Source organism: Panicum hallii, chromosome 5 (genome assembly GCF_002211085.1).
Source record: "Panicum hallii strain FIL2 chromosome 5, PHallii_v3.1, whole genome shotgun sequence".
NCBI classification, from domain to species: domain Eukaryota; kingdom Viridiplantae; phylum Streptophyta; class Magnoliopsida; order Poales; family Poaceae; genus Panicum; species Panicum hallii.
Window position 1 is genome coordinate 56,713,042 of NC_038046.1, and position 133,292 is coordinate 56,846,333.

Here is a 133,292-nt window from a genome sequence, read left to right on the forward strand (position 1 = left end):
GTCAAGTAGCTTTGTACTTTATATTGTCAGTTTGTCACAGTAGGACTCAAAAGAGAATGCTGAATGCCATATGTCTTTCGTGCCGATGCACTGCATAAAGGCATAAAACTGGGAAGGGGAAACGAAAAAGAAATTTCTTTTTTTTAAAAAAAAAAGAAAAATAAACCACCGTGGATCGCACGGGGGACCAATGTGGCAACTGGCAATGTCCAAATCAAACATAGTACCTGTCAAAGTCCCTTGGGCGGGCCCCATTGCAGGCAACCGATCTCCAATCCCAGCCTCTCTCCGTGCCGCGGGTTCCCCGAGAAATTGCCCGGAAATGCCCCACCTCGTCGACTGCTCTTGAGCTCTTCCCCGAGAATCCCCACTGCATCCTCTGCTCGTCCCCGCGGCTCCTGCAATCACTGTTGATCTCGGCGGTGAGGTGAGATCCGATGGCGTCCTCCCCTCTCCCACCCTCACCCCCTCCGATTCTTGGCTTCCTGTGGTGTGCAGACCGTTTGATCGGTTGATTTCGAGATTTATTGGAAGTTATTGACTTAGTTAGGGGATTAGGGTTCCTTGGTGATCAGTGGATCCATCCGAGGTCGTGCGGCGCCGATCGGGGTTTTGGGCGGCGGGGACGTGGGTCTGGGGTGGTCGATTGGGGGTTACGTAGGGTTTGGGGCGTGGGATTTTAGGCGTTCTTGAGTTCTCCATCTTCCAGTGGTGTGAATTGCAATCATGCTGCCGTTCCGGTGTTTCGATGCATGTATTTGCTATCATTAGAGACTGACGGCCCTTAACATGCACCGTGATCGCTGCTGATGTTTCTGGTTGGTTACCCATATTATGATCGATCCAAAGGATTGGAGTGATTTGTTCATCGTTAGTGTCAGGATGTTCATAAAATTTCGTTCTTTCTGTAGTCCTGCAAGGATCGTACCAAAAAGAAACACCCTTAGAGCAGCAGCATATCACCATCATTAATCAGCCGCCTAGACGCCCTATCACTGCCAAGATGGCCACGGAGCCCACCTAATCTGCCATCAGCTGTGAGGCAACATCCTGCTGCCCACCTAGTCCATTGTTTACAACACAGTTTACAGGAAATTATCATCTTCAACGACTTGATCCTTATTTCTTAATGTGATGGTACCTATCACCCCATCTTTTTGGTAACTGACTTTGTTTGCCTTTTATAATTCTCATCTTGTATGGTCTAGAATGTAAACCATAAAAAGACTAGATGGTTTCATAATTCAGACTGCTAAATTTGCAATGTTTTATTTACTTACATATATGTAGGAAAAAAAATTGGGTGAAGAGATAATATGTATTTTGGAAAAATAAACTGACTGCATGCTATGCCATTGAAGTTGAATGCTGGTGATAGAAACAAACCAATTCTTTAGGATTGAATACTTTTGTACCAGTAACAGAGGACATGATGGATTTTTGTTAAGCTAGCAATACTTAGACTGAAAGGTCCTCCTTCAAGCTATTTGAGTGCTGAAGTGCTGATTATTTTTTTATTCTCCCTTCAGTCAATTATGATAATTCATGTTGCCACTTGTCTTAAAGCAACAGGACATGCTCGCTCCTCCTCATTCTGCTGAAGTTCTTAGATATTTTTGGTCCACTCCTGTTGTCAAGTTTGGGCTTCTACAACAGCTAACTGGTTAATAGTGGCATGTCTGCAAAGGTGCCAAGGTACACAGACTTGGTTAAGTTACATTTGATGTAATTCTCTCACATTGATGATTTGTTTTTCAGTCTTGAGCTCACTGTTGTTTGATTGAAACAATAATATTAAAATGGGTTACCTAGCGCATGCTTTTATTGCTTTGTTCTAATAGAAAGGAGTCAAAGAACAAGTTTTGATTCAAAATCATGCATTAAGCTGGCATGCCCATGCCTGTCCACAAGGTTATATTATCTAAAGATTCGTATATATAGATGAATTATACGCTAAGCTTGATGAATGTGATTGTCAATTTTTCTCGTGCGAATGATTAACGGTTCACAGATTTTTTTTTTGAAGTCATGTAAATGAGAGCAGCATGTCAAATGGTTTTCTACCTATGTATCTAAATGTTCTTTTTTGTACCTATCACTATCAGCAATATAATGTGAATTCAACTCAGTTTGACTGGATTAGATACTGAATATTGATAACATTAGTGTTATTTTTAGTACCAGTTCACAAACTTGTCGCTAGAAATTGGTGTCTTTATTATATTGCAAGTGTCAATGATCATGGGCTCATGGCACTTGCTGATAAAAGGTTAATTTTTCAGGCGCCAAGAAATTACTTCTAGTGGCATGGCAGATTGGGCTACTCTTCAAACTGATATTGTTGGTATAATAATAAAGAAGCTTGCAATCCCTGATTACATCAGATTTCGTGCTGTGTGCACATCTTGGAACCATGTCTGCAAGGATGTTTCATACAGTCCAAGGGTGGACCCATGGCTGATGCTGCCCCAAAATCCGAATCCGCTTGGTGCTCAGTTTTTCTGCATTCCTGAAAAAAAGAATCAAAACATCCGCCTCCCTAGTACTGCTTCATTTTTTGGATCTGTCTGGGCTCCAGTTGGTTCTTTGAATGGATGGCTTATCTACTTCAGTCAAACTTATGGAACCATGCAACTGGTTAACCCCATCAGTGGCAGCCAGATCCAACTCCCCCCAATCGGACGCAGGACCTTCGCTAAGGCCAAGCTGCTTGAAATGAACGAGAGGAATTTTATCGTTGCTGTCCTCTACGGTGACGAGAAAGGTTATAAAATAACACGAAAAGGATCTAATAACTGGTCATCGGTCGAATCAAAACACATTTTGGATGATATCATCAAGCATAGAGGCCGGCTGTACACGTGTGATATGTATGGTACAGTTGAGTTGTGGGCAGAGCCGCCCCGTGCATGGCCAGATGAGGAAGTCACGCATCAGTGGAGGTTTCGCTGTCTGGTGGAGACCCCAGCTGGTGATCTGGTAAGGGTTAAGCGCCAGAGTCAGAACAAGTTTGCTGTCTGTACCTTGGACAAGGGGACCTTTTCCTGGGTTGAGACCGATAACATTGGGGATCTTGCACTGTTTGTGAGCCACTACAACTCGTTCTGTTTCCCGGCCAAGGACCACCCTAACCTGAAAGCAAACTGCATCTACTTCATCGACATCCACAACAGCCTGTGCGCGTTCAACCTTGAGCATAGTACAAAGGAGCTTGTCGAAACCCTTGAAATTGGCCCAGGCCGCAATGACCACTACTACCGGCGGCCCCAGCGAGACCAGCTCTTGTGGTTCATCCCTTCACTTAAGTAATATAGCCAATGGACGTTTTTCCCAAGATGGAGCTCGTATGGTATAGTAGGCTCCTATGGCTCAGAATTCCGAAGTATTGGACAACCTGCTATGCGTAGTACTAGTTTATATGTCTATGAACTTCTAAGTATTGGACATAATTGTGGTAGTCTGTTGCTAAATCAACTGTGTTAATTGTGGTACAGTTGAGTTGTGGGCAGAGCCGCCCCGTGCATGGCCAGATGAGGAAGTCACGCATCAGTGGAGGTTTCGCTGTCTGGTGGAGACCCCAGCTGGTGATCTGGTAAGGGTTAAGCGCCAGAGTCAGAACAAGTTTGCTGTCTGTACCTTGGACAAGGGGACCTTTTCCTGGGTTGAGACCGATAACATTGGGGATCTTGCACTGTTTGTGAGCCACTACAACTCGTTCTGTTTCCCGGCCAAGGACCACCCTAACCTGAAAGCAAACTGCATCTACTTCATCGACATCCACAACAGCCTGTGCGCGTTCAACCTTGAGCATAGTACAAAGGAGCTTGTCGAAACCCTTGAAATTGGCCCAGGCCGCAATGACCACTACTACCGGCGGCCCCAGCGAGACCAGCTCTTGTGGTTCATCCCTTCACTTAAGTAATATAGCCAATGGACGTTTTTCCCAAGATGGAGCTCGTATGGTATAGTAGGCTCCTATGGCTCAGAATTCCGAAGTATTGGACAACCTGCTATGCGTAGTACTAGTTTATATGTCTATGAACTTCTAAGTATTGGACATAATTGTGGTAGTCTGTTGCTAAATCAACTGTGTTAACATTTGAACTATTTTGAAGCTGTGTGTATCGCGTGTATGAATTTGGAACTTCGTTTCAAGCTGTTTCCTTTGGTAAGATGGCAAGCACACGACAGAAGAGGAAAACGAAACGGGAGCCAAATCTAGCATGACTGTTCTGAGCCAGAACAATTTCTTTACATTACCAGCAACCGCACACAGCTCTACACTACACAGGTCTGAATTTTTTGGGTCGACACTAGACAGTCACCACTTGCGTTACAGCTTGAAGTGATCGATTAGAGCTTTGCTCGCAAGGTCTCGCGAGAAGAAGGTCCCAAAGAACTCGCCCATGGTGAAATTCCTGTACTTGGGTGGGTTCTCCGAAGAAACCAGGCCTGGCAATGGCCCGTAGAAGATCGAGTCCCCTCTCTTTCCGGGACTGAAGAAGATGGCGATTGAGACTCTGGGTTCCTCGCGTGTGTTCATGGTCACCCGGTGCTCGACGCTCGGGTACTTGTCATTAGACATTATCTGATGAAAGGATAGGGTAGGGAAACAAAATGTTAGCTGAGACCATGCCGTGGCATTCTAAAGCTGCTTAACAAAACTCCCTAGAGTCGTATTTTAAAAATGTTTGATTTGGAAACATAACAACAATCTTATGTTTAGATTTGTTTTGAAAACATAACAAAGCTCCGTAGTCATGTGTGAATACAATAAGTTGTAACGCGAGAAATGGTGGTTAAAGTTGCACCCTGAAAATCAAGGAAAGAACATTTGAAAAGTTCCCAAATGATACAGACTCAACTGAATTGATGAATTGGCAGAACACTGAATTGAGAAATTTTAATTGTAACTGGAGTTTGACAGTTGAATGTAATTGGCTACGTTCGCAAAGCATATATAAAAAAAGATCTTACCTGCAAGAGGTCCCCGACGTTGATCACAAGCGCTCCCGGCACGGGCTTCACATCCACCCAGCAGCTTCTCCCTTCCTCATCCTGGTGCTTCACCTGCAGGCCACCAATCTCATCCTGCGCGAGCACGGTGAGCACGCCGGGGTCCGTGTGCGGGACGATGCCCATGGTGCGCTCGGGCTCGGGGCAATGCGGGTAGTAGTGGCACGCCATGACCTTGCCCTCGAGGCAGGACGCCTCCTCCAGCGCGGCGGGCCCGAGCCCGAGCCCCTCGGAGAGGAGCCCCATCACGGCGCGCGCCGCGGCGGTGGCGCGCGCCTCCCACTCGAGCACCTCGGCGCTGCAGACGGCCGGGATCCGGGCAGCGAGGTCGGGCCGGCGGTTGGGCCCGAGCAAGATCTGGATGGTGTCGCGCCAGCTGGCTGCGGGGGAGTTGTACAGGTCGACGTTGGTGGAGTAGTTGACCCCGCCGTCGACGGCGCGGCCGTAGTGCGGCGCGCGCTCGGCGGGCGGGAGCTCGTTGAAGGCGCGCACCGCGGCGAGGGCGCGCGCGGGGTATTCGCCGCCGCCGCCGTCCGCGGGCTGCGGGAGCGCGTGGTGGTAGTTGACGAGGTGGAAGAAGCCCCAGGTCCGGGCGGCCTCGGCGGCGGCCGCGGCGGCGTCGGGGAAGGGGAGGGAGAGGTCGACGACGGGGATGGAGACGCCGAGCGGGGCGAGCGGGATGGAGGCGTAGGGGTCCGGGTGGCGGAAGATCTCCGGGACGGTGGAGACGCCGGACTCCACGAGGCCGCGCACGCCCGTGCGGGACTCCTCGAAGGCCTTGAGCAGCTCGGCGCGGCCGGGAGCGGGCGCCGGGAGGGAGGCGGACGCCATCACCGTTGGGATGATGATCGGGTCGCTTGGAGCTGGACTTGCGTGGAGGGGAAGATGACTGTTTTGACGATGCGGGGGTGGCCCGTGGGCGCGGGGAGTTCGTTGCCAATCGTCCGCTTCGTCCTCTCCGAAACGCAATCCGAGCACGCAACCTTGGAAGTCTGGAAGCGCCGGATGAGACGGGGGAAGACGACGGGAGACGAGTCATCGGCGCGGCTACCACCTTGACGGAGACGGGCCGCGGTGCGGAGGAGCACGGCTGTGATATGATGGTCATACACACATGGCGAACAGCGCTCGACTGTCGACTCCGGTCCGGCTTTGTGGTTGGCTCTCACTCTTTCAATCATCGCAGAAAAAAATCTGCAAACGAGGGCTCTCTGTCTCCTCGACGTTTTTCTTGGATAGCCGGGCTGAACAACCAGTTCCTTTTCGTGCCGGCGTCCACCACGTCTGACGGTCTGAGCCATCTTTTCAGTCCCCGGCGACTCTCCGGTGATGTTGGGTTACCGGGTTAGGTTTTGGAGGTTGTCAATGAGGGAGCTTTCACGAAGAGAGCGTGGCGGGCATGGATCGGAAGAAAGGTCGGCCTAGACAAGTCGGGAAAATCTATATACCGTGCGCACGGTGGGAGGAGAGCCGTCGCAGAGGGGGGAGCGGCCGCCAGCGAGTTAGAGGAGGGGGGAGGGGAAGGGGTGGAGCGGCCGCTGGAGGGGTGGGAGGTGGGGGGAGCGACCACCCGCGAGGTCTTTGGCGGTCGGGGTGGTGGACGAGGCGGGGGAGTTTTAGGATTCGGGGTTACGGGGTGCGAGGGGCTTCAATGGCCTCCAGCTATAGAAGAGGAGGGGGATCGGAGGCGGCGGAGGACGGGCATCGGCGACGGTTCGGCCGGCGGAGGGTAAAGAGCGCCGCCGCCGGGCAGGGCAGGACCCCTGGTGGGCGGTGGCCGGCGGCTGGGGCGAGGAGAAGGTGACGGCGGTGGAAGGGCGGCGCGGCGGCGAGAGTGGTTAGCGGCAGCGGCGGTAGAGGGCGCCGCCTGAGCCGGGGGAGGCGGGGGCGCTCGGCTGCTGCGATTGGATGATTCCAATCGCACGCAGCAAGGAATAGACGTCCCTAGACAAGTCGGCCCGAAAAGGGTGCTAAGTGTGAGGCAAGACGGTGAGGAACATAACGGCTAGGGTGACGAAGGAAGGCGGGTGAGCAAGGCTATAGCAAGGGTATCTTGTTGACATCTTAAATGGAACGATCGAGTGGTAAAAGCATCTCCAGCAGGAGCGGGTGCGAGGCAATTGTGTTGTAAAATGGCTCACCGGAGTCGAGGAAGAACGGAAAAATTAAGGCGGTAGCCTGCGTTTGGTCAGATGGTGGGATGATAATAATGAGCAGCAGAGTAGGGTGGAGAGGCAAGGCAAGCGGAGGTGTAAGAGCATCTCCAAGAGTCTAGCCAAATCTCACTCTCCATATTCCCATTTAATTATCCATTTAGCTAAGATTCACTCTCCATAGTTAGGTACACTCCAGCAGACTAGCCAAATCCTTAACTATCCATATTCAAAATTTCAAATCACCCGTTCTTCTTTAAATCTACCGAGCTCACCTCCACCTCGGCTCCTCTCCCCCGCGGCCATGACACCTCCACCTTCTCCCTCTCCACTAGCAGCCGACGCCGCCACCCTCTTCCTCTTCTCTATCCATGCCACCGGCGGCAACGGCAGCCCAGCTCCCCTCCCCCTCTACTTTCCCCCACGGCCAGCAGAGTAGCACCAGTGCCCTCTCCTCTGCCTCCCAGCCGAGGTCCAGCAGCCAATGCCCCGAGCAGAGCCAACTCCCTTGCCTCCATGGAGCACCAAAATTTAAGGGAAACACACACCCGCGTAGCACCTAGCCCTCGGCGTCGAACAGCGGGAGGGGGCGCAGCCTCATGGCGCAGGCTTGACGGCGTCGCCGGCAAGAGCGGCGCTAGCTCGACGGCGCACCAGCGGGAGGGGGCGCGGGAGCTGCGTGGGCTCGACGGCGCCGCCGGCAGGAGCTGTGCTAGCTCAACGGCGCACCGACGGGAGGGGGCGAGCAGCGGAAAGTAGCGCGGGAAAGGAGTCTCTGGGAGGGGGAGGCCGAGATTGCAAGTGTGAGGCCTCGGCAAATATGCCTAGCGAGGGGGATGGATTCCGAGTGGGATTGCAAGCGGAGGTTGGTGGCGAACCTCCTGGATGCCGGTTTCTGCCCTTTCTCTTTTTTTTTACCGATCCAAATACAGATGGCGAGCCTGTTGGAGACGCTCTAATAAGCAAAGAAAAGTTAGATGTTATTTCAAACACTCGGATGTCCAATAGACAACTCTCCTTTTTATTAATGACAATTAATGAATTTAGAATTTTAAAAGTAGTATGCTTAGGCATCTTGATAAAAACTGATTTTGAAAGGAAAATAGCATGGACAATATTTTTGACTTTTGATTCACTAACAATATATTGTTAATTGTACAATTAACGCTATCTTAAAATTATTTATACATATAATTCTATTTTGTAACTTTTATCTCTACTATTTCTAAAGCAAGCAATGATTTTTTGATCCGTCAATCGGAATTCTAATCGAAATCCAAATAAATCAATTGGAATTCTAATTGAAACCTGAACAATCAATGCCTCACGATGTTACAGCACGACTGTACATGGAGTGAAAGAGCATAAAGTTGATGGTCTTATATAGATCCAAGATAGAATTTATAAGTTCCTCTCTGTTTTTTAGGAATTTATAAGTTTCTCTTATACAAGTTTCACATGTTTGAACCTTGGACTCGAAAACGAAGTCATTGGTTTCAGCCCATGGGTGTGGACAGGAAACAGGAACTAAAATCTCAAGCCCGCCCACGTGGGTTGGGCCGATTAGACATTGAAAACGCTCCATCTCTCTCGTGGCCTTCATTCCTGGCGGCGACTGGACGGCGGCGCCGCCCTTCGCCTCGCCAGGTCTTCGTCGGACCCTTCGCCGGCGGCGAGCATCCAACAGGTACGCTCCTTCTCTCCGTGCGAAACCGAGCACCCAAGCTAGTTGTATTCGGATCTGACGCAGTACATGCATCTGTACTGTACCCACTAACTTTGATTTTTCGCTAAAAAACTATCGCAGGATCCAGGGTGCGTCCGCCGCGATGGGTGGAAGCGGCTGGATTGTTCGGTTGGCTTCTCTCCTTGCTCTTGGTTTGGTGCTCAGCTCGGCCGAGGCTAGCCTCGGGGATGCTGATCCGCGGTACAGGTGAGACGCATCTCAGTGTGTTTCTTCAATTTTGACTGGTCTCCAGCAGTGGTAATGTATTCTTGTGCGAATTATTGTCTATGCCTAGACGTGAAGCCAATCCTGGTGCATCCAGAGCCCTTATACGGGGACTAGGCTGTGAGATTTCAGTATTTCTTATTTCCTTTGCAGAAGATATTCATGGTTGGACAGTTTTTTTAGGCCTTTATATATTTTATTTTCTGAGGCAGCATATTTGGACTCTTGTTCATCGTTCTAGAAAATGAATCATTTTAAGTAGTTATATTATCGTAAATCTTGGAAATGACCTATTGCTGGTGCTCCACTTGTCGTGCAAAGATGTGTTACTGTTTATATTGTGGTTGATGGCAAACCCCATGCTACCTAGTTTGCTACATAGAAACATATTCAAATTGAACAGAGCTCCTCCAAAGTAGATCGCATTTTTTTGAATTTTTTTGAGAGGAAATAGATCGCATTTTAATAGTAAAGCAGCTGAATCTCTTCCTTAAGTGGCAGAGATGCAGAGCAATATGAAATAAACTTTACTAGAAATGGCAGAGTTAAGCCCTGCTATGCCATTCTTAATAAGCCTACATCATTTCTTAATAAGCCTACATCATTTATAGTAATCGTCATTCAGGAAAAAAATTGCCCTGCCACCTTGGGATTTTAAGGATCACATCAAGATAATTGAAGTCATTCTGTGCCCACATAGGTCTATACAAATACCCCAATGCTCTCTAAGGAAGAGAGCATTACTAATTGTTGACCACTATAGTCATTAACTCCTTGTTGACCACTATAGGTGCACTACTTTATATTACTAGTTCCCAAACATTCAACACCTCTCGCTTGTATGTCCCAGGGATTAACCAGTCCAGCCATATTCAGTTAAAATGTATGCTATCCTCTAGTGTGTTGCAGATTCTGGTATCCATCAATGGTTCTGGTTTGTGCTTTTCTGTGAGAATACAGTAAGGTTTGGGCCCACTTGGTTGGGGGCCCGAACATTGTGCCTGATAAAAAGTGATGCCTAATTGTAGCCTAAAACTTTGATGCATTTTGCCTGCTCTGGCTGTTGTTTGTTTGGTTGGCACGCCTGATATTGAACTCTGTGCTAATGTACCTATGTGCTGGCTATAAAAAGCATATTATCTCAAACTGTTGTTAGATTAGATGTACTGGAGCACATACCATTTTTTGATATAAATGAATAAATTATCATTGCGTCATTAAGACATGCAATATTGCATCTACATGGCTGAGTGGGACATTAGCATCATTGAGCATTTAATGCAGAGCTAATAGCAATTAACAATGCACTGAATGTCAAGCGAATACTTTTGGTGCACCTGAGCAAACAAGGTACAGGCACGCGGAAGCCACCAATGAGGCTACAAGCCAGGCTCATTCCCTCGGGGTTCAGTCCGAACAGACCCTACATGTGTGGCTTCTTGCTCATCAGCATGACTTCCAAATATACCTGTCCACCACAACATTCTTTTAAGTGTACTGTTGTCCTTTCTATTCTAGTGAATGTACTTTATACCAGAGTATAATTTTCTGAAGGGTTACTGTTTTATAGTAGGACAGAAGTGAATAACATGTTTTCTGGTAGTGTTTACTGATATTCCTAGTATTTCATAGAATAAACTGAAATTTTCATAGTGATTTGTCTCTCATGCCGTGGACATCTGTTCTAATTGAACTCCAAACTGCAACTTATACATGCTATTCTCAGTTTTAGGATGAATTTAACCTAGTGACTAATATGTTTTTCCCAATTAATTGATCAAGTATAACTTTGCATATGTTCTAACTGCAGCTGATGCTGATCCGTGATGGTAGCATTAGGTCCTGCATTATGGATCTTGCTTAAATTTGTCATATTGAATGCCTATATTATTTTATTTCATTTGAGCGCAAATAGATCCATTTCTATAAGTAGTTAAACAACATATAAAGCAGCATACTGTATGCTAGCCCCTTTGGCGCAACATTAGGAAATGAGGATGCAACAGAGTGCGGTAGATGGTTTGCTTATTGACTGCTTTATTGCTTGTCTGAGATCATGTATTGATAGGTCTTTGGATAGAGCTGGTTCTGGAAATCTAATGCAGAGCAACTATCAACATCCAAATTAAAAAAAAAACAAACACTAGTGCTTAGGATGTATGTTCTTATCTGGCCCTTCATGGCAATGGTCCTGATGAACTACTGCTGCTATTGCATGGCTTGTGTGGATTCGTTGCTGTGCTGACTGTAGATATGTCTCCCCACAGAACTGGTAGGATTTCCATTGTATTACCTCCAGTGCAGTGTTGTTAGATGACTAAAACTAGGCATGTGAAGCTTTCGCTGAAGTTCAATCAATGCATTTGTTGAACTAAAAAGCAGCCTAGCTAGTTCACTTGCCAAAAGGGTACAAGCTCAGGTCAATGTTATGTTCTCCAAATTTCTAAATTCCATGTTTAAGTAGATATGTGCCACATTCAGAGGAGCAAGTATGTGTGTTCATGTCTTGTTTTTATCACTATTGTGAGATTTGCTTATAATCCCTTTTGCCTTTCATGGTTATTATATTCCTATTTGCATGTTTGCCGTACTTATTTATTGTAGACTCCTTTCATTTGCATATGCTAATACTGATAACACTCTTGGAATTCGGAAGTGATTTTAGTAGTTTAAGCTTCCCATTTGCCTTAGATAAAGTATGCACAGAAATGTCACATTATGAGTCTATCCTTGTTGATGCCATGTTGAGATTATTTATTACCTTTATTGTGGTGAACTACTTCAACAGTTCAACTTACAACTATTTAGAAGCTTATGAAAATCTTTATCCTGCTGATCATCCTTCAGAACTTGCGTGAAGGAGTGTCAAACTACAGGGATTATTGGGGAGAATATCATCAGCCACTGTCAGAACAAAGAGAATGACACATCTGTTGGAGGTTCTTGGTACAACCAGGAGCAGATTTACATGCAGTGGAAACAACTGACCTGCACGACAGACTGTCGTTACTTCTGTATGATGCAGAGAGAAGGCGAACGCCAGTCACTCGGTCTGACCCCTGTTAAATATCATGGAAAATGGCCGTTCTTACGTATTTCTGTCTTCCAGGTATGTCTTGTGCTGAAATGATCCACAGTGAAACAGCTATTTATACCACTAGTTCTTGTTGACACCTCAGTTAACTCTGACATCCTTCGCCAGGAACCCCTTTCAGCTGCACTATCTGCCATCAACCTCTTGATGCACTTCGTTGGCTGGCTTTCATTTTACCTTCTAGTGAAGTACAAATTGCCTCTTAGACCCCAGACCAAGAGAACTTATTATGAATACACTAGCTTATGGCATATCTATGCAATCTTATCAATGAATGCATGGTTCTGGAGCTCTATCTTCCATACTAGGTATGAACTTTCCAAAGCCTTTGATATTCTGCAACTTGGAGATACTACTGTAATCTGCGGTATCTAATTCATCATTCGTATTCTGTAGAGATATCGACTTGACTGAGAAATTAGACTACTCTTCAGCTGTTGCTCTTCTTGGGTACTCTTTAATCCTTTCATTGCTAAGGGCTTTCAATGTCAAGGATGAGGCTACCAGGGTGATGTTTGCAGCCCCTATTTTGGCGTTCGTTACAACACACATCTTGTATCTTAACTTCTACGAGCTTGACTATGGTAAGTTGCTTTAACTTGTTGCTAAACCATTTGCCCTCGCTATGCAAAGATCAAGCCCACTTATATATCAATTGCTTATTTTTCAAAGATTTAGCAATCTTCCGCTGCTTACCATGTCTTTTGTATTAAACAAACCATATATACCTCCTTTATGTACAGCTATAGATTTGTTAACAAAAGCCACCACAAGATGTTATCATTATTCATTAGTGAACAACAGATTAAGTGTTGGTTTTACTCTGTTTTGGTTCACACAAACCGGTTGCATCTGTACAAACATATTTAGGCATGCTACTCCGAAGTTTATCTGATGAATCTTTTGTCAGGATGGAACATGAAAGTTTGTGTGGTGATGGCTGTGGTTCAACTTCTAACGTGGGCAGTTTGGGCTGGTGTAACCCGACATCCATCACGACTCAAAATTTGGACAGTTGTTTTTGGTGGAGCGCTGGCTATGCTTCTTGAACTCTATGACTTTCCTCCGTACATGGGCTATGCCGATGCCCACTCACTGTGGCATGCGAGTACCATTCCACTCACATATCTCTGGTGGAGCTTCATTAAGGATGACGCGGAATTCCGTACCTCAACTCTTATCAAGAAGGCGAAGTAACCAAAGTGTCAGGACTGTTAACATTGGATCTAGGAGGATCACCTTTCATGGTCTACTCAAGGAACATTGGGACATTAGTGTTATCGGACATCAAGAAACATCAGTATATTTGCCCCCTTAATGCTCCTGTCATCAGTCCGAAAAGACATCCTCATGCACTCGCGATTTTGGTCCACAAATTCAGCATCTTCTTTTGGGCACTTCTGATCTGTCTTTTGATTCACCTGTACGTATATTCTGTGATTGTCTTTGTGGTCTTGTGGAAAAGTGTGGCTTGTGTGTATCCGATGATGTGCAACCTTTGTAAGATCCTGAAGCGCCCTTTATACAAACTTATGTAGTTATGTCACGAAGATTACCATATTTACACGTCTGAGGTTTGAAACATGTGGAAGATAGAATTTGAATTTGAAACCAAGGTGCTTTGTAGCGTGCTTAGTTTTAACCGGGTGCAATGGCCTGTTTTGTGGTAGTGACGGCTTTCTAATCAACTTTTTTAACTAGGGAGGGAAATTACATCTGAACTCCAAAAGTGATTTTAAATTGATCTGGTTTCTACCTCGCCGAAAAATATATTGAGTTCTCTTCTGAATAGTCTATTGTCACATTCAGATATACCAGACCAACCATGGACACGTCCAAGAGACGCGGGAAACCAACGCGCTAGAGCACATCAACACGCCGCTTCTCTGCGCTTTCTCTGAAACTTCTTTGGCTTGCTCCGGCTGCCTTGTGCTCCTATAAAAGGCACCGGTCTCCTAGTGGAGCTCTCAACGAAACAAACACACACCTGCGACTGCAACACCCCGTCGACTTCGAACTGCAGCTCGAGCTAGCTCTCTGAACTTCCGACGATCACCGGCGGTCGCAGTGCCTGTTCCACGGTCGCCGCCGTTCATGGAGCCCGTGTTCGCCGTCGCGCAAGAATCGTCAGTGCCGCCACAGCAGCAGCCGCATCGGTTGGGCGAGACGATGCCGGTCCAGCGCGGGGGCTGGCGCCGCCCGGCACGCTGCGCGCTCGCCGTGGCCCTCTTCCTCGTCGTGACCGGCAACTTCGCGTTCGCGGCGTACCGCGCGCGCCACCGCTCCCGCGACCTCTCGTTCGTGCTCGTCGCATACTTCCTCCTCGCCCTGCTCGTGTGCTGCGTCGCGAGGCTCGAGCAGCTGCGGCGGGACCCCGCCGCCAGGGTGGCCGAGCGGCGGTGGCTCAGGATCGGGGTGTGGGGCGTCTCCGTGGCGCTGGCCAACACGTTCGCGTCCCGCGTCGCCGACGCCATGCCGAGGCTGGCGCTGAAGCTTGTCGTCTGGGGGGTCACCGCGGTGGTCCTCGGACTCGGGTTCTACTTCCTTTTCTTCAGCAAAGACGCCGATCGCTGCTCCGACGGGGAGCTCGGGCGTGGCCAAGCTGATGCCGGCCGCCGGTCGGCGACGGCTTTGCACCAGCAGTCCCCGGAGGAGAAGGTCTAATGCATCATGTGTTTAAGCCCGCGCGCATGTACTGCTACATCCTGGAATTGGGAAATCTCGCTATTATTCTATTCTTTTGGCATTTCAAATAATTGTGTACATTCTTTCATGAAACAAAGATGTGAATCTGTGATGTAATCCAGTTAACGTAGTTGTATCTCCTTATTGTCAATAAAACTTATTTTTCCAACTTTACAGCACAGAGTAATGTTGTTGGGGACATACATGCACCATTGTTCTAAATACTTGAAAAAAAAAACTTCCCATGTGTTTAAATGAACATCCAAGAGTGCAAAACTTTAGCACTAAGAATATGGATGCAAGTCCTGCTTTCTCGGATCTGGGTTCGAACCAAAACTCATTTAATTGAACTAATCTAAATATCAAGACAAAGAAAATGTGATAGAAATTGAATTAAGTTGTCCAAAATTACCCATTAGGTATTCACTTGCATTTCCAATGATCCTTTTTTTTTGTGATCCTTCAAAACATACCAAGAAGTACCATTTTTTTTTGGCAAGGAAGGAATAGCAAATAAATAACTTGTACTGTATAAAATTTGTTGCGCTCTCCAACAGCAAAAAATGTAAACTGTAATGCGCCGGAAGCAACAGCAGGAACTATTACTCCCACTCAGTAAAGTCATCTTTAGGTGCTAAAAATATGTGAGAATTCTCCACGAAACAATGTTAATTTGCCGGTTGAAACGATCAACTGTTCTAATCCATTGGCACACCTGATCTTGACGGGGATTGTATTTTTTTAAAGGAACTGGCAAGAGCTTTGCCGTTCATATATTAATGGAGGAGACTGGGAATGTTATCAGATTGCAAGATCCCCTCCCGTGGCTCCGTCCTCCTAAAAAGATAAAATTGTCTTTTTTTTAAAAAAAAGGTGAAGATAAGCTTGTAAGATTACTGTGCACGTCGGGTACTTTGTTCCTCTCTGCTGGTCACACCCTCTTCACCGGATAAAGCTAGGCGACACCTAGCCCGGCGCGCACGCCACCCAAACCGGAGTAAGCGATGGGAACAAGAACAGAGCAGCGGGAAGTGCAGCGCCAATTCCAGAGATCCCAAGGACTACGGTGTAAACGCTACGACCGCTGACCTCGCCGTAACGGATAATCTCAAGCAGAACCACCTCTAGTCAATTAGATCCATTAGTCAATTCCGAGATAACGCGGCCGATCGATGATGATGATGCGATTAGAAAGGCTGGGAAATTTCTGCCTGTCGAGTTCATCACCTCGCTTGGAGAAGAAGCAGGTCTCTGTTGACTGCTTTATTTTTACCTGCTTCTTGTTGGATAGAAGTTAGAAGCTTGATGCACTGTAATTCGGTGAAAGATCACTTTCTCTAAGGGAGGAGAGGCCTCTGATTCTCTACTCTCTTTTTTACCATTTTATCTCAAAGGGAGGAGAGGCCGGATCGGATTCGAACTGCATCAAGAATCAAAGGTGGCGTTATTCTTGTGTGCCTAGAACAAGAAGTGGACTTCATCAAAAAAGAAAAAGAACAAGAAGTGGACTTGGGTCAACGTCCGTCGTCCTTGTTTAAATTTCAAGTGAAATTCCCGCCAACGTCTCCCATGCTTCACGCTTTCAGCAAGCCAGTATAAATTTGGTGGCGTTCCCTTCGTTACTGTTTGCAAGACAAGGCACACGAGCCACTGTACGTGCACGCGAGCACACCACTGATGGCCATTGACGATGGCAGCAAGCAGGCAGCAGCTCGGCCGAGGACGTCGCCGGAGCAGGCGAAGAGCCGCTCGCTGCGCAGGCTCCCGCACGTCGCCTGCCTGGTCCTCGCGGCCGCCCACCTCGCGCGGGCGCCGCGGGACCTGGCCTTCGTCGCGGCCGCGCACGCCGCCCTCGCGCTGCTGCTCCTCTGCGTCGGCAGGCACGAGGCGGCGCCCACCGCCGAGGCGAGGGGCCGGCTCAGGGTTTTGGTCTGGGCGCTGTCCACGGCGCTGACGGGCTTGTTCGCCTGCCGCGCGGCGGCGGCGGTGCCGCCGCCGCTGGGCGTGCTCGTCTACGGCCTGGCCCTGCTCGTCACTGCCGGTGGGTTCGTCTTGCTGTTCCTCGGCGACGCCGGGGACTTGTGGACACGTGAGAAATCTCAGGACAAAGGTCTCTGAGTTCTACTACTAATCACCCGGAGTTTACATTTAAAACGAGTTTTAACAAAGGTCTCTGAGTTCTACTATCGTACGCGCTGTTTTCAAATTACACGAAATTAAAAAGTACCACGTGGGTCTACTGTGTAAGGTTGTTTCTGTCCGAATCTTGTCTCATGGAAATGGGCCGAGCTCGAGTGCTGAATTTCATGCTGGTCTGCAGCCCATGACTATTCTTGAAGCCTTTTCTTTTTTTGGGCCTAACTCGTGAGGCCAAGGTGTAGAGAGAACGCAGGCCGTTACGCCCGCCGTCCGATGCCAGACTTGACGGGCCGGATTGCGCCCGAAAGTAGTAGTCGCGCCGCTCTGCTGCTACTCGCGAAACCACGGCAAGGCATCAAGCATGGCCGCCGGCGCCCGCGCGACGCCGACGCGGACACCGCCGCGCCCCTCCTCGCCGGCGCCCCGCACCGAGGCGGTGGTCCCGCCGGACTGGGCCTCCTCCGTGACCCTCGTCTCCTCCCACCCGACGCCTCCGGTCGTCGTCGTGTGCGGGCCCAAGAACAGCGGCAAGTCCACCTTCTCACGCATCCTCCTCAACGCGCTGCTCCCCAGGCAAGTCACCGCGCCGCCAAACCCTAACCCTTCCCCCTGAAGACTCCGTCGGCGATGCCAGTGGTTCTCTTAACTTTTGGTGTCGTGGCGCTCCGCAGGCACGGGAAGGTTGCTTATCTGGACACCGACGTGGGGCAGCCGGAGTTCGCGCTGCCTGGGTGCATCTCCTTCCACATCGTTGACGAAGCTCTCGAAGGTTAGTATACGTACGTGTGCGGATTTTTGACCGAAAGCTGGGTTCATGGTTCAATGACATGATGGTGGTTGGCTTTTGTGCAGATTTGCTGAACCCAACTCTACGGGAAGCAGAAAGGTGTCGAATTTCTGCTCTCATTTGTGTCTTGGGGTATTAAATCGTAATTAGCTTGTAGGGTTGTAATTTAACTTGCTTCTTCACTTTTAGGAATTTGTGCTGAATTTTTGTTGTGAGTTTTCTTCGTTTGTTTACTGAAACAATTGTAACAGTGTGTGAGTGCCACCGCATAATTTTTAAGATTTCACCAGAGCGAATGTTTTGTTAGGATTTTCAAACTTATATTATCCTTGCTTGCGTTTCACTAAGGCTATGTATTCCTTTTTACAAATTCAATTCAATCAGGTGTTGCTTCTTTGGTGACATTTCTTCAAAAAGAGATCCAGAAGCATATCTGAATTGCCTATTCCATTTGTATGACTACTTCGTTGGAAAATATCGGTGTGATGAGAATGAAATGCTGCCTCTAATTGTCAACACTCCTGGCTGGGTAAAAGGTATCTCTTAGTTATTCCAAAGTTGATTTGCTTTGTCTTAGCACATACTTGTTTCCGTGAAAATATAACATTTCTCTTTTTGTATTTTTGTTTTGTTAATGCAGGTGCTGGTTTCGATATGCTCGTAGAGATGCTAAGATATATCTGCCCCACAATTGTTGTTCAGATACGCATCACAGCGCAGAGCAAGAATCTCCCTGATGGAATGTTTTGGCTCGAGGATGAGCAAACAGGACCTGAGATGATTAACATCAATGCTGCATTTCATGATGCCTTGAATAGATCGTAAGTAATCCTTTTTTTTCAATTTAGAGTTAAAGAAAATAAAATAGTTTTCCTCGTACTTGGAAAATGTTCATGTAAACTTGTACCTAAGAACATTACACTGTTTATGGCTGGATGTACTCAAACCTGAATTTGCATATGACAGTGATTATGCCCATTAAATGATAGCTCTGTTGAGCAAGTTTACATGTTCTCTACCATATTGATTAGATAACGCATTCCATACTTCACCAGCAACTTTATACCACTTTTGGCTCTATCTGTATAGAGCTGAAAACTTTTGTCTAAATCTTTGTGCTTCTCTGATGACCAGGATTGTTTTCTATTCATGTTTGCACTGCTATCTGTTTACAAATTCGCTTCTGCAAGTATCTTGTTTTTAAAGTGTTAATCATTATGTAAACTCAATACTTTGTTTCATACTATTAAGATGCATCAGCTTGCACACAGCCTACAGTTGATGAGTTTATAGGTATATTTTTACAGAAAGTGATGACATGAGCTTCTAAGGAAGCAATTGCTAACATCATCTCTATATTGCCAAGGTTGTTAATTCAGAAAGATTCATGTGGGATGCGTGAACGGCGTCTTGTGGAGTTCTTGAAGCAATGTTTTCCAAGCAACATATCTCTATCAACTAATAAGGAACTTGCTTATGCCCTAGCTTCAATTCCACCTTATCAAGTACCATTTTCAGATGTTACAGTTGTGCATCTTCATTGCGAGGTAATGACATGTTTATCCTCTTGCTTTTCCTTCCTATGATGAAATGCCAAGAAATTAAGGCACCTGAAGCTGAACATTTTGCAGACGATTCTTGTAAATCATTTCAACTTGTGAACAAAGTTTCAAACAAATAATTATATTCTAGAGATGTGAAGACATAGAGTAATAAACCTTCTCCAGCATTTTGACCTTGCCGCAACATGCTCTTGCCATCAGTCTATGTGTTAACAGTTGGTCATTGACAAAAATTATAATGTTAACATCATGGATGTTTGCATGCTCAAAGATCTACTGCAGACTTCTTTGTGATTTTAAAGCAAGGCAGAAAATGTGGTTGTAGTTTAGTTTGTATCTTTATGGTTGGTGAAAGTCCTGAACATGTACATGGTAACTCTTTGCCCAGGTACCTGCTGGTGAGATATGGCGTAGTCTGAATGCAACAATAGTTGGTTTGGCAATTTCCAATGTATCTGAGGCCAGTAGATCAATCCCATACTGTGTTGGGCTAGGTAATCTTTCTGTCGACTGCCCTTTTGTTTTGCTGTTTAGTTTCACTGCAAAAACATCTGTGATTAGGATAGCTAGCTTATTTTGGAGCGGGGCCCAGAATTGGCTTGTAAGTTCAAATTGCTGGTTATTGAAATTTTGGGCCCGACCAATCTCCAGTGGAGGGAAGTTCATCTAGATAGAGCATGCAGGCTGTGAACAAAGTCAGGGATCTAAATAATGTGGTTTCTGCAGCTCAGGATGCAATTTTTCTATGATATCTATGCTGAATTCATGCAAACAATAACGATGTTGTACTTCTGCAGGGATTGTAAGAGGCATTGATGTTCAAAAAGGCCTGTTGTATGTAATAACTCCTGTCCCTCTCGAACGTCTGCAAAGTGTAGATCTCTTGCAGCAGGGGCTCATTGAGATACCAACTACACTTTTGCAGGTAATCTTTTTTCTGACAATAAGTTTGGTGTTTTACCTAGAGATGGTGCAAGATTATATAAGCAACTATGTGCTGTAATAATCGCATAATTGGTTAGTGTAGCTAATGGGTGGTCTGCATGTGTTCTAAGAATCACATATATTGCTTATAAAGAAAGAAGTGATCAGGAAAAAAACATAAACTTAGTTGAGATGTTAAGATACTTCTCAAGGGATAAATCTCTGTTGCTCATAGCTGCAATCAGAAAGACACAAGGCTTGTTTAAGATGCAAAGCCATCTCTGCCCTGTTCAACTCTGCTCTTTTTTCCCTAACAAATTTCATCCCTTTTAATCCAGGTCCGTGGATGTGTGTCGCCATACATGTCGACAAATGTACTGCACAAGATATCAGAAAGGGATTTATATGCTGGTGATGGTTAGCACAGGCAGGCAGCATGCTGTGTCCAAGGGAAAGAGAAGAACGGCGCCCCCGCGCGCGCAGCGCCAAACCTTTATTATCTTCTGGTTTCTGACCTGGACGGCCACCTCCTAGATTCAGATTCAGCTATAGCATAGATTTGTGACCTGTGCAATTGCCATCTCAGATTCGTCGTTGCACTCACGCTTCTAGGAGATCTGAATGTAACTTCCTGGGTACATTGAGATTTCATATTTTTATGGCAAGTTACTCCTGGTTTTGCTTTGAATTGGTTCATAGTGCTCAAGTTAACCTCTCTTTCAATTCTACCCCAACATATTTGGTTTTATTGACGATTTAACTCGTCGGGACATTCTTACACGACCCTTTGGCAGAAAAGGTAACGGGGACAGAGAAATTAACACAGATATACTTATTCAGAAAACATCAGACGACAGACATTCTCTTTTGCATTACGAAGTTTCAAGCCCAGCATGCCTCAACAAAAGCACATCTGATAGGTAAGGTGTAGAAAGACACAGAGCGACCTTCTCCTCACCACTCGCCACAACTCACTTGCACTGCTCTGACCTCTTCCCAGCTTCGATTGATGATCCCCTCAGGCGACCTTAACCTCGATGGTCTTGGGCTTCTTGGGCTCCGGCGGCGGCAGCTTCTCCACGGTCACCGTGAGCACGCCGTCCTTGCACACAGCGGAGATCTTGTCCATGTCGGCGTTGTCCGGCAGCACGAACTTGCGCATGAACTTGCCCATCCGCCGCTCCATCCGCAGGTACTTGGCGTCCTCGCGCTCCTCCCTGCGCCGCTCGCCGCTGATCACCAGCACCCGCTCGTCCTCCACCTGCACCTTGATGTCGCCCGTGCCAAGCCCCGGCATGTCCACCACGAAGGAGTAGGCCCCCGGGAGCTCCTTGACGTCGGCCGGGGTCGCCGCCATGGCGTGCGCGTCGCGGACGTAGGTGCGCGTGGGGCCGCTCCCCGCCGCGCTCGCCTTGTCGCCGACCTCGCCGTCCGGGACGTCAAGAAGGTGCTGCAGCGCCGCCATCAGGGGAGTCTCCAGCCCGAACATCCACGCATCCATCTCGCCGCCGCGGATCTTGGCCTCTCTCGACTGCTTTGGTGGTTTGGTTTTTGTTGATTTGCGGATTGCTCAGGTGTTCGTGTGATTCTTGGTGCGGGAGTGACGAGGCGAGAGGGCTGGCTATATATGCCGGCGATGGAAGGTGAAGTCTGGAAGGCGATGGAAGGTTCTGAAAGGACAGGGACCGAGCGCGGGGCGCGGCGAGGGAGCGGCGTTGGCGCGGGTGTGATGCTGGGGAAGGATCTAGAATATATGAGAGCTTCTGCTGTTGGAAATCCAGGAGACAATTGATTTTTCTGGACCCACTTGTCATCTCTTATGTTATGACACGTGCCTGTGGGGTCCTATCTTTATCCATTCTCTTCCGGTGAGATATTTATGAGCGCTTCTGCCTCACTTTTCTGCGCTTTTGATTCTGGAGAGTTCTGGACACTTCTGTTCTACGTTTGAAATTCTGTTCTATAATCGCTTCTTAAACTGTGATTCTGTGAACCTTTGAATCTGAACTTTTTTTCGCCCCTAGGAAGATGATATTCTCGGCCAATGAGACGATTAGACAGACACATTCACTCGGCGATGGCACACCCAGTTTTCTGCCTTAAGGTTCTTTTTCCACTGAATGTGGCCCTATTTAGTGCAGTTATAAGAAGATATACTAACAAGCGACGATGCCGATTTAAAATTTTTCTCGACAAGCACTATTGGTCATCCCGGTAAATATATAGCGGTAATTTATATTCTTATTCGGATGAAGTTCATTCAAAATTTTAGATTTCAGTCAAGTTTTGCTAAAAAAAATGCTAATTTTTACTCTACCGACTACCCCTCCGAGATTTCGCAAGAAACATCTGGGCTAGTTCAGCCCTCCGGCTGGGGAGGAAGAACAAAAAGCTTGTGTTGCTTCGATATATGAAGCGGAAACACAACGAACTGACAAGCCATATTCTCTATGAGCGCATGCATTACCCCTGCAAAACATGTATGGGCTGAAACTATTGCTGCAACAGCTACCAGATCGATAGCGCTCACCATTAGACCATCACAATTATAGATCAATTTTCAGTTTAATAACGGGCCTTAAATTTGTTCTGAACGGCAAGCCCGTTGGGCGTGCTTGGCTTCATCACATTGTGCTCAAATGCTAATTTCGTAGCTTTCCACACCGCGAGCAACAGAACCGCAACACCATCCAAACTATCTGCAAATATTTCCCTAAACTGTCTGTAGCCCGCAACATGGCCATTCCTTCAAAACATTTTTTTTGGCACATCAGAATTCAAAACATCTTTATGGAGATATTGCTTACTCGAGATTGATCCTTTTTCGCTTGTCCTAAGCTTGTATTCATGTTTGAAACCATATGTTGACGGTCATTCAGAGATCCTCATCCAGAAAAGAAAAGGAGAGCAAGAAATAAACAAGATACGGATTTAATTATTCAGAAAGCAGCTCACATTAGCTCTTGCGTTTCGTAGCACAAAACCACAAACAGAGCACGGCATAAAAGAGCGGAACACTCATGAACACACTCACTACTACTCATGCCTCCACAGTCCACACATCGCTGCTCCCATCCTCTCACCCCACTCGCACTGCCCTGAACTTATTAGGTTCGATCGATCCTCGCTCATCCGTTCAGGCGACCTTGACCTCGATGGTCTTGGGCTTCTTGGGCTCCGGCGGCGGCAGCTTCTCTACGTTCACCGTGAGCACGCCATCCTTGCACACGGCGGAGATCTTGTCCATGTCTGCGTTGTCCGGCAGCACGAACTTGCGCATGAACTTGCCCATCCGCCGCTCCATGCGCAGGTACTTGGCGTCCTCGCGCTCCTCCCTGCGCCGCTCGCCGCTGATCACCAGCACCCGCTCGTCCTCCACGTGCACCTTGATGTCGCCCGTGCCCAGCCCCGGCATGTCCACCACGAACGAGTAGGCCCCGGGAAGCTCCTTGACGTCGGCCGGGGTCGCCGCCATGGCGCGCGCGTCGCGGACGTAGGTGCGCGTGGGGCCGCTCGCCGCCGCGCCGGCCTTGTCGCCGCCCGCGCCGGCCTCGCCGTCCGGAACGTCCAGCAGGTGCTGCAGCGCCGCCATCAGGGGAGTCTCCAGCCCGAACATCCTCGCATCCATGTCGCTCTCTCGGTCTCTCCTCTTGACTGAATCGCTCTGGGCTGCTTGGTTCCCTGATCTGTGGATTGCTCTTGCGCTTGTGTGATTCTTGGTGTGTCGAGTGACGAGGCAGGAGGGGTTGGTTTATATTGGTGGGGAGAGCCTCAGAGCGGTGGATTCTGGAAGGCGGTGGAACATTCTGAAAGGCGGTGGAGTGTGCCGGGCGCCGCGTAGGCGTTGGTGGAGAAGAATCTGGACTAGAATAGAATTTCCGCCCTTGGGATGGTCTTTCTCAAGGGGACAGTGGTGTTTCTGGGCCCACATGTCATAGACACGTGTCCGTTGGTCCTATCTGAATCGACCGTCTCCCAACAGATATTTATGAGTGCTTTGTTTCACTTGTGTGCCGTTCTCTTCTAGAAAGTTCCACATCTACCGGAACAGAAATGCTCTCCCATCCATTTCGCATTCTCGAATTCAAGATTGAAATTTGCTTATCACTTCAAATTTGTAACAAAGTGAGCCTAGCTGCGAAATCATCCGTTCCGACGTGGGCAAATACATTCAGATGCTGCACATGAGTTCTGATGATTTGACTGATTGAGAAACGCTAAACGAAGGTATCAAAAGCCAGGCAATGCTAATTCCAGAATTTCAAAAGAAAAACAATGAGCATAGATACACTCGACAAAATTCGTGGGTACAGGTAATACAACACATGTTTCCAACATTATGCATAGGTATTACATAGATGTGCTGTGTTAAGATCTCGATTCTACTCTTTAATTAACTTGTAAGACCGCACCGCAAGGGGAAAAAAAGATTGAAGAAATGAAGTCTCAGATATTTACAGGGTGCATTATCCAAAATCTCCAGCCTTTCTCAAGCAGAGGGGAAATAAAAAGTTCTCCAGGCCTCTTATGAAGATTGCACAGATTTGCCCGAGCTGCGACCTCTGAATCCGACCACACTGAGCTTAGTTCCCAGCTTGTTAAGAATATCACCCTTCGCCTTTCGGCCATCTGGTTTTGCTTTGCTCTTTGGAACCTTCACACTGTTCTTAGCAGGTTTCACCACCTTGGCTTTGCGAGGGGCTGTCGATTTCGTCGCTTTTGGCTGGATCTTTGGTGGTGAGCGCCTTCGGGTTGATGTTGTGTCCTTGGGAGGAGTCCTCGATGTCTTGCTAGTTAGCACAACCCTTCTACCCTTCTGATTCACAACTTTAAGAGCACTTGAAGTCTTGACCGGCCTTGAGGTCCTTCCTTTGATGCTTGCACTCTGCGTGTTGTTAGCTCTTCTAACATTATTAGTCGTTAGAGCTTCCAAGCTCTCATTTTTCTTGATGGCCTCTTCTATCCGAGTAGCTAAGGCCACATCTTTCTTAGCCACAAGACTTGTAACTTTCCCTGCATTTTGGGATGATAATGAGAATTTGTGAGTAGACAGAAAATATGAAAAATGAATATTGCTACCTGTCCAAACATCACCCAGCTATGTGGATATCTCTGAGTGGCAAACCTATATTGCTAACCCATATCACTTCAGACACAAACTCAAATAATATTTTGTTTCACAGAAGCCATTTCAAACTCCCTTTATCCTATCCCTTTTTCTAAGCTTGCAAAGTTCAGTTCAATTCTTTTATCCAAAGTATTATTTAAGTCTTTTACTGAATGACAAGCAAGATTTCTTTGCAGCGAAGACACTGAAATGGTAAGCTAAGTTTCAACAGTGGAGGGAGTTTCTGGTCCACAATGGGGTCATCACAAAAAATATAAGAGATCATAGTGTATAGAATACATGATTAGCAAAGTAACGATACAGAGCAAGTGAATGTGCTCAATTACAGCTAAGAAATGTTACCTTTGGCTCCCATGCGTGCAGTTCGTCCAGTTCTGTGAAGGTAATCAATCTAAAAGCACAAACAATAATCACAAGATAGACTGTGCATAAGTATCACTGTCATGGGCATAAATACAAACAGACAGACCATAGAGGTAATATAACACATACTGAATTCGATGGGAAGTCAAACATGATGACATGGTCAACATCCAAGTCCAGACCTCTAGCTGCCAGATCAGTGCATACCAATGTTGGGCAATCCCCCTCTTCTTTACGGAACTTGTTCAGGTTCTCAACTCTACAGTTGATTATCAGGTATCATAAAAATAAAATCAATCAACCTAGACACCTACTGCTTAAAGAACAGAACAGAGTAAGAAATACAACAAACCTCTCTTCCGCAGGAACCTCTCCATGATAGTTAACAGTAGATATCTGATTCTCAGTCAGAAAATGGTCCACTGCGCGACTTGAATTCAAAGTATTACAGAACACCATAACTTTGTTTCCCTTTGCCAAGCTTGGCTCAAGAACCTACATAAATATAGTTCTTCATTATCTCATAAATTAGATAATGTAAAACAGATGCATATTGCAGTTCTCCTTCTGGCTCCCTACTCTGCACACTCAATACTAAAGTCCTTAAGTCCACATAGGGCAAAATACAACTCGATTAATGATCGCAGCAAGCAAAGAATGACTAGTCTCACATACTACCCCAAACTAGTAGGAAGCTAAAGATGTTTTGATAAAAGATCACTTCATTAATTGAATTCCAGAAGCAATAGTATGCTTACTATTTCATTCATAGTTCACATTTTCACAACAATTGGAATCGAATTCATCCACCCAACAGAGTAAGGGGAACTCATATTTACAAGTATACTGAATATGGCTGGGGATTTTTCCTATGGGTATTGGAGCGGGTCCAAGCAGATTAAAGAGGATGAGTTGTCAGAGCTGCAGTTTATTTGAATTATTTTTATTTCTGCTATATTTATCACAAAAAGTAGGAGGTGCCAGAGACTCATTCGGACTTATTGCAGAGTGGAACAGTACAGTATCAGAGACAAGATCTTCCAAAAAAGAAACATAACTGTACTGAATACTGACAATAAGATACAACAAAAATGGAGAATACAAATATAAAAGTAGTCTTATTTGAATTTTCTTTGACAACTGTACAGCACTCCAGCTTGAAAGTAGCCTGGAATGGACGGAAAGACAGGTGTATGTGCAAAGGAAAGGAGTGATAAGAGTTTCCTAACCTGCAAAAGAGCCTCAAGTTTGTTTTCTGCGCCAGTAAGTTTGATAAAGTCATGTCGTGCCGTTGCAACTCTCTTTTGAAATGTTGACGTCCGCAAATGGACAATACCTTCGAATTCCTCATCAATCAACTTTTGTACAGCCTGCATGAAAGCAATACAAAGAAAGGGGATTAAAATACATAACAATACATAATAAAATAATACTCCCTGCATTTCTAAATATATGGTGTTTAGGACAAGCAAATTAATTCAATTTTGAACAAATTAGCCTTGTCCAAAACGCCATATATTTAAAAACAGAGGAGGGATTATATGTATATCTGAAGTATCACTACTGCAACATGGAAGAGGTCAAAATGTTTTGTACTTAAATAGTAATTGATGCAGCGAGCAAGATGCTTTAATGGTAGCCGAATATATGAGTATACGACAATAACAGTGTATCCTATGCCATATATGAATTACAAGCACAGTCAGATAAGTTTTGAGGGTGGGACGATTGGTGGGCATAAGACCTTCGTCATGGTAGCAGTAACTAATACAGTTTGGAACCCCTGATCACCAGGCTTTGAAGCACGGTTCTTCAATGGAGTAAGGAACTTCCGTATGTCCGGTCCAAAGCCTTGATCAAACATTGTATCTGCCTCATCCAGAACCTGCAAGTGCAAAAAAAAATAAAGAAAAGAAAAGGAACAAATTGAGGACGAGACAATTAGGAGAACAGTGAAGATGACATAACGTGGTAAGCATCTGTCGCACAAACTTAATAACATACCAGATACTTGATATCACCGTACACCATGTTACCATCCTTGATATGATCCAGGACCCTTCCAGGAGTACCAACAACCATGTCAACAGGCATGTTCAAAGAATCTTCCTGGGGTCTTAGACGGGTACCTCCACTAACCATCGTTGACCGGAAACGCGCATGATGGCTGATGGACTTTGCAACACGATAGACCTGCAGTTTGAGCAATGTGCATGAACTACCGCTGCAACCCAAATAATAGCATCGTTACAAGAAAATAATTTGATCATGACCAACCTGCTCAGTTAGCTCCCTTGTGGGGCAGAGTACTACTGCTCTTGGCCGCCTTGGCTTCATTGACATTCCCAACATTGCCTCATCACGCCTAAGTAGCTACAAGATAGAGAAAGTTCCATGGTTAACTTTCATTAGATGTATAATGACAGATATATTTAATGCAGAAAACCCCTAATTTCTAGTTTGGGGAAAGAAAACACTGCTTTATTCAAATCCAATCATATTATCACATGTGGGGTTTGTACACGGCTTGCATGGGTGATACAGTTTTTCTTGTCTTCCGTAGCCTTAGAGGATTCAGCAGCAAGCAGCCATCAGGAATTTGTTGTAATCAAAACAGGACACCTCAACAAAATATTACAGAATGAGTGGGCAAATGTCTCTACAACAAGAGATGATCCTCACTAACCCAAGTCATGCACCATCTTTTACCAAAATCATGAGCTAACAACTGTGAAACAAAATTATCACATAATGCAGCGCGATTTACTCTCCCCTCCACTATCATTACAAGTGTACATGCAAGCAATACCATACTGAGAAGAAGGGAGTACCTGAACAAGAGGGAGCAGGTAGGCGAGCGTCTTCCCGGAGCCGGTGTGGGAGCCGAGCACGACGCTGGTGCCGTCCAGAACCGCCGGCACGCCGACGCACTGGATCTCCGTGGGCTTGGAGATGCCCATCTCCCCGAGCGCGGCCATCACCTCCTCCCCGAGCCCGAGCTCCTCGAAGCTCTCCGCGGCCTCGATCCTCTTCCCCTGCTGCGGGTGCTGCGAGGCCCGCTCCCCGCCCCTCGCCTTCCCCCGCGGGGGAAGGTTCGGGGAGCCGGCGGACGAGGCGTCCTTGAGGTGCCGGAGGCGGAGGCGCTCGAGGAGGAGCTCGTGCCGCGGAGGGGGAGCGGGAGTGGTAGTGGGAGCGAGGGTGGGTGCGGTGGTGGAGAGGGCGGCGCGGAGGAGGCGGAGGCGGAGGGGCGACGGGCGGGAGAGCAGGAGGAAGCGACCGGCGGCGGCGGCGCCGGCCATCGACATGGGTGGCTGGTGAGGGTTTAGGAAGGGGTGGGCGCGGATAAGAGACGCCGAACCGGACGCGAGCCAGAGCCAGAGCCTCCCAGTGGAGAAGAAGAGAGAGAGCCCCGAGCACGATCCAGACGTGCTACTGCCAATGGGCCTCATCACCATGCTAGGCCCGTTTGTATAGTTTCACTGCAAAATGCGCTTGATCAAAATATGGCCCATTTGAGAAAAATACCCTGGTAGCTTTGGCTAGTTGCTGGAAAAATACCCTGGAAGTTCACAATAAATACGCGGGCCTGAACATATATTGATTGATGCAAGGAGTAGCATTCAAGATTTGTGAAGGGTAGAGTCGTACCAGAAAAAAAAAGGAAACACAACTAGCCTATTACATGACCAATTTCGTCACTCGAGGGATGTAGCACAGCCTCATGATGACTGTCACTAACCCTATACGACCAGAGAGATTCAGGTCGTTGATGGAATGGCGTAGAACAACAGCTGCGTGAACCTACTGATCGTCGAAGGTCTTCCGGTTTCGCCCTTTTCAGATGTTCCAGAGGAAGATTATTAAAGGTTCACGAAGCACAATTTCAAAGAATCGATTTCACAATGCACCGGTTGATCTCCAAACATAACATTATTTCCGCACCACTAACCCCGCTTGTCCAAACAAAACCTTATTGATCTGATGCTTTCCTGCCGATTAAAAAAAACCGATAAAGATTTAATTTAGTTTCTCGGTTCCTCTAGCGTTTCGTGATCCAGGATGTAATCTTCATCCTCGTCCTCCTCTTCGCATTCACCCTCGTCCTCGTCCTCCTCTTCATCATCATCGGCGACCTCGACCATCATAGCGATGTACCCTTTCGACGCGATCTGCCGTTTGAAACCCTCCTGGTGCGCGAGCATCCGCCGATCTTTGTTCTCTCCCAAGGCGTGCAGGTCAGGATGGAAGGCCTCCATCCACGCCTCCGTCTCCGGGCCGCAGGACTCCAGCTCGTAGGACATGACGTAGTCCACCTCGCTCTGCGGCATGATGATCTCCTTCATCCTCTTCTTCCTTCTCCCGTCCTGCTTCTTCTCCGCAGCATCCACCGCTGCCTTTGCGGCGGCAACCGGAGCAGCCGGTTATCCTACCTTGTTGCCCGAAGGCCGAGCCATCATCGACAGCGCTGCTGGAACATACGATAAATTCTTTTGCAATATATTGTTAATAGCAACATAATCATGGATTCATGGCTGTGCCTGCTAACATCAAATGCTAATTAATCACACTCAACTAGATAATGAATTAGGGGCAAATTTAACTAAAATTTAACCATTGGCACTCAAGTGCACATTATAAAAATTATCATGAATTGGACTGCATAATCAAATGTAAAAGAACACGTGCGCACCACAATAATCATTGTGTGTTTAGCAGAAATCATTACAGATTAGAGGGAGTTATTTGTTCATCCCTCAACTTCTCCCGGTCCTTGGCACTAAAAAGCTTCCTGATAATCTTGGTTTCTTGCATTCTCGTTCACCTTCATTATTAGGGACTTGCAGTTCTACATCACTTGCAGGTTTCTTCTCATCACCCATCAGCTGATAAACATTAGCAGTATACGGATTAGTAGGAAAGAGTGATAAAATCGCAGAGAAAACTAAATTCAATCTAGTGAGTTCCTTCCGCAGCCCGGAAGAACGAAAGCTCGAAACCAGAAGAAAAAAACTGCTTTCGGCCGATTGGAAATAAGCAGATCTTCTATTGAACGAAAGCTCGAAATCCGAAAAGAAAAAAGGTAAAAGAAGCAATTCAACGTACCTTTTTTATGGCTTCCATCGATCATCACGAGCCGACAACACCTTGCCGATACTGGCGATAGAAAGAGGGATCGGCTTCACCAGTTGGGGGCAGACGAAGTCCATGACATCGTCGTTGCTTTTGCTTGGTGATGAGGAGATGGATGCCGTCGGTGGGGGTAGATGATGCGATCGAGTATTAGAGTTTGCTTCTGGATGGCGCGTCGCGATCTACTTGAGCGGCCCTGAGCCCCTGAGTGGAGAAAAGCGCGGCCTGCTGCCCATGCAGCCCAATGTGTTGGGCATTCACTTCAATGGCCCAGCAGGCCTCCATAGTGGATTGGAGACTTTTTTTAAAAAAGGGGATAAAAAAATAAAATTCGGAAAAGCGGAGTCCGATGGGAGAAATTAGGAAAATGGATACCTAACGCTCATTGAACAGGCGGAAAGGAGCCTCCCGCCCACTCATCGGGCGGGAGGTTCCAAAAAAAATTTCCAGGGGCCTCTTTACGAATAAGAAAAGTTTCTTATTCGCGAAGAGGTCCCTGAAGCAGGCCTCCCGCCCGTCCAGTGGGCGGGAGGCTACCCGCCCGGGCAGCGGGCGGGAGGTCCCCTGGTAATGATTTTTGTTATATTTTCTTAGAATTTATGTTTCACAAACTATTTGAAATTCAGACTTTTTTCAAATATAAGATTTATTCGCAATACTCTTATGTATGTATATAAAATTTTAATTCAATTTTACGAAGAAGATTACGGTATCTAAAACTCGTACGAAGATAGTTAAACGAACGTAGAATCTAAATATTACGATAGTACAATACATGAAGCCATAAAAAATAAAACCATATGATAACAAACATTACAAACATTACAAATATTGCAAATATTACAAATACGCATCCAGGTCTGATACAATCTCAACGCGGCAAATATTATATATGAGCAAACAACGTACTAGCACTCGATCGGCGACGTCTCCCACTCCTTGATGCAACCGGAGGTCTTCCATCTGTAGCATCACCTGTAGGGCCAGCTTCAGCAGAACTGCGGCCAGCATCATTGGTTGGACAATGTTTATACGTGTGTCCAATCTGATTACATGCGCTGCAGCGTTGTATCTTCGGACAGAGCTCTGACTCATCCATATCATTACGAATACGCCGTGACTGACGGCCCTCTCTTAACCCGTGATGATCTTAGGTCTGGAATATATATAACAGGATTCGCTGTCTCAGTGAACGATCCAACCAAACGGAACCCATAGATCTCATACTGCCAGGTGCTGACAATTGTCTCCTTTCTGAAGTAATGTGAAACATATATATCGACAGGATGTCGAATATCCGCACAAGCAGCCATTACATGAGAACAAGGTAAGTGCAGCAACTTGGGTCTCATGCATGAGCAACAACAAGTTCCATCAAACTTGAGAATGCACTCCTTTACAGGAGTTTGACGTCTCATGCCATGTCGCGCCCTATCTTTAGGAGATACCTCAAACTTGAGCTCCTGTGTTCCATATTGCCGTACGTGGTGTAGCCGGGCGCTTTCTGCCTTCTTAGTCATATATTGCGTTACTATGAATCCAAAATTTCTGTCAGGATCTCGCATGAATACCTGATTTTTAGTGAAGCGCTCCCTAAAGTAATCGGTACACCCCCGGACGATGAATTCCACAATTGCAACCAGTGGAAGCCCACGAACACCTCGCAGCACCCAATTGTAAATCTCGGCGAAGTTGGTGGTCATTATGCCGTACCTTGCACCATCGGTATCATAAAGTAACGCCCACTTCTCCTTGGGTTCATTCTCAATCCATTCAGAAAAGTTTTTCACCACTGACCCAGACTTTCTGCGAGTACGTGCAGTATCTGTTGGCAAAGAGCACAAAGTCTCTGCTTCATCCTGTGCAGTTCTATTTTTTGATGCGTCCTCGGTTCTTTTCTTCCCGGTCAGTTCATCAAGTTTCTGCCACTGCTTGTTAATTTTTTGCTAATTCATTTCCTTGCATAGCCTCTTGAACATATCCATAAGGTGCTTGTTCTTGAATTGCCTGAAAAAGTTTGCACCGATATGTCTCATGCACCACTTACTGCGAACATCAAGCCACTTGGGCGGCTCTCCGGTCTCCACACACACCCCTGCTGCAAATCTAGTATTGCCCTCAGTATGCCGGCGTGATGATCATGAATCAGGCAGACATTTTCCCTATCCCGAACGATTGCAAGCTTAACCCGTTACAGGAACCAGTACCAACTGTCCGTGTTCTCACTCTCAACAAAAGCAAAAACAACAGGCAGCAATTGATTGTTTCCATCTACTCCAATAGCTATCAGCATTTGCAATCTATACTTTCCTGTGGGAAAGGTCCCGTCGATGCACAGGAGAGGCCGGCAGTGATGGAATGCGTTAATGCATGGACTTAAGCTGAAAAAGATCCGCTGCAATGTGTAGGGCGGAGCTTCTCCTCTGTCTAGAGTTTTCAGGTCATAATAGCTTTCAGGATTTCTCTGACATAGGACGGCCAGCAATCGAGGAATATTATCATATGCAGCCTCGAACGTACCAAACCTCATCTCCAACACCTTTTGTTTTGCACTCCACGCCTTGCTGTACGAGATGGTATACTTATACTTTTCCTGAATATACCTGATAATAGACTTTGGTTCATATAACAAGTTGTCTACTATCGTCCCGTACATCTAATTTGCGATGTATTGCGATGTGAGGTTGCGATGGGTCTTCTGCACCCCAGGCAAATGACAAGTGTGCTGAGTGACAATGGAGCATTCCTAATAATTTTTCCATTTACCCTTATAGGCATGCACCCGCCATGGACAGCCCTCCTTCACACATACCACATCGTACTTACGAGATTTGCACTCGACTGTTTTAAACTCTCGCATAAGAGATAGAGACCAGCACTTAACAGCTTCCTTCACCTCTTCAATTGAGTGGTACCTTATACCCTGAATAATTTCATTCACCCTGCAATCCGAAGGCCAGCTAGATCCGTCATCTACGACAAGATGACTGAAGTCGCTGCTTACCCAATCTTGAGGCACATCATCGTCATCATCAGACGAATCGGCATTCATTGCTTCGTCCAATTCACGTTCTTCGTCTTGCAGCTGTTCAACAATGAAGGGTATGTTCTCCCTCTCATCAGCCACGCATTGAGGTGCTGCGGTCCCACCTGCCTCAATGTTTGCCCCCTCAACTTTTTCATCAATATTTTCATCCCCCGGAGCAGTTTCAATGTTTATCAAACGGTTCTGATGCACACTGACAAGGAGTACCAGTGGCCATTGCCAATGGCTTGCATTTTGCAGATAATTTAATCAGTCCTCGTTGCTTGCAAGTGGCATCAGCTCTCAGATCAAAGCGTGACTGGTACGATTAATGACGCATTGAACACTCACAGTTTGTGTCTCCTGATTAATCCTTAATCCCCTCATTAACCAGTTGCATAGGGAATCAAATGTCCTCTCGTGCGGTCTGGTAATTCCTCTGACCGCACAGTTGAATTCACTTAAATCTACCCCATTTGGCCCATAAATCACATTTCCTTCTCCGTAATATATACTGAAAATACCCTTCTCGGAAGACATATCTGAAAATACCGCACAGTTGAATGAACTAGTTATACTACATATTAATACACAACGACGACCCTAAGTTTCAGCGATTCTCAGATTATATTTTACAAATTCTAAACTATTCAGAATATCAATTATACTAAAAACAAATAAAAATACTAAAAACTATTCAAAACATAACTACTCTAAGAAATATTTCCTAGATTATAGTTATTTTCAAGTAATTATAGGGCTAGAATAAGAATATACCTTCAAATCGACGTGTGAATAGGGTTTCGCCGCTTCCTCTTCTCTCTTCCTCTCCTCTCTTTCTTTTTTTTTCTAATTTTTGCTGAATAAAATGAAATTTTTAGGGCTGGTTCGGGCTTATATAGCCGGGGGAGGGAAGGACATCCCGCCCTTTGGTCGGGCGGGATGCCCCTTAGGACAACATCCCACCCTTTGGATGGGCGGGATGCTCCCGCCTGCCCCGGCAGGGACCTCTTCGCAAATAAAAAAATTCGCGAAGATGCCCTCGGGGAACCTCCCGCCCACTGGCTGGGCGGGAGGTCCCCGGCCCCACGCCTCCCGCCCAATCAGCGGGCGGGAGGTGCCCATTTTTCAAAATTTTCCCCACCGGCACCCTTTTTTCTAATTTTATTTTTTAATCCTTTTTTTAAAAAAACTCGTGGATTGGAGGGAATTAAGAAACACCTTAAGAAAATATTTAGCCATAGTGGCAAAGTTTCAAAAAATCTCGATGTGCCTCGCCTCGCATGCCAAAAAGAAAAAACTAGAAATAACAAATTCCCTGGAGACCCCCCAAAATTCATTAATACCAGTCGCCCCTTTATTTCGACCTAAAATTCCACCCCCTTCGTCTATCTTCCAACCTCGTCTTCTTCTCTTGTCGTCGCCCTCGTCCTCCCCTCTACCAAGGGGGGCGCATGAGCTAGTGTGGACTGGAGATCCATCCATCTGCTGGACCTGGATTGACTTTTTCTTTCCTAGGTAAGCTCTGCAGGATCATTTATGTGCTGTGAGCCTGTGATTAGTCCAATCCACAGCGTCCTGGCTGGGATGGATGCTCCGATCCATCGATTCTTCCGCGGATTTGTTCGCTGTGTGGTGCGGGTGCTAACAGCTATATGGTTTTCCCCTCAACTTTTGTTTTGGTTGTTAATTCCGCACCTGATTTGGGTATGCGCGCTGGGGCGGATGGCGGTGGATCGATGATTGGTTTATACGATCCTTTGGCTGACGTAGAGCCATGATTTGTTGTGCAGGGACATCCGAGGATGTCGACTCCTGCGAGGAAGCGACTGATGAGGGATTTCAAGCGGTTGATGCAGGACCCTCCGGCCGGCATAAGTGGCGCCCCGCAGGATAGCAACATACTGCTATGGAATGCTGTGATCTTTGGGTATGATGCGGAACTGTCTCTTTCCCCTTTATTCATTTGAACTGCAGTTTGACAACGTCTTTGTATATGTTGATTTCATTTACAGCCCTGACGATACTCCATGGGATGGAGGTTAGTTTATCTCACTCCCGTTATGGATTTGCTTCATCCTTTTGTGTTACTTGTTTCCTTTGACCACGGCAAATTCATTATGTGCTGAAGTGCTTCTCGTGACTTATCCACACAATTAAGTGCACGTGCTATGCTGCTACTGTTGGCAATGCCAGGGTAACGCTAACTTACTAATGTGATTAAGTGATGCGGAATGTGATAATCCACCATTAGGAAGTAGTCCATTTATTGGTCGCTGGCAGAACGAAATTTCCAATCATCTCAGTTTAGTGACCTTACTGTCGAATGCATGGCACACTAGAGTAAAAAATCCGAGCTGACATGAGACTGAGGTGCAGTTTTAATATTCATAATGTAACATGCTGATATCAGTGCGAATCTTGATAAGTCAAAAATGGTATCAAGTTAACTTCTAAGGAAAATAGCAATAGTAGCCAACAAAGTTACTGCCTAACCTATCCAGAAATATATATTTTTTTCCTCATGGAATCTTGATAAAAAAGCATATAATTAGGGAATGAACTTTGTGCCATAAGGAAAATGCAATATCTATTCTATCTTAATGGAGATAATCAATAGCTACATTGCTGCATCAAAATGTTATGCCATTTCTAGCAATACTATAGGCTATAATGCATTCTCTATTGGAAGGTAATGTTTCGTCTGTGTGCAGCTTGTCACCTTATTTTATTTCCTTTCTTGTGGTGTCAATTCCTTATGGCTTACTCCGTATATGTAAATTTGTATAGTAGTAATTCTCTTAAGTTTGAAAAAAGTCAAAACATCACATTTGGAATTAACTGATCATATATTGTTGGTCCATAGATTGGGAAAGTGTTAAATTGAAATGGTTCTAATCACTTACACTGACCCACACCACGTCTCATAGATCATGTATCACTTTGCTTATGGGTTTGTGCTTGCTACATAGTTTAATTCCTCTCACTGAGTCACTGATATGATGTTTTATTGTTAGGTACGTTCAAGCTAACTCTCCAGTTTACTGAAGAATATCCAAACAAGCCACCAACTGTGCGATTTGTTTCTCGGATGTTTCATCCCAACAGTAAGTTGTTTTTCTCATATATAGTAGATGGGTGGGTACCCAGGAAAACAATTAGATATGATTTCGTCCTCAGTATGTTTTACTTTTCCCAATTTCAAGGTGTCTTTAGTTTTTCCTAGATTTGACCTGTTCTAGGCACTCAGACATCAGAGACTCAGTTTATTGACAAATGTTCTGTTCTTTCTGTTATCTTCTTTATAGATATGCAGTTGTGCTGTAAATGCCTATATATGCTGTTACAATAACTGTCCTTGCATTAGTAAAGCATGCTGCTGCATATGCAGCATATTTGGAGTGCCGAGTGCGTGTAGTGCTTTTGATGTTAAGCCAATGGGGGCTCTGCCTTTTCTTTCTCCTCTGACTTCTGCTGAATGCTGAAATATCTGCTCTGATCTAAGGATAATATTGTATTCTAATCTCCACCTATATGCTATATTGACATAATTTCCTTATGGCGTGCAGTTTATGCTGATGGGAGCATTTGCTTAGATATCCTGCAAAATCAGTGGAGCCCAATATATGATGTAGCTGCTATACTTACATCTATCCAGGTACTCCATACAAGAAATCTTTTGTTTCTTAGCAGCCCAGATTATTTGTTCTCCAATATTTGTGACTTTTCTTGTTACAATAACTTTTAACATTGCTATCCATAGCGTGCTACAAATTTTAGATTTGGGACATACTCCATACTTGATACCGGTTCAAAGCTGTGGATTTTCAGCCACTGAATTCTTCTAGATGGTAGTTATTTTATTGTTCTAAGCACACATTTTTGTTTACTTCTGGATCTGCATGTCTGTGCTGAGTCGACATGTCAGTTTTGTATATCTTGACCCATATGATGTTCCTGAACATTTTGTATTGATGCTTACATTGTGGGGCTAACCTGAGGCATGTGCCATCTGCAGTCGTTGCTGTGTGATCCAAACCCAAATTCGCCTGCTAACTCCGAAGCTGCCCGCATGTTCAGCGAAAACAAGCGCGAGTACAACCGCAAAGTGCGGGAGGTTGTGGAGCAGAGCTGGACGGCGGACTGATGTATTGCATCGCGCAGCTTCACACTGCGCCCCTCTGTTCCGTCCCATACCAAATTGCATGTGCTTGTGTAACTGAATAGACGAATTCAGCTGTGACTGCTGTTCTGTATGAGCTCCCGTGCTGCTCTATCCTGGCTGGACCTGTGGAGACTGTTCCGTTTCGATTTTTACCTATGCTGAATCTGGAATACAAGCTCAACTATTCTAGCATTATGCAGACATTTTACGAACTTTTGCCTTCTGTGCATATGGACGAAGGAACTTAAGAAAGCTTTGGTAAAATATTCCAGAACGAGCGTGATTGCCATAAGAACTTGGAAATTTTGGCTAAATTTTGAACTCTGCGAATTTTATCCAAAACACCGCGTCCAATCAAGCTCTTTACACTCGACGAGATCAGTAGTACATGGATGCCGTGACCGCTAAATTTCTGGTAGGGCTAGTGAGCAGCTCAAGGGACAAGCAGCAGGCGAGGGGTTGATGGCCGCCAAAGGCGAATCGCTGGCGGCGCCGCTGCTCGAGCGGAGCGCCGGGCGGCGCGACCCGTTCGTGGAGGTGCGGCTGTACCGGCGGGGCGCCGGGCCGGTCGCGATCTTCCGGTCGGACCTGTCGGGCCCTCGCCGCGACCGCCTCGACGTGCGCCGCATCCAGGCCAACCACGGCCTCCGGGCGCTCTACGCCTTCAAGCCCGAGGGCTCCCGCCGCGGCCTCCGGATCAGGTGCGACCCGGCCGCCGGCTACTCCGCGCTGCCCTTCCGCGACGGCGCCGCCATCGCCCTCGACGGCGAGCCCAAGGTCAGTGAGTGGCCTTCCCTCCTTTTTCCGGTTTACACCTCGCGGTACATGGATATCCCAGAACCTATGGCTGCTTCCCTTTCCTTGATGTAGGAGTCGTGGACGAAGCCGGTGTCGGTGATCGTCGCCGGCCTGCTGGTGCCCGCGCTGATGGCGGCGGTAGCGGTCAACGGGGTGCCGGAGCCGCTGCGGTCGTCGAGGGTGATCAACGGGATCTTCCCGCCGTGGATCCTCGTCAGCGCGGTCATCATCTTCGCTCGCGCCAGGACGCGGCCAAGGGCTCCGTGAGTTCGGCAGCCGGAGCTTACAGGAATGGCTCTACAAGTAGAACGACGCATCAGTTTCTCCAATTCTCCCGATTTGTCACATAAAATCCTTTCCTAGAGTGTAAGAACTAATTGTAATGTAACGTCGACAAAATGGACTATATGCCCACCCGATTTTGTTTGATGAAATGTTATCTGAATGTCGAAATGCCATGGATTCACACACAGTGCCTTGGAGTTTGAATGGATCTTTTTCATAGACAAGTGTGACACAGTAATTTCTTTCTCAAACAAGAGTACCAATTTATGCAACAGGTACTGACACCATGTTTTTACTGCTTCTATAAAACATGACTCGTACATTCAATCCACTTAGCCAAGAATGATCAGTAATCTGAGACAAATTTTGCTCGCATAACCAGAAAAAGAAGTCAAGAATTTCACTGGTACAACCAGAAAACATCAGTGACTTTGACAACGAAAAACTTGACCCATCCAATCATTTTCCAACCACAGCCATCACCCTCCCACAATATTGCCGCTTGTGTCAACGTAAAGAAACCATCGTATCATGGAAATCCTAACACAAGAAAGGAAAGTAGGGAAGGTTGCATAATCATATTGATCTCTCAAACAATAGTATTCTATTGAGTCGTGTTACAGCTTAAAGGTTACTAACACCAAGATTGCATAATCATATTGATCTCTCAAACAATAGTATTGAGTCGTGTTACAGCTTAAAGGTTACTAACACCAAGACTACCCATAGAGCATAATTCACAGATGACAGATCTTTAACTCTATCCACAAACCCAGGCACAGATCAGCAAACAAGAAAAATCAGTATATCATGATAAACAACCCACATAAATAAAATCAGTAAACAGTGGAACCAAATAGGATCTGCTAGCTGAGGCCAACTAACAAACAATATAAGCTTAGTCGCTATCCTCTTCTTCCCGCTCTTCATGCTGGGCCACAACCTTCTCTATAAACTTCCTGCGAACACCTTCTATGACATTGTCTCGGGATGAATCGTTGCCACCATGCCCATCATTCAGTACTGGGTCTGACTGGCAAAGGGCTAACGCAACAGCTGAAAGGAATAATGGTGGTTTAGTGTAAAAGCCTAGGTAGATGGAACCTCTGTATGGCAATGAAATACTTCTGATTATTTAAAAACATATTGCGGCGAAAGAAAGCTTCCATAAATTCAGTGTCATCTAAATGAGTAAACAATTACCTAATTTCTTATTACCAAAAAGGATCAATATATGCTAACAGTAATGAACTGTGGACCATCATGCTGTTATTTTAGACAGACACCATCTAATTAATTATTTCACAGATGAAACAATGCAAACATACATCAGGACTGGATCCGGAGGTGTACGCAATGCAGGCATATACATGTCACAATGAACTGTTTACTTTTGAATTTAAAAAATGTCATCTGAAGGTCAAATGTTTTGCTTAAATCCAAGAGGCTTAGATAGTATAATCCAAAAGGAAGCTGATTACCATGCTAAATAGGCATATTCCGATGACAATTTTACTGGTATGCGCTAAAGAAGAGTCCAAACAAATAGCACAGAACTGGAGCAACTGGAATCAATCAATAATAGAAACCAGATACTGGATACTAATTTTGATAACTTACATTCAGGTGTGCATCTCTTTCCACCGAACTTCTGCAAACCAACATAAGTCCCTTTGACAGCACTGCTGTTATACACCAGTATTGTGGGAACATTGCTATCTGGGTAGTTGGGAATGCAGTCTGTTGAGATAATTTTAACAAATTTTGTCGCTGCGTATCTTGTGGCCAATTCCTCCAAACAATTCTGAAGCAACCCACATTCCGGTATCCTGCCGTAAGATTTTATAGAATTTGATAAGCACCACAAGTTACTAAAGAACATCATGCATATATGGAGCTTGTTACATTGTAATGAATTTTCTGTATAACTTAGATGTAAGCACCTTCTGGAAATACTAAAACTGCCTACAGAAAAGAGCACAGCGGATTCATGAAAGATCTTCCATGCTAAAAGAATACAGTATGATACTTGGCTAATTAACTACAATCCTACAGCTTCCAATCAAGCTGAACCAGAAAGAGGAGTGCACAAGAAGTTCACACCACTAATTACATAACAACATAAACTGGACAAAATCAACATAACAATGTCCAGTAAGTCCAAAGGGGGGAAAAAGGAACATTTGCTATCAATTTGACATAGGTTTGTGAAAAACATGCTCATAAATCATATAGAGGTCAGGAACTGCAGAACCTTTTTCACTACAATAAAATATTTGGTTATGAGGCACAACACAAAGATGTAGAGTTCCTTTCCTGCAGTCAAACATAGCCATATTTCACACTTGACATAAACTCTTTAGGCAACTTACCATAGAAAACCAACACAACTAGACACAGTCACACAGTGCAGTCAGAATCTAAATTCAGTTCGGTGAACAAACCATAAAGAATTATTTTCGGCATTATCGTGACATATCACGTCAAGGCAAGGCTGCAGTAAACTGAATGAAGAAAGAGTTACCCGTCCTTGTAGAGGAAGACCACAACCCAGATATCTGATGGCGCCTGAGACACCTCACGTACGAAGTCCGAGCCGGTGATGGGCACTATACTGCCGAATCGCGCGGCTTTTGCAGCCTCCCTGAGCTCTGCAAGCCTCAACTTCCTGCAAGCATCAAATTACATCAAACTGCCAGAATAATTTCCCACTTGTACCAAACCAATCGCAAAACGCATTGAACAATCCAAAGCCCATTAGTACAGCGCCGAATCCAGATCACCAATAGGAAGATATCATATTACATCAGAAGCACGCGAATTATATCAGTTGACCACGAGGATTCAGATCAGACCAAACGCTACAGGCACTGGAGCATCGCAAGATGCAGACAAGAAAAAGGTGGGAAAAGACAGCATCACGGATCAGCAATCAGAACCCATACACGGATCGAATCCGAGGAGAGGGGCTACCTGTACTGCTCGAGGAAGCGGTCGTCGTCAAGGTCGTCCTCGAGTTCCTCGAGCTCCTCGGGCTCACGCGCGTCGAGCCATTCCTTCGACTTGGGCTGCTCGTCGGCGTCGACCCTGGGGGCGAAGGGCGGCGGTTTGAAGGGCTCCGGCTTCGGCGGCAGGTTCCCGAGGCGGCGCTGGATGTCGTCCCACTCCGTGGTTGTCCCCTCCACGTCCTTGTACACGAAGTGGTAATCCGCCATGAACGAGTGCAGAGAGAGAGAGATGCGCAAGCCGCGAGGGGAGGGGAACGGCGGGAGAACCGGAGGAGGAGAAGTGGCCGGGGAAGCGAAGGGACGAGAAATAAAAATCGAGCACGCCTGACTTGTGGGCCCCATTTCCAGTGGCGGCGACAGCTTTTGGCAGCGCCGCGGAGCCGGAGCGAGGTCGCTGGCCGGTGGGGTCCGCGTGTCGGTGAGAGGGCAAGCAATTTCGCTGCGGCTTATAAGGACAGCTCCTCGCTGCGGCCCGCGCCCTCTTCCCCCTCTCGACCGCCTCTGCAGAGCCGCACCGAAGCAAGCGAACTAGCGAAGCCTCTGGACTTGGCTCCAGCTCGGAGAAGCGGAGCTCGAGCGGAGGCGGCGCGCGCGAGGTAGCAAGCGGCGGCCGCCAGGCGCCTCGTCGGCGGAGATGACGGACGGTCACCACTTCAACAACATCCTCCTCGGAGGGCGCGGCGGCACGGTAAGCTCCTCCACCTCCGCCGCCGCCTCCGCCGCTTGCTAGGTTCTAGGGTTTCACTCCAAAATAGGTTATCGCGAGATGATGTCGTCGCTGGGAACTCACAAATTAGCTTTCGATTTGAACCTGTCGGCTCAATATTTTCCCGACGATTTACCTGCGGCTGCGTATTGGTCGGGTTTAGGGTTCGCGCCGCATTTTAGGCCAAATTTTTCCCGGCTTTTGTTTTTCTGCTCCGTTTGGTTGAATCCGGTGCTTGGTGTGGGGTGTTTCCTCCTCTGATTTGCTGGATTTCGCTGCTGTGGCTTGGGTATGGCCAATTCGTGCCGAGGTTTTTATGCAGAACCTTAGATTTCTAGGGTGGTTTTGGGAGTTAAGTTTCTATGGCTGGGCGGTTGTAGAATACGAGAACGTCGATAACTAAGGATGCAAGTGGGTACCCAATAGTGTTTTTTTTTCCAGCTAATTAATTACGATGTCATGCCACTCTAGTTCATTTCTCCTCCCAATGATCCAAAATATATATAACTTGCATCCCTATCGATAACTGATGGTAGGAAATGAGTTACAAATTTGTTGTGTATTTCTGAAGCTTACAAGCAGAATACAATACAATAGGATGCCTTTGTAGCGCTCCCCATCTAGACATTAAAAGAAAGCACACCCACGGTGCTAGATTCTGTGCTTATAAAATTATTTTATTTCCATTGATGCACAATTAGTGTTTGCCCTGTTGCCAATATGGTTTGTGCATTCATCTGAATGTATAGACCTCTGTTTGCCCTAACCTAGATCTGATAGTACTTGCAACACTTGCACCACTCTGTTATACTTGTACTTATGAACCTTAAACACATGTTATGCCTTCCTTCCTTTCAAAATCTATTACTGTTTTGTGCACCTGTGTTTGTTCTTGAATGGTATAGGAATTTATTACCTTTTGTGAATGTTCGGAATATTGACATAATGTCATGACTCTTACACCTATGCAGAACCCTGGTCAGTTTAAAGTGCATTCTGGTGGACTTGCGTGGAAGAGACAAGGTGGAGGAAAGACCATTGAAATTGACAAAGCTGATGTAACCTCAGTTACATGGATGAAAGTACCCAGAGCATATCAACTTGGAGTCAGGATTAAAGATGGCCTGTTCTACAGGTTTATTGGCTTCCGTGAACAGGTTTCCTTTCTCCTCTAATACCATGTAGTTTATTAATGATGTTGATATCTGAAATGAATAGGCTGCTGCAATCTTGAGAATCGCTATCTTGAATCTAGATACAATGTTCGGGTAAAATTAGAGAAAGTTAGTTTGAAACCTAAAAAAATTTAAAGTAGTGCTAACTTTGTTCAATTTTCTAGGATTTGTTTTGTCAGTCCACATTACAGGGCCAGATTTTTCTTCTTAATATGGTGTATGATTAATAGTGCATATCACTGTAATATGAATATATCATGGACAAGGTTTATGCTTGGTTTACCCAAGCTACATCTATGTGAAACTAATTTTGCATAGATCTAGAATATTTTCAGTCTGGCTACATGTGCTATCTTATTTTGGTATATGGTCATCATGTGTTGATTATAAAACCTGAGCCAAAAACTTTATCCACTAATAAAGCAAATACTCTTGTCAAATTAGGTTGAACTGGTAAATTGTTTATTATATTCATTTGTGCCACTTGGTATGCCTGTCTTGCACGAGTCTTGCAGAATATGCTATCTTTTGTACATACAATATATCATGTAGTTAAGAATGCACCTGTGGAAAGTTTCAAGGAATAATGTTCAGGATTCTGCTTAGCATTGTGTTATTCACATATGGAAAATTCAAAAATTACATTTCAGTTATCAGATTTTCCTTAGATTATTGTCTTGAAATATTATCAATTATTCCTGGGAGGTCGACCATGGAGGCGATTTTCTCAGTACGACAGTTGATGGGGAGATATAGAGAGGAGAAGAAGGACTTACACATGGTCTTTATTGACCTAGAGAAGGCGTATGACAAAGTACCGAGAGACGTCATGTGGTGGGCCTTGGAAAAACACAAAGTCCCAACTAAGTATATTACCCTCATCAAGGATATGTACAAGGATGCGATGACTTGTGTTCGAACATGTGATGGCGATACCAGTGACTTTCCAATTAAAATAGGACTACATCAGGGGTCAGCATTGAGCCCTTATCTATTTGTTTTGGTGATGGATGAGGTCACAAGGGACATACAGGGTGATATCCCTTGGTGTATGTTCTTTGCTGATGATGTGGTGCTAGTTGACGAGAGTAGGGCAGGGGTAAATACGAAGTTGGAGCTGTGGAGACACACGTTAGAGTCGAGGGGGTTCAGACTGAGTAGGACCAAGACCGAGTATATGATGTGCGACTTTAGCCCGACTAGGCATGAGGATGGGGACCTTAGCCTCGAAGGTCAAGTGGTGGCCAAGAAGGATACTTTTCGGTATCTAGGATCAATGCTTCAGAAAGATGGAGAAATTGATGAAGATGTTAGGCATAGAATTTCAGCCGGTTGGTTGAAGTGGCGGCAGGCTTCTGGCGTCCTCTGTGACAAGAAAGTGCCACAGAGGCTAAAGGGTAAGTTCTATAGGACGGCGATTCGCCCGGCGATGCTATACGGTGCTGAATGTTGGCCTACAAAAAGGCGACATGTCTAGCAATTGAGTGTAGCAGAGATGCGTATGCTGCGTTGGTTCTGCGGGCATACAAGAAGGGATAGAGTCCGGAACGAAGAGATTTGAGATAGGGTCGGGGTGTCACCTATCGAGGAGAAGTTGATTCAACATCGGTAAGGAGTGGAATATCGCTAAGTAATTAGCTATGGATAGGAGCGCTTGGAGATTAGCAATTAACGTACCTGAACCGTGACCTTTGTTTCTTTTTGTTTAATCCCTAACTCTTCCTTTGGCTTGTACCCTTTTTGTGTTTCTTATTCTTGCTTTCTGTGGGTTTCATCTCTAGCCTACCCCAACTTGCTTGGGACAAAAGGCTAAGTTGTTGTTGTTGTATTTCTGGGAGTATGCTTTTACTTGTCAGTAAAGATGACTGGTGAGGTTAATGTATGTCTCTTATTGTTGCCTGACAAAAATATTTGACATTGTCATTTCTTGCATAGGATGTAAGCAGTTTGACCAACTTCATACAAAAGAATATGGGTGTCACACCAGATGAAAAGCAGCTTTCTGTTAGCGGTCACAATTGGGGAGGGATTGATATAGATGGTAATTGGGTGACCTTTTAATTTATTTTAACATTTGCTCAATTTGATTTTGATGTTTGTCATCCTTTCCTCTGTAGGAAACATGCTTACCTTCATGGTTGGTTCAAAGCAAGCATTTGAAGTGTCTCTACCAGATGTTGCTCAAACCCAGATGCAAGGAAAAACAGATGTTCTCTTAGAATTTCATCATGACGATACTACTGGGGCCAATGAGGTTTGTAGTAGTTGTAGTGGTTCCACTCACGTTGTCTAATTGTCATCCAATACTATATTGGTTGTGGTATTACTGTCATTTTCTTGCTTATTTTGTACACATCGTCAAGTATTGTGCTAAAAATGTTAATCCTTCATGGTTGTAGAAAGATTCGCTCATGGATTTAAGCTTTCATGTGCCTACATCAAATACTCAGTTTGTCGGGGATGAGAATCGCCCTCCAGCTCATGTAAGTTTTCTCAGCCAGCACTGTGTAAATGGAGCACGTTGATGTTGCAAATACTAACTACTGAAATCTATTCTATTTTCTTTAGATTCTTTGGGAGACTATACTGAAATTTGCTGATGTTGGTTCCTCTGAAGAGCCAGTTGTCACCTTTGAAGGAATTGCGATTCTTACACCAAGGTGGAAAATACGAACTGTTTATCTTATGGGAAACACAAGATGACCTTTTAGGATTATATGTTTCATACTTTCCATAAAAAGCTAATGATTTTTTTCCAATACAGAGGACGTTATAGTGTTGAGCTTCATCTGTCATTTCTACGACTCCAAGGACAAGCTAATGACTTTAAAATCCAATACAGCAGCATTGTTCGCCTCTTTCTTTTGCCAAAGGTTCTGATCTTCTTGTATCTAGTGCTGTACTGTGCATTTTATTATACTTTGACATGTAACTAAACTCATTGCATGGTTGAGTTTTGCAGTCAAACAATCCTCATACATTTGTTGTTATCACTCTTGATCCACCAATCCGTAAAGGGCAAACATTGTATCCTCACATTGTTATTCAGGTATTGTACTGAAATCTTTTTCATGATGTTTAGCTGTTTATAGTTGCATTACAATGGTTTCAGGATTTGTTTTGAATAGACTAATCTGTTCCCTTTTATCTTAACAGTTTGAGACAGAGGCAGTAGTTGAAAGAGACCTGGCATTGAGTAAAGAGCTTCTGGCTGAAAAATACAAAGACAGGCTTGAGGAATCTTACAAGGTGAGGTATCTGTTACTTTGAAAGAATACTGCTTACTTGTTGACTTGATTTATTCCAGTTAAAATCTGAAATCTAGCTTGCAAGATAAAATCATCAAAGGCACATGTCGAAAAAATTTCTGAGCTTGGAGAACTCCATCTCAAGCATTATGTATGCTGTTGACGGATGTTTTATTGTGGTCATGTGTGAACTATTTCTATTAATATCTCGCATCTTGCCATTAATGCTTTCTTAATAATTGCATTATGCCTTTATCAAACACTCAAACTTATTTTGGATTTGAAGCTGATACATAAGTTAGGCTGAGCAAGCACTTAATTAATCTTATGATATTTTATCCTATCTAAAAAAATTATCGAATACGCAAGAGAGCTGCGTATCATTGCATTAAGAATAGAGTAAAGGCTAAATGTTGTCATAGGAACAGCCTCTTGTATTTAAAAGAATGGCGCTGGATCATTTTGAGACAAACTATGCTTATATCTTCCTAAGTTTACCTTCTTCATGTTCAGTATTCGCTCCATTATACATTGTCGTTAATAACTTTGAGAAAAGAAGTTTCTTAAAAAATCCCTTCCAATAAAAAAGTTCCTCAATTTTTTTTTTGACAAAAGAACTACTCTTCCACCTCTCTCCATATCAAAATTAATGCTCTAGTTATGACTTATAATATCAAAATAGCTGGCTTATGAGGGACTGAGACTGTAATTATTCCGAATGTTTTTTCATGCTAATATGCAATTTATCATCTGAATTTAACGAATTTAACAAGCCATTGGGCATTATGAGAGACGGTGTTAGTAGGGACAAATAGTAATGTTCTGCCTCTCCTTGAAGAAGTCTAAAACATATTATTTTAGATATGGAGGGAATTGGTTTAATTATTACATTATGTCCTGCTATAAATGTAGAAAGATATTGAATGGAGACTCAGTTCGATGGTTAAAGGGTGAACATTAATATTCTGAATTTCTATCGTCTGCTGCTTTTATACAGTACTGCATGCTTTTGGTGCTAATTTGTTCCTCTTCTAGGTCAATCCAGGCTCCATCACTTCTCTCCCTCCCTCAAATGTGTGCTGATGTAGTGCTTAAGTTTTGGAAATTTTTGAATTTGCTATTCAGTCAATTTTTCATCTATTGGATTATCTTCGTGTTACAGTAGGCCTAGTTGTATGTAATCCTCATGCCATTTGGTCTCAACTAAGGGTTGATCATCTACTGTATGTCAGGTTCAGTTATAGTGTTTTTTGGGACAAGTATGCAATTGATACTTATACTGGTAACTACACTTCGAGTGTTAATTTATCCTTTCCTTACACTGGGTTTTCAATTTATCCATAGGGTCTAATACATGAGGTATTTACCAAAGTCCTTCGTGGGTTATCTGGTGCTAAAGTCACAAGACCAGGTTCTTTCAGAAGTTGCCAAGATGGATATGCAGTTAAATCTTCACTCAAAGCTGAAGATGGACTTTTGTATCCACTTGAGAAGGGTTTCTTCTTTCTGCCAAAGCCTCCAACACTCATCCTGCATGAGGAGGTATTGCTTTATATTTGTGGTAAAAACTAGTAATCATACTTTCATGCATTGCGGAGTGTCCAATCATAGTAACTGATGTTCATATCCATGCAGATTGAGTTCGTTGAATTTGAACGGCATGGTGCTGGGGGTGCCAGTATGTCATCTCACTATTTTGACCTCCTTGTCAAACTGAAAAATGACCAAGAACATCTCTTCAGAAATATCCAAAGGAATGAATACCACAACCTCTTCAACTTCATCAAGTATGTTCCTTTTTATTGGCTTCATCCTCTTTCTTGTTGTACAGAAAACTTAATTGTTGTTTCCAACAATCTTTTTTAGTGGAAAGAACATGAAAATAATGAACCTTGGAGGAGATGGTCAAGGTACAAGTGGTGTAGTTACAGATGTTCTACGGGACACTGATGATGATGCTGTTGACCCACATCTAGAGCGTATTAAAAATCAGGCCGGGGATGAGGAAAGTGATGAAGAGGTATGGTGCCTTGTTTTTCTTAATGCTGACTTGTTAGTCTTGTTATTGAGCCTTCTGGTATACTTATCTTTTATCTTAATGTTAGGACGAAGATTTTGTTGCGGATAAGGATGACAGTGGATCTCCTACTGATGACTCTGGTGATGAGGAATCAGACGCTAGTGATAGCGGTGGCGAAAAAGAGGTAATTTATTGTTGCTGTAGGCCTGTAGCGAGCGTGAAGCCATTATGGTAAAGTGCAATTGTTTTTCTCCCAGAAATCATCCAAGAAAGAAGCAAGCAGTTCAAAGCCTGTTCAGAAAAGGAAGCCTAAAGGAAGGGATGAGGATGGTTCAGAGAAGAAAAAAGCAAAGAAGAAAAAAGATCCTAATGCTCCCAAAAGAGCAATGACGCCGTTCATGTATTTCTCAATGGCTGAGCGAGGAGTAAGTTCCTTTGGTTAATAATTTTCAGCATAGTAGATTGTCCATAACTTTGGCAAATGCGATATAATTGAGCTGGTGCTGTTTTTAAGAAACAATTGAGCAACATAGCAGGTTACTTTGTAACATGTAAATTCTTTGTTTATAAGATATTTGTGACACTGAGGGTAGAGCAGAAACCTTCCAGTACTAGAAACTTACTATCCATAGATGCTACATATCTGATTTTGAAAGAGAAGTTTAGTGTTTATTTTCATGATGCAGAACATGAAGAACAGCAACCCTGATTTGCCTACGACTGAGATTGCAAAGAAGCTTGGGGAAATGTGGCAAAAGATGTCAAGTAATATTCTAGGCCATTCTCCATTATATTTGCTTTGAGTAATAATGCTAGTGCTATCTGCAATGTTTTCTGTTATGTTTACAGCTAAAAGGATATGCTTTGTGTGCTTATGATTTCCTCGTTCCTTGTCATGAGCAGGTGAAGAGAAACAGCCTTACATTCAGCAGGCCCAGGTTGACAAGAAACGCTATGAAAAGGAATCCGCTGTCTATCGTGGTGAGGCACCAGTTGATGTGGATTCCGGCAATGAGTCTGACTAGAGTCACATTCGTGCGCCTGAGACATGGGAGGAAATCGCTGACTGTTGGTGCAGTTCGTGACCTGAAATTATCTCAGCAGATCTGGCACAGTGGGCACTGAGTGAAATTCTAGTGATATATGTAAACGGCAGTTGTTGCCATCAGGCCAAATTGCTGTACCTATGCTAGGTGTTTCTTGTAGCGTACCTATGCAGTGCAAATGTTGTACGAGTGTAGTGTAGTGAGTTTTCTGTAAAATCAACATACCTGGTTTATCAGAGTTGATTTTTTTTTGGAAGGCTTTTTTTTTTGCACTTCTCCAACATTTATTTATTTGGACGGAAATCTGGTTAGCCATGATTATTAGCCTGGTCTCTTTGGTGAAAATCCCTACTAATCCAAAATCCGACATGGACCCACGATCCAGTTGTATCTCGAAAATTAAAATATGTTAAGTTGGAAGGTGGCTTCTAATTGAAACACCATGAAGTATTGTGGCATCTGGGGAATTTCACCCTAATCCTTTTTTTTCTTTTGCGTGTTTGATCGCAAAAAAAAAACTGCCGTGTGGCGGCAAAGCCGGCAGGATGACGAGCTGACCCGCGAGAGACCGGTAGGAAAGTTTGGAAGTGGCCGCAGCCGCGAGTCCGTCTTGGACACGCGCGCGGCCCTCGCTCGATTCGCTTCACAAAATGCGATCGGGCCGAGAGCCGACAAAACGTGCGCAACTCTCCCCGGGCTGATCAGTGATCACGATCGAGTTCCCCCCCGATAAAACGTGCGGCGCCTTAACCCCCTGCCCAAGCAAGCTAGGGTTTAGAGGTTCGCCTTCCTCCCCCCGTTCACCGCCTCGTCGCCCGACTACCCGCCGCGGCGCGCGCGCGCTTAGCCAGCGCAATGGCGATGGCGCAGGTCGGCCTGAGAACCGCCCTCCTCATCGGCGTCGGTGCGTAACGCCATACATACACGCCGGTGGTTTCATCGGCTTCGGTTCTTACCCGCTCGCCGCCGGCCCGCTTGCTTTGCTTTTTTTCCCTCACTTTTTTTGTTTTCTGTTCGATCGTGCGCTGCAGGGGTGGTCGGCGCCAACATCACCAAAGTCGCCGCAATCCTCACCGAGGTGATCATGGACTGCTTCCTCTATCGATCGCGCGCCGCGCCGCGCTCCTCCGATCGATCCCTCGGAGTGGTTGGCTGGTTCTCGATCCATGCTTTTGAGCGCTGGATCCTGATCCGCGTGTGCTGGTGGTGGTGTCGCAGGGGTCTGTGAGCGAGAAGGGGGCGGACGCGGCGGGATCGGGGGAAGCCGTTGCCGACGCCGCTGCTGTACGTCATTGCGCCCAACGCTGCGCTTGTGAATCTACAATGCAGTGCTCATTGATGATCGATCTCACCCCCGTACGGCTTGTGTGCTTGTGCTCCGATCTGTTGTAGGAGGCTTTGAGGTCCCGAATTGCTATGCTGACTAGGAACGTTCGACAACTAGCGTCAAATAATAACGCTGTTATTCAGGTGGATATGGGCAACGGCGGAGGTATGTCAAGCTAAGCTGCGCTTAGATTGTTTCTTCTGCCCACACTTAGTTTTGATGTCTTACCATCCAATCATGTCTTAGCACGCATTGAATCGTCGTCCTTCACTAAATCCACTGCATGCGAACAAACTGAACATCTATCTCTTCTGTAATTTGGTACCAAACATGCATGTGCCAACATAAGCCTGCACTGCATATGAGATGTAAAGTTGTTCATGAATATAAATAAATTTTGTGCGCACTAGCTATTTTGTGAATATAAACCTGCCTCTTGTTTATATTTTGTACACAACTCCAAATGATTAGAACTCTCAATTTTTCTCTTTGCAGCTGGATCAGCTTTGATATTAACTGTTGCGGCTGTTGGTGCAGTCAGCTATTGTTACATGTGGTGGAAAGTAAGTCCGAACTCATCAATGACAGTTCCAGTGACTTTAACAAAAAATTTATTTCCTCAACCTCTAATTTTCAGATACTTGTCACCATTAATTTTCTTTCAGCAAAAATTGGAAATAGGTTTCACCTCCTTTCAAGTGGCATTTATCTGTCACATAGTACATGTTTGTTACAATTCGGCATAGTGATCTAATTCCAAAGTCCTGCGTGCCTTTTTTTTTAATGAACAACACGTGACGTGCATTTCTGTTGCTATAGCAGAAAACGCATGTCAGGTGTTGCTCCTTCCAAAAAGAAAAACCTGTATGAACTATATGAAGTATGTGTGCCTTTTTGTTGAACTATATGAAGTCTCATGAAATCCAAAACCTAGCTAGATGGCGTCATTGTTGTATACTGTATACATAGTTACATTAAAAAATGTTATAAATTATTTTAGGCCATTTTTTATTTACTTGAGCTTCTTTTGTGCTGGTTGAGTACTTTTTGGAGTTAGTGGTTCTTGTTTGATTAACCATAATTCCTCCTGTACTTGCATACTTTTCAGGGTATCACCTTCTCTAGCCTGATGTATGTCACCAAGCGCAATATGGCCAATGCTGTTGCAAGCATGACTAAGCATCTGGAACAAGTGCAGGGCTCTCTTGCTGTAAGTATTAACAGCATCCCTTCCTAGCAAAGTCAGCATCTCGTTTCCCTTAATTATTAAGAATGGATGATGGATGAAGATTACAGTATAAGCTTCTAGATAATGGTGTGCCACAATATTATTATAAGATGGATGATATATTTCTCTATCTGTACTCTTTATCTCATTTTGTGCTCGTATTTAGGCGCTTGAAAATTGAACCGCACAAATGTATTTAATAAATTAGTTGGATGCTGAACTAAGATTTAAATGAAGTATTATCTCAATAAATTAGAAACGAAATTCAATATTCTTTTGAATTTTGAGGCTTTGTACTCCTCAACATTCATAAACAAGCTTTGATCTCATGTAGCTGTGTGATAGTTATTTGCATCAACTTATGGTTGAAGGACAGGCTAACCAGTTTTGATTTTATTTATGCATTTTTCTGAATCAAATGCATCTGGAACTTGGACTGAAAGTGATATTGTAACTGCCATGTTTGAAAATACACCTATTTTCTTTAAGTAGCTTGTGGGATTCTCAAATAATCTAAATGTATTTAATGACAACTTGTGCAGGCTGCTAAAAAGCACTTATCGCAGAGTATTCAGCACGTGGATGATAAATTGGAGCAGCAGAAGGAGATTTCTGGCCAGATAAAAGATCAGGTATTTCTTGAACTTTCGTAATCCTGGAAGATTGTACCTTATTGAAACCACAACTGCCATGGACGTCCATGCACCGATGTGAAGTTACTTTTTGAGTAATTTCCCATATTTGATCGATTATGGACTCACCTGTCACCTGCTAATATGAATGAACTAGCACATGTAATCTCATATACCCCCTTCATTCAGGTTACTGGTGCAAAGTTGAAAATCAAGAACATTGGATCAGACATGGATAAAATAAAAAATATGGTTATCGGTCTGGTGAGCAATTGAGCTTGCATTTGATTCGCTCTCGTTTTCACTTTTGCAGTTGTCTTAGCATACATTTATCTGCTGTTTCTGCAGGATGAAAAGATGGATTCAATTGAAGCAAAACAGGTAATTTATTAAATTTAGTATCAGGCTTGTAAATTTTCTTGTTTATAGATTATGGATTCAATTTGTAAAGGATTCCATGATCTGCCCTCAATGTATCATGAATGATATAAACAAAGTGCAGTAAACTACTGTCTTCTTCCGTGATGACTAACAATATCTTATCAACAGAACTATTCATGTGCGGCTGTGGATTATCTCTGCAAATTCATAGAACAAAGGGGTGAGAAGCTGCCGGAACGTGTGGTATGTATCCCCTATTTCTGGTGCCAACATCTTGGAGTTCATTACACCACGTATCCTATATTATTGTTGTAGAAAATCATATAGATAGAAAAAGAATACGAATTGTGCTAGACTTGTTTTTCAAGTATATTTTGTTGACAGCTCATTGCCCTTCCCAATCCCACTACATTTTCAATCTATCTCTAGTTTCGTTTTCAATATATTGACTGCATTCACCTACAAAACTCAAGTCTCCAACTCTTCATGCCGAGATAATGTTGCCAAATGCAAAACTGTCAGAAAGAATACAAGGAGAAGAAATCCGATTGATATGTTTTCTAAGTGATAGAATCCCTGGAGCATGAGCAGTGCATTTCAAGTGTTGTTCATTGTTGCCTCAATAGCCCTGCTCGGGTTTGCAGGCCAGTTCTTTTGATTCTCACCTTTTTTTCGTTGCTGCAGGAAGGATTACAACGAACAGTAAGGCGAATTGGGTACAACAGCTCCGAGTTGACGGTTAGTTCTATCGCTTTTTTTTCTTAGTTGAACTATTCCATTTTGCTTGAGGCTCACGTGGAAATCTTTGTTTCTCGACAGGGGCTGGGGTTCGGGCAACTGCTGGCGACAGAATCAGCGAGACCTGGCGCAGGAAGAATGCTTCGGTCAACGTGCCTCAGCTCGGCACGTCTGATCCTGCCTTAGATTGAGAGTGCGATCAAGGCAACGGATGCGCTTACCCACGCCTTGCCTGAATTTTGTACAGCTGAGTTTGGTAGAATGGTAGATTAGATGATTTTTGTGACTAGTTAGGAGTGAGATGGCATGTCCCGTCCTGCTGGTTTATTTTTTGCCGCTTAGTATGCCAGTTTGTCTACTGCCATCACGCGTTTGATCTTTCAAATTTTCTAACCCTCAATTCATGTGTCGTATTTCAAAATGCAAACACTTTTGTACGTACGCTAGTAGTCCACAGTCTACAGCCTGCTTGTATTCCCTAGTTTTAAGGGATAGTTTGCCACGACTTCATTATGCCAGCAACAACCTAAGCTCACTAGAAAGTGCCACGTTAATTGTCTCAAAAAGAAAAAAAACAATCCAGATTAATTCTCAATTAACAATTAAACAACTAACCTTTGATATCACAAATTATGATAGTATGTATGTAGCTTTTGATTGCTGATCCCAAATCATGTATTTGTAGCTTTTGATTGCTGATCCCAAATCATGTATTTGTAGCTTTTGACACAAATTGGGTACACCAGCACCACTACGATCATACAAAATCAGATTCAATCAAAGCAAACAAGCTGCATTCACATGCACATTTTACAAGGAGAAAGGCCTTTAAACTGTTATCACGGATTATGCTATCATTTTTCTTCACAAATTGTATGGCTCAGATGCGCCTCTGCAGTCTGCACCCAATCAAAACCGACGCTCTCTCAAAATTAGATAGAAGTCACTTGGGTCCAGCTTTCCCAAACGAATCACGGAGGGTAACTGTTCTGTTGAACACAAGCTTCTCTGGCGTGGAGTCGGTATCCACAGCAAAGTAGCCTAAAACCACAACAAGGTAGGACAATTAGTTAAGTCGAGAAAACCCAATGAATGATGTAAAAGCATATGCAAGATTGTCTAGTTCTGAAATTACCAAGGCGCTCAAACTGGAACTTGTCACCCAGAACTGCAGTGGCAAGTGAGGGTACAGCATAAGCATCCTTTATCACCTCTTTCGAGTTCGGGTTAAGATCCCCCAGCCAATCCTCCAATTCACCGGGATTCTAGATGCAGGGCAACAAAAATGTTGGTAAGGTGACTTCTGGTGTAACAAGCACTTGAAATAGCAGTAAGAACAGTGAGCCGCACAATACCTCTGACATGAACAGTTTCTCAAACAATCTAACTTCCACCTTTAACGGTTCAACGCCAGGTGTTGGCTCGGCAACCCAATGCAGAACACCCTGTACGAATTGCAAGCCATGTCAGTCATCTAAATTTCATTCATCAAGTATCCCAACTAGATTTATCTTACTTGCAAAATGTCCAAATAGCAGAATCAAGCTCACAGTTTCAGAGAGATTCCAGTGGACTGTTACCTTAAGTTTAGAAGTCTTCAAAGGGTCATATTCAGCTCGAATTTCGACGATATCATCAGGACTATCACCATAGATAACATCTGTGCATTTTATGGGGAATGCATACCTAGCAACCAAAGGAAAAAATGTCATATTACTGTAAATATGTGTAATAGATAGGCAAGTAGATCCAGATCAACTTTCTCGGAAAAAAAAGGGGGTACCTTAGCATGACAGATTTACCAGGGGCTAGCCCATAGTAATCTTTCGAGTCCTTTAGGCGAAAATCAGTTTTCTCAATGTAGACAGTTCTTGAGAAAGGAACCTGCAGAATGAGAAAATGTGATACATTTATGAGTAGTGAATTTATGGTTTCCTTATAGCACATTTCACACAGCATTTTAAATTGATACACAGAAATATGACATATTGCTCTTGTACACTGAAAAATGAGAGGCACCTTATAGTGGGAGGAAGCATCAGTATCAGAAGCATCAGGCCACATTTTCCCATCTAGGTCCAGTACTTTTCCTTCTTCCAAGTTGGTTATTACAACCTAAAGTTAAAAAAGGTACACAATGAGTGTGAATGGATTACAAAATGATGGCGTGATCTCAAACAGAAACTGAACATCAAACCTTTAGAGGGCGCAAAACAACCATGGTTCGAGGAGCTGTTTTATTAAGCTCTTCCCTGATGTGATATTCCAGACGGTCAACGCGAATTAAGCTATTGTCACTGTATAGAAAATATAAAAAATACATTCAGAAAAGCAGAATGATAGGTGTCAACAGTTACGTGGTTATAGATAGACCAAACCGTGTGCAAGTGTTCCATAACAGAAACTCATGTAAGTTGTACCTTCTTGTTATCCCAATTCCACGGATAAACGAATTAATTGCAGTTGATGATACTCCCCGTCGACGGAGTCCTGCCAATGTCAACAAACGGGGATCATCCCACCCATCTACCCATTTCTCCGTCACAAGTCGATTCAACTGCAAGCAGAACAAGGACAGATGGATAATGATATGACATAATGACATTATTGATAACACATCATGACATCAAGTAGAATAGCATTGTTCTTCTCATTTAGCTTCATTGACTTACCTTTCTTTTAGACATCACAGTATTTGATATGTTTAGCCTCGAATATTCCCACACATATGGCTGATAGAGTCCCAAGGCAACAAGTAGCCAGTAGTATGAAGGGCGACGTATGTCAAACTCAAGCGTGCACAACTAATAAAAGGAAACAAGCACGCTTAGTTCCTCCCATGTTATTGTTAATCCAGCTCAAAACACTAGGAAAAGGAAAAAGAAAATTACCGAATGTGTGATGTTTTCAAGAGAATCCACCATGCAATGAGCATAGTCATAGCTTGGATAGATACACCACTTGTCGCCAGCATGTGGATGAGGGGTGAACTGTATGTGTACAAAACAATAAATTCTAATGTTCTATGTTATGAGAATTAGGTTACTATAGATGAGCATTGTCACTTACTTTTATTCTATATGCTATTAAGTCAGACATATTTTTGTTCTCATTCTGCATGTCCTGCTTCATTCGGAGAGTTGCTGCACCCTCAGCAATCAACCCACGCCTCATGTCTTCAAACAATTTCAGTGACTCTTCAATTGGCCTATCCCTCCATGGACTATTCATCTTCTTTTCCCTGTACTCTTTGATTTCTTCAGCGGTCTGGTAAGTATATACAAGTTAGTAAGCAGGCATTTTATTTCTCAAGGACTCAACACAAATATCCTTTTCCTTATGATGGCACATGTCCTGTGCACTTCAATCACTATTGGATCAAATAATGAAAACGAGGTGGAACGTACCTGGTGATCCACATAGGCTAGCCCTTTCCGTATTAACTCAACAGCATGCTCATACAAAGCTTGGAAATAGTCACTCGTGTATGTTACTTTGTAGGGCTCCCATCCCATCCAATGGACAATTTCCTGAATGTGATCTATATACTCTTTCTTTTCAGCTTCTGGATTTGTGTCATCAAACCTGTTATTCAAACAAACATAAAAAGTGGTAATGGAAAAGAACAGGGGCAATAACAATATCTTCAAACTACAAATCAAGTAAAAAACCAAGCACAAGTCTCACAGCAATGTAGGGGTAAATAAATATACTCCCTAAAGAGGCATTAACAGCCATGAATGTTTGTAGGAATCGTAAGTTTGCTAGAGGAAACCATTCCAATGGAAATCTTATTACCTAAGGTAGCAATGACCATTTCGCTCCTTCGCCAGCCCAAAATCAATAAACATGGCCTGTATGACGAAGCATGTAAGCGTATACCTCAATTTTAAAATTTTGGTGTGCATGGAAATGCATTTAGGGAGATTATCAAAACCTTGGCATGACCAATATGAAGATATCCATTAGGTTCTGGTGGGAAACGGGTCATCACTTTTCCTCCAGTTGCCTTCAGATGTTTTTCTAAAATTTCTTTTGTGTTATGTGCTCTCCATATGTTCCCACTGCTGAAAAATATTTCTGTATGAACCTAGATCATAAGAAAAATCAAAATCGCTTGAGTAAACTCATTATGATGGAGAAAAAAATAAAAAATGACCAAGGTGCTTGGGTGTAATTATGTCTTATATGTCAGAGAAGAGTGGAGCATACCTTAAAGTTTTCCTCTGGCTGGGGAAATATAGTATATGGGTTCAATTCCTCCTCAGAAGGTGGGGCAGAAGTGGCAACTGCAACTTTTTTCTCCTGCATTTCACCGAAACCATAACCAAGTCATGCAATAAAATCAAACCACACTACTGTAAACTTGGATGGGCAGCTTGCCAACCTCGACTTTTGCCGGTTTTTCCTTCTTCTTTTTCACTGGTTTTATATTGTCAGCTTCTGTCTTTGGGCCTAGTATTTCTGCTAGCCTCTTGTCAATTTCCTCCTGTACAAGCAGAACATGCTGATGTTAAAAACAAATAAAAGACAGCCTGAACAATTATGTTTCATATAGATAGTTGCTTTGCACCTTTATTGCCTTAGCATCACCCCACGGGTGTCTCTTCCTAACCTGTCCGCATAGGGTACCAACTGAGGAAAAGGACGAGATTAAGGCCATTAGTAAATTACTAAACTAACTAGAAGTGTGTTTGTGCATCCAATATGATATAAAACAGTGAGCCTAATGCGGATTTTAGATTATAAGTTTGCTTGCAATTTATCAGGCAAGTTGAACTGGAAGCCAAACCATTTATGTGATACCGCTGCTCCTTTATAGCTTCCATATTCTCTTCAAGTACATCAGTAACAGTTGACTTAATCTCCTCAATAGAAACAACCACACCTGCAGGCACAGCATTGTGGCCTAGTTATAAGATGGTCAAGTGAAATGGACTACAAATAAACTATTAACAAAAGTAGTGCCATTTGTTATCCAATAGTCAAAACTTGTCAATGAAGTCATTATTCTCTTAGTGTCTAGTGTTTCAAATGAAATGGACTGAGAGTCTAAGAATAAACTACTTCCTGTGAGAGCTTCCATCTTCACATTCAATCAGCAAACATATAGCAGCAGCAACAAGCCTTTCAATCAGCAAACATATGTACTCCCTCCGTTCCAAATTATAGGTTGTTTTGCCTTTTCTAGGTACATAGCATTTGCTATGCACCTAGATATACGATATGTCTAGATACATAGGGAATATTATGTATCTGAAAGCCAAAACAACCTATAATTTGGAGTGGAGGGAGAATAAAACAAATCCTCAGTATTGGAGGAACGATAAACTCAGCGCAGTATCAAACATTTCTAAGAGCTATGTATAGTGTATATTATATTCGCAGAAGCAGTCATTCAAAGGAAACATACCTACACCACATGCTTCTTCAAACTTCTTGATATCCAGAGAATCAGGACCGATATTAGAAAGAAATGACAGAGCAGCATCTAGCTGTGCAGGGTTCTTTATCTGAAAAGGGATTCCATGTTCACATACATACTTAAGACAGTGACTGGAGTAAGAAAACACTATGTTGGCACCCACGAAACGAACTCACAGAATTCAATAATAAAACCAGGGGCATACCTTTGTTGACAAGACATATTTAATAAGGACAGGACGATGAACAAGTGCATTAGCTGGGTACTTAGTAGCGACCTGTTTCACACATAAGTTCAGCCTTATGAGTTACATATCCTCAACTAATATAAAAAATCCAAAACTAATAGTTTACTCATGATTCATTGGTCTAGGTACTTACTGCATAGAGAAGATTGCCAACTGATTTGTCACATTCCTTTATACCAGCCTGTTGACAGGTAAGACCAGTTAATTAAACGGGACGAAGCAGCATGTTGTCAAGAGATTAGCAGTGCAAGATGTCAGAATAACAATAAGATAACATCAATAGTTATGCTAAGTTCATAAACAAGGCGACCCTAACAGCTAGCATGAGCAATCATGATGTCCGAATTCCTATCCTAAATCACATCGTGTCGTACCAAATTCAACCAGGCACTATGTACAAAATGACAAGTTCCACTGGACAAGTCATAAAGTACTGCAGCATTATCTAAACTGGTTTATAGGTGCGGAAAGGGCTAAATGTAGCAGCACGAGACAAGCCTAGAAAAACTTTTGTCGAAGCATCAAATAGATCACACAGACAGTACAGCTGAAATCAAGCTAGCACGGATCAAATGGTGCTGCAACGAGACGTGAAGTGTGTAGCAGATTTGCAGAAGTAGGAACCAGAATTACTGGCCGCAATTCACAATCGAGTTATAATGAGCTAAATTAGGCAGTACGGATTCTAAAAAATATATATCATGTACGGTGCATCTATAAAAAAAGAATGGCACCTAGTCTGCATCCATAATTCTGCCACCAAATCAGAACAAGCTAAAATCTAAATTAAACCCCGAAATTCCTCATCAACGAGACACGGCCACCCGCGGAGACCCGAAGCGACGAGCACGAGCGGGCAGAGATCCTCACCTCGGCTATGACGGCGGCGAGGTTGGCGGTGACCTTGCTGTTGACGAGCGCGTTCTCCGCGGTGCGCTGGTCGAGCCCGAGCGCCAGCAGCGCCTCCAGCGGCAGCGCCGGCGCCGCCTTCTCCCCGTCTCCCCCGGTACCCATCTCCTCCCCCTTCCCTCCCGCTCCCGGTTCCCGCGAGCGGTCTCGACGCGCACCCGCGCGCGCTAGGGTTTAGGATTCCGGCGAGAGGAAAGGCAGTGGAGCGCGCGGTGAGAGGAGCTCGTGCCTCGTTTTGGGAGGATTGGGATTCAGGAGGGGGGCGTGGGTTTGGACTAAACCCAAGCCACCACCCACTAGTGCTGCTATATACCGAGGCCCACTTGTGCGGTCCGGGCCCACCAGGGGGGGGCGCGTGGGCATGCGCGTCACACACACACGGTGTGCGACGACGGCCGACGGGTTTTGTTGGCTTCCGCTTTCCGTTAACGCGAGGCGACGGCTGGGATCATCGACTGATGCTGTTGCTTGGAGCCGCCGTGTGATCTGGGCCGTTCGAATATAGCGCGGGTGCCATTATTATCTTTTAGTTTCGAGAAACTTGAGTTCCAAGATACTGCTACGCGGGAGCGGTTGACCTTGGAAGCAAGACCGCCTGGACCGGATCAGGGACTTGGCTGCCACGGAATCCACCGGATCGGATTCCAGAATCCACCACGTAGCTAGAATCTCCGCGTCCGGACTGATGTCCAAACTGACAGCGACGGAATGGACTGTTATTTGAAATTTTTAAAAGGAATTTTTATGTATTGTATCCTGTGCCGTGTACTCTCATGTACGTATATCTCAGCACCCTCGGTCTCGACGGTCAAAGACATGTGGCATTTGACTGAAGTTTATTAGCAGCGGCATACTGCGTGCTTCTCTTGCCAGGATAAGCAGATTGATTTAAAAATATCATGCATCGCCTGTCAGAATTAGAAACCAAATCTGTCGCATCCGACTCAATAAGACGACTCTACCGCTAGTAAATTTGCCAGAAACCAGTCGCTACCATAGGACTCCATATCTCCAATGCAGCTAGGAGGCTTTTGAGTGAGCACGGAGCAGTGGACTTCACCGTCTCACTCTCTGCACTCTGTTCAGAAACCATGGGCCGATGTCGACCTACCAGCGGCAGGATCTGATTCCCTTCAAGGTCATATTTTTCTCTTTCTTTTTGAGTGGACGCATCAACGGCGTATTGGGCTGCACTACCATAATTTTGCTTAGATATTTTAACGACTCGTGCGTGTGTCATGGCGTTTGTGATATTTTTTATACGCAAGTAATGTTTGTGGTATCTTCTGCCTTTCTTTTTTGAACGGATCTTCTGCCTTTCTAGGAATTTTTTATATTTTCTATTTTATGAATTTTTAAAAATATATATCTAATTGAAAAATTTGCAGATCTATACCACTACCGCCGAATGAAATGGCTACAGCTGGATAAACCAGCGGTGGGCATACCCTAGCAACCTTACCACCAGTTCATCCGGCGGAATTTTACTGGCCTGGACAATTCATTTTCAAAAAATCATAACTAATCTATATGAACTCAGATAGGGATAAATTTTACATGAAAATCACAGAAATATCGACGAGATCTACAACTTTGTAGTTCAAACATTTTTCATTTGGAACATTTTTCATTCGGAGCCATCTTGGTGCTCAAATAATCGATAAATGCTACAGTGCATGTACCGCCGGTTCATCATGCTATAGCCATTTCATTCGGCTGTAGTGTATAGATCAGCAAATTTTCCGGTTGGATGTATATTTTTAAAAATTCATAAAATAAAAGATAAAAAAATTGCCTTTCTGGTCTTTCGGAAGTTGGGAGCACCGGAGACTTTCTGGACTCTGATGTTTTGCTATTGCTCGTTGGGCTAGGCTCATAGACGAGTATCGGTACCAAATCTCGGCCCATCAAGTCTAAAGTTTTTTTTTTTGCGATTATCAAGTCTAAAAGTTATGAGGTCTGAATTCTCTCTTGGAAATATAAAGCCCAAATTCAACTGAGCTGAGTAGGTAGGTTTCTTTGTTTATTTTATTTATCCAAACCGGATTGATTTTATTCCCTCCATTTTTTGAGAGAGATCTTTGAACGCCTACGCACAAGCATCCTATGAGCGCCTACCCACAAGCATACTATCGAGAGCGAGGCAAAGGCAATACACCTCCTACAAGCAAACACCTACCAGAGTAAATCTTGAGATTAATAGAGTCAGCACAAATAAATAAAAAGGTAAAAATGGGGGATAAATTAAAAAGAATAGAGCTTCCTTTTTGACAATTACAAATTACATATGGACTCTTTTTTCCCTACTTAGTAACTTCTAAATCTATGTCTACAAAATGATCCCCAATCTGTGTAGCTATATGGTGTAGGCTTCTCTTTCTTTTACTCAGCTTAATTAACGTGATCCTAAGCTATTAACAGCCAATCCGGTGAAGTGGTGGTACCATGGCATGATCCATCAGGGTGATGCGTTGAGACCGAGCTTCTGAAGGTGATGGTCAGTGTCCTCCGGGTGTCCGTCGATGTCCCTGTGCCGCGGCGGCAGCACCCATCGCCCGTCCTCCGTCCTGACCATGCCCTTGTTCTCCGCCTGGTACCACACGGGCGGCACCATGTGGTCGTCGCGGAGGAAGTCGGTCGACTTGTTCACCAGCGCGGGGTCTCTCCCGCGGAGCTCGAACCCCTCGCCGGTGCCCCGGAAGCCGTCGAGCAGGTGGAGGTGCGCCTCCAGGTTGTGGTAGCACGAGATGTCCATGGTCTTCTTCAGGAACGGCGACGCCTCGTGGTCCAGCGCTAAGGCCACGCCCAGGTGCGTGTACACGCCGCCCACGCCCAGCCCGTCCACCGCCCGGAGCACCCCCTCCGGGAACGCCGCCTCGTTAAAGAACACGCCGGGCACCTTGGGCACGCTGTCGTGCACGTTGACGACGCGCAGCGCCCGCACGCCGAGCTCCCGCTCGAACCGCTCCCGGAACCTGAGGTTCCCCACGCGCGGCCCCGCGAAGGAGAACACGCAGACCGGCGCCGTCCTGCCGTCGTCCGGCGTCGCGTTCGCGCCCGTCTCGGCGATGTCAAAGGCGTTGAGCATCGCCAGCGCGCTGCCGAGGCTGTGGCCTGTGACGGTGACGCTCACCTCCTCGCCCCGGCCGTGGTAGAGCTCCACCAGCTTGCGCACCTCGGCCAGCGCCTGCTCCCGCGCCGAGTACCTGCAGAACCGGCACTCCACGTCCTTGCCGGTGTACAGCTCCGCGAACCCCAGCTCCACCTTCACGTCGGGGTCCGGGCACGGGACGCCCATGTCGCTCAGCCGCCTCTGGCTCGCCGTCAGGTCGGCCACCCACTCGAGCCGCGTGATCGTGCCGCGCCACGCGACGGCGATGTCCCGCCGGCCGATGCGCGCCGTCTCCTCGTCGGTCGACACGGCCACGTAGCCGATGAAGGTGCCCGACTCGCTCCACAGCTTGTCCTCGACGGCGGCGGACTTGTGCTTCCGGTGGGCGAAGTTGGGGAGCTTGAGGTCGTTGCAGGTGGCGTAGAGGTAGCGGCTGACCTCGTAGCCGGCGCCGGCGAGGCCGACGTCCCGGAAGAAGGTCCTGGGAGGGAACCTGCAGCTGCCGGAGTATGGGGAGAAGCGGTCGTAGTCGAAGCTGTCGTAGGTCGCCTGCGCGAACTCGCCGTAGCGGATGAGCTCCGCGCGGAGCGCCGCGTCGAGGGGGTCCAGCAGCCCCTCCCAGTTGCTCGCGCCTTGGATCTCCCGCCACCGCGCGGCCAGCTGCCCGTCGTCGGAGCGCCCGGACGTCTCCGCGAGCTGAGAGCCACGGTTCACGTCCCCAATCACCGGCGCCGGCCGGTCGGTTGTCGCCACCGAGGCGACGACGCCGCGAGGACGACGGCGGCGCGGCAGCGTGTTCAATGCGCCACCGTGCAGTGTCGATTTCGCGTTAGAGAGCCACCGTTCCCTGGTGGGAGGCTGCTGCTGGAAGGGGAGGATCGGCGCCGGCCGGCGGTGGCTGATGGGGAGGCTCGGGCAGGACGAGACGCTGGCTGCCATCATCCCTTTTGCCGTGCGTGATTATTGATGACGTGATCAGAGTATCAGATGAGACGATTGCTGTTAGCTAGCTCACCAAGAATTCTCGGTGAACTAGCTGCTACGATGAGCTCGGGGAGGACGAAGGGCAACCGTATTTATACGCGCATGGCGGTTGAGCTGAACATGCATCGTGACCGTACACATGGGTCTTCCTTGGATTTTGTACGCGTCTTGCGTGTCAAAACTTGGCACCAACGCACGCACGGCGGATCGACGATGCGTCCGCCCGCGTGGACCACGCCTGGTTCGCGCCCCGCGCGTTCACGAGTCACGACTCTGGAGCTGAGTCGCGGCCGTAGCTTCGTTCCATGGCCGGATCCGGAAGAATGGTAGACCCGGCCTGTCCGTATGCTACGCTCTTGCCACGGTCAAGAGTCACGGGGTAACCTGCATGCTCGTAACCTGGAGGTCATGCGGCTATTCGCACGGTTAGAACACGCTTAAATTTGCCCAGTCAGATGTGCACGCACGCTGCGTCAAACGTGCAGTGTCTCCATCGGAGCAGGCACGAATTCGGACCGGCAAGGGAAAGTGCAACTGTTTTTAGGTAGGGCTGATGACGGCAAGAAGGGACTAGGAAAAGGGAAATGGTACAAGCGTGCGACATGGGCATCTTCAACATTGTATTTTTCCTGGAGGCGTAGTCCTAGAGGTATTCTATACCGGCACTCTAGGCAAAGTCTTTCTCTTCAGTTTCTATGTGAAAGGTTTGGCGAGCAACAAACAAACAATTTGGATTGGTACGGCATAAATATATTGTATGATGAAAATGCGAATGAAGAAGAAGATCAAAGGTTAGTCATCTTGTTTTCTTTCTTTATTTTAGAGTTTTCTTATATTTTAAGCACCTTATTTTTATAATTGTTGGTGAATATGTCCACCACGTGGTGGATATAGTAGGCCGATTTAATCTCCTAACTAAAAAATGGACTTCTCTATCGTGCAGAAGAAACCGTGGCCGTCGAGCTAACAATGGCACATCCTTTGATTTCCCATCAATTTCATGTCGTGTTTATTGGGCCAGGCCGAGGCTCGAGCATATTAGGCTTGAAAACGACTGGGCAGTCATATTCAGGCTCGTTTAATCCAAATTTGAAGGCTCAATTTAATCGGGCTTGTACTACATTGCATCGGACAGTGCCACTGGGCTACTAGGAGTTACACGTGTGATTAGCGGTCAAGGTGTCACAAAGTTATATTTTCCAAAATCATGTATCTAAATCGAAATCTGACTGCACCATTGTATTCCTTGCGATGAAATCTTCAAAATAAGATCACACTAGATGATATTTTTTGGAATACTTTTTTGAACATGGAATATTTTTTTGAAGCTGGAACAAGTGTTCCAACAATATAAAAAATATTCCGACTTGTGTGATGGTTTGACTGCCAGTCACACGCGTGGCTCCTAATATTTCAGCAGTGCCACTGCTCGTCTATAGTTCAACTGTTGTCAAATATCAAGCAAGACACCAGTTCAAATATGCTACAAATTTTTCCCAGGCACACCCAACAGCACGCACGAGGGACAAAGTAGCTACGATAATATCTATTATCTTAATATAATAGTGTTAAAAAAAGCCACCACGTTCGCCTAGAGGGTTTAAAAATTCCCACGTTAATCTAAAAAAGAGAACAATTTGCACTGTTGTATTTTATGAAGATCTAAATGTCTAGACTTATTCAAAGAATTCATGTCAACTACGACTAATGATACATATATAAATTCAAATTTTAAAAATAAAGAAAAACAATCTATGGTGAAAATAGAAATCTAAATTGTGAATCAGAATCGAGTTCATGCAAGTATATATACAAGAGTGGGAGTGCACTCACGTGAGATGTTGGCCGTGTTACTTCATATGCCAATCGAGTCAAAATCAATCACCATCACCCATGGTTTGGTGGCGATACGAGATGACAAGATACAAAGACAGTTTAGCGATGGTCAACCTTGTATGCTAGCTCAGCATGAGGTTGTGACATCCCCTGCTGGCAACCGAGATAAGATAGGGATGACCTGGTCATCCGCTCCGGTCGATGGCGTGTGACAAATGTGCTATATGCCAATACCAAACTGACATGCTACAAGAGATGCACACGGCTGCCGCAGCATGTTGGTGCTCGACTGGTGGTGAGAACACTCACGCTCAGGTATTGGTAACATGCTTTTCGTTCTCACCATCAAGCTCGCAACCGGAAACTCAGATGGCTCCTTGCTCGATGCTTTGGGAGGCTAGGATATAAAATTCGGCATCTCTGTGGCTGTCATCGCACTGGTAGCCTTCAGCATCTTCGATATAGGAATGTCCACAGGTATCGGGACATCGGCTGGGCAGTGACAACAGACGAATGGTGTGGTTTGGGCAACTGTGGTCGAATCGGAGTTCGCATAGACGCCATGTCAATTCATGCTGCCAGACGCCTAGAGAAATCTATCGTGCAGAAATAGGGTCCGTTCGTTTCCCTATCTAATGGGGCGAAACCTCTAAACTTTAGAGGCCCGGAGACGAACAGCCCTCTATTCCCGTCGCACAGTAACTTTTAGACCCCCAGAAATTTTAGAGCCCGCGAGGGCTCTAACGCCTCTAATCCGCTCGGCTCGTCTCCCCACGCCCCCCGCCCGCGTGCTCCTCCCCCCGCCGCCGCCCCCCGTGCTCTTCCCGCCGCCGCCGCTGCTCTCCCCGCCGCCGCCGCCCGTGCTCCTCCCGCCGCCCCTGCTCTCCCCGCCGCCGCCCCCCGTGCTCCTCCCGCCGCCCCGCGTGCTCCTCCCCCCCCCCCCGCCGCCCGCGAAGCTGCTCCCCCGCCGCCGCCCCTGCTCCCCCCCGACGCCGCCCCTCCCCCGCCGCCGCCTGCGTGCTCCTCCCCCCGCCGCCGCCCCCCGTGCTCTTCCCGCCGCCGCCCCTGCTCTTCCCGCCGCCCGCGAGCTCCTCCCCCGCCCCGCCGCCGCCGCCCGCGAGCTCCTCCCCCGCATCGCCGCCGCCGCCCGCGAGCTCCTGCCCCGCCCCTGCTCTTCCCGCCGCCCGCGAGCTCCTCCCCCGCCCCGCCGCCGCCGCCCGCGTGCTCCTCCCCCGCCCCGCCGCCGCCGCCCGCGAGCTCCTGCCCCGCCCCTGCTCTTCCCGCCGCCCGCGAGCTCCTCCCCCGCCCCGCCGCCGCCGCCCGCGTGCTCCTCCCCTGCCCCGCCGCCGCCGCCCCCTCTCTCCCCCCACACCCCCGCGCCGCCGCCCCTGCTCCTCCCCCCGCGCGCCGCCGCCCCTGCTTTTCCCCCGCACGCTGCCGCCCCTGCTCTTCCCCGCGAGCCGCGCCGCCGCCCCTGCTCCTCCCCCCGCGCGCCGCCGCGTGCTCCTCCCCCCGCGTGCGCGCGTTAGGCGCTCCGGCCGTGGCGTGGTGAGTCATTTTAGAGCCGTAAACGAACACCCCTCTAATATACATCTAAAATATTTATACCTCTAATTGAACGGGCTATTTTTTAGACCTCTCTAAGGATTACCGAACACACCCATACGCAAGAAGGTGTGGCAAGAGGGGTACGACAATGGATGGCACCCAGAGGGATCTGGTCACGGCCCACGGGACCCGTAGGAAAGACAAGCAGCACAAGGAAAACATGAGGTATTCATATTGGTCCGTATAGCATCCGTGGACCAACGCATGACGTGGGAGCCTGTTGCGCAACATACCCCATCAGGGCACAAATAATAGTTTAGCCAGCAATGCATTGGCCGCGTATTCCAACTGACATGAGTGACTAAGCGCACAATTGCTGTTCTCCACGCACCAAAGAAGGGGAGAGAGTACCCCGTTGATCATTGTATGTGGAGATTGGAGATGGTTTCCTGTTGTGGCTGTAGGATAAATTAAAGAAGAGCACAAGTTTGAATATGTGGTGGTTATTATAATGGAAGCTAGCATCTTATGAACTTGGAATTTCGACGGCCAGAAGTTTCAAGTTTATCTTTCCATATTGACATTGTGAAATTTCAATTAGCAATTTAAATTGCAAACAACTATGGCTTCCATTTATAAATAACTTAATCATTTTCACTAAATACTTTGATTTGCCAACCCCTCTTAGCAATAGAACACGTAAACTTCGCCTTATCTTCTTCTTAAGTCTAAGCATAATTTAACAGCGTATCTAATAAGACTAACTAAAATTCAAATTACAAGATACAAAAGAATTACTCTACTTTCAATAAATAGCAACACAAATGTCTCTATATATTCTGTTTTAATATGAATTCATATTCCACAACGCATCATTTGATGATAAAAAAATAGACTATACCTCGGTCTGGGTAAATTAGACTGGGTAAATTAGACAAAACAATGATAATAAATCAACAAAACAAACCCATATTAATAATATTATTTTTAAGTGAAAAAATATAAATACTAGCACTAGATAATTAGCTACCCGAGCTATTTGTGCGTGTCTCCGTGCTAGTTCGAACTACCCTAGCGCATCGCCCATATTTCAGCTTGACGCGGTGAGCCCGAGCCGCTGCAGGTGGTGATCCGTGTCCTCCGGGTGCTCGTCGATGTCCCTGTGGCGCGGCAGCAGCACCCACCGCCCGTCCTCCGCCCTGACCATGCCCTTGTTCTCCGCCTGGTACCACATCGGCGGCACCATGTGCTCGTCGCGGAGGAAGTCGGTGGACTTGTTCACCAGCGCGGGGTCCCTCCCGCGGGGCTCGAACCCCCCGCCGCGCGCGCGGCCCCAGAAGCCGTCGAGCAGGTGGAGGTGCGCCTCCAGGTTGTGGTAGCACGTGATGTCGATGGTGTACTTGAGGAACGGCGACGCCTTGTGGTCGAGCTCGAGCGCCACGCCCAGGTGCGTGTACACGCCGCCGACGCCCAGGGCGTCCACCGCCCGCAGCACGCGCTCCGGGAACGCCGCCTCGTTGAAGAACGTGCCGGGGACCTTGGGCACGCCGTCGTGCACGTTCACGACGCGCAGCGCCCGCACGCCGAGCTCCCGCTCGAAGCGCCTCCGGAAGCTCAGGTTCCCGACGCGCGGCCCCGCGAAGGAGAACACGCAGACCGGCACGGGACGCCCATCTCGACCAAGGGCTTCTGGTTGGTCGTCAGGTCGGCCACCCACTCCAGCCGGGTGATCGTGCCGCGCCACGCGACGGCGATGTCCCGGCGGCCAATGCGCGTCGTCTCTCGTCGGTCGACACGGCCACGTACCCGATGAAGGTGCCCGACTCGCTCCACAGCTTGTCGTCGGCGGACTTTTGCTTCGGGTTCCCGAAGTTGGGAAACTTGAGGTCGTTGCTGGTGGCGTAGAGGTAGCGGCTGACCTCGTAGCCGACGCCGGCGAGGCCGACGTCCTGGAAGAAGGTCTTGGCCGGGTACCTGCAGCTGCCGGAGTAGGGGGGAGAAACGGTCGTAGTCGAAGCTGTCGTAGGTAGCCTGCGCGAACTCGCCGTAGCGGATGAGCTCCGCGCGGAGCACTGGGTCGATGGGGTCCAGCAGCCCCTCCCAGTTGCCGCTGCCGTGGATCTCCCGCCACCGCGCGGCCAGTTCCCCGTCGGAGTGCCCGGACGACGTCTTTGTCACCTGAGACCCGCGGGCCATGTCGCCAATCACGGTGGCCGGCCGATCTGTCGTCGACGCCGAGGCGACATGACGGCGAGAACGACTACGGCCTTGGAGCCTGTTAATTTCCGCATTGTTAGAGAACCACCGGCGCCCGGTCGGAAGCTGCTGTTGGCAGAGGATGTGTGTCGGCCGGCGGTGGGCGATGGGGAGGCTCGGGCAGGAAGAGATGGCGGAGGCCGCCATCATCTGCTTCCTGGTGGTGTGATCGACGCGATGATCAGAGAGATCAGAGGCGATTAGCGAGGCTTGTGTTGTGGTGGCCACGGGTTTCTTGCTTGCTTGGGTGTGCGAGCACGGATCGTAAGCTCACTACATATATGCGTGCAGGGATGAGACACAGAGAGTCAGAGAGACGTTGTGTTGGGTATGCATCGCTCGTGATGGGCGGCGATTGGTGCGTCTCGCGGCCCACTCATGCATGCACGTATGACGACGACGCCTCCACGCGAAAATCCTGTTCAGCGAGGTCTGGCTTGCGGCCTTGCTGGCCCATGACTTGTGTACCTCCACGTGATTGGGACCATAATAATGTAGTCCTATGTGTTCACGGTCCTGGCTTATCTACAGATAAATAAATATATTAATATCTACAGTATCGTGATGCTAGAGCTTGGAGTTGCCGTCTGCCAAGGCGCGACATGTCGTTGGTGACCAATGATGTTCCGTTTTTCTTTAATTTGGCAATGCAATGTAAAACTAACGGTTGTTGTAACCCTTTTCCATCAGCCCGTCATGGGCTACAAAAATGAATGAATGACTTCAGGAGGGATTCTCTCCCCCTCCGTTGATCCTAAAAAAACATCTACAGTATCAAATAAATACAATTCATTTTATGTTGCGGATCATATCGATGTGGCTAAAATTAGTGGATTTTGACCTAGAACAAAGTTGAAATAACCAATAATTTGGAAAGGAGAAAGTATCGTTAAAAGAAGTACAACCAGATTAATAAGATATACGGCACATGAAACCTAACATTTGATTCCTGGCGGGTACCAACCACTTGCACAAACTATTGAAACTATTGTTTGTCTTCAGTTTTCTTACTTTTTGTGCACATTGTCATTCACTCCCGAAGACGCGCTTGCCGTTGCTAGGTGAGTTCCCACTGCCATCACGTATTCTTCTTTTTGACATAGTTTTTTCTGCGCTACTACTAGTTCATTCTTTTATGTTACTAAGGCTAATCACAGTGGGGGATTTCATATCCCTATTTCTAAGAATGCCACATCAGCTTAGAGGATGAATGAAACATTATGTCTCAATAGAGAGTTTCATTTCACTGTTTCCAAAGCTAACCAGTGTAATTAAATGCTAGTTGATCTACTGTGGCATAGGATCCCCCATGAAACAACGGTGGTCACAATGGTCGTTTCCCGCCATTTCCAACGTCTTGGAAACGAGTTAGCGTAGTGCCGTGGGGATGAAACTGGTTCCTTCTCTTCCCTCATTAAATCAGTGCCACATCATAAAAAAATACTGATGTGTCATGGTAATTAATGCCATGAAACTCCCTATGAAACCCCCATTGTCATTAGCCTAACAGTACTCCCTCCGTTTCAAATTGTAGGTCATTTTGCCAAATCAAGATATATAAATTTTACTATATATGTAGACACGATGTATATATCTAGATTAATAGCAAAATCTACAGATCTAAATTTGCCAAAACAACCTACAAATTGGAACAGTAATAAATTATTAGCAAGTATTTCGTACAAAATAGAAATACAAGCACCCCTGTGGACTGCGTGCGGAGCAACGGAAGAGTATGGTAAATCTAAATTTGACAAAACGATTTACAAATTGAACTGAGGGAGTAATAAATTACTAGCAAGTATTTCATCCAAAATAGAAATACAAGCGCCCCCGTGGACCGCGTGCGGAGCAACGGAAGAGTATGGAACATGCACGCGCGGCGCCACGACAGCAGTTGCATGCCAGGCCGGGACGAGACAAATCAAAGCGTCCCTGTAGTATGCAGCCTGTGCATCTCCATGCATGCAATACGCATGCAACTGGTGCTCGCTGTCACTGACATGTTAGGTGGAAGTCACTATCTCACTCCCCGTCACACTGGTCACCGATGGACTCACTCACACAGTCATCACACGCCTTCGATCATGAGCACCGGCCGCTGCCAACGACGATGGGTGCAGAGCCTGCTTGCACGTACTCAATTATTCTACTGTCAGATGCGCGCGCGGCGCGCCCAAGAAAGGAACAAGTTTGCCATGCATGTGCTTTGGCCGACGTGGACATTGGTGTATCGTCCCCACACATGCATCTCCCAAGAAAGGCTTGTAGCAGTGACGGGAAATCGAATCTGCCACGGCGTTCCTGCTGAGTCACACGGGCCCAAAGCAACTGGAGAAGACTGAGAAGTAAGATATTTTCTCAAACCCGTGCTCAAGACTAGACAACTATTTTTAAAATCAAACACTCTGCTGGTACGCGCACCGTGCACGGTGGAGAGGTTCAGAGGCATTACGCCACAACACACATTATCATTGACAGCAGAGATCATTCTTTGCGACCCTGTCTGAGCACGTATTTTATTGAAAAAAGCAGACTGCAAATCATCGGCGGCGGATATATATTTATCAGTGACGCCCTGTCCGGTCAGTCGGCAAAGCATTTTTCGCCGACCATGAAAGCAATCAACAGAGAATTAAAGTTTGATTCACTGAACTGTTGCACGATGATGTTATCCCCTCACATAACCACAAGTTTACATACTGAGACCTCAAAGATTTTTCTCTCTCACCACCTTTGCAAGTTCTCGCTACATGCACACAAAACAATATCTTATGATTGTCTTTATTCTGATTGGATTCTAATTTATTTGCTTGTTTGGAGTCGAGTAGTCTCTTGCCATTATATTAAAAAAATACACGGAAGATATATAGTTACCAATCTTGCAAGAGAACAACAGTGGCAGGCTGGCAGCTCATGAAGTAGTGGCTCACCTGCACGTACTCGTAGACGTAGAAGTGTGGGCCAGCAGCAAAGCAACAGTAGATAGTCCATAGTAAACCCCGCCCGGCCCCGGTGCGGGGTTTACTACGAGCGAGCTATATGCCTATATATCTCCATATTGCGCCTCCAGTTCCTGGGCCGGATTCGCATTGTCTCGCCTCACTGGGCTGAATTCTCATTGACGGTGTCGGTTGTGGGCTCTGTGCATGGATGGAGGGGAGGAGACGGGGCATGCAACGAGGAGGATTATTTTTCTCCCACAGCACTGTGGGCCGGAAGGTAAATGTTCGGGCTTCAGAACGAACTAGTCAGAGAGCAGATTGTGTTTAAACTTTTACTAGTTGGAGATTGAAGTTTATTCCAAAGCTCCTAAGCTGCCGCCTAAAAAGTTCCTAAGGTAACCTAGTACGTTTTCCAAATAAATGAGCCCTTACAGTTGAGCTTCGTTCTTGTGGGAAATTCATATTGCCCATATGCCCAAACATCCATCAGGAACGTGTTCGAGGTTTACACTTTGTAAGCTTCTAAAACAGGCGTGTAATCAACCATGTTGGTGACATCATGGACCACCATGGATCGGGATGGACCGCAGAACCAGCTTCCAACGAAGACGAAGCTCCGACGCTACAGTGGCGTTCAGGCTACAGCTTAATGTAGTCCGTTTCATGATTCACTCCTCAGGTTCTCAGCTAACTCGTCGATCGCAAAATGCCAGGCTGACGGCCGGTAAGACAGAGACCTAATGTTACTTAGCTGATGCCAGGGAGCTCTCTCGATCAGGTGCTTTATTTTCAGTTGTTAAACCCTGTGAGTAGGCACCAGTAGAACATCTTTATTTTCTGCAAAGCAAGCAACAACCCACTGCACATTGCCCCATATTAATTTCATCAGGCAAGCATGCGGCACCAATCATCTCCGTTTGGATAAAGGCGTGGAGCCCTATCATCAGGACCAATCCTAGGTCGTTGCGGTGATACATCTGCAACGCATCCACCCGCTGAAGTTAAAAAAAAAAAAGACGAAAGGGAAACAGCAACCAGCAGCCATCAGTGTGCTAGTAGGCAGTTAGGCACCGCATCATCCTCCAGTGAGTCAACATCCCTTGCGTGCAGGCTTGCAGCGTAGAGCGCGTACGTCTGGCGCCTGCGCGCGTCGCATCCATGGGACATGCATGGTCCTGCTCTCCACTCGACCTGTTCTTTACTCGGGTCGCTCTGTCCTTGCGACCCTCCTGGCACGTTGCTTTACAATTCAACCTGGGCTTAGCCTTAGAAGGTTTAGGACCAGCGAATCAACAGAACAGCCCGTGCAGTGCGCGTGCATGGCTCGCTTTCCTCTTCCACGGAGCTAGCTAGCACTGCTCTTGCCCTGTTGAAAGGCGAGCACGTACGGCTTCAACTTATTGTTCGTCAGAGAGAGTGTGCACCTGCTGCAACTAGGCCACGTTGATGCAGGGCTGCGTACCAGCCGAACGGACGGCACAGTAGAGAGGAAGCTGCTGCCGCGCGCGCCGCAGTGGTTGCTTCTTTTGATGGTGAGTGGGTGCCATGTCTGTTACCGAACGGCGAGCTGATCAATTAGCGGGTAAAGGCAGGATGCGCGTGGGCGCACGTCGCAATGATCAGCACTTAAACCCTAAACTGCAATGCCTGCCACAGTTTGTGCGACCACATCATCTGAGAAGATGACTTTACCCAACCTGACGAAGCAGCCTGAAGACCAATGGAGTCGTCACCTGAAACCTATGCCTTACTGAATTTTACGCCTACGTAGTGTAATATAATCGCAGTAGTCAGAATAAAAAAGAAAAAAACTGACGTGCTAGATCGTGTGTTCTCTTCCATCATTCAGAACACATGCTTGTACCGAACCATACCAACTCCACATGCTGGCTGGATACCAAGGAATTCCATCCATTTCCATGGATCCCAGCCATCAGAGGCTGCACAGCGTCCTACTGGCGGCCGCCGACGACAGGTCCCGTCTGGACAGCACGAGAGGTCACCTTCGCGTGGACTGCCAATAGCTGCGCGTCAACTTGGCTACCGCACATGCTTATCCTCGCAACAATATGAAACGAGGGCGGCTGCGCGGTTGTCTCCATCGGGGCACGCACTCAGGCTAGTTTTCTCTGCATCCATTTGCCGGCTCAAATCAGTGACCGTTTGTAAATTTGACCAGAGTTTGGCAACGAACTTTATTAAACATGCCATTTTCGTCCTTCTTCGGAACCACGCACGATTTATTTGACAATTTTTTTAACAAAAGAAGTTGGTGACATAAAAATGCAAGTTCAATTAATTGGTAAGTTGTGTGTTGTTGGAGTAGTTTATTCCTTTCCGAGACCACTGTAGTGCGAGTAGATTGTAAACGGTGTTCTATTCGTGTATCTGACTGGAACAGCACGTATGCAAGGACGATGAAGCCTGTCGGTTTTTTTATTTTGCATTATGAGTCCTGCAATCGCCTTGTAAAATATGCACACCCGTGACCCGACGAATACTAGTGGTTAAACATCTCTGTCAAATTAAATTTAGAATCAAGATAATAGTAATTGAGCACCTCTTCCTATAAGGCACGGATTAAAAAAAGAAGAACAAGATACTCCATTGGAAGGTTCCTATGCAGGTGAAAGCGTGAGAGGCCCTTTCCAGTGTCCAAACTGCCCGTAGACTCTGTCGGCGCAGGAAGCATGACTACTCAAACTGCAGTACGTTTCGGATTTGCGCCTGTGCAATTTGTTGCAGCCTTGGGGAAAAAAAACTCACTTGGCTCGATCAAATGTTGATCTAGTATATGTTTCATAATGGAAACATGTGGGAAAGCGATCTTTGCACATGACCACTCCCTGGACTTTTAAGTTTTTAAGTGATCTCTGGATTTGCTCGAGCACGTTCATAGTTTGTCACATGGAGATTCTAGATGACGACCACATCCTATCCAGCACCACCAGCCTCTGCCTCGACGGCAAGCGGCATCTGTACGTCAAACATCCATCCGGCGGCAGATCGCGGCCGTCGCCGCCACCGAACTGGCACCGGGATTCAGCGCGCTCTCCCGCGGGCCCCGCTCGCCAGCGCCCACGCGCCGAGCAGTCCCGCAGGCTGCAAGGCCAGCTATAGCTCGGCAGCTCCTCCTCCATTTAAGACCAGCTCAAGCTCAGCGAGGCTCCAAGCTCCCGCAACATCTCCACACAAGCCCGAGACCCGAGAGATAGAGCAGAGCAGGGGAGAGTAGGCGGCGTCGGCGGCGGCGTGCGGAGGACATGGCGGGCTTCAAGGTGACGCGGATCTCGGAGGGCCCGGTGAAGCCGGCGTCGGCGACCCCGGAGGAGACGCTGCCGCTGGCGTGGGTGGACCGGTACCCGACCCACCGGGGCCTGGTGGAGTCGATGCACATCTTCCGGTCGGGCGCGGACGCGGCCCCCGCCGTGATCCGCGAGGCGCTGGGCAAGGCGCTGGCCTTCTTCTACCCGCTGGCGGGGCGCATCGTGGAGGGCGCGGAGCCGGGGTGCCCCGCCATCCGCTGCACCGCCGACGGCGTCTACTTCGCGGAGGCCGAGGCGGACTGCAGCCTGGAGGACGTGCGGTTCCTGGAGCGCCCGCTGCTGCTGCCCAAGGAGGACCTCGTCCCCTACCCCGGCGACGACCGCTGGGGCGTCGAGCCGCACAACACCATCATGATGATGCAGGTAACCTGACCAGCCACCCAATCCGATTATCCGATGCCGCCTTGCTCATCCGCGAAGCGAAGCACGCGCGACGCGTGGGCGCGGGTGGCGTCGGCTCCGGCCGATTGCGGTTGCGTGCGGGAGGGATTTGCCAGATCCGGCCGCGCATCCGCGGTAGATCTGGGGAGGGGAGGCGGGGCGAGGCGAGCGGGGAGCGGAGGCGAGAGAGGTCAAAGGGGGCTTCCAGGGTGGGGAGGTGAATTCGCAAGGCCAGGGAGGTTGACCGTGTCGGTTAAGGAGGCTGCCACGTGGGTCCCACGCGCCGTCTGACCCCTCGTCGCACGATCACATTTTCAGTTTCCAATTTTTTTTTCCGCTCGGGGAAAAAAAGAAATAGTAGGATGCACGGCTAGTAATCAACGGTTAGCTTGAACAGTGGTTTCGCTCGCCGCCGCCTAGTCGCCGCATGACGTTTACAATGAATGGCTTGGAGTTTGTTGGGAGATTGCTCTGTTTCGCGCAAGTTTTTGCGCGGAGACGCCCACGCACCGACGCACGTAGTTGGCGGTTGGCGCGGTGCGCGGATGGCCTCGTGCTGAATCGTGGCGCCGGCAGATCTGGACACGGCCGTGCGGTCGTGCGCGCGCGCGGTCTGGCGCCAACGCCACGAACTACCCAGTTCAGGCGCCGCCAAAAATGGCCTCGAAATTTCTCCCCTGCACAGCTGCACGCCGGCCAGAGAAAAACCGAGCTGGTTTGACACTGATACTAGAGCTACTAGAATCCAGCGCTAGGCAGGCTTGCAGTTGCAGCAGCCGAGCAAAGGCAATCTGCGAGCATCTCGCAGACAGAAAGCCACTGGCATCACTGGCCTTGCGGCAGCAGCATCAGCGTGGCATTGCTTCGACTCCGGGCCTCCTGGGTGCGGCGCGCGCGGGGAGTTTGGTGGGTTTGTTAGGCAGGCCCGCGCTTTGCGTAGACGGCGGCCGGACTTGGTTGCCAGAACCGAAAGCGACGGCCACGAGACGGACCACCGGGATGGCCTGGTCCATTCCGTTCCCCGGGTTTGCACAGCCTGAACGCACGGGCTCTGTGGCCCGTCCGAGGGGAGGCGTGCCGAACTGGCCATGCTCTTGACTAGTAGCTGACCAGTTGTTGTCGTTGCCAGATACTAGCGGTGGTGTGCGAGCTAGCTACGAAGTGGATGTGTAATGTGTTGCTTTGGAGCCAAGGCTCTCGGCTTCTTCTCTGCTTTTGGATACTTTCGTCCACCGACAGGGTTGCTGGGGGTTGTTGGAGATGAGATGTGTCGTGTGTAGACCGCTCGTGGAAACCGTTCTCGGGTACTGTAGCATGTGCTGAAGTACTCTCTTTAGTGCTGTTGGTTGCGGCTGTGGGTGCTTTGCCGCCGCGTGATGGCCATCATGCTTTGGCTTTGGCATGTTAGCACTCATGGCGTGGACCCGTGGAAGGACTAGACAGAGTGGCAATGGATTTTCTTGGTTCGGATTTGAAGCTGGTCTCTTTCGGTAAAGCAAACTTATTTGCAGGACAATACTGAATAAACCAATTAACAATGCTCGGTTTCCACTTTCCAACAAGGTGTGGATTTACATGAAGTTTGTTGAAGCTCCGACCGAATGTTTTCGTAGAGATCTTTCGGAAATAAGATAATGTTTTTGTAGAGACTAGTAGCATGCCGTCTTGTTCGGGCTCGAAATGCAGTGCTGAATTGATTGAATGACATTCTTGCATTGTCTCAGATCACCAAGTTCACCTGCGGCGGGTTCGTGATGGGGCTCCGGTTCAACCACGCGTCGGCGGATGGCATGGGCGCGGCGCAGTTCATCAACGCCGTCGGCGACATGGCGCGGGGGCTCGCGGAGCCCAAGGTGAAGCCCGTCTGGGACAGGGAGAAGTTCCCCAACCCCAAGATCAAGCCCGGCCCGCTCCCGGAGCTCCCCGTGCTGGCGCTGGACTACATCGTCCTCGACTTCCCCACCGGCTACCTCGACGGCCTCAAGAAGCAGTACAAGGAGCACAGCGGCAAGTTCTGCTCGGGCTTCGACGTGCTCACGGCAAAGCTCTGGCAGTGCCGCACCCGGGCGCTGAACCTGGAGCCTAACGCCGAGGTCAAGCTCTGCTTCTTCGCCAGCGTCCGGCACCTGCTCAAGCTCGACAGGGGATACTACGGCAACTCCATCTTCCCGGTGAAGATGTCCGCGCCGGCTGAGAAGGTGCTCGGCTCGTCCATCATGGAGGTCGTGGACATGATCCGGCAGGCCAAGGACAGGATGGCCGTGGAGTTCTTCCAGTTCGCCAAGGAGGAGACCGACCAGGACCCGTTCCAGATGACCTTCAACTACGAGTCCATCTACGTCTCGGACTGGAGCAAGCTCGGGTTCTCGGAGGTGGACTACGGCTTCGGCCCGCCGGTGTTCGCCGGCCCGCTGGTGAACAACGACTTCATCGCCTCCGTCGTCATCCTTAAGGCGCCGCTGCCGCTCGACGGCACGCGGATGCTCGCCAGCTGCGTCACCAAGGAGCATTCCGAGGAGTTCGTTCGTGGCATGAAGGCAGACCTGCCATGAACTTTCCTTTTATAGCTGAAATGGCAAAATGACTGCAGGGAGATGGATGGTGACACAAAAGATGCTTCTGTTTGGTTAATGTTGCTGTTACTTTTATTTGTATTTATTTGTCACATTATCTTGGTTAATACTACTCTAGACAGCAAATTCTATCTTTTGTACCATTTGATATGAGACAATAAAAGGGTATACTGTCAATTTGATTATCTGATGGCCTTTCCTCCTCTTCTTATCTCTTTTTCGAAATAAACTTCTCCTCTTAACTAAATGCTAAGAAATGCATGTATTGCATGTGTCCGAAAAAATAATAAAGAAATTTTAGAGAGAGAGAGTAGAGAGAGTCAATCCAAAGCTCAATTATATATTGCGTTCTCTCATTTTCTCCTCTCATTTATAGCAACATCCCTAATTTCCGATCGCCTAAAAGTTTCTCCTCTCTCAATTTTCATAGCTACGTGACTTTTTATATGCTGATCTAATTGTTAAAAAATTGAACATAATATAATAGAAATATAAAGAAATCATGGCTCCTCTCTCACACAAAATGAATTACAGGAAGAAGCTCTTATTTTGTAGGTTTCACTTTAGTTTGAGTGCATAAAACAAAAGCGGCCAAACAACCTTTTTCTGCTAGAGATGATTCCATTGATGGTACAAAAGTAATACTCATTTTTAACTATATATATGTTTAAACTATTAAGTCATCCTAAATGTCTTATATTTTTAAGATGGGTCTGGGATTAGCTCATCCTCTACCCTAATTCCTATCTTACACCCTTTATCTTGTTTAAATAATCGGTGTTAACTTTTATGAATTTCTCCATATTCCCCCTTATATGATGACATGATGCAGTACAACAACAACAACAACAATAACTTAGCCTTTTGTCCCAAGCAAGTTGGGGTAGGCTAGAGATGAAACCCACAGAAGACAAGAATAAGAAACATAAAAAGTACACAAGCCAAAGGAAGGGTTAGGGGTTAAACAAAAAGTAACAAAGGTCACGGTTCAGGTACATTAATTGCTAATCTCCAAGCGCTCCTATCCATAGCTAATTCCTTAGCGATATTCCACTCCTTAAGGTCTCTCTTAACCGTCTCGTCCCAAGTTAGTCTAGGTCTACCTCTACCTCTCTTTACATTATCGCCCCGCTTTAGAACTCCATTACGCACCGGCGCCTCGGGAGGCCTCCGTTGTACATGTCCAAACCATCTCAACCGATGTTGAATCAACTTCTCATCGATAGGTGCCACCCCGACCCTATCTCGAATCTCTTCGTTCCGGATTCTATCCCTTCTTGTATGCCCGCAGAACCAACGCAGCATACGCATCTCTGCTACACTCAGTTGCTGGACATGTCGCCTTTTTGTAGGCCAACATTCAGCACCGTATAGCATCGTTGGGCGAATCGCCGTCCTATAGAACTTACCTTTTAGCCTCTGTGGCACCTTCTTGTCACAGAGGACGCCCGAAGCCTGCCGCCACTTCAACCACCCGGCTGAAATTCTATGTCTAACATCTTCATCAATGTCTCCATCTTTCTGAAGCATTGATCCTAGATACCGGAAAGTATCCTTCTTGGCCACCACTTGACCTTCGAGGCTAACGTCCCCATCCTCATGCCTAGTCGGGCTAAAGTCGCACATCATATACTCGGTCTTGGTCCTACTCAGTCTGAAACCCCTCGACTCTAACGTGTGTCTCCACAGCTCTAACTTCATATTAACCCCTACCCTACTCTCATCAACTAGCACCACATCATCAGCAAAGAGCATACACCAAGGGATATCACCCTGTATGTCCCTTGTGACCTCATCCATCACCAAAGCAAATAGATAAGGGCTCAATGCTGACCCCTGATGTAGTCCTATTTTAATTGGAAAGTCACTGGTATCGCCATCACATGTTCGAACACAAGTCATCGCATCCTTGTACATATCCTTGATGAGGGTAATATACTTAGTTGGAACTTTGTGTTTTTCCAAGGCCCACCACATGACGTCTCTCGGTACTTTATCGTACGCCTTCTCTAGGTCAATAAAGACCATGTGTAAGTCCTTCTTCTCCTCTCTATATCTCTCCATCAACTGTCGTACTAAGAAAATCGCCTCCATGGTCGACCTTCCAGGCATGAACCCAAACTGGTTTTGGGTCACCCTTGTCAATCCTCTTAGGCGATGCTCGATAACCCTCTCCCAAAGTTTCATCGTATGGCTCATCAGCTTAATCCCCCGGTAGTTAGTACAACTTTGAACATCTCCCTTATTCTTGAAGATCGGTACTAATATACTTCTCCTCCATTCCTCCGGCATCTTGTTTGACTGGAAAATTAGGTTAAAAAGCTTAGTTAACCATACTACCGCCCTCTCGCCCAGGCATCTCCACACCTCAATAGGGATGCCATCGGGACCCATCGCTTTACCTCCCTTCATTCTCTTCAAAGCCTCCCCGATCTCTGCCTCCTGAATCCTCCTCACAAAGCGTCTGTTGGTATCATCAAATGAGTCGTCCAACTCGAAGGTAGGACTCTCATTTTCCCCATTAAACAACTTGTCGAAGTATTCTCGCCATCTGTCCTTGATCTCCTCATCCTTCACCAGAAGTCGACCTGTCCCATCCTTGATGCATTTGATTTGGTTTATGTCCCTTGTCTTCCTCTCGCGGGTCCTAGCTATCCTATAAATGTCTTTCTCTCCTTCCTTCGTACCTAGCCGTTGATACAGGTCATCAAAAGCCTGACCTTTCGCTACACTTACAGCTCGCTTTGCAGACCTTTTCGCTAATCTATATCCCTCGATGTTGGTTGCGCTCTTGTCGAGGTGAAGGCGTTTGAAACACTCTTTCTTCTCCTTAATAGCCCTTTGCACCTCGTCATTCCACCACCAAGTCTCTTTTACTTCCTGCTTGCCTCCCCTACTCACACCAAACACTTCTGAGGCCACCTTCCGAACACATGTCGCCATCTTTAGCCACATATCATCTACATCTGCTCCTTCTTCCCAAGGCCCCTCGCCTAGCATCCTCTCCTTAAACGTCTGAGCCTCTTCCCCTCTAAGCTTCCACCACTTCGTTCTCGCAATCTTGGCACGTTTGTCCCGGTGGGCACGTACCCGAAAATGAAAATCCGCCACCACAAGCTTGTGTTGGGGGACAACACACTCCCCAGGTATTACCTTACAATCTAAGCAGGCACGTCTATCCTCTCTCCTAGCAAGGATAAAATCGATTTGGCTCGAGTATTGTCCACTATGGAAGGTCACTAGATGGGACTCCCTCTTTCTAAAGAGGGTATTCGCTAACAGCAGGTCGTAGGCCAACGCAAAATTCAAAACATCCTCCCCCCCTCGTTCCTACTACCATACCCGAAACCCCCGTGTACTCGCTCATATCCTACATTAGTCACATCCACATGGCCATTGAGGTCTCCTCCTATGAAGAGCTTCTCACTGATAGGCACGGTACTAACCATGCTATCAAGGTCTTCCCAGAACTGACTCTTGGAGCTCTCACTAAGACCTACCTGAGGGGCACAGGCACTGATCACATTCAGAGCCAAATCTCCAATAACCAACCGCACTAGGATAATCCGGTCGCCTTGCCTCCTAACATCTACAACTCCATCCTTAAGGCTCTTATCGATCAAGATGCCTACACCATTCCTACCCGAGGTTGTCCCCGTGTACCAAAGCTTGAAGCCAGAACCCTCCACTACCTTCGCCTTCTGGCCCTTCCATTTAGTCTTCTGCACGCATAGAATATTTACACGCCTCCTAATTGCTACATCGACTAGCTCTCTTAACTTACCTGTTAGAGACCCTACGTTCCAACTACCTAGACGAATCCTAGTTGGCTCGGCTAGCTTCCTTACCCTTCGCACCCGTCGAGAGAAATGCGAAGACCCTTGCTCATTTTTCACTACATCCGGGCGCAGATGTAGCGCGCCACAGAGGCTGCGACGACCCGACCCTTGCTCACTTATCATCGTACCCGGATCACGATACGACGCGCCCCTAAGAGGAAGACGACCCGGCCCTTGCCCATTTAACACCACACCCGGGTTCCGATGTAGCGCGTCGCTAAGAGGGTTACGCCCCAACGAATTTCTTATGGGTTTCATTTCCATTAGAGTGGCTGATTTTTTACGCTGGTTCGCCAAACCTAACACAACCCTCCACATTTTCTCATCGCGGGCTTGGGACCGGCAACGGCAGTGTTATGACATGATGCAGTGTTTTAACTTTTTACTATTTTTATATTGGTTCCAACAAGTTTTATGATCTACACTTTCCAAGTGAATTGTATTAAGTTCCTTTTTGTTTGGCAAATGTCTCATTTTCAAACTGGTATTAGTGGCCCAATCTCAAATTGCCTTCTCATTTTTTTTGAAAAAGTTCATTTTAAGTTTATTTGCATTTTTTTTGAAAAATACAAGAGTTTATATTACCTCAGTTTATATGCCCCGGGAAAGAGGGTGTGACAGAGAAGCTTCTCGATCTCGTGATTTTGCTCGTTTATTTTAGGCGAACTAGAAAACAAAACAAATTCCACTGCGGTGCCGTCCCTCCCTTCGCCGGGCCGCCCGGCACTGTGGCCACCGCCGTTTGGCCATAGGGTTCTCGTCGCCCGCGACAGCGATGTCGGCGCCGCCGGTGCGGACGCTCGCTGACCTCGATGGCGACGTGCTGGCCCACTGCGCCGGCTACCTCGGTGCCCGCGACGTCTCCAGCCTCGCCATGGCCTGCCGGCCCCTGCGCGCCGCCGCCTACTGCGACGCCGTCTGGTACCGCCTCTTCAGGTCGTTACTCTAACTTTCCGGCCTCGTATGATTCCGGATTTGGAATTCATCACGCGTTGGTACTTATCGTTACGCGCTTGCCTTCACCTGGGGCAAAGTTTAGGCAGCATATGCCGCCTGGTCAGAATTTGGAGATAGTGCAAGGTGGAAACTTTGGCAGAGATTTTTTTACTTACCAGGCCGATGCTATCGAGTTATATCATGGATGCCATTTAAAGCTTTGATGGGGACAATAAAAATTTGGGAAGCATGTGCTTGCAGAGGAAACATGGGGACAATAAAGGGGTTTTCGAACATATATTGTTCTGGTGGGTGGCAGCAGCTGGGCATAGGAAGGTACAAACTTAAGAGTAGTAGTTTGGGTTCTGGATGTTCATTAATTGTAGCGGGAAAATCTTCCATTTGCTTTTGTTTCGAATCAGAGACTGTGAAGTTCATCCTGGCTGAGCTTGTCATTTATTTCTGATTAACAATTATCTTCTTTGGGTAATTATGTTGGAATTCTGTTTTGCCCAATCCGGCGAATTTTGCCACAAGGCATGATCTTTGCTCCTGGACACTAGAGAGTTACTGTGACCTCCAGCAAATATACACAATTTTGAGATGTTCATGGCAGGATCAGTTTTTCCGGTGTCTTTCAGCAATGACCTGCATTTTGTTGCAAATTTCTAATGATGGGAAGAAATGCTATCTTCCATGTTTACAAACTAGGATGTTGAAGCTCCGAATAGCAGTGAGCAGCTTCAAATGGATCAAGTAATTTTGTCCATGGAGTTGATATGTTACTTTTAAAGTCTATGCACATGAATACATGATATTGTTTTTAATGTATACATTAAATTTGATAGTGACATATATTGAAAGAAAATCTCTGGGTGCATTACTCCTAACAAATCAACCTATGCATACCTCCTTATGCTTTTATACCCTGATTGTTTGTCTTGTTGGGTCTTGTCTCTAGCCTACCCAAAAACTTGGTTGGGAATAAAAAAGCTTTGTTGTTGTTGTTGTAAAAAATGATATGTTCATCTTATAGTCTACTTAATTTTTCTTTCATGTAATTATTTTAATATTCAGGGATCAATGGCCATTTGAGGAAGTGCCACGTGGAGCTTTGGGGCTCAGAGAACTATACATCCGTAGGCACACTGAAGTACATCAAATGAAATTTGATGATCCCCTATCCGCTATTTATCACCTAAATCCTGCGGAAGCAACACCCAGCCGTCTAATGCTGGATAGGAACTGCATCTGGGTGTGTCAGGTGAGTACAAGTATTAATATCTATTTTATTCTTTTATTGAGCAAGTCTGCTCTTTTTCTTAAGTAGTTGTGACTGTCATAGTATCAATACCTTTTTTTTTTGTCTTGAACATGCAGGAGAGCTCCATATCATTGACATGTAATTTTTTCGTGCAGGGTCCAGTAGCCAAAAAACTCAGTGTTGATTGGCCAGAAGCTGAAGTGGTGGAGACCCACAGAAATCATGGTGCAAGGATCACTTGTATGAGGTAACTATAAAACAAAGAACTTTTTCTATGGTTAGCCATCTATTGAAAAGTCAGGACAGTTTATGTAATGCTGCACTTGTTCTTAACTAAGTCTCATGTTATCATAATTATGCTTGACCGTGCGGAGATAAGGGTTGCCAATTAACCCCTTGATATTGCAAGTTTAATCCCAAAAAATAATGATGAAGAGAGTAAAATTTCAATCTTTCACTGTCTTATAGTTATGTTTATACTTGAGTCATTTTTCCTGAATCATGAGTCCCTCCCGTAGTTTCCCCATGTGTCTACGCTACAACAACAGTACTGTGCACGATGCATTGCTAGTGTGCTCGTTATGTCCACCTCCTTAACAGCTCAAATAGCAGTACTTGAAATCTCTAAAGTATTCTTTGTTAACCGTGCAGATTATTTTCACTGAGTGATACTCCACTGTTTCGAAGTGATACACAAAAAAATGAAAAGGCATTAGTCACTTCAAGCACAGACAGAACAATCCGTCTTTGTTGGAAGGTTCCTCATTTCAGCATTACTGTGCCCTGTTGATGCTGCTGTCCTTGCCTACATCATGGTCATTTGCATATGAACATCAGCAACTTTTTACATGCTTTGAGGGGACATCTCCAGAATGAAAGTATCACAACATGAAAACCCTCTTTGGTTAGAAAACTTGAAGTGCACCAGTGGTCCTCAAACTTGTTCCCTAAACTTAAATTTGCATATTTAGCTCCTTAACTTGTTAATTGTGTCACTCGAGGTCCCAACCTCAGTAATTAGCATATGCCTGCCTATGTGGTCATGTCTCTCTTCATCCTCCATGACCCATCTGGAGCTCTCGTCTGGACCGTCGAGAGAGATTGGGGAGGAAGATGTTAGGGGATGACGTGGGTCCTCATGTAATTTTCTTTTGATTGTTTTGATGTGGGGCTCAACGATGATATGAAGTATGAGTTGGAAAAATCGGGTTCCATATAGATGCCAAATAAGCAGATCATCACTGAATAGAGTGGTTTGGATTTTGAATGATTCGTTTAGTAAGTTTAGGGGCGGAGATCAACATATTAATAGTTTATTAGGGACTGTTGGTGCATTTTACTCGAAAACTTAAATTAAATGGGATCAATTTGCATCCGCCTCACCTATCGTCATGCCATTTTCCTTTTTATTCCTAGCTTCTTGTGTCCATTTATACCATGGTTGGTTCTTCCTATGGCATTGTGAGTCCCTTCATTCTGCACCAGCTTCAGTAAATATCATACAAGGTTTTGCTGCTGTGTGCCCTCACTTAGCTAGTCAGCCTTCCACGTGCTTCAACACGACGCTATAACATACTGCTGTGATCTTGTACCACATCTTTTTGTCACTCCTTCCCAAAATTAGCCTCTTACTGCATCAGCCTAGCTGCTTCTAGCCTCTTCCCACTTTCCCAGTATGCTTAGGTGCTTCTAGATTTGCCATGCAGTCAAAGTATTGTTTGAAAGCCACAGTGCCCATATACATGTCGCCAAAGGTTGAGATGGCACGACTTCATTATTATTCAAAGTAGCATGAATTTGGACAACGTAAGTTATAAAATCACATCTGCAGTGGTTAAATGGTTCTTAAGATGTATTTATAATATTTTTCTTTTGAGAAACATCCGTGCATAGATGAATGTCAACAGTACTTACACTTTGCTTCCTTTTTCAAGTTTCCACAGTCTATTTATGAAAAGTGTCCGCTCTTAGTGTCTGATATGGGTTTTACCCCCTCTGATGAAGGTTTTGCCCATTGTAATGTGATATACAAATGTAGGCCTTCATGATTGGCTGATCGCAAGCTTTTCTGTTTGATTTTACAAAAAAACCTTGTCCAACTTGTGTGTTATGAGTGCATAGCATACATGCCTTTTAGGCAGGTTTATCTGCATTGGATGCAGAAACTGATGTTATGAGCGGTTCTCAACATTTTTATATGTAGGGTCACTCACGCTGTTACAAGGGCCATTCAGCACCTGTCACTGCTCTGGCTGATAAATTGCTTGCAGACGGTGAATTTAAAGTACTTGCAAGTGGAGGGGAAGACTGTACTGTTCGCCTATGGTCTATGAGTACAAGGGCAAAAAATCACCCTCTAATAGCAACATTTCATGGCCATGAAAAGGCACTGTCATTTTTATCTGTTGCTCGGTATGTGCTGTCAAAGTATCTTAACGCTGCAGTTCGTAATATGCTGTTATCCCGTACTTCCATATTCTGGCAATCAAGTAATGATTTCAATTTATTTGATTCTAAACTGTAGTTGCAGCATATGTTTCTTACATTGCACAGCTTCATGTACCTGTTTTTTGTATTGAAGGGGGGAAACTACTCATACATGTTATGACATCTTAAAATCATCACCGGAACTATTTCTTAGTTTAACCCCTTTTCCCATCTATTTCTCTGCAGGCATAAGTCCTCCCTGTTGGTGAGCAGTTCCAAAGACTCAAAGGTAGTGGAACATCTGTAACAAATATCTGGTAAACCACAATAAGAAAAAAGTATACCTGAACCTTAATTTGTTTGCGGCAATCTCTTCTGCTGTTTACATAGTCCTTTTGGTTAGGAATCATGTTGCATTCTTTTCATGTTGATATATGTCGTATCAGGTTAAAATTTGGGACACCGTGGCTCCTTCCAGTGGTTCATCGTCATGTGTAGGCAGCACTCACATCAACTCAAGCGGCCCACCAATTGCAATGAAGTGCCATGAATCCCTTTGCTACATGGCCACTGGATCTGAAGTGACAGCGATTGACTTGCGGACAATGAAGAAGGCTTCGGTTCTTGCACTCCACAACCACAGAATACTTTCTTGTGAGATGCTGCCGTCTGAATGGTTAATATGTACCGGCACGAAAAACAAGTAATATCACAAAATCCTTGCAACCAATGCTCTTCGTTTTTCCTTCTACTTTGATCAAGATCATTAAACCTAAATTACTAACCGTTGTTTGTTGACCAGGGCTCTTCTGTGGGACATCCGTAAGGCTCAAGAACTCCCAAACACAGTGACGGAAATGCAATCAGACGGCCCAGTGACGTTGCTTCATTTGGACCGGTACAAGGTGGTGACGGGAGTGCCATCAGACGGCCAGGTCCATGTCTGGGAAACGCGAACAGGCGAACTATTGAACACATTAAGCTGTGGCGAGCCTGCAAGATCGGGAGGGAGAATCACAGTTTCAGCCATGGCTCTGGACGGGTGCAGGATGGTCATGGCAGGCAGCTCTCCGGAAGGCAGCGTGTTGCACTACCGGGACTTCCTGAGGTCTTCCACCCCTATACCTTTGGCTGGGGAGGAGGTTTCCAGGTTCTGGAGGCCCCGTCAATTCGGCGAAAACGACGACGAAAACGAGGATGAAGACTATTACTAATTTAGTTAAGCTATATCTCGCATGAGCTTTCGGTTTTGCTACTAGCAGTTGTAAAGAGCAAAGACAGGAGAGATGTTTGTAAAGGAGCGTGATTCTTCAAGTTTTATTTTTATTTATAACATATGTATTCTCTATGAGAATACTAATAAGTATATATATCTCGCCCCTGGCCTATGTAGTATATGTGCGTCAAGTCAGCCGAGCATCTTTTTCAGCTGGGCCTGGGTGCCCGGCGTGCTTGCATCATGCGTGGAGGTTCCTGCAACGAGATATACCAGAGGTTTACATTACCATGGGCGCCGCTGGTGTTTATGAACATACCGCTTTGTTTGTGTTCGTTGCTTTGGAGCTCGCAAAGAACCAAGGATAGTGTTTCAGGTATTGCGCCTCTGCTTTGCTCTTTGGTTATGCCTGCAACTCCAAAGCTTCATGGAACAATCAGAAAATTCCCACAGGAAATAAAAATGCAAACACAATCAGTTTCAAAGTGTTTTTTTTTTAGATCAGCTTCAAAGTATGTTGTTGATAACAAGAAGGCCAGAAAGGCTCATCGTCACATGCCTCTTTATCCAAAAGGAATCCTGTGCACAGCAGCACAAGGCAACAAAGGCTACGGCATATTTCTGCAGCGAGCACTCATGGTCGTCATGGGCACGCGGATCCTAGCTCCGCGTTGTACATGACAAAATAGGCATGCAACAACAAATCAGAGAGGACCCAGACCCCTTGCAGGTTTTGCAGGGCTGTTTGGTCCGCAGCCCAGCCCACAGGAATGTCTGATGCTATGGTCTCCGGTTTGGTTCCTCTCCGGCAGCTTATAGAACTTTAAATCCATTTTTCCTTGGTGTACACGGGCCGGTGAAGGGTGGCGTCACCGCCGGCGACACAATTCGACGACGACGAATATGCAGAGAGAAATACACTTTTCTACCGCTTTATTTATCATATAGGATGTAGAAAGATCATGCGAGGCAAGTGTTATGCATTTCGAAAAATTGAAACGACATATAATGACAAAGCATCATTACTGGTAGGATCTGGCTATTAATCTCTTACTACCTTACTACCAACATATACTATGACGGAAATTTTCTATTTTAGAATTTCGGAAAATTTCCATGTTCTCTCGAACTTGGTTGGATCAAATTTCACTAACAAATAAAAACATGAGGTTAAACTATTTTCTGGTGGTAATGCAATATCAATGAATAGTGATCAACCATTTTTATTTTTATTTTGTATTCATGCATCCCAAGCTGCACAAAATAAGTAGAAATTTCATTGTCATCTTTCGGAATTTCATTTTGGAGTTCACCTTGTGCAATCTTTTTTTTAACCCTTTTTCATTCCATGCACGACAAATAAATGATATGGTCCATTATCCATTCCAAACACAAATATTTTGCTAATAATGATAAAGATCTAGATATCAATATAAATACTCGTATTATTTTTAAATATTCAAATTCTATGTACTCGTAAAAAAATTGACATAATTGATTGCAATTCAAAACGCCATTTATTTGTGATTGGAGGAAAGATACAATGCGGAGCCGTGTAGCAAAAGTATTTCACAATATCCAGGAGTCAGCCTCGTTCGACTATAAAAATCTTCGGGTACTCCTAAATTTCCCCAGCCCACTCAAGAACTCCGAACACTTGGCGGCCGTTGTCCAAAACCCTTCGGCCCCTCGACCCCAGTTCTCCTCTAGCCCTTCGCATTCCCGCGAGGGCGTTGATGCGGGTGGAGGCCATCGGCGGCCTCCCGGAACTGGAGGGCAGCAGGTCAGAGTCGTGGGTCGGCGGCGCGATCCGTCGTCGGCGGCAGCGACGGCCGCGGCACGGAGCGGGGGCGGCGCCCCAAGCGATGGCCACCCCTGTCGCCGCCGTGCAGCGGCTCTTCGAGGCGTGCCGCGAGGTCTTCAACGACGCTGGCCCAGGCGCAGTTCCGCCACCGGCCGGTATCGAGAGGGTCAAGGCCGTTCTAGGTAATTGATTCTCAACGTCTGTTCACCTCGTGGTTCCAGCAATCGCACCTTTGTGCGCGTGGTTGTGGCCCTGCATTCCTTCTGTGGGTGGTGTGTGCTATGCATGCGTTGTGTTCGACGTTATAGATCTGGGGCCATTTCGTTCATACAATCGTAGTTTATAGTTGGGTGGGGGTGTAAGTAACCATTTGGATCCTGTGATACCTGAAGCCCTGAATTAGATTTGGCTGGTAAAGCTTAGAGTGTTTTTTGAGAATTTCATTTTGAATTTTTGATGGAATTATGGAAAACGATTGCTGAGCCACTCAGAAAACTGAAATGATCTTTTTAGACTCATCTAGTATACTGTATACCTGCAATTGGTTGAGGTGGATTCACTAACTTAGACTCGTTGGTTCTTCTCAAGAAGAAAATCTTCTGCAAGTAAACCAGCAACCAACCAATGGAATAGCACATTGGCTGCCATGCTGTGATGCAAATGTGCAATGTCGTTTGTAGCGTGGTTTAGTTGCAAGTAGCATGCTATTGGTGAGAATGAAATACTCAATGCCTGACGTGCCAGTTGTATGTTCCTAGTGGAAATAAAGACTGGGGCAAAAGATAACAGAAACCATGTGCTGCCCATGGTATACACACAAATATGATTTAGCTGCTGGCATTACCTCGCTTTGTGGGGGTTGGATACAGTCAATATTACATCCATCTTGGAGCTACACTAGGGTTCTCTTTTATTTCATTTGGCCGCCAAAAGCTTGCCAGGTACCATGAATAGTTACTTAATGGCCACTTGCCAAGCTTGCTGAGCACGTTTCTCGAATAATGATAATGACGGAAGCTGATCTTGTACCATCCTTGAGGATATTTTATTTATTCCTCCTGATGGACGTACCGTGATGTTTGTGCCAATGGTGCTCGTGGTGTTATGTTTACGTCTACATGCATGCCAATTGGTTCTTCGATTTTCTTTTTCAGGACATACCCTAAAGATAGCACATATCACTATATTTTGTTCCTTCTACTACCATAAATGACAATGGAAGCTGCACCCTTAGTCCAGTTTATGAGATGATAAACCATTTCAATATTGGCTCCGTACTTGTCAACATGATATCCATAGGCCTTTTATGCCAATCAATCATCAATCCCATCATGCAGCTAATATAGTTCTTGCATATGAGTTTTCTCTTCTTTGAGTTTATGCTGAGTTCCAAAAGTGTAGGTTTATGATGAGTTTACCACATGTTCTTTTTTTAAGTGAGTTTATCACATGTTTATAATGATGATTCATTATTTTCTACTCAAGTTCTAGTTAAAGGGGTCTGCGACTGCAAGAGAGTTGCACTATCCAAGTTCAGCATATTCTCTGTTCTGCTGATATAGATTTAGTCATTTGTGTCCTGCAGATAGTATTACAGCAGAAGATGTTGGTCTAACGCCCAACATGTCATATTTTCGACGTGTTGATCCCCATGGCACTCCTAAGATCACTTACTTGCACCTCTATAAGTGTGAGGCTTTCTCGGTACGCTTACTCATCACTAAAAATACCACAGAACTTGATTATTTTGCATATGTTGAAGCTGTCCCATTGGAGTTTTAAGGCATATATATCTGTACTTTTCCTACAGATCGGCATCTTTTGCTTGCCTTCAAGGGGTGTGATTCCTCTTCATAATCACCCTGGCATGACTGTGTTTAGCAAACTTTTATTTGGCACCATGCATGTGAAATCTTATGACTGGGCTGCTGCCCAACAAGATATACCTGGTATGATTAGTTCATTTTTCCTAAGCAGAACGTTGTCACACATAATTTAACAAATTACGTTTTGTTTTATCTCTCTCCTTTGATCATAGATGCTCAATTGCAAGGACCACGTTTGGCAAAGGTCAAGTCTGACGGCATCTTGACTGCACCTCACGAAACATCGGTACTATATCCAGAAGATGGTGGTAACATGCATTGCTTTACCGCACAGAATGCTTGTGCGGTGCTTGATGTCCTTGGCCCTCCATATGATGATGGCAGTGGAAGGCACTGCCAGTACTATAATGTCTCTTCATCTGCAATTTCTGTTGGTAAGACCTGAGTTCAAATGGCTGTACATTAGGTGTGTTGGAATATTGTTACTTCTTAAACCAACAATTTGGCTTGGCCTAGTATGTTTATGTCTTCTGATTCAACATTCAATACATATTCTTGATCCAAAATATGTAGTAGGAATTAAATTCTGGCATACAATAAATCAGATATTGATATGCATATCCTATATACTGCCCACTCTATTAAATCTATGTATGTCTGTCCTTTGAAATCCCAAGATTGCAGTTCCATAGAAAACTCTATTAGTTAAGAAAGCATCATGTCTTTATTTTTTTGTAAATCAGGCTCCTACTCACTGAAAGTGCTAAAACTGTGCTGTGAATATTGTCTACTCACACCTTAAGTTTAATCTTCTGTACCATGTTCCCTGGTCATATTATACGTTGCAACTTGTAAGCATTCTAACAGAAAGATAAAATAATGCCAATTAACTTGAGAAGGTGCATTTTACAGGAGGCTCGATGTTAATGCCTGGAGGTGACAGCTATGAATGGCTGGAAGAGAGTGAACCACCACAAGATTTTTATCTTGTTGGATCAACATATATGGGCCCAAGAATTTTGGACCAGTGAACTCCTATGCTTGTGAAGATGCCTTGGTTTCGTGGAGCACATGTGTTTGGTGTAAATACATTGCTGAAATGAAGGTGACAAATGGAAATCCGTACATAGAGAGCTGGGCCTTAAGGCTTCCGTTGATCATCATTGAACCGCAGTTCATCATTACTCCAACTGGAATTACTTAGTAATAAGCAATGAGAACGAGGAACGTGCTTGGCACCTCAATAGGTTATGTAGCCCCTTGGTGTATACTCGTTCTTCCCCAGTTCTGTCTGTAGTGTCTATCAGTTAGTATGAGTTTTAGTCCTACCCATTCTTGGGTTGCCAAAAATGTTGCCTGATTGACACAACCTTCTGCAGTGTTGGAAATTGTTGAATTATTGAATTTCAGCTGTGCTTTTCTTTCCTGAACTTATAACTTTTGATTTTGTGAATGCATACTCATTTTCCGTGCCAGAAGGAAGCAATGATAATTGTTGGTTTACCTACTATGCATGAAATGTGATATAGTCAATTTTTTTACATACATTTTTTCTCTGATTTATCCAGCTAAAGCTGCTTACAGAAGATTTTGCTATTGCTACTTGGTTGGGTTCACACTCGAAACTTTTGTTCAAAGGAACCTGATGTCTTGCTTGTCTGGGGATTTACATTAGGTTGATACCATTCTAATTTCTTTCAGTTGCTCCATGTCCTTCGCATCTGAATTCTGACTATTTATCAGTTGCATACTTGCATTAGCAGATTGTATTTTTCTTTGTTGTTTCTTTTAAGAAACCATCATTCACCCTGAAATCCTGGGACTCTTGTTACTCTATTTATTTTAGTATTATTGTACTCTTAGGGTTTCAGCTAAGTGATTCCCAAGAGAACTGCTTGCAGAAAGTTTCCCATCCTTATGTTCATCATTAAAGTGCGGGGGAGCTTAACTTTAATTGCTAAAATATGTAATCTTCTGAAGCTACTGTATATGTCCCATAGCCTACATATTGCTGATTGTGATTTCTAATGCTTTTTATGACAATAATATCACCACTTAAGCTTTTCTTGCAGCTCAAGAAGCAGCCCTAACTGCAAAGGATGCATGCGCCAAGCACCAGACAACTGTTGGAAAGAAGACATGGCATACTTAAGTTACTCCATTGCTGTTTACAAGGTGTAAGGTGTCTAGCAGACAGGGAGTTCCTTTCTTGTCCATCTCTTCCTATCTGGGGGTGCATAAATGGTCTCTTCAATAATTTAATAGCTTCATAACAGATGAGGTAAGTGTTTTTGGAGAAATTTGATCAGAATGAAGAAACAGTGGGGCATATTGGTAAGCACTGATTGGTTGTCGTTATTCAAACTCATCAAACATACTACTCATTTCGTACTGAATCTTTTGTTCTTTTGCATGATGGCCCTGTTTGGCACAGCTGAAGCTTGTTCAGAAGCCAGCTGGTGGCTAGCTGGCCAGAGAAGCAGCTGGTTAAAGAAGCAGCTGGTCACAGACCCTGTTTGGCACAGCTGAAACTTGTTCATAAATTATTAACAATTAATATATCATACAATTAATCATAAATTACTCTTAAATAAGATAATGATAACTTAATTATAAATTAGATAACATAATAGAGTGTCATTACACAAATAAATTAGGCCGGCGTAGGGGCGGAGGCCGGCGCAGGGCGCGTGGGGCGGTGGCCGGCGCCGGGGGCGGAGGCCGGCGCGGGGGGCGGAGGCCGATAAGCTGAAGAAGCTGGTCCGCTCCCGCTGCTCACCGTACGCCCGTTTTGTGAAGGAGGTGCGTAAGGGCTGGCGGGGGAAGCGGTCAAGAAGCCTGCCATTTGGCCAGCCCGCAGCTTAAAATTGGTCAGAAACTGGTTCACAAGCTGTGCCAAGCAGGGCCGATATCCCGAAGTTACAGTTATGCTTCAGTATGAATACGACCTAGATCCATCATGCAATTATAATTGTATTGTATCCTGTTACAATGTCAAACTTGCATTGTCACCAGAGATAAGAGAAGTCTCCTGACTTGCCGTACAATAGTCACAGCCCAAGCTGCCAATGCAAGTGTTCACACATTACAAACCTAGGGTTGACATTTAATCTGTTTAGTTGCTGAAGATAGAGGTGAGCGGCTGAGTGCCCCTTGTGATTTTATCCTCATTGGAGAAAAAGGCTGATGTGACCGAATCTTCTTTGGTTTTCTCACACCAACCGAGTAGTTGACATTTGAATTAGTCATATTATTTTATTCTGCTTTTTTATAGCAAATCATTAATTAGGCAGTCAATTGTTGCACCAATGGTCTTGGCACAAGGGTTTACTTGAAGCTGATCTGCTTGAGAAAGTTTTCGGTTTACTTTCTCAGAATTGCTTAAGCAGTACCATCTTAGATGCCGGCAAGCTGTCGTTTTCCCATGCGGCCATGGTTTCCAAGTAAGCTTGAGAGCCATCAGAACGTTTCGTTGCCTTTTTGCAAGGAAATAACCCAGCTCCCCAAATTACCTCTGTTTTGTTTTTAAATGATATGTTCTTATTTCATTTCATATTTCAAATTTAATGGAGAGTATACTGCTTTTAGAAAATGGAAAAAAAATCTCAACCTTCTTTGAAAGAAAGTTCAACTTGATGCTCCAGAGAATTACAAAATTCCCTGCCTCTGAAAGTTGTATGCAGCCTGCCAAATATGCCCTTTATTTCAGATCTTATAGGAAGTCATTGTTAAGTGAGAACAGTAGTACAGCTTGCGTCATTCTTGTGTTCATGGAGACAAGTTGAGCTGGGCTATTTCCTCGAAGCTGACTACTACAGCTTTATCTTTAGCTCATTCCCGCTGTTATCGCTAATGATGATTACAGGAGCAATAAACTAGCTATATTAAATTAATAGCTGATGAATCATTGCATGAAGAGTAAAATTATAGTTGATTGAGGTCCATGCCAAAAGGGAATAGTCTATGGTAAGCACACAGGGTTGAAGAGGCAACTTGGATAGCACTCGGTACATTGAAACTCAGTAATCCAAAGTCAAAATTCTGACATTACCTAGTTTCACATCTGTCTGTGCTGTCCTGTCATTGCTTTTACCTAACATATAAACATACATTACATGTTATTTTCATTAATTACTTGATTCAACCGTGCTGAATAAAACCTCCCCTGCAACTTAGGTACTAATCCATAAAAGTCAATTGAAGTTAAAAAAAACATTCTTTACATTCAGTAAAAGCTAATATTTCGTCTGCAGTTTGAACTTTGAACTATTAACAATATTCGATTGCTGTTGTCTGAACCCTTTAAAGGAAGCATAGTGAGAATCATCATGTAGCCCGTTGTTTAAGTTTACTTCATTTTGATAGATCAACAACCAGGTCAAGCAACAGTTGTCAGTATTCGTGTACAGTTGTTATAAAATGAGTAGCAAGTAACCTACTATCAGCATCATCTCCTAACTAATTTGCTAACAACTCAGTTAATTACAGGCAGTCCACTGTGTGATATAAGCCACAACACACCACCGGTGTTCAGTTTAACTAGCATTAGCAGGTAATCTAGCCTTGGTTGTATTGTGCATCCACAGATTTGTCCTTTCCATGTCAGCGTTAGCCCAGAAATTAATTGTCAAGTTTATGTTGTTACTCATTAGTTTAACTAATCTAAGTGATCCCAGCTTGACTATGCTGGTCCTTGTTGTTTTCCAAATTGAGATCACAACGTGCTGTCATTACAATCCAGAAAGTTGTATGATGTTATCTTCGGTGTAAAAGAACGTTCGTTTTGAGCTATGCAACTCGGGCTGCTCAACAGCTCGATTCACATCTCTGTTCACATTTTGAGTCTGACATCTTATTTCCAAGAGCTATTATACTTCCACAATTTCTCTTTTTTTTTTGTTTGAGAGTGAAAAAACGGACATGAACTACGTGCTGATTTTCTACCAACAATAACCAAACACTATATTCGATAGTGTAATAACTTAGTTGTTTGGTAGTCCAAAATCGCATGGTTCTGAAGATTACACATTGACAAAGATGGATGTCACACTCTCTAGTTTCTACAAAGAAAGTGAAATAGGAACAAACACTTCTTTTACATAGTAAATTTCCTGTACTTTACCACTTCTGTTCAGTTGATGATTTCCTTTCAACATGCATTGAAAAAAGTGCCGTTCAAGTCTTGATCTTGGTCAAGCAATTGCAAAGTCATCTGAGAAAAAATTACTGTTACTATTCTAAATCTGTGGAAGTCTTATTGGGGGTGTATGATCTGTAGCGACTGAATTACATACTCTATCTGTCCATCATTAGTCTTCAGTTTCAGTTCTGGTGTGGCAGATCCATGATCTGACACTTCCATAATTTCTGACAAATTGTTGACCTCGAGTATTTGAATGCACAGGTTGCAAGAACTTGCTATTATTCTATTCGTTCTGTGGCTAAGTTACATTACAATTGTTCCCATAGGGCAGTTCCCTGAACTGATCCATGTGAAAGACGACTTCCCAGAATGATCTCCTTCTGACTTTGCAGTTTTCTTTTCAGGACCCAGAAATCCATGAAACGAAAACACTGCCTGCAGTATTTGACAGCTGGAAAACTCGGAGAGGACTGTCGGGAGGGTGAGCCTGAATTTGCGACGCCGGTTTTGAAATTCGCCGAACGATGATGTATCAGTGGCTTCCAAGCATCAAACACCGGAAGGGAACAAGAGGAGGAAACACTTGTTTTCGCTTAATTTCTTTGGGCTGTGCAAGGAGGGTGCATGGGGTCTTTCCTTAAGAAAAATGTGATGGAAATCTGCATCGCTACTGCCCCACTTGAGGTCCAAAGATTTGACCAAATCGTTGAAAAGCTTGGCTTCACATGGTGCGTCGACAAACAAGGTCCGCTCATCAGCTTACTCCTCCCAGTTCTTTTTTTTTGCTGGGTGTTAGCTGTATTCATTTGGGAATGGGTTAGTATATAAATTTAGGAATTAGGTAGGAAAGACGCCTCCTTGATGCGTCCGTTGACTAAACCTGCAGCTTACTTGAACTGAGTCCATCATCCAACCTCCATGTGCTTGTTTATCTTTATGCCGTTTTTTCGCCGCTGATGTGCCCTTTTCAATTCCAATTTGCGTGTTCCTTGTTGGAAATGGTGCTACTGCATGACACCATCTGTACAGGGACATACATCATGGGTGATCCCGCCTTGGACTGAATCCTCCCCTGAATGCGAAAGCTCTCCTATCTGAAATTCTGAATCCCAAAAGGTCAGATGCAACTGAAAGTCTGAAACACGACTTGCCTTCATCTTCCAAGGTACGTAAATCCTCTGATCGGCATGAGCGTGTGTGTATGGTTGTGATGGTGTGTACTCTACTCTCTTTAGGCAATCCGATGATTCAGAGTTTCAGAGTTCAGACCCAGCAAAGTCGCTACGGTTCCTCTCCGCGCCGGTGGGCCCCAGCTGCGCAGACCCTGTAGCAGCCGATGGGAACACGATCACCACGGCCATTTTTGTTAATGGTCGCGGTGGAGACGGATCAAGGCTGCTACCATATTCAACGGGCGGTGAGGTGAGGTCACGCCCTCCATGGCTGCCGATTAAACAAAAAACACACACACAAAAAAGAAAGAAGATGGAAACAGAGGGAGGGCGAGGGAGACGATCCTGCGGGTATGGCGCAACAGTTTCAACGGGCTTCGCTGGGATCTCCACAAGTAGGCCAACCAAAACCTCCTCCCTCCCCTACCAAAAAAAAATCCTTTGAAATCTCACTTGAACCCGATTGGCTGGCAACAGACTGAGCTGTCGCGCTCGCGGCACCAGTTGGGTCGAAGAAGCTGCTGCGTGCGCGTGCAGGCAGGTGCATGGTCGCATCGCATGCGCACGGATCGATCTCGACCGATCGTATCCGCTGCTAATCAATGCGGACTCGATCGAGGGGGAGACTCGCGATCGCGAGAGAGGCGGCATCTTCGCTTCTCCCATCTCACGTCGCGTTCGCGTCACATGCCGCGCGTTGTTTATCCTGCTGGTCTTCCTTCCGGGGCCCGGCTCCGAACCCCTCCTCTACAAATTCGGCACATGGCGCGATACGCGCGCGGGTGGGTGGCGCTGACTCTGTGGGCCCGTCGTACACGCAGTACTACGACGTACTGCTGTGCACACGCGACTAGCCGACTGGGAAAGGGGGAGAGCCTTTTCCCCAATGGTGACGGCTCCCACAGTCCCATTAGGCTTGTGGAAGAATTTGTTGTTCTGCTTTGGGATTCGTACCGCGACGAGGATTGATCCATCTCGGACGCGTCATGTTTCGCGAAGAAAATCTACATTGAGTTACTTTTGGTGGTTGACTAGTTGAAGTTCGAAGAGAAGCCAAAAAAGAAGAGAAGCTCTGGTTTATGAATTACTGAACATCACAAAAACTTCATATGAGAACATATATCATCCATTATCCGACTATTGAAGTCTACTTTCACTTTACCACCGGATCCCATTCACTTCTGGTATATGAAATGAGCCACATTCGTATACATATCCGCTTCGCTCCGAATCCGATAAAAAAATAGATTAGGATATAGGTTGATCTTTCGAAAGAAGATACTCCACGGCGGATAAAGAGGTAAACGGCCGACATGTGGATTGCTGGAGCACACCAGTACTTTTCATCCAGGTCCCATTTTTCGCTGCTTGACCTGTTAAAATCTGAAGGGAAGAAGCGTCGTCAGTGGCAGTATAGTAGGATAATATAATTCGGTGCGCTTGTTTAATTTCTTCAGGTTTGATCCACCGATGGCTGAACAATTCCTCAACATCCCGGTTGCTTCTTCAACTCGACAGGTAGCACCCCCACCACCGGCCGTACGAAGTCAACCGGGCGCCCTAAACAAATGCCGGGCGCGAGCTCCCGCGTTCGTACACACGCCGGCCGCCGGGAGCCAACATGTAAGAACGCAGCGCGTATTTTGTCAGCTGGACAAGTCAGAACCTGCCATCCGCATCAACCTCGCCTGCAAAGTTGCGGCGGCGGCGGCGGCGGCAGCTAACCGCTTGATCCAACGGCGCGTGGCCCGCCGGTCAGCCGGTCGCCGGAGCAGCAGCTAGCTTAGCTAGCTGTAGCTCGCGTAGAGAGCCCTGGCGCGTGGACCAGAGCAGACGACGACGCGGCGGCAAAGACATGCAGGACACGTTTGGGGATCGAGACCGCGACGACGACGACGACGATGACAACGGGGCCGGCGAGTATTCTATTGCGCTCGCTTACCTCACCTCCCCGGCCGTGGGCTGGCTGGCAAGCTAAGCCGGTTGACATTTTTGATGCGCCCAGCCGTATGGGCGGCGACGACGACTGGACCCTGATTGGCCGGGCCACTGGGATTCGGTGCGGCATCTCGCAATTCTTTACTCTGGCTTACTCCAAGCCAGTCAGAAACTGCAGGCTTAAGCCTCGTTGCCTCGTCTCTTCCTCTTCTTCTTTATAAGGACGGCGAGAGGGTAGAGGTACTACTGCCAGGACAAGGCATTGCTTGCCGAAAGCTATTGCTCGAAAAGGGGCAGGCCGGCCGTCTCGTGGGCCGGTGCGGCGGCGAGTTTCTAGTCCTACTAGCTTGTGCTCCAGTCGAGCTAATAGCTTGGCTGCCATGGAGGTCGCCGTCGAGAGGCCGACGCCGGTGAAGGAGGAGAAGAGAGTCGATGCTAAGCCGGAGATGGCAGCGGTACGAATTTAGAACATATGGCCTGGTCTTCCTCTTCCTTGCTCTTTTGTTCTTTAGTTGCGTATAGTTCAACGCAACGGAGATCTGATCATGGTTGCTTTTGTGGATGCAGTTAGGAAGCGCTCTCCCGATCGTCTTCGAAAGCTTCCCATCAACGCAAAGCGACGCAGGCATCAAGCAGGTAAATCCGGTTCCATGATAAATTGAAATTCGGTTGAGAATTTGAGCAAGATCGTATCATTTTTATTGCCGGCAACGTAATTCTCATATCGTTGAACTGCATGGATGGATGTTCGGCTACAGGAACAACGCACGCTAGAGGCGGCCAAGGCGGAGATGGGCGAGGTGAGGGAGGAGAACGAGCGCCTCAAGACGATGCTGTCCCGCATCGTCAGCCAGTACCACTCGCTGCACACGCACTTCCTCGACGTCGTCAAGGTGCACGAGCAAACAGCCAAGGCCAAACTCCCCGTCGCGCCGGCGCCGGCGTCCGCAGCCGATGTCGACGACCCCGACGATCTCGTGTCCCTGAGCCTCGGCACGAGGTCCAACGGCGCCCGCCGCAAGGGCCACGAGAGGTCCTCGTCCTCGTCCGGCACCGCCGAGACCACCGCCGACGAAGGCCAGCTATCCCTCGGGCTCGGCATCGCGCGGGGCAGCGGGCTGTCCGCGGACGACGACAAGGCGAGCGGCGCGTCGGCGGCGCCCGTCCTGAACCTGAGCTCCGACAGCAGCAGCGCCGGCGACACCGCTAAGCCTGCCCAGGACGCCGACGCGTGCCCGCCTGGTACGGCGCGCAAGAGCCCGAGCGCCGGGGAGGGCGCCGACGACGAGGTCCAGCAGCAGGCCAAGAAGGCTAGGGTTTCTGTCAGGGTCAAGTGCAACACTCCCACGGTATGCGACACGTCTGCTACCTTGCCCTACTACGAACAAGAAATAATTATGCCTGAGCTAATTCATGTGTCGTTCTGGTGAGCAGATGCCCGATGGTTGCCAATGGCGGAAGTATGGGCAGAAGATCTCCAAGGGGAACCCCTGCCCGCGCGCCTACTACCGCTGCACGGTGGCGCCCCACTGCCCGGTGAGGAAGCAGGTGCAGCGGTGCGCGGAGGACACGTCGATCTTGGTCACCACGTACGAGGGCCAGCACAACCACCAGCTCCCGCCAACGGCAACGGCCATGGCGTCCACGACCTCCGCCGCGGCGGCCATGCTCACCTCGGGCTCCACCTCCTCCTCCCCGGCCTCGCTCGCCCACGGCCACCACCTCCCGCTCGCGGCCGCCGGGCTGCTCGGCCCGACCACCATGGTCTCAACCGCCGCGTCATGCCCCACCATCACGCTCGACCTCACGACCCCGGCGGCGCCGCACTCCCTCATGCACTCCTCGTCCTATGCCGCCGCCGCCGCGGCCGGCTACGACTCCAAGGCGGTCCCGGCGGCGTGGAGCAGCGGGTACCTGGCGTACGGAGCTGCACCTCCGTCGTACTACGGCAAGAGCTCGCCGGCGCTGGGGCACCTGTTCGGCGGCGGCCTGGGCGGGTCGTTGAGGCCGGAGCAGCTGTACGGCGCCCAGTCGTACCTGCAGAGCACGAGCAGCCTCGGGGGCGGCCATGGCGCGGTGGCGCCGGCCGTCACGGACACGCTCGCGAAGGCGATCACGTCAGACCCGAGCTTCCAGACTGCGCTGGTGGCAGCGATCACGTCGGTCATGGGGCGCGGCGGAGGCGCCGCTGCTCAGAAGTGATGCACGCACGCACGAATTAGATTTTGTGTAGGACAGTGGTTCGTATGTAATTAATAAGTGCATCGTGGTTAATTTACTTTGTTGATTGGATTAGTTTTGGAGCTTTTAGTAGTCATTGGCTGGAGAAGAAATGGTAATCATATCTATGTAGCAGGGATCAAGTGATCAAACGATGTACATAGAGCGGATGAGTAAACTGTATCTACCATGATTGGGTGGAATTAAAGAAGTTTTGATCAGGTTGTTCCAGCTAGCTAAATCTGATGGGGTCTAAACTCTGAACCTGCAACTGCAAGTGCAGCATGATTAAGATCAGCGATCATGATAAAAATGCTGAAGCTAGAGCAGCCGTCAAACATAGTTATTCGCCCATTGCCAGATCCTAAGCGAGGTTTTGGGATGGCAGATCAGAGGTCATTTGATTTGTTCAAGAACTAATCGGATCGGTCAAGTCCTGCGCATGCGAGATATAAATTTCAAATTTGAATCGAAGTTCATTACCATGACTTTGGAGGGACTCTGATCTGAACCAGGTCAAGCAACCACCGCATTAGTTGGAGAGTAGCCGGAGAGGCAGCTGCTTGCTCGTCAGAGAAGACAACGACCGGCGAACCAATCAAAGTTGACTAAATATCCACTGGAGGAAACTTAGGAGCCTCTCGTTGATTGTATTGGTGTGTGCGCTGTCCATTTCTTCAGATTCTGGAACAGGGTTCTGCCTCCCCATGTCTTCTTCAGTTTCTGAAACAGCGCTTTCAGACCAATACATATACATTCAGACTCTCCCTAGAATTACTGACAAGAGAATTTCAACCGGTGTTATGGACTGTGACGAGATCAGATTGGGGTTAGTCGATTGCGCCTCTAGCTAGCACCATCTCGCCCTGCATTCAGTTCGAACGGTGCGAGCTAATTTGAAAGGCTGGCTATGTTCATCACGCTAGCTCTTGCCTATCAGACCTAATTGGTTCAAACCCCCCTTGATCAAGTATGAGAATTTCTTTTTCGATCCCCGAGCTATGCTGTTTAGGATGAATTAGCCACAGTATTGAGACCTGACAAACAAACTGCTACTTCAATGCTACTATTTTAATCACAGATAGCAGCACTTGCACTTGAAACTCTGACCTGAGGTCTGAACCAAGCAAACCAACCAGCGTAAGTTGAAGAGTCCTCATAAGAGAAGATCAGGACGACAGGATGAACTGATGGATGGAGTTGCTCGCCCTAACTGATGTTTTTTTCTTTCTTTCTTTTTGCAATACATGTACTACGCGAAATATATGCGCAATCCCCATTCTTATTGATTATAGAATATCACGATGTGTTCCTACCAAAGCTTGATTAGCAGCTCGATCAGTACTACAAAATACTTCCTCCATGTCTAAATACATTACATTAAGGATCGATAAGCAAATTGATTTTAAAGTAAATTAATTAGCTTGCCTAAACATCATATATTTAAAAGATGGAGGGAGTAAGATCATACAAGTAATAAGTACACACATGAATCAGTAATGTTCAGTCCTAAGGGAATAGTCAAGCGAATCAGACAAAACGATTCAGTGTGTATGTGTAACTATTATGGTAATATGGTACAAACCCAAAAAAGCGGGGATCGATCTCGACGTTCCTGAACATTTTACATGGTGGTGCGTAGGAAGCTAGCAGTGACCGATCAGTACGACGACTCCGACGAGTGCGCCCCCGCCGCCGCGGCATGGAGCTGCGTCCCCCACGGATCACAGTGAGCGGCGGGCGCGCTCCACGGCGCCGCCACCAGGGGCGCCGAGCACGCAGGCCGCTGGGCGCCGCGGCTGGGCACGGCGTGGTTGTGGACGCCGTCGTAGGTGGTGACGACGTAGCGCGGGTCGTCGCGGTCCCGCTCCACGCGCTTCTTCACGCCGCACCCCTCCGCCGAGCACCGGTAGTAGTTCCTGCACCGCCGATCGCTAATGAGCGCAACGGAAAGGCTGCGTGCGCCGAGGAATCTGCGTGCGGCGGCGGCAATGGCGGGCGCGTACCTCGGGTTGGGGCTGCTCTTGACCGCCTTCTTGCCGTACTTGCGCCACTTGAAGCCGTCGTCCAGGACATCCACCTCCGACCTCGTCCGGAACCCGATCCGCGGCGGCGGCCGGCCGCCGCTCCCAGCCGACCCGCTCATCATCATCATCCTCCCGTCACAATCCACGTAGCTCCTGAGCTCGATCAGACCACGTACAGCTAATTATTGAACAACATGTCGTCGCACATTGCACGCAACCAAACTACATGTATACGCACGGCCCGAAACTTACGTGTTCATCATCTCATTCTCGGCAGCGGCAGCGCCGCCGTTGGCGAACACCGGCGCCGGCGGCGAGCAGTAGTAGTCGGGCGTGCGCGCGCCCATGATCTCCGGGAGGCAGAAGTCAGCCATGGCGGCGGGCGGCGGGAGCTCCATCACGGCACCACCGCTGTCCGCCACGAGCTCGGGAGGGAACAAGTAAGAGGAGGAGGCGGCGCCGGCGGTCGGCGGGTAGGAGCAGGCGGCGTAGTACGCCTCGCGGCCGACGAGTCCCAGCGACGCCGCCATGTGCACGCACGCTCGCCCGCACACGTACGGCACACCGACTGCTCGACCGCTCCGCTACACTGGCCGCTGCTGCCGAGCTGCGGTTGACGACGGAGCTCCCCGTGTCAGGCCCGGCAATTTATACGCCCGAGCGAGAGGCACCCATCCGTCGACTGCTGCTGCTGCTGAGCTCGAAGCCGTCTGAACCCTGAATCGAGCAGGCTTCATGGATGTTTCATTTCGGAAGGCCCGATCCTGATCCGAAGGTTCTCACTCAGATGCGTCACGTGTCGATTGGTACGGCGACGTGACGCCCCCCGCCCTTCGCTCTTGGAATTTTTCGACGGGACAAATGTAACCCTGGCTAGCTGGCTAGTCAGTCAAGGAGGGAGAGCCGAGACCGCCGTTGGTTACGGGTGGTTTACCATGCGATCAGCATGTACATTTCCGGCCGTCCGATGCACCACGTATCATGTGTTAGTTAGTATAGGCGGAGCAATCCTGGCCGTCCAAACAAACAAAACCTGAAAGGCTGGCTGAAACGCAGCCGTGTGCCGACCTAGATTCCGAGTCCAAACGAATTTTTTTACTCAGGTCCAACATAGCGTCTGGGTCCAGTGCATGGCCCGTGCCCCTGATCGACCGGTAGATCGCGCGCACTACTGGCACGTTGGGCACGGTACGGTGCACCTGACAGGAGGCAGGCGACACCTGTCTAGCTGGTCTCACTTTCGCCGGCGAGGTAGGCATCGACGCCGCGGTCCGTCTCACGCCGGCGTAGCAGCAGTGACAGTAGAAAGTGGCGCGGCCGTGTGCCGACGACGCCGTGGACACGGTGTTGTTCTCTCTACCTCCGGTAATGATCCTGCGTGCAGCGTGCGTACGTGAGGTAGGCGATGGGCGACAGCGACGTGGAATTACATTAGCTGAATCTCGCTAACGTCTAGTCGTCTCAGATGGATTCCACTTTACCGCGGTCTAGTCGTCTTAGATACACCGCGCACGCATTGCTCGATCGATCGAGCACACCAGCGATGATGCACCCATGGATCTAGATGTTTGCCAACCATGAGCCCATGACGACAGCTTTTTCCGCACGTGCGTGATTACTTAACTCGGAAATTAACAGGACCCATCGTAGCCACCAGCCAGCAGTTGCTAATTAATTACTGCCTGGTTAATTAAGTGGGTGGCACTACTTGAGGAAGGCTGGCTGTGCAGAAGCATCTTCGCCGGCTTTCGGGTCACCCGGGTTCAGATGCAGTGTTCCGGCGCTGGTGCCATCGTCGAGCTATCCGAAGGAGTGGACATTAAATATGGCCAAAGTTCCGTGGCCGCCTTTCCATGTATGGCGGGCGAATCGGCGACGTGCAAAGAAAACGTGCGTCCAATGAGGGAGAACGAGAGGCGTCGCCGTCGCCGCGCCCATCGAGCTGTGGCACTATGCGCGGCACGGCACGGCCCGTTAGCCACCGCTCTGCGCTGGCACGCCATGGCAGATGGTCAGGGACTCGGGGCTGGCCGCTGGCACTTCGTCTTGCCAAGGCCAGCTCGTCGCGTCGATCGCAAGACCGAAGACGAAGAGAAACAATGGACGGCGTCGATGATGGTCTGTTCGTTCCATCGGGTTCGGGTGTGTACAGAAACCGAAGGATGGAGCTCGCAGCACGCAACAATCTTGGAGGCAGGACAGAGACGTTCTTGTCTGCCATCCATCCCCTCGAGCCAGATGCCCAAAGATATCTGCTGGTACCTCCTCCATTTATCTCGCCCAGATATCTGTACAGTTCGCCACTGCACCCAGCCCAACCCGGGCGTGCCACGGTGCCAAGGCGCCGCACCCGTACGATGCGCGCGCGGCGTGGCCGGGCGGCCGGCCGTGTTCCCGGCAGCTTCCCGTCGACCTAGCTATCTACAAATCCTAGTCAGTGCTCATCCGTCGAGCTGTACAAACGTGCTCCGTGGACGTCGCCGTCGGGTCATCTGCCGTTGCGTCTCCGGCGGAGATTGCACGGGCAGGACAACCGGCGCACTGTTAGCTCCCTCGGCGCCGCCAGGGGCGCGGCTGCGACGATGGGATTCGCGGGCTAGTTGCAGCTCGACACATCGGGGATTCGAGACGTCTAGGGTAGGTTGGCCTGCCGTTCTGTCGCAGGACACGAGAACGATCCCTTGCAGATCAACCGTTTGTCGGATCCCATAGAAACGTAGCCGTTCTAGGAAGTACTGGCAGGCTAGCAACAACGTTCTCGAACGGGACCTCCAAGTCTCGCCACTCCTGCTACTTACTACTAGTAGCAAGCAAAAACGTCAGCATCAGGACGGCGACCGCGACCGGGGACTGGACAAGCTCGATCGGAGGCTGTTGCTTGCCACGAGCGCGGCATCTAGTGGCGGAAGGAGGGTAGCAATCGGCGTCCACGGCGGTCGGCGGCGGCGACCTGCAGGACGCGACGTGACGACCTTCGGGTTTCGTACGTGGTGCATACCGCGGTGTCGTGCGTCCGTTCCGGCGAGACAAAATTCTCGGCGGCTCTCGCCGGACGCGCCAGGAAACGAGACAGGGCGGCAGGCGGCGTGCCGTCGTGGCCCATGCGGTTGTTCGCTTGCGCGCGCATCCACTTGGCTGCGGACCCACAGCTTTGCCATCTGCGAAGCAAGTCATCGTTTTAATGCTACATATATAAAAAAAATCTCGTCATCGCCACCAACACAGTTCCAGATTCCTGTACGCAGTATCTGTACTGCCAATAGAGTCACGTGTGAGTTATGGGGTTTTTATTTTTACTTTTGTTTGGGTTTTGTTTTATCCACTGTGATGTGATGTAAGCTATCTAACTAAGATCGCAAGCAGTTCCATATTCATCAGTTCATGTATGAAGACGGTTGTTGCAGAGGCTGCGGACGGATAGGCTGGTGGCTCGTGCCAGTGTATGTGACACAAGAGTTTAGAGATAAGATTAGCTGTCATTGTTGAAGCCTACTACAGATATATTGCAGGACACGTCATTTTCAGGCGGGTTGGGTACGACGATAGTTTTCAATCACGTCCTAATCCTACCAAATAAAAATCAAAACCTGTGGACTCCAGTTCCAGACAAACGGAATTCTCTCTACTAGTTGCAGCCCGACTTAATTACTGTGCATTACAAGGGTTTCATTTCCATTAGAGTGGCTGATTTTTACGCTGGTTTGCCAAACCTAACACAACCCTCCATATTTTCTCATCGTGGAGTGGATTATTATCTGAGCATATCTTTGTGAGGCCAAAGTGCCAAACCGACACAGATCCATCTAATGCACTTGTGTCAAAAGTTACCAATTAAAGTTGTAACTATGAGATCGGGGAACTTTTTTTAGAACAAGATCGGAGAACTTCTGGAGCCTCTATTTCCATTCCTTTGCTTCATTTCTGATGGTTACATAATCACAAGATCATCCTGTATTTACCAAGAATTTCCCTTACAAATGAATTCATTTTCATTCTTGTGCTAAGCAGTTACTTTTACATACAATAGCCAGCAGCGATGTACATTGGCAAGTCGACATGTCATGAAATGGCGAGGAGACTCCAGTCGCTATTGGGACGGTCTCAACAGGCTACCTGATGCCGACAAGCCTCTCACTGCAACTCTCACCGCACCAACAGCTCCAAGCTGCCATACCTCAGGGGTCAAACCATTGAAGTCGTGCTTTGCACCCACGTCAAGGTGAACCCAGATATGAAATGCGACCTGCATAGGCATGAAGTCAGTTGTGAACTTTCTGTCCTGTTTGTACTGCAAGAGCATCATAACTGACTTATAGATTACAAACTGCCGATCCATTCTGCTTCAAAGCTCAATAGAAACATGCGATGCGGAATATACTAAAAACATGACTATTCAGCACTAATTGTTTAATTCATCTGAAAAGCAGTTTCTTTCAGGAAAGACCTGAGAAAGATGTAAGCGAACCTTGCCTGAAGCATCTCTGATAGGAGATACATGTAGAAGATCAGGGAATGAACTTCCATCTTTTCTGATTAGAATGTAGAGGCAACGGAATTTCTGTCAAGCTCTTTACATAAGCTGAACCTGTTAGCTACCAGTACAAAAATGCGTGAACACACCTGTAACTTAGTAGATCCACTGTACATGCCTGCTCAGAACAAATATGCTGATTTATCTGTACGTCCAATTTTGAATAGAAATTGAAAACAGTAAGCAATATGATAGGGAATGTGGTCATACAAGCTATACAATCGGGGTCCGCACCTCCTCTATAACCTCCAAGCTAGTACCTGGACCGTTTAAGACTCTGCAATTACAACCCAATATTTCCTCTCTTGAGTATCCTGAAGATGCAAAAAAGTTTAAGAGCAACATAAGTCCTTCCTGTAAACAGCAGCAGCCTCCACGCAAGAAATAAATCGCACCCAAAAGAACCAGAAAAAGAAGGGGGGGAAGAGTGTATATATAACGATAAAGAAAAAGAAAACCAACCAGCATGCACAACTAGCAAAGCGAGAAATGTGTTGTCTCTAAGCAGCTTACATTAAAATTATCTGGTTATACATGAGAAGTGCATCAATAAGTCTGAACACCACTCACCACAATAACATCACCAAGGACAGAGGTTTTCACTTGCATTTTTACATCATTTTAGAATGAAATTACAAGTATAGACCATAAACCACGCAAGGATTCACTCCTTTTTTTTTCTCGAACACAGGATTCACTCTGTTACAGGGATGAAAAATATGCTCTTTACCTCACATGATAATCCCAAAAGGCATGAGTATTGTGTACGCTAGCACCAAGTAAGTGTGTGTGTGTGTGTCTATATATATATGTATATAATCAGTTTGATTATCTTGAGCCAGAGAAACAATATGAAAAGATACCAGTAATATATGGGGAGTTGCACATATTACACATTACTTCAAAAAGTTGCTAGATTGCATACTCTGGTACTAACAGTCAAGGAACATGTACCTGTTAATGATAAAAAAGCATCGCTAGCATAAATTATTGGCATATCAGGCAAGCAGGAGTGAGTCCTGTGATCAGTTCAAAAGGATCAATTTAATGAAGCATGCATGGGTTAGACACTAAAATATTTTGAACACAAGAAATAAGACAAGACAACTAAATAACGACAAGATATGCAAATAACTCACAATACAAAGCTCTGTTTGATTCTACCGAGAGAAAGGTTTAATGAAGAACTGAGTGCTGGGATGCCAACAGAGTCACATCTCTTCCCGCTGACCACTAGACCAGTTAGCTTGCTGTAGCGATTCAGCGCAGCGACGATGCTGTTAGCCGTACTTATTGCCTTCTCTTTCTCACTATCACTAGCTACGCGCGGTTTCTCAGCCTCCAGACCTGCAACAGCAAACTAGCAACAACATATTCACAACTTGATTCACTTATGGTTTTGTAAGAGTGAAAACATTAAGATGTCAAGTATAACACCTAGCTGAAATTGCCCATATAACTATTCTGCCAGAAAAATGAGCTAATATGGCAGTATAATGAAAAAGAAAAACGAGTAAGAAAGGCAAACCCAGATAAAGTTTCATGTGCCTTGTTTAGCTATGGCTGGCTACTGAATCTTCGTTCATGGAATTTGCATAATGTGATTTGTCCTGATTCACAAACCTATTGATTTTTCCCTTTTTGGTGATCAAACAATGTAAGCTTCACCTAAGGGAAGAACCGTCACCTAGAAAATACAACTGGGCATAGTCCATATTTGGAAAAACAGGGATCGGTATAACCAGAACCAACAGACTTTGAACCAAGAACAACTCAAACAGGGGTGTATTCCGAGTAATGTGCCACTACTGCTGGGTTTGTCTGGCCATGCCTATGAATAAGATCAGTGCAACTAAAATTTTGATGGTCAATATGACTAACCAGTCAAACAAGGACGTGCCCCTGAGCAACCTTATGTAGGTCAATTTTGCAACATACATTTCACAGATATGCGTATTACTGATATTATAGGAACAACAAAGGGTTGTAACTGAACTCACTTGCAATTAATGGTTACTCTAGTCTGTATTGTCTATTGCTAGTAAATACCAGTAATTTAATTTACTAAAGCCAAATACAGTAGAACAGTAGCCTAATTAGTACAACTAGTAACTAACACAGGCAAGTCACACTGACCTCTCTTATCCATATCAACGAACACCTTCCCTGAGTAGCTCGCGCACGGGAAATCATCATCCACCCTGGCCTCCTCGCGGCACGCGGCGAGGACCGCCCCCTGCGCGCCGCGGCACGGCGCCCCCGCCCCCCGCCCGGCGTCGTCGATGGGCACCTGCACGGCGAGGAAGTGGAGCACGCTCCCGTCGCGGGCGTGGAAGACGGGGGCGAGGTGCAGCAGCACCCAGTGCGGGGACCCGTCGCGGCGGTAGTTGAGGATGGCGACCTGGTGCGCGCGCTGCGCCCGCACGGCCTCGCGCACCCCCGCGACGGCGGCGCGGTCGGTGGCGGCGCCCTGGAAGACGCGCGCGCCGCTGCCCAGCACCTCGCGGCGCGCGTAGCCGGTGAGCGCGGTGAGGCCCCGGGAGGCGTAGACGATGGGGTGGCCCGCCAGGGCCGGGTCCGTGAGCAGGAAGCTCCCCGGGAGCTCGTCCAGCGCCTCCAGCACCCAGTCCGAGTACCGCGCCGTCAGCGAGGACGCGAGGCGGCGCTGGTGGTGGAGGTCGCCGTGCTCCTCCCGCTCCCGCTCCCCCGGGTCTGCCTCCTCCGCGCCGGAGCTCGCCATCCGGGGGTCTCCTCGCCGGCGCGTGATCGACGGGGAAGGGGAGCGAGGAGAAAAGATCTGCGCGCGGGGGAAGCGGGGGCTATGGCTGCGGAATTTTCCTCGAGGCCTTTTTTTTTTGTTCGTTTTGTGCGGGGGCTCAGTTTGGCTTGTGTTTTCTCTCTCGGGGGCAGCTCTGAACTGCTCGAGTGCTGACCGCTGAGTGATTAGCACCCAGCCACAGCCAGCGGAATGTGATTGATTGGCTAATCCGGGTGCGCGGACGTGGCGATTCGTCCTTCTGGTTCTGTTTTCCAGTCTGGGCCTGGACCACGGGGCGCCAATCTCGAGGTAATCTACGGCGCGAATGGACTTCGAGAGTGATCGGTTATCGCGCTGACTGACAGAGAGGAGAGCATACGGAAAATGAAAATTAAGCACGGACAGATTCTCACACGTGGCAAGGCAACAGGTGTTAGCCATTGATCTATTTTTAGGTGGCTGAGCATGGATCTTCCATGAGAGAGTCCATCCATCTTCCAGGCTTCCAGCTTCACTCTTCTCCGCTCCTGTTCTGTCCCCGCGCGCCTTTGCTGGCCTGCTTTGGGCCTGGGAGCTGTCAGCTGTCGCGGTTACTTGAGCGTCAGCATGCGTGGCCGTGTGGGCAACTTGCCTGTCGTGGACCTGGGAAGTGGGAGGGCGCGGACGTGGCGGATAGGAGCAACACGTGTGCCCGCGGCGCTCCCTCGCGGGCACGGCGCACAGGCAGGTACTGTGCTCTACTTCCTCTTTTGTTTTCGGCACATGCTCCACTGTGGTCGTCGCGCTCGTCGGATCAGTCAATGCTAACTAAAACAGTCGAACGGACGAGGGAGATTTGAGTACCATCTCGAGTGACCTTTCTGGACTGCAGCATCGTGCTGACTGTTGAGGTGGTCTTGTAGGAGTGAGTGACTGCCCCGCTGACCTGTTGGGCCGTCGGCCGTCCCTGCATTTCCCCCGCTGGCGCATCGTCGTCGTTCACCACGGCCCGCGCTTGTCCCCTGCGGTCTCTGGCCCATCGTTCACGCGGGAGGCCGAGTCGGCCCGACGACATCGGAGCCCGTCTTGGTCTTCTTGGCACCCATTCTGGCCCGCCGCCACCAAGCACTCCGCGCTCACGGGCATGCAGGGCCACCCACAATGCCTCCTTACCGGACCGAGGCAATTCCTTTGAAGGCCGTGGCATCTCACACGGGCCGCTGGCCTCTCCTCACGCTTCCTCTCTCTCTCAAAAAAGGAAAACCTAGGTAGGGTAGGACGAGATGCTTGGCAGCAAGCAGCTTTTCACTCGTACATAGATATCGTTATTATCCATGCAAAAAATTACTAGTTCATTCTATCCTGATCGATAGCCATGTGCAGACAAACCATATGCAGCTAGCGCAGAAAAGGCACCATCATTAGGAAAATGCTCTCGTCACTGTTCCTATGGCAAGATTTGAAAAAAAAAATGGCTGAATCAGTTTTTGAGATATATTCAAGAGCCAGAAGGCCTATTGCAATTTTCATTGATTTACCAACAGGCAACAGTTATAGTTTCACGTCCATGCCTGAACAATCCTATTCCAGCTCTTCTGCCTGTACTTGCTGCATCTTTTTACAAGCTGCTACTGCCACGAGCCATGACAAAGCAAAATTTCTACAGTTGAAAAAGACAACCTGAACTAAAAACCATCGAGGCCAAAAAATTGCCCTGGAATTAAAAAGGAAATGAGCTTATCCGACCTTTTACAGATTACTGTTACACAATGATCAGTAGGTGACCTCGCGCCCTTTTCTACTGTTACACTCAGCGTTACATCTAACGGGTTCAGAATCAGTTTTTGCCCGAGGTCGCCCTGCTAAACAATCTACCAGCTACATGCACAACTAACAATTGATTAGTATAAGCACTTCTTGAAATAGACACGCTGTATCCATGCCAAACTATCCTATCATACTTACCGAAAGAGGGAGGGGGTCAGTACAGTCTCCAGTAACCAGACTGGATGATGCCAGGGGGTAACTACGAGGTTGTCACCATGTCATTAACTTCTGTTCTGGGCTCCATCACCTTGTCATTTGCTTCTGATGCGAGCTTCATCACCTTGTCACTGGCTTCTGTTGCGGGCTGCATCACCTTGTCACTGGCTTCTGCTGTGGGCTGTGGTGTCGGTATGACATCCATCAGGTTAGCTTTGGCCTCGGCAGCTTCATATTCTGACAGGAGGTCCATGAACTCGTTGAGCAGCCGCTGGACTTTCCGGTTCGATGCCATGGACGGAAGTATATCTTCCCTAAGAAGTTCGTGCTTCTTCATTCCCTGTAGAATTGCCATCAGTTAGTTTACAGACTGGAACATCATGTCAACTAGGAGACATGAGAACTGGAGAGTTATCTATTTGTAGTTCATGAACCCCCATGGTTATCTAGGAAGGACACTACTTGTGACAAAACAAAAGTCATTTTTTGTGGACAAAAATGTAAGTGAGTAAGTCTAGTATACAAATTTCCAAGAAAAAGAAGACTTACAAGAACATCAGGATCCCACACAGGGTTTTTGGGATCCATAGAGGGCACAGAACCAGCCATGCCCACCGGAGGACCTAGGAAGCTCTCACAAACTTCACGTAGACGAGATTCATCTGCTTCTCTGCATGCAAAAAAAGACCAACGAAAAATAAGCATTTCAGCAAAGATTTTCATAAGATGTACAATGTCACATATTTTCTCAACCAATTCAAACACGGAGCTGAGGACCACAAAAACAATGCTAAAAGCTAACGGATAGATGGAAAGTAAATAAAAATATAATGAACTAACCTAGCTAAAAACCGGACATAGGACAGGAGGCATTGGCGATACTCCTGTGCTGACTTCAAAGCCAAAGAAGCTGCCAGCTGGGTCTCCAAATGGGAGCGTGTCTGCAACCCATCATCTGTAACCCTGAAACAGAAACACCAACAGCAGTAGATTTAGAGAAAATCCAGATAGACGGATACACAGCACAGTAGCATGCCAAAGCAATTTTCAAGAGCCTATAATACTAAAGTAATCAAATGTGCAGACTGACCTGCTCCAAATAGGCTTTCTAGCCATGAACTTGCCTATATCAATCTGCAACTTGCCTAGCTCCCCACCCTGAGTGGAACTAAATGAGCTAGCAAAATTTGATGCTGGAAAACAATCGTCGGCAATCCTTAGCCAGCACTTAAGGCTCATGTCATAAAGAAAAGCATGACGGCTGGCAAGGACAACTAAGGGTGAACCACATCTTGAGAATTTGGCAGATATAACCTTTACTGTACCTGTCAACAAAGCAAGGGCAACTAGTAAGGGCTAACTACTTTAACAAACACTATGAATCTAGATGCAACCAGGTTCAGATTAGCCATCTCAGGTAGCACGTGAGAACTGAAGACTGGATGCAAAATAGTTACCAGCACCTTTTGCAGATGACTCATCTGGAGATGCAACCAAAGAAGCTAAAGAGTCCTGCAAAATGCAGGTCCTGTTATAGAGGTCCCATATGTACATTAAACCTCTCCTTGTGACAAGAAGCAACTTCCAGCAGTCATCAACATCTATAAAAACAGCTGCAGATCCCATCACCATTGCTGGCATTGCTCTCCTTCCAAATTTTGTGTAAACCTAATTAATTCAGAACAAACAAATAAGTGTTCAAGGATAACAGAATGTTAGAAAATAAAAGCATATTTCAGTAATAATTGACATGCATAGTAGCATCCAAATTGAAACCCATAATTGATCTATTAAGTAATTATGATAGGGGATGTTATCACCTGCAGGCAACCATCTTCACAACCAACAGCCCAGAAATTTGCATTGCCTGCCAAGACAGTAACCTTTCCAGAGATACGATCTGACCAAAGAGTTTCTGTACCTCTTGTACACTTTATCTCGGATTCTTTTGTTGAAAAGGCACCACCTACACCAATTGTATCACTTGCAGCACGTTCTACAGTCTTTGCTTCAAGGCAGACTGGTATAGAATCCTCATTGTCTTTATTATTTTGTACATGGATAGAAAGAGCGGAGCAGGAGGTCAAAGAGCCTGGAACTACAGATCCGGAGTGTTCTATACTCAGCCTTCCATCACTGCCAGCACTAGTTGGAGCTTTTTGAATAACAAGACTCTCAGTTATGTTTGCCCTTGCTGTAACACCAAAGCGATCCCTAACCTCGCAGTTATTACAGTTACTGCTGCTGCCATAAGATGGTCTTTTTCCATTCATTCGTTGATCCAGAGATGAAAAATCCACGGCTTGATTCTGAGAATGGTTGGGTGTGTTATCCTGGTTGGAAGGAAATCCAACTGCCTCTGGGATTATTCTTTTCCGGCCATCAGGACGCCGGTATTCTCTCTGTTTCACTGGACTAGATAACCGGTTAACTTTATTTACATCATCAGAAGTGGGACCTGCTGTTTTCTTATCATCTTCAGGTGAAGCTTCAGGAGCTTTCTGACTTTGCACAGTGGGAACTGGGTTAGGCACATCTGCAGAAACTTTTGGGGGTGCTTGAAATGGCTGGACAATGGAAGACCCCTTTTTGCCAGTTGATTGCTTTGCTGATGTTTGTTCTAGCAGCAACTGTGCAGGGCTTTCAGCCAGATTTGATTGATGTCCTCTGACATCACCATATCTGTTCCTCTTCAATTCATCCATTTCAGAGTCGCTTAACCTGTATCCAAGCTCCTTTGCTTCAAAGTGAAAGTTGGCCACCGATCCATCCAAGGAGCAGGCAAAAAGTGAATAACCATCAGGGCTCCTGTCAGGGAAAAGAGCAATATCACCATGAGCCTTAGTACAGAGGATAATACTGGTTGTACAGAAATAATGGAAGTATCTTACCAAGATAAATCAACCACACTTTGAGAGAAAAAATGCTTAGCAACAAATAATGGTCGGGCACTCGCTGTCGTCCAAACAGTAATAGTTCTGTCTTGACTTCCAATAGCAATAACATTATATGGTTGCTGTTCTTTTGTTGATGTCTTTGATGCTCCATTGGCCAATCCAGCTGGCGCAGCCTTTGTGTCTTGACCATTTGAGAAATTCTTGCGGAATGTTGAGTTATTAAACTTAACCACCACAACAGGCGCATTATGCCCTAGAAAGTCAAAAGTTGCAGACCATTCGCCTCTTTCAAGCACAGGTGCTGAATGCCTAGGTTTCTGGAACCCGTGAGTCGTAGTTATGAAGTGGCCACAAGGTGACCAAGCAAGTCGTCTAAAAAATGTTGAACCAAGCTGCAGGAACAAAGAACGCAAGAAAGACATTCAGCAAACCAAGACATGTTGATCAGAGATAAAGTTAATAAATAGAAGTCATCAAACATGACATACAGATTTGGCCCAATGGCCTTCTGTCTTGTGAGCAAGGCTCCAGTCACTTGTACGCCATATTATAACAGTTTTATCATCTGATTGGCTTGCAATGAAAGAACCAATAGGATCCCAGGTAACCCCTTTGACCAAGCTGGAATGCCCTCGCAAGACCGCGGTGCAAATACCATTGGTCATGTTCCATATGTGAACGGTATTATCCAAGCTGCCGCTAGCCAATGTTGAATCATCAGGGGACCAACTAAGATCTACCTACTTTAGGCATAAGAAATGGAAAAGATATTCAATAGTTAAACAGTAATGATAACAAAAGGTAATAGTAAGAGATAATGAACAAGCATAAACATAGTACAGTGGATTTTTTAGATAATTACCACATCTGCAGTATGCCCTCTTAAGGTCATAATGACCTTCCAATTTTCTACATCTGGAGGTTCTCCACTACCAAACTCAGATGTCCCGGAACCAGCTTTTCTCTCATGAATTAGGATAACCTGATCATCTGATCCTGAAGCAAGATAGCGGCCATGCTTGGCCCATCTCACACAGTTTACTGATCCAAAATGGTCACGCATTGTAGCGAGCAATCTTTGGCTGGAATCATCACTGGCATTATCCTTATCTACAGATTTCATGCTCCATATTCGAACCTATTTCAACAACGACGCAAATAAAAGGAACTTAGTAAGGAGAAGCTGAGAAGGCCAACTATACAAAAGGTAAAAGGAAAAAAAAAAGCAGTGGTAACACACCAGTATTACATAAATAACAAGTTATATGACTCAACCGGATAAGAAATTGCAACAAACTCAACATTAAATTTTCAGTTATCACTCAACAACCCAGCTATCGTCATTCTCGGTGAAGAATCACATCAATACAAAACTTTCAGTTTAGTTCACGCAGCTAATCCTAGTAAGCTGTAGGTGAAACCTTTCTACTGTTAGAATCAAAGGTTCAAAAAAGCACTAAAAGCTAAGCGAGCGGTGACCCTCCGCATAGAGCTTAGGCGTGCCTAAGCGTTTTGCATGGTAGTGAGGCTGAATCCTGGAATTGTGGAAATCTGGGATAGATCAAGCAATCAACATGGTACAAGAAGCAAATCAGCATACTAAGCAGCCAACGCTCGACTAAGCCCATGGGCCTTTCAGCCCAATAAAGTCATCCACGAATCCCAATTGGTGCAATAAGATAAAAACATCTTCATTTTTGTCAGGTCATAGTGATGCCGACAAGATGCTTGAAGATGATGGCCAGCAGACAAGCTTGCTTTAAGATGGATGGATGGCTTCCTCAGCCAGGTCAAGCCATGGCATATATGTCAGGTGGAGAAGGTGTGGGATATAACTTTTTAACCTGGGAACTGGGTGCAAAGCTGGGCACCAGGTGCTGGGATAGTACCGGATGAAAGTTTCACTCCAATGTATTGCACCTCTCATATCTTTCTCTCTCTCCTTTTAGAATCCTCAAAACACACCACACCGGAGCCACCCTAACACAACATACTAACTAAAATGGACTGAAAACAGCACAAATAACACGAATCAACCTTACAAGATTTGAATTTCAAACAACAATGGCTGCACAACAATTCCCTGCCAAGTCCTGTTTTCAAATATTACCACTACCCATTTCTAAGGTTATTTCCCTAATCCTAAGGTTATCTCAGATACTCCAATAGCCAATTGACCCAAAATATTACCCTTAACCAAATAAGACGTATCCATGAACATAGTAGAATCCTTACAAGCTGCTAGCAATACTTAACCTTCAAATACTTTCAACTTGGGAAGATCACTAAATCACAAAAAAGTTAATGCCTGCAGTTAGCACAGTGAGCACGCGGCAATTTCAAGTTAGCACTAAAAAAGGCTAAGCGTGAAACTGAAAAGACAAATAAGCAGAAATCTTTTCCTGCAAAATGTTAAAGAAGCAAGTGAAAATTGACACTTAGACTCAAAGTAAGCAGAAGGGAGAAAAAACGAACGATACCTTCTGGTCGCCGCCACCGGTGGCGAAGCGGAGGCCGCCAGGCTGGATGTCAATGGAGAAGATCTGCAGCCCCTCGTGGCGAATCCAGGTTGGCTTCTCAGTAATCATCTCCGCCTAGCAGGGGCGGATCCAGTATAGTTTCTGTAAAAAAATGAAGTTAGTGGTTGTGGGTACAACACATATATATGCATTTAGTCAGTGGCGTAGCCAGGAATTTTTATTGCTTGGTATACCTATTCGGTACTCCAAACTTTCATAATGCCTCAAACTAGGTAAAGTAAAGTCGCCAGTTCTAGTTCTTTTTTGAAATAAACCGGTTCTATTTCTTGAGTTTGACCTTCAAACACAACTGAAACAGTTGTACATTCACAATGGGCAAGTAAAAGTGTAAAACCAAGTCAAATGGCGAACTGAAAAATTCCGTAATAGCTAAAGTGGTAAACCCTAAGCAATTGTAACAAGCAAATACCAATTGAGAAAAATTCTAGCAGAGCACCTAGCGATGCGGCATGAGTACCTGTTTGCTTGTCTGCTTGGAGCAATGGAGGATGGAGCTTGCCTTCGCCCTACCGTCGTGCCTTCACAGTTTCACCTGCCCGCGCGGGCGGTCGGCGCGCCCCGCAACAGCCCGCCGTGTCCTGCCGGCTGCCGCGCACGGCGTGTCTTCCCGTCCGTAGCTGCCCGGCCCCGTCGCACGCCTGCCCGCGAGGCCGCGAACCGCAGCCGCCCAGCGCGCGCCTGACGGTGACCGGCGACCGCCGCAGCCCGCGTTAGGGTTAGTGAGGCCGAGAGGGGATCCAGTCGGACTGTCGAAGTTCCAAGTCCAAGTCGGGCGACGCGCGCGGTCGGCTGTGAGCACGACGAGGCCTGGAAGTGCCGGGCCGGCATTTGCCGCGCCGGCCCATAGTACACTCAGCCCACGGGCCCAGTCAGGTCCGCGCCGTCGGACATCATTTTTTTCCTTGCATGAAAGTCTAAAATTATATGACATGGTGGTAAATGATAACATAAAATATTCATATATGACTTGACACAATTTTTCATACATTTTTCTAGGTTAGAAATACATCAACTCTTTAACCTATTATAACACATGCATCTTCTCTCTGGACGGCTGGCCAGGTTCAACGAATTCAGACCTCATAAGTTAAAATAATCTACAATTTAGAACGGAGAAAGTAGGAACAAAATTATGTCGCCTTGGTTTGATATTTTATTAATTGTTGAATAGAACGGTGACTAATAAGCTTGCCTAGCTAGCGTCGAACTTAAATCTCACGGTATCGAGTTTGTTCTCTCTCTCTCTTGCTTGTGGATCAAGAGTCCTCTTTTAGATCCTATTTTTATATATTTGTAGTAACTAACGGTTATATGGTTATTCCACACAAACTGTCGTAGTCTCGCAACTTCTGGATGACAGTGATAGCAAAGGATTGAAGGAGCATAGAAACCGGAAAAAAAAACATACTCAAGTGCTCTGACCTCCTCTTTATGGAATGAGATAGAAAATAATACAGCTCCTTGAGTAGGGCTTAATTGCATTGCAAAGCCATAAGTGTAGCGCTAACAGTATCCTTTCATAACTCTAAGCAGTAATAAGTTTGGTAGTATATATATTGTTCCGTGATAAATTAAGAAACGCACATCACAATTCATCATTGTCACTCTGTCATCAGCTGATCAAGCTGAGTAAGCGAGTAACCTATTGGCCACATGGCAAAATTGGTCACCAAGCAAATGCCGTGACGTCAAACATGCTGACGCCAGGACCAAAGACCGGCGGCATCACGCCCAGCAAGGCAGCAACTCTATCGCCATGTCAACCAGCAGCCAGCGCACTCGATCGACTGAAAGAAGTCGCTCAGGTAGACCGCTGTTTTGTCTCTGTACCGAATCCCCCACCCTTATAATCGAGAGGCGTAGGTAGGCGAGGCTGCCGTTAGAGAGCATGGATCAATCATCAATATATCGATCGATCCAGGTATCATGCACGCAGCCGCACTGAATGCCTAGCAAGCTTAGTTCGTGAAGAGACCGACCGGGCAGCAGTGAGCAGTGAGCTGATTGCGAGCGAGCAAGAATATAATCGATGGCCGCCATAGCTAGCGTGCTCCCAGCTCTTACCCAGATCACCTCGTCCATTGCGTCCACCGCCAACTACGGCCTCACCCGCGTGCTCAGCTTCACCGGCTCTTTCAACGACGACCGGACCAGCCTGCTGCTCGCCCCCGCGCCCGCGCCCGCGCCCCCGCCGGAGCAGGAGCCCACCTCTCCGTCGGTAGCAGACGAGACGCCTGCGCCGGGCACGTTCGACATCGAGGCGGCAACGCCCGCAACACCACTAGCCGAGGGCGGCGGCGGCGGCGGGCAGGGACACCACGAGACGGCCACCCACGACCAGGACGCGGAGTCGAAGCGTGTGGCGAAGAGTGTGCACACCGTCTGCCTCTTCGCGGCGTCCGCCTCGCTGGTGCTGTTCGTCAACCTCCCCGGCAATAAGGACGACGACGTCCCGAGCGCGAGCAAGCCCGCCGGCGCCTCGGCGGCGGCGGCTGGGGAGCACGGACCCGGTGGCGGCGGCCTGTACAGCGCCGGCCTGGCGTTCATCAGCCTCGGCTTGTTCTCGAGCCTCGGGCTCTCCATGCTCTCGATCGTGGCGAGGCCCGGCACCGCGGTGCAGAAGTGGGGGATGGTGGTGGCCGTCGCGTCCGTGCTCGTGGCGTTCACGCTGCGCATGTGCATGGTGCTCCCCGCGGCGTCGCTCTAGCCCGGCGTGTAGTTCGCCTTCGTCCTCCTCCTCGCCGCCTCGCCGGCACGGTGTGGCGCTCTGGAAGTTGTCGGGGATGGACGGTTGCCCGAGCTCCGAGCCATGGAGCAGCGCAAGCGACTAGGAAGTGGACGACATTGGACATTGCAGTATTATTAGCCACGGTTTTTAATTCACCATTTGTGTGCGCGCGCATACATACACATATACATACATACATACATACATACATACATATTTCTATCTACACTCGCATGTAGCTACTCTCACCATCAGTATACCACTATACGTATTTATCATTTTGATTATGTTCATATACTAGCTAGCGAGTCCAAATAGCGATGTGATGTTGTAGTGGAGACAGATGCTCCATGATCACGCGAGTGATGAGCAAGAGCAATGACCCAGCTAGCTTGTTGGACACGCGCGCGCCGGTTCTACAATCCAACCGGCCGTCGTGCCAACTCTACCGCGCGCACGTGCGGATGGTACGTGCTGCGTGATTAAGCTCCGCATGGATATATATATTGCCGTCATGTATGCTGGTCGTTGCTAACGACCGGGCCGTTCAACGATCTCACCGGCCGGCCGGCGACCCGGGCGCTTGACGAACCTGAACCGTCCAGGATAGGACGATCAATCGGCACGTCGGTCGGTGTACACATACGCATAGTAGTGAATGAAGTGACCAAGTTGTTCGCACTGAACTTGTCTGGAGCGCACACCAAGCACTCCAACGTCGATCGGTCGCCTTCTCCGACCCGGGCGCTTGACGAAGCTGAACCGTCCAGGCAATGTGCGTCTCTCTAGAAGGTGCCGCGAGAGCCATTAGTTCAGAGGATCCTTCAGCAAAGCGACACGGTGCGTGTCTGTCCACCTAGAGATCAATCTGATCTCAAGGATCGCGGCGATTCTCAGAGCCCGTTCCCGATTTGCAGCTTATATTACAAATAAATTGATCGAGGACAACGAACGCATGCATGCATGCTTCGGACAGAAGCTACCCAGCTAGCGTGCCCAAGCCCAAACGAGCGATGACGCCCAGGCCCAGGCCACTGACGTTCTCTCGCTGATGTCACCGGTCATCAGGTGGGCACACGGCATGAATAGTTTCGTGCCACGAAGAGCATGGTCGTTCAGAGTTCAGACAAAATAAATCTTAATGATTTTCATATATTTTGCTCTTCTTCCCTTTTTTTGCTGATCATGCATGTTATAGTAGCAACTGCTCACAACACTCTCTGATGTCGCCGCGGGCAGTGGGGAGCGACGGGATCGAGTCAGCGGCGGAGCCCGTGCGGTCCACGGCACGAGGTCGAGTCCCTGCCGGATTTCACACTACCCAGAGCTCATCGCCTATGACCGGCGACCTTGAAAAAAAATGACCTGTTTTGGTGTTCGATCATGGCCGCATGTACTGGATATGCTGCTCCAAGCCTCCTTCTATATTGTCAAAATATGAAATGTTTTTTTTGGCAGTACGTACTGTCCTACTACGCCTTCCAAGTTATTTTTTCCTCTACATCTAGAAAGGGATCTTTGACAACATGTATGCTATATTGACTGCCCGGCTACGCTGTCGGTCCAGAGTGATGAACAGGCAGAGGTTAGGCATTCTCGCTTGTCTTCTTCCTCTCCATGCCAGCGAGCCCACTTTTGCCAGTTGCTCTATTACATCGCTGATTTTCTTTACCAGTAGTATTTTAACTTTACATCCCAAGTTCACTCCTCCGCCTCTGTCACTGTTCTCAGGCTCGTTGAGTCCTTGCATGCATTGTGATTTGTGAATACGTAAGTTGCACGTCACATGAGCGTCAGGTATATGCTCATTATTCCTCGCAAAAAAAAATCTTTTTATCTCGGAAGATAAACTTATTGCTTTGACGGTTCAACCAAACTTAGTGTTTTATAATCGTTGTGTAAATTAAGGAATGTCTATCATCCTTTGCTTGTCCAAGGTACTGTTTTCAGATTGCAAAATAATTTTCTGAGTGGGTTGTAGGGTCTAGCAATGTATTTATTGTGGGGCCCGTGTACCTTGGGGCAAAACTGGCCCATGTTTGACCCACCAGTTAGGACTCAAAGCATCTCCAGCAAATTTGGTATAATGGATAACTATCCCTAAAAACTGCGAGGATACCTAAAATCTAAAAAAAAAACAGCTCCAGCAAATTTGGTATATGGATTGCTATCCCTAATTTTTTTAGCAAATTACCTAAACTTCTCTCTCCTTGACCTAAATATACCAAAGCAAAGGCTGCATTGCTAAATTTACTTTTCACGCGCGGGAGAAGGAAACTTCCGGGCCGGGACATTTCCCCGTCGCTCTGTCCCATCCCCTGCCACCGCATCCCCCCACCGATGCTGCCACCGGTTGCCGTCCAAGCACCGCCGTGCCTCACCAGCTCCCTCCGCCGGTCCTCCGGCCCCACCTGCCTGCCTTTACTCGTCCGACGCCTCATCGTGAGGGAGATCCACCGCGGCCCATCTTCTCCGTCACCGGTCGCCGTCCGACCGCGGCCCGGGCACCGCAGTGCCACTGGCACCCTTCGGTGGTCCTCCTCCCCCACCTTCCCGCCTCGACCCGCCCTGTGTCGCGCCGTGGGGGAGGGGAGAGATCCGCCGCGGTCAACGCCGCCAACACCGCCCGGTCCTGACTCCTCCCCTGGGATGCACCGCCCGTGCTCCTCCCCGCTGCAGGCGTCGACGGCCACAGCTCTTGCGCTCCAGCCCGCGGCCCCTGCATTCCCCACCGCAGTTGTGGAAGGAGATCAGCGCGCCGCTGGGATCCTCCTCCCGCTACTGCCATCCTTTGCCGACACCAAGACCCAAGGTGATGGTTTTTTTTTCATTTTTCTCAATTGATTTGAAGCCATGGCTATATGTATGCTAGTTGATCAAAATTGGATTCAAATCAATTTGAAATTGCACTAATTTTATTGAGAAATATATTGGAATAGCATTGTATATACTTCTTCCCTTCATGTGCAGATGCATAGGTTATTGTGGTTGGTGTCCGAGGACAAAAGACGAATTGTAAAATAATTTTTTTGCAGATGAATTTGCTTGTGCAAGAATTCTTTGAAGAGTTATCCTCCTCCTCCGAGGAGGAAAATGATGAATGGGATGACGATGAGGATGTGGCCATTCACATGCTGCTGGATATGGAGCGAAATAAGAGAAGAAAACATGGTGGTTCTAGTACTGGTCGTGAGAGCATTCATATGCAAAGGCAGGAAGGACACCCTCGATTGATGGTGGAGTACTTTGATCCGAACCCCGTGTATCCACCTTGATTATTTAGGCGCCATTTCAAGATGTCCCTAGGTTTGTTCAGACGCATTGCAGCCGCTATTGAGAATCATGATGGTTACTTCAGGCAGAAGAGAAATGCAATTGGTGATCTTGGCCTCAGCCCTTACCAGAAGATCACTGCAGCTTTGCGTATGATAACCTATGGTGTCCCGGCTGATTTTCTAGATGATTGTCTAGCTATAGCAGAGAGCACAATCATCGAGAGCTTGAGGCACTTTGTCAAAAGCCGTTATTCAGATCTTTGGCCCGGAGTACTTGCGAGCACCCAATGAACATGACACAGCTAGACTTCTTGCAATGAACAAAGCTAGAGGGTTCCTGGGATGCTTAGATCGATAGATTGCATGCATTGGAGATGGAAGAACTGCCCTATGGCATGGCATGGGCAATTCACTGGCCATGCCTACCATCATCCTTGAAGCTGTTGCGGATCAAAAATTGTGGTTTGGCATGCATACTTTGGGATGCCTGGTTCTTGCAATGACGTCAATGTTTTGCACCTCTCACCACTCTTTGCTAGGCTAGCAAATAGGGAGAGTCACCACCAGTGGAGTTTGAAGAAAATGGGCACAAGTACACAATGGGATACTACCTAGTAGATGGGATATACCCATCTTGGGCCACATTTGTCAAGACAATACAAAATCCCGAAGGTAACAAGAGAATTCACTTTGCAAAGGCACAAATGGCTACTAGGAAGGATGTGGAACATGCATTTGGTGTGCTGCAATCCCGCTTTGCTGTTGTGCGTGGTCCAGCAAGATTCTGGGATCAGACAACATTGTGGAGGATCATGACGGCTTGTGTGATAATGCACAACATGATCATTGAGAATGAGCGTTGAGAGGATGTGGACTATGATTATGAGGGAGTGGGAACAATGGTGAGGCCGCGTAGGAATGAAGACAGAACCAAGAAGTTCGTGCAGGTGCACCAAGAGATTCAAGACCCGGTGTCACATGAACAACTCCGTGATGACCTTTTGGAGGAACTGTGGAAGTTCCATGGTGAATGTCATCGTTAGATTCTTTATGTATGATGTAATCATTAATTGTGTTGTCATGGTGCAATGTCTCTTTATTTATGAATTTGTAATCATTAAGTTTGAATTTTGTTTTGTATGTATTATGCTTCTATTGAATTATTTTTAATCATCAAAGTGATTAAATCTAGCTCATATGCAAATGGCACGAGAGAAGAAGCAAAATGAATTATAGATATCTAGTTTTACCAAATCTGCTGGAGAGGAGCACAAAAACCATATGCAAATCTTCTCTCTCCTATACCTAAAAGCAAGTTTAGGTATCCAGTTTCACCAAATCTGCTAGAGATGCCTTACGAGTCTTCACTAGGGGCCATCCCAGTCTGACGGTCTGAGGCTCAATTGGTAGTGAAGTCATCATCATTGGCTGTAAAGAGATGGACATCCCCAACATTTTCTGGACGGCTCTTAACTGGATCACGTCCTCCATTGCTTCCACGGCGAGCTACGGATTCACCCGGGTGCTCAGCTTCACCGTCTCCTTCAACGACCGGACCAGCCTACTATCGTGCAGCGAGCTTGTTGGGCCCGAGCTAGCAGACGAGCCTACCCCTCCGGCGCAAGCACAAGAAGAGGTGGCGCCTGCGATGGTCCTGAGAGTCCACATGTGCGACATCGAGGCGGCGACAACGCTGCCGCCCTCCGCCGGCGAAGAACCGGAGCCGGCCGCTGTAAGCATCTAGGCCCTTAAGGTATGTTTCGGTGATTAATGACAACCATTATTGTGACTAATGGGTTTGTGCAGCTTTATAGATCATTATTGCTCATTTGATTATATGTCAAAAGAGGCCCCTAACTGTCATTATTCAAAAAGGCGATCTCGGCATTCAACTCTATAACATGTCAAGACTAAGGATCTTTCTAGTCCTAAGTGTCATAAGGTTGAGAAGGACACTTAGGTTAGTATAGGTTTTATAGTTTTGTAGTGATCGCACTATTAAGAGGGGTTTAGGCTTAGTAACTTGAGCATGGACATGGTCATTTGAAAATGGATGCACACAATGGTCACTCAGGTTTCTAGAAGCTCAAAATAAGTGGTTCTCAACTTATATCTCAAGAATATTTGGACTTCATTCAAGACTCAAGTCAGATTAGGCAAAATCAGAAAAATCCTATTCACCGGTTTAACCGACGCCTCAAGTTTTCTATACGTCGGTTAAACGAGGTCAGCAGGTCTGGACAAGTCAATACACCGGTTAAACCGACGTGATTTGAAAAGGGACGTCGGTGCAGTTGTCCAGAGACTCGGTTTTCAGTTGATCAGTGGACAAATAGACTCACCGGTTAAACCGACGTTATTTGAAATTGGACGTCGGTGCAGTTGTCCAGTGACTTGGTATTTCTGTTGATCAAAGGATGATTACACTCACCGGTTAAACCGATGCAACGACGGTTAATCTTCCCAAACAGTAACGGCTAGTTTTTCAAAAGGGGAGTTTACATTCACCGGTTAAACCGACGATGACTGTTGGAGGGACGTCGGATTAACCGGCGCTACGCAGTTTTCTGGCAGCTTTTTCTCCAACGGCTCTATTCGTGTGAGCTGCCCATATATACCCCTCCAATGGGTCATTCTACTACTCTTGACACCAGGCAACATCCAAACACACATACTATAGTCAAGAGCCACCTTGAGCTTCAACATTTCATACACTCATTCATTCAATCATTCAAGAAGCAAGATTAAGGACTTGAGTAGAGGGAAGCTTGTGTGCATCCATTCTTTGTGATTGGTTCTTGCTCAAGTGAAGGCCTTAGCTTGTTACTCTTGGTGATTGGCATCACCTAGGCGATCTTGGTGATCGAGGTGATTCTCGCGGAGCTTGCCAAGGATTGTGGAAGCCCGGAGAAAAGATTTGTACGTGGCTTGATCTCCACCACACCGGGATGGTGAACGGAGACTTTTAGTGAGCGCCCTCGTCTTGGTGACTTGGGAGGTGACAATACTCTTTGTGAGTGTCACAACGTGGATTAGGGGTGTGTGCCAACACATCGATACCACGGGAAAAAATCCGGTTGTCCCTTGTCCACTTCACTTATTTCAAGCATTATCTTTCATGCAATTCTTTCATGTGCTTGATTTAGGGATCACTAGTTAGATCTACCTTGCTAGGCTTTATCTCTTTTTATCTCATCTAGTTTGTGTAGGTTGTTTAGTTATCCGGTTGGTGAATTGGTGCCTTTCTAGTTTTGCATAGGTTAAGGTTGCTTTTTCTTGTTTTAGAAATTGAAAAAGGCCCAATTCACCCCCCCTCTTGGTCCATTGATCCTTTCAATTGGTATCAGAGCCTCGTTGCTCATTTGGATCATTAGGCTTCACCGCCTAGAGCTATGGCCAAGATGGGTGGTTCGCCGCCTCACTTCGAGGGCAAGAACTTTGCCTATTGGAAAGTTCGCATGGCCGCATACCTTGATGCGATTGCCCCCGAAGTATGGTTGGCAACTAAAGTCGGATTCACCGGAGAACCCACCCCCGACCAATTAAAATGGAATGCTAGAGCTAGAAATGCAATTTTCGAAGCTATTAGTGAGGAGGTCTTTGCTAGAGTTAATGGCATGGACCTAGCAAGTGATATTTGGAAGGAGCTCATTGAAATACATGAAGGTTCCACCAAAGTTCGTGAACAAAAATATCACTTGTTTAGAGCTAAGTATGATTCCTTCAAAATGCTAGCTCATGAAAATTGCAATGATATGTATTCTCGCTTGAATGTCATTGTCAAGGACATTAATGCACTTGAAATATCCAAAATTGACAGTGCATCCATCAACCGCAAGATCCTCATGCTACTCCCGAAGCCCAAGTATAACATTATCAATGCTATGCTTCAAAAGGAGGATCTCGCCGCAATGGAAGTTGGAGAACTTGTGGGGGAAATTCGCGCGCATGAAATGAGCATTCTTGGTATGACCGAAGAGCCAACTTCAAGCAAGTCAATTGCTCTAAAGACCAAGACAAACAAATCCCGCAAGCCCAAGATGGTCAAACAAGACTCAAGTTCAAGCAATGAAGAAGATGATCATCATGAGAGCTCATCCGATGTTGAAGATGATGGAGAGCTTGCTCTCATGATGAGAAAGTTCACACGCTTGAATGAGAAGATCAATAAGAAGGGCTTCAACTTTGACTCCAAGAAGGGAATGTTCCGGCCAATGGATGTCAAGAACAAGATTTGCTACAATTGTGGCGAAAAAGGACACATCCGTCCAAATTGTCCCAAGCCGGACAAAAGAAGCAAGGACAACAAGAGTAAGCATCGCCATGATTCAAGCGATGATGAAGAAGAGGAGAGGAAGAACAAAAACAAGAGATTTGGGAAGAAGAAGACCCATGACAAGAAGACCAAGCTCTTCCCAAAGAAGAAAGGGCACACCAAGAAGAGTTTCTTGGTGGAGAAACAAGAATGGGTGACCGATGTCTCATCAAGCGAAGACTCAAGTGATGAAGAAGACATTGTCACCATCGCCCTCACCAATGAAGAACCATCTCTACCTCCACCTCCTATGTGCCTCATGGCAAAAGGTAACACCAAGGTATGTGAGGTAGATAGTGAAGATGATAGTGATGAAGAGCTTGATCCTAATGAATTTACTAACCTCATCAATGAGTATACATCCGTCATCAAGAGGGAAAAGGGCAAAGTTAAAGTTCTTGAGAGCACTCATGTCAAGTTAGAGCTTGCCCACTCCGACTTACTTACTAAGTACAATGACTTGCTCAAAAAGCACAATGAGTCACTTGTACTTGCTAAGCAAGTTGAAGAGAGCCACAAAAAGCTTAAACAAGAGCATAGGGAGTTGGCTCACAAGTATCAAGAACTTGAATTTGCTTATGAAGTAATTGACCCAAGTCTTGAGAAAGTTGTTAATGAAAAGGTCAATGCTTCTACTTCATGTGATGACCTACTCATTGATGCATATGCCACTAATGTTGTGCCCAAGCCTGCCTCTTCTAGGGAAAAGGAATTGATGGATCAAGTGGCAAGCCTCAAGAGTAGTGTGGAGAAACTCTCAAGGGGAGAATACATCCACAAGGAGATTCTCTTTAATAATGCCCGTGATTATGGTAAGAGAGGTCTTGGTTCATTTCCGGAGCCAAACATGGCTACAACTCCTTCTCCGGAGATCAAGACAAGCTTCATCAAGGAGGTTGGTTCATATTGCCAACATTGCCAAGTCACCGGGCACCACACTAGGGAGTGCACTTTACCATCACGTCCTCTTCCTAAATTACCCAAGAATTACTCATCAATGTTTCAAAATAATCATTTTCTCTTGAGTAAAGTGAAGGGCAAGGTGAAGGCCAAGTTCATTGGCAAAATTGCTAAGGAGTCGAAGAAGAAGCTCCCCAAGCAACTTTGGGTCCCAAAAGCTCTTGTCACACATGTGCAAGGCCCAAAGGTTGTTTGGGTTCCGAAAACCCAAAAATAAATTCTCATGTGTGTAGGTGAACTACAAAGCCGGTGGAAAATATTGGGTACTTGATAGCGGTTGCTCTCAACACATGACCGGCAATGATAGCATGTTCACCTCACTTGAAGACCCCGGCGATCATGAACATGTCACCTATGGTGATAACTCAAAGGGGAAAGTCTTAGGTTTGGGTAGAATTGCAATTTCAAAAGATTTATCCATTTCAAATGTTTTGTTTGTAGAAGCACTTAGCTTTAACCTCATTTCTATTGCACAACTGTGTGATCTTGGACTAACGTGTGCCTTTGACAAGAATGGTGTTGTAGTGACTCATGAAAAAGACAAGTCATTGGTATTCACGGGGTTTAGGCATGGCAATATCTATTTGGTGGATTTCTCTTCAAAGCAAACAAGCACCATGACTTGCCTCTTCACCAAGTCGTCTCTTGGGTGGCTTTGGCATAGAAGAATTGCTCATATTGGCATGAGCAATCTCAAGAAAGCCCACAAGAGAGGGATGATCACCGGCATAAAGGACGTCACTTTTGACAAGAACAAGCTATGCAAAGCGTGTCAAGCCGGGAAGCAAGTTGCAACTCATCATCCTATCAAGACGATGTTGTCTACCTCCAAGCCGCTCGAGCTACTACACATGGATCTTTTTGGTCCAACTTCATACAAGAGCATTGGTGGTAACCTCTATTGCCTAGTAATCGTTGATGATTTTTCACGTTACACTTGGGTCATGTTTTTAGGCGATAAGGGTGAAACTCCGGAAATCTTCAAGACATTTGCAAGAAAAGCTCAAAGGGAATATAATTCCCCAATCGTGAAGATTCGGAGTGACAACGGCACCGAGTTCAAAAACATGAAGATTGAAGAATGGTGCGATGAAGAAGGAGTCAAACATGAGTTTTCCGCCACCTACACGCCCCAACAAAATAGTGTGGTGGAAAGAAAGAACAAGACACTCATCACCCTAGCAAGAGCAATGTTGGATGATTATGGCACGTCCGAGAAGTTTTGGGCGGAAGCAATCAACACGGCGTGTCATGCATC

At 46.7% G+C, this 133,292-nt stretch overlaps 24 protein-coding genes and 1 pseudogene across 38 annotated transcripts; 14 read left to right on the forward strand and 11 right to left on the reverse strand.

Moving 5' to 3' along the window:
• The first annotated feature begins 262 nt into the window (after positions 1-262).
• On the forward strand, positions 263-4,155 carry LOC112892851 (F-box protein At2g05970-like). Its single transcript, XM_025959957.1, has 4 exons — positions 263-427; positions 1,573-1,695; positions 2,283-3,306; positions 3,485-4,155. Exons 2-4 carry the CDS (start codon positions 1,676-1,678, stop codon positions 3,920-3,922), a joined length of 1,482 nt encoding a protein of 493 aa, XP_025815742.1. The 5' UTR covers positions 263-427; positions 1,573-1,675; the 3' UTR covers positions 3,923-4,155.
• A 39-nt stretch (positions 4,156-4,194) lies between these two features.
• On the reverse strand, positions 4,195-5,994 carry LOC112892127 (1-aminocyclopropane-1-carboxylate oxidase homolog 4-like). Its single transcript, XM_025959213.1, has 2 exons — positions 4,978-5,994; positions 4,195-4,588 (listed from the first exon to the last, which is right to left on the reverse strand). Exons 1-2 carry the CDS (start codon positions 5,845-5,847, stop codon positions 4,334-4,336), a joined length of 1,125 nt encoding a protein of 374 aa, XP_025814998.1. The 5' UTR covers positions 5,848-5,994; the 3' UTR covers positions 4,195-4,333.
• A 2,703-nt stretch (positions 5,995-8,697) lies between these two features.
• LOC112894408 (post-GPI attachment to proteins factor 3-like) lies at positions 8,698-13,798 on the forward strand. The gene is made up of 6 exons (XM_025962109.1): positions 8,698-8,856; positions 8,977-9,102; positions 11,968-12,229; positions 12,323-12,522; positions 12,611-12,798; positions 13,125-13,798. Exons 2-6 carry the CDS (start codon positions 8,999-9,001, stop codon positions 13,409-13,411), a joined length of 1,041 nt encoding a protein of 346 aa, XP_025817894.1. The 5' UTR covers positions 8,698-8,856; positions 8,977-8,998; the 3' UTR covers positions 13,412-13,798.
• Positions 13,799-14,194: 396 nt separating this feature from the next.
• Positions 14,195-15,073, forward strand: LOC112894916. Its single transcript, XM_025962759.1, has one exon. It carries the CDS (start codon positions 14,309-14,311, stop codon positions 14,876-14,878), a length of 570 nt encoding a protein of 189 aa, XP_025818544.1. The 5' UTR covers positions 14,195-14,308; the 3' UTR covers positions 14,879-15,073.
• Positions 15,074-16,576: 1,503 nt separating this feature from the next.
• LOC112892852 lies at positions 16,577-17,065 on the forward strand. The gene has a single exon (XM_025959959.1). The coding sequence runs from the start codon at positions 16,577-16,579 to the stop codon at positions 17,015-17,017; it is 441 nt and encodes a 146-aa protein (XP_025815744.1). The 3' UTR covers positions 17,018-17,065.
• A 255-nt stretch (positions 17,066-17,320) lies between these two features.
• On the forward strand, positions 17,321-20,999 carry LOC112895117 (polynucleotide 5'-hydroxyl-kinase NOL9). The gene is made up of 9 exons (XM_025962996.1): positions 17,321-17,611; positions 17,710-17,807; positions 17,891-17,924; positions 18,210-18,361; positions 18,466-18,646; positions 19,192-19,372; positions 19,776-19,881; positions 20,185-20,312; positions 20,650-20,999. Exons 1-9 carry the CDS (start codon positions 17,400-17,402, stop codon positions 20,731-20,733), a joined length of 1,176 nt encoding a protein of 391 aa, XP_025818781.1. The 5' UTR covers positions 17,321-17,399; the 3' UTR covers positions 20,734-20,999.
• Positions 21,000-21,124: 125 nt separating this feature from the next.
• On the reverse strand, positions 21,125-22,016 carry LOC112895118 (17.5 kDa class II heat shock protein-like). Its single transcript, XM_025962997.1, has one exon. The coding sequence runs from the start codon at positions 21,810-21,812 to the stop codon at positions 21,330-21,332; it is 483 nt and encodes a 160-aa protein (XP_025818782.1). The 5' UTR covers positions 21,813-22,016; the 3' UTR covers positions 21,125-21,329.
• A 1,423-nt stretch (positions 22,017-23,439) lies between these two features.
• On the reverse strand, positions 23,440-24,108 carry LOC112893808 (17.5 kDa class II heat shock protein). The gene has a single exon (XM_025961308.1). It carries the CDS (start codon positions 23,937-23,939, stop codon positions 23,448-23,450), a length of 492 nt encoding a protein of 163 aa, XP_025817093.1. The 5' UTR covers positions 23,940-24,108; the 3' UTR covers positions 23,440-23,447.
• A 469-nt stretch (positions 24,109-24,577) lies between these two features.
• Positions 24,578-29,272, reverse strand: LOC112893702 (DEAD-box ATP-dependent RNA helicase 39). Its single transcript, XM_025961163.1, has 9 exons — positions 28,634-29,272; positions 28,080-28,175; positions 27,807-27,995; positions 27,547-27,687; positions 27,032-27,172; positions 26,155-26,297; positions 25,932-26,061; positions 25,782-25,830; positions 24,578-25,324 (listed from the first exon to the last, which is right to left on the reverse strand). The coding sequence occupies exons 1-9, from the start codon at positions 29,255-29,257 to the stop codon at positions 24,837-24,839; spliced, it is 2,001 nt and encodes a 666-aa protein (XP_025816948.1). The 5' UTR covers positions 29,258-29,272; the 3' UTR covers positions 24,578-24,836.
• A 6,044-nt stretch (positions 29,273-35,316) lies between these two features.
• Positions 35,317-38,338, forward strand: LOC112893352 (ubiquitin-conjugating enzyme E2 2-like). The gene is made up of 6 exons (XM_025960632.1): positions 35,317-35,475; positions 35,751-35,887; positions 35,973-35,998; positions 36,975-37,064; positions 37,527-37,615; positions 37,976-38,338. The coding sequence occupies exons 2-6, from the start codon at positions 35,763-35,765 to the stop codon at positions 38,102-38,104; spliced, it is 459 nt and encodes a 152-aa protein (XP_025816417.1). The 5' UTR covers positions 35,317-35,475; positions 35,751-35,762; the 3' UTR covers positions 38,105-38,338.
• A 101-nt stretch (positions 38,339-38,439) lies between these two features.
• LOC112893350 lies at positions 38,440-39,392 on the forward strand. Its single transcript, XM_025960630.1, has 2 exons — positions 38,440-38,899; positions 38,993-39,392. Exons 1-2 carry the CDS (start codon positions 38,585-38,587, stop codon positions 39,185-39,187), a joined length of 510 nt encoding a protein of 169 aa, XP_025816415.1. The 5' UTR covers positions 38,440-38,584; the 3' UTR covers positions 39,188-39,392.
• Positions 39,393-39,822: 430 nt separating this feature from the next.
• LOC112893349 (phosducin-like protein 3) lies at positions 39,823-42,517 on the reverse strand. Its single transcript, XM_025960629.1, has 4 exons — positions 42,179-42,517; positions 41,730-41,873; positions 40,826-41,034; positions 39,823-40,261 (listed from the first exon to the last, which is right to left on the reverse strand). The coding sequence occupies exons 1-4, from the start codon at positions 42,418-42,420 to the stop codon at positions 40,104-40,106; spliced, it is 753 nt and encodes a 250-aa protein (XP_025816414.1). The 5' UTR covers positions 42,421-42,517; the 3' UTR covers positions 39,823-40,103.
• Positions 42,518-42,695: 178 nt separating this feature from the next.
• Positions 42,696-50,670, forward strand: LOC112894049 (FACT complex subunit SSRP1). Its single transcript, XM_025961621.1, has 16 exons — positions 42,696-42,901; positions 43,891-44,076; positions 46,030-46,135; positions 46,212-46,348; positions 46,494-46,577; positions 46,663-46,754; positions 46,859-46,967; positions 47,057-47,143; positions 47,251-47,343; positions 48,687-48,884; positions 48,978-49,129; positions 49,209-49,362; positions 49,448-49,546; positions 49,620-49,787; positions 50,049-50,127; positions 50,266-50,670. Exons 1-16 carry the CDS (start codon positions 42,848-42,850, stop codon positions 50,385-50,387), a joined length of 1,920 nt encoding a protein of 639 aa, XP_025817406.1. The 5' UTR covers positions 42,696-42,847; the 3' UTR covers positions 50,388-50,670.
• A 446-nt stretch (positions 50,671-51,116) lies between these two features.
• Positions 51,117-55,106, forward strand: LOC112894205. The gene is made up of 12 exons (XM_025961838.1): positions 51,117-51,312; positions 51,440-51,486; positions 51,627-51,692; positions 51,801-51,900; positions 52,231-52,298; positions 52,844-52,945; positions 53,506-53,595; positions 53,785-53,859; positions 53,944-53,976; positions 54,145-54,219; positions 54,661-54,714; positions 54,796-55,106. Exons 1-12 carry the CDS (start codon positions 51,264-51,266, stop codon positions 54,898-54,900), a joined length of 864 nt encoding a protein of 287 aa, XP_025817623.1. The 5' UTR covers positions 51,117-51,263; the 3' UTR covers positions 54,901-55,106.
• A 231-nt stretch (positions 55,107-55,337) lies between these two features.
• LOC112894204 (glutamine--tRNA ligase-like) lies at positions 55,338-61,560 on the reverse strand. Its single transcript, XM_025961837.1, has 22 exons — positions 61,257-61,560; positions 60,520-60,567; positions 60,345-60,416; positions 60,128-60,227; positions 59,507-59,602; positions 59,288-59,349; positions 59,102-59,203; positions 58,927-59,019; positions 58,652-58,804; positions 58,513-58,568; positions 58,122-58,299; positions 57,784-57,981; positions 57,606-57,704; positions 57,387-57,518; positions 57,135-57,271; positions 56,912-57,011; positions 56,734-56,829; positions 56,498-56,598; positions 56,295-56,400; positions 56,070-56,159; positions 55,850-55,979; positions 55,338-55,755 (listed from the first exon to the last, which is right to left on the reverse strand). The coding sequence occupies exons 1-22, from the start codon at positions 61,398-61,400 to the stop codon at positions 55,658-55,660; spliced, it is 2,391 nt and encodes a 796-aa protein (XP_025817622.1). The 5' UTR covers positions 61,401-61,560; the 3' UTR covers positions 55,338-55,657.
• A 2,193-nt stretch (positions 61,561-63,753) lies between these two features.
• Positions 63,754-65,438, reverse strand: LOC112892853 (phospholipase A1-Igamma1, chloroplastic-like). The gene has a single exon (XM_025959960.1). It carries the CDS (start codon positions 65,347-65,349, stop codon positions 63,754-63,756), a length of 1,596 nt encoding a protein of 531 aa, XP_025815745.1. The 5' UTR covers positions 65,350-65,438.
• A 4,427-nt stretch (positions 65,439-69,865) lies between these two features.
• On the reverse strand, positions 69,866-71,178 carry LOC112892854 (annotated as a pseudogene).
• A 5,953-nt stretch (positions 71,179-77,131) lies between these two features.
• LOC112894048 (acyl transferase 9) lies at positions 77,132-80,441 on the forward strand. Its single transcript, XM_025961620.1, has 2 exons — positions 77,132-77,665; positions 79,408-80,441. The coding sequence occupies exons 1-2, from the start codon at positions 77,240-77,242 to the stop codon at positions 80,233-80,235; spliced, it is 1,254 nt and encodes a 417-aa protein (XP_025817405.1). The 5' UTR covers positions 77,132-77,239; the 3' UTR covers positions 80,236-80,441.
• A 4,325-nt stretch (positions 80,442-84,766) lies between these two features.
• On the forward strand, positions 84,767-90,117 carry LOC112894369 (nuclear distribution protein nudF-like). 2 transcript variants are annotated; one of them, XM_025962054.1, is made up of 9 exons: positions 84,767-85,031; positions 85,293-85,367; positions 86,109-86,295; positions 86,451-86,542; positions 86,947-87,052; positions 88,499-88,707; positions 88,969-89,011; positions 89,169-89,425; positions 89,525-90,117. In XM_025962054.1, the coding sequence occupies exons 1-9, from the start codon at positions 84,871-84,873 to the stop codon at positions 89,934-89,936; spliced, it is 1,542 nt and encodes a 513-aa protein (XP_025817839.1). In that variant the 5' UTR covers positions 84,767-84,870; the 3' UTR covers positions 89,937-90,117. The 2 variants fall into 2 exon arrangements, with proteins under 2 accessions (XP_025817839.1, XP_025817840.1); XM_025962055.1 differs by lacking the exon at positions 85,293-85,367.
• Positions 90,118-91,584: 1,467 nt separating this feature from the next.
• Positions 91,585-95,000, forward strand: LOC112894197 (plant cysteine oxidase 2-like). Its single transcript, XM_025961826.1, has 5 exons — positions 91,585-91,924; positions 93,328-93,446; positions 93,553-93,691; positions 93,781-94,002; positions 94,481-95,000. The coding sequence occupies exons 1-5, from the start codon at positions 91,675-91,677 to the stop codon at positions 94,597-94,599; spliced, it is 849 nt and encodes a 282-aa protein (XP_025817611.1). The 5' UTR covers positions 91,585-91,674; the 3' UTR covers positions 94,600-95,000.
• Positions 95,001-102,071: 7,071 nt separating this feature from the next.
• On the forward strand, positions 102,072-104,282 carry LOC112894398 (probable WRKY transcription factor 72). Its single transcript, XM_025962095.1, has 4 exons — positions 102,072-102,276; positions 102,389-102,457; positions 102,580-103,170; positions 103,256-104,282. Exons 1-4 carry the CDS (start codon positions 102,202-102,204, stop codon positions 104,021-104,023), a joined length of 1,503 nt encoding a protein of 500 aa, XP_025817880.1. The 5' UTR covers positions 102,072-102,201; the 3' UTR covers positions 104,024-104,282.
• A 1,183-nt stretch (positions 104,283-105,465) lies between these two features.
• On the reverse strand, positions 105,466-106,825 carry LOC112894520 (WRKY transcription factor WRKY24-like). Its single transcript, XM_025962266.1, has 3 exons — positions 106,321-106,825; positions 106,048-106,221; positions 105,466-105,960 (listed from the first exon to the last, which is right to left on the reverse strand). The coding sequence occupies exons 1-3, from the start codon at positions 106,596-106,598 to the stop codon at positions 105,702-105,704; spliced, it is 711 nt and encodes a 236-aa protein (XP_025818051.1). The 5' UTR covers positions 106,599-106,825; the 3' UTR covers positions 105,466-105,701.
• Positions 106,826-109,944: 3,119 nt separating this feature from the next.
• Positions 109,945-113,567, reverse strand: LOC112893641 (protein TWIN LOV 1). 12 transcript variants are annotated; one of them, XM_025961081.1, is made up of 7 exons: positions 112,736-113,567; positions 111,739-111,946; positions 111,554-111,618; positions 110,834-110,913; positions 110,689-110,717; positions 110,539-110,597; positions 109,945-110,311 (listed from the first exon to the last, which is right to left on the reverse strand). In XM_025961081.1, exons 1-7 carry the CDS (start codon positions 113,337-113,339, stop codon positions 110,283-110,285), a joined length of 1,074 nt encoding a protein of 357 aa, XP_025816866.1. In that variant the 5' UTR covers positions 113,340-113,567; the 3' UTR covers positions 109,945-110,282. The 12 variants fall into 12 exon arrangements, 10 of the variants coding, with proteins under 10 accessions (XP_025816866.1, XP_025816865.1, XP_025816862.1 ...); XM_025961080.1 differs by having other exon boundaries at positions 110,689-110,744; positions 112,736-113,557; XM_025961077.1 differs by having other exon boundaries at positions 110,534-110,597; positions 112,736-113,550.
• Positions 113,568-115,017: 1,450 nt separating this feature from the next.
• LOC112894329 (protein HIRA-like) lies at positions 115,018-121,506 on the reverse strand. Of its 3 annotated transcripts, none has more exons than XM_025961994.1 (11): positions 121,214-121,506; positions 120,697-120,837; positions 119,079-119,354; positions 118,705-118,956; positions 118,211-118,608; positions 117,140-118,127; positions 116,777-116,987; positions 116,410-116,644; positions 116,160-116,282; positions 115,869-115,989; positions 115,018-115,659 (listed from the first exon to the last, which is right to left on the reverse strand). In XM_025961994.1, the coding sequence occupies exons 2-11, from the start codon at positions 120,802-120,804 to the stop codon at positions 115,363-115,365; spliced, it is 3,009 nt and encodes a 1,002-aa protein (XP_025817779.1). In that variant the 5' UTR covers positions 120,805-120,837; positions 121,214-121,506; the 3' UTR covers positions 115,018-115,362. The 3 variants fall into 3 exon arrangements, with proteins under 3 accessions (XP_025817779.1, XP_025817780.1, XP_025817781.1); XM_025961995.1 differs by having other exon boundaries at positions 116,783-116,987; positions 121,214-121,505; XM_025961996.1 differs by lacking the exons at positions 120,697-120,837; positions 121,214-121,506 and having other exon boundaries at positions 118,705-118,959; positions 119,079-119,208.
• A 1,080-nt stretch (positions 121,507-122,586) lies between these two features.
• On the forward strand, positions 122,587-123,648 carry LOC112895418. Its single transcript, XM_025963368.1, has one exon. The coding sequence runs from the start codon at positions 122,786-122,788 to the stop codon at positions 123,461-123,463; it is 678 nt and encodes a 225-aa protein (XP_025819153.1). The 5' UTR covers positions 122,587-122,785; the 3' UTR covers positions 123,464-123,648.
• Positions 123,649-133,292: the final 9,644 nt, after the last annotated feature.

Excerpts from the sequence above, each read along its gene's own strand:
- LOC112892851 (XM_025959957.1), top strand. The coding sequence starts at position 1,676 with ATGTCTGCAAAGGTGCCAAG. Across the intron at positions 1,696-2,282 it reads ATGTCTGCAAAGGTGCCAAG|GCGCCAAGAAATTACTTCTA; the intron begins GTACACAGACTT and ends TTAATTTTTCAG. Across the intron at positions 3,307-3,484 it reads GGTTCATCCCTTCACTTAAG|TGTGGTACAGTTGAGTTGTG; the intron begins TAATATAGCCAA and ends AACTGTGTTAAT.
- LOC112892127 (XM_025959213.1), bottom strand. The coding sequence starts at position 5,847 with ATGGCGTCCGCCTCCCTCCCGGCGCCCGCTCCCGGCCGCGCCGAGCTG. Across the intron at positions 4,589-4,977 it reads ACGTCGGGGACCTCTTGCAG|ATAATGTCTAATGACAAGTA; the intron begins GTAAGATCTTTT and ends TCCTTTCATCAG.
- LOC112894408 (XM_025962109.1), top strand. The coding sequence starts at position 8,999 with ATGGGTGGAAGCGGCTGGATTGTTCGGTTGGCTTCTCTCCTTGCTCTT. Across the intron at positions 12,230-12,322 it reads TACGTATTTCTGTCTTCCAG|GAACCCCTTTCAGCTGCACT; the intron begins GTATGTCTTGTG and ends ATCCTTCGCCAG. Across the intron at positions 12,523-12,610 it reads AGCTCTATCTTCCATACTAG|AGATATCGACTTGACTGAGA; the intron begins GTATGAACTTTC and ends CGTATTCTGTAG.
- LOC112894916 (XM_025962759.1), top strand. The coding sequence starts at position 14,309 with ATGGAGCCCGTGTTCGCCGTCGCGCAAGAATCGTCAGTGCCGCCACAG.
- LOC112892852 (XM_025959959.1), top strand. The coding sequence starts at position 16,577 with ATGGCCATTGACGATGGCAGCAAGCAGGCAGCAGCTCGGCCGAGGACG.
- LOC112895117 (XM_025962996.1), top strand. The coding sequence starts at position 17,400 with ATGGCCGCCGGCGCCCGCGCGACGCCGACGCGGACACCGCCGCGCCCC. Across the intron at positions 17,925-18,209 it reads ACTCTACGGGAAGCAGAAAG|GTGTTGCTTCTTTGGTGACA; the intron begins GTGTCGAATTTC and ends CAATTCAATCAG. Across the intron at positions 18,647-19,191 it reads CATGATGCCTTGAATAGATC|GTTGTTAATTCAGAAAGATT; the intron begins GTAAGTAATCCT and ends TATATTGCCAAG.
- LOC112895118 (XM_025962997.1), bottom strand. The coding sequence starts at position 21,812 with ATGGATGCGTGGATGTTCGGGCTGGAGACTCCCCTGATGGCGGCGCTG.
- LOC112893808 (XM_025961308.1), bottom strand. The coding sequence starts at position 23,939 with ATGGATGCGAGGATGTTCGGGCTGGAGACTCCCCTGATGGCGGCGCTG.
- LOC112893702 (XM_025961163.1), bottom strand. The coding sequence starts at position 29,257 with ATGGTGATGAGGCCCATTGGCAGTAGCACGTCTGGATCGTGCTCGGGG. Across the intron at positions 26,062-26,154 it reads GAGGTTCCTGCGGAAGAGAG|AGTTGAGAACCTGAACAAGT; the intron begins GTTTGTTGTATT and ends AATCAACTGTAG. Across the intron at positions 25,325-25,781 it reads TGCACGCATGGGAGCCAAAG|GGAAAGTTACAAGTCTTGTG; the intron begins GTAACATTTCTT and ends CCCAAAATGCAG.
- LOC112893352 (XM_025960632.1), top strand. The coding sequence starts at position 35,763 with ATGTCGACTCCTGCGAGGAAGCGACTGATGAGGGATTTCAAGCGGTTG. Across the intron at positions 35,999-36,974 it reads CGATACTCCATGGGATGGAG|GTACGTTCAAGCTAACTCTC; the intron begins GTTAGTTTATCT and ends TTTTATTGTTAG. Across the intron at positions 37,616-37,975 it reads CTATACTTACATCTATCCAG|TCGTTGCTGTGTGATCCAAA; the intron begins GTACTCCATACA and ends TGCCATCTGCAG.
- LOC112893350 (XM_025960630.1), top strand. The coding sequence starts at position 38,585 with ATGGCCGCCAAAGGCGAATCGCTGGCGGCGCCGCTGCTCGAGCGGAGC. Across the intron at positions 38,900-38,992 it reads CCCTCGACGGCGAGCCCAAG|GAGTCGTGGACGAAGCCGGT; the intron begins GTCAGTGAGTGG and ends TCCTTGATGTAG.
- LOC112893349 (XM_025960629.1), bottom strand. The coding sequence starts at position 42,420 with ATGGCGGATTACCACTTCGTGTACAAGGACGTGGAGGGGACAACCACG. Across the intron at positions 41,874-42,178 it reads CGCTTCCTCGAGCAGTACAG|GAAGTTGAGGCTTGCAGAGC; the intron begins GTAGCCCCTCTC and ends TGATGCTTGCAG. Across the intron at positions 40,262-40,825 it reads AAAGAGATGCACACCTGAAT|CTGTTGCGTTAGCCCTTTGC; the intron begins GTAAGTTATCAA and ends TATTCCTTTCAG.
- LOC112894049 (XM_025961621.1), top strand. The coding sequence starts at position 42,848 with ATGACGGACGGTCACCACTTCAACAACATCCTCCTCGGAGGGCGCGGC. Across the intron at positions 46,136-46,211 it reads GGGAGGGATTGATATAGATG|GAAACATGCTTACCTTCATG; the intron begins GTAATTGGGTGA and ends TTTCCTCTGTAG. Across the intron at positions 47,144-47,250 it reads ATCCTCACATTGTTATTCAG|TTTGAGACAGAGGCAGTAGT; the intron begins GTATTGTACTGA and ends TTATCTTAACAG.
- LOC112894205 (XM_025961838.1), top strand. The coding sequence starts at position 51,264 with ATGGCGATGGCGCAGGTCGGCCTGAGAACCGCCCTCCTCATCGGCGTC. Across the intron at positions 51,313-51,439 it reads CGCCCTCCTCATCGGCGTCG|GGGTGGTCGGCGCCAACATC; the intron begins GTGCGTAACGCC and ends CGTGCGCTGCAG. Across the intron at positions 54,220-54,660 it reads AGAAGCTGCCGGAACGTGTG|GAAGGATTACAACGAACAGT; the intron begins GTATGTATCCCC and ends TCGTTGCTGCAG.
- LOC112894204 (XM_025961837.1), bottom strand. The coding sequence starts at position 61,400 with ATGGGTACCGGGGGAGACGGGGAGAAGGCGGCGCCGGCGCTGCCGCTG. Across the intron at positions 58,569-58,651 it reads TTCATATTGGTCATGCCAAG|GCCATGTTTATTGATTTTGG; the intron begins GTTTTGATAATC and ends TTCGTCATACAG. Across the intron at positions 55,980-56,069 it reads AGAAACTGTTCATGTCAGAG|AATCCCGGTGAATTGGAGGA; the intron begins GTATTGTGCGGC and ends CCCTGCATCTAG.
- LOC112892853 (XM_025959960.1), bottom strand. The coding sequence starts at position 65,349 with ATGATGGCAGCCAGCGTCTCGTCCTGCCCGAGCCTCCCCATCAGCCAC.
- LOC112894048 (XM_025961620.1), top strand. The coding sequence starts at position 77,240 with ATGGCGGGCTTCAAGGTGACGCGGATCTCGGAGGGCCCGGTGAAGCCG. Across the intron at positions 77,666-79,407 it reads ACACCATCATGATGATGCAG|ATCACCAAGTTCACCTGCGG; the intron begins GTAACCTGACCA and ends GCATTGTCTCAG.
- LOC112894369 (XM_025962054.1), top strand. The coding sequence starts at position 84,871 with ATGTCGGCGCCGCCGGTGCGGACGCTCGCTGACCTCGATGGCGACGTG. Across the intron at positions 86,296-86,450 it reads ACTGCATCTGGGTGTGTCAG|GGTCCAGTAGCCAAAAAACT; the intron begins GTGAGTACAAGT and ends TTTTTCGTGCAG. Across the intron at positions 86,543-86,946 it reads GCAAGGATCACTTGTATGAG|ATTATTTTCACTGAGTGATA; the intron begins GTAACTATAAAA and ends TTAACCGTGCAG.
- LOC112894197 (XM_025961826.1), top strand. The coding sequence starts at position 91,675 with ATGCGGGTGGAGGCCATCGGCGGCCTCCCGGAACTGGAGGGCAGCAGG. Across the intron at positions 93,447-93,552 it reads ATAAGTGTGAGGCTTTCTCG|ATCGGCATCTTTTGCTTGCC; the intron begins GTACGCTTACTC and ends CTTTTCCTACAG. Across the intron at positions 94,003-94,480 it reads TTCATCTGCAATTTCTGTTG|GAGGCTCGATGTTAATGCCT; the intron begins GTAAGACCTGAG and ends TGCATTTTACAG.
- LOC112894398 (XM_025962095.1), top strand. The coding sequence starts at position 102,202 with ATGGAGGTCGCCGTCGAGAGGCCGACGCCGGTGAAGGAGGAGAAGAGA. Across the intron at positions 102,458-102,579 it reads GCGACGCAGGCATCAAGCAG|GAACAACGCACGCTAGAGGC; the intron begins GTAAATCCGGTT and ends GTTCGGCTACAG. Across the intron at positions 103,171-103,255 it reads TCAAGTGCAACACTCCCACG|ATGCCCGATGGTTGCCAATG; the intron begins GTATGCGACACG and ends TCTGGTGAGCAG.
- LOC112894520 (XM_025962266.1), bottom strand. The coding sequence starts at position 106,598 with ATGGCGGCGTCGCTGGGACTCGTCGGCCGCGAGGCGTACTACGCCGCC. Across the intron at positions 106,222-106,320 it reads GAGAATGAGATGATGAACAC|GAGCTACGTGGATTGTGACG; the intron begins GTAAGTTTCGGG and ends GATCGAGCTCAG. Across the intron at positions 105,961-106,047 it reads AAGAGCAGCCCCAACCCGAG|GAACTACTACCGGTGCTCGG; the intron begins GTACGCGCCCGC and ends TCGGCGGTGCAG.
- LOC112893641 (XM_025961076.1), bottom strand. The coding sequence starts at position 113,339 with ATGGCGAGCTCCGGCGCGGAGGAGGCAGACCCGGGGGAGCGGGAGCGG. Across the intron at positions 110,745-110,833 it reads GCTTGGAGGTTATAGAGGAG|ATAAATCAGCATATTTGTTC; the intron begins GTGCGGACCCCG and ends TTGGACGTACAG. Across the intron at positions 110,312-110,533 it reads TCAGAGATGCTTCAGGCAAG|GTCGCATTTCATATCTGGGT; the intron begins GTTCGCTTACAT and ends ATGCCTATGCAG.
- LOC112894329 (XM_025961994.1), bottom strand. The coding sequence starts at position 120,804 with ATGATTACTGAGAAGCCAACCTGGATTCGCCACGAGGGGCTGCAGATC. Across the intron at positions 118,128-118,210 it reads AGTGTGGTTGATTTATCTTG|GAGCCCTGATGGTTATTCAC; the intron begins GTAAGATACTTC and ends TTTCCCTGACAG. Across the intron at positions 116,988-117,139 it reads GTGAAGATGGTTGCCTGCAG|GTTTACACAAAATTTGGAAG; the intron begins GTGATAACATCC and ends TGAATTAATTAG.
- LOC112895418 (XM_025963368.1), top strand. The coding sequence starts at position 122,786 with ATGGCCGCCATAGCTAGCGTGCTCCCAGCTCTTACCCAGATCACCTCG.